Raw genomic sequence first — 144,179 nt, 5'->3', positions numbered from 1 at the left:
GTGACACATATCTGCCTTGGTACATGTATGAAGGCTGGAGGACAACTTGGAGGAGATGATTTTCTCCACTGTGGAAGCTGGGGATCAAACTCAGGTCTTTAGTCTTGGTAGCAAGCACCTCTACCTGTTGAGCCAACTCATTGGCCCAAAAAGCCAAGTTCTTTGTCTCTTGAGCCATGAAAGTAAATACTTGACCCTATCTTCTGCTCATTGAACTTCCTGATTGAGGTAGACTGGTTATAAGAAGTGGTCTCAATGTTTGATTCCCATAATCACATCTGGTGCAATGTTGCATTATAGCCTTTCAGTCAAGAAATGAGATGAGATCCATTTACCTACTTTCCTGGCTTTGTGATTGGATTTTGGCCAATACAATGGAGCAAAGCAGCAGTGTAGCCCTTGCAAACCCAGGGAATTGAAACACCTTAAGATACTCCACTATTTTTTCTTAGGATCCTGACAAACCCATGACAGAGAATCACAACCTGGTAGAAAAAAAGTGATTTTTTTCCCCATCAAGGATATACCAGCCATGGGAGAGAAACTGACCTTGATCATAAAAAAAAAAAACCTACAAAACTGGTCTTAAAATCAGCACAAAATCTGGAATCTGAATCCCAAGGAAGATCAACTTAGGGTCTGTTTGAATTTCTGGAATTGTGTAGATTTTGAGTATCATAGACCTCTTATTCACATAAATTTCTAGTTTTCTTTGTGTTTGTTACTTGATTATAAATTTCTGGAAGGTAAGTTTTCTTATCAGCACATCCTGATATATTAAGTCCTTAAATTATTCTTGTTTTATTATACTGAATTGCTGATAAGCAGCTCTGTTCATTAGATGTGTATTATGTATATTATTTTTATTAGCTATGTATTATGTATATATTTAGATAATAATGTTCAAAAGCTTACTTCTAACTTGAGGATAATATTAAGTATATCAGTAATACATGATATTCTTGGCCATTGTGTTCAACAAAATTACAGTCTAATATTTGTTATTAGTGAACTTTTCTGGGTTTGCAGAGTGTCTCTCAATATCACTAAGATGGAAAAGCACTGGTTTAATTTTGTTTCTGGAAAGTAAAACCTAATGTGGAAATACTGCAAAGAACTTACTGAGGAAGAACTTTTAGGAGAAAATGAATGAGAGAAGCATAAGAAGTCAAGAAAAGAAGCTGAACAAACAATGTGTCTGTCTGCACCCTCACTGGTAGAGTCCCACGGGGAGCCCGGGATTGTGACCTATTCCACAGAGATGGTGCCACTTTGATGCAGGAGGCTCCAGAACCCACAAAGTCATTCAGTACATTTGTGCTTGCATGTGTGTGGCTTTCAGACATTCACAACTCTGTACTGAAGGGGATGCTATGAGTCATTAACTCTCAGGGATCTGGGGGACTGATCCAGTGGTCCAGTGATGGAAACTTGGCAAGAAACATTTAGCCTTTTTTTTTTTTTAATTTACTTTTGAAGAAATCACATCACGGACATGTGAAGTTTAGGGACTCACAAGGTGAAGAGAATCAACTGGGTTTATGTATGCTGAGACAGAGGGGAATGAAAAATCAATTCAACTCTGAGGCTCCATATGTGCTCGTATATCAAAGAGCATAATTTATGGATATTATACATTGTTGAGACAAAAATGCCCGGCAAAAATAACTTAAGGGGAAAGACTTTATTTTGGCTCATGGTTCAGGAGTTTACTCAGTGCACAAAGATGGGACAGTCACAGTAGCAGAAGCTTTGGGCAGCTTACCTCACTGTATGTGCAGTCAAGAATCAGAGAGTGATGAATGCTGCTGCTGAGCTGGATTTCTCCATTTTGTTCAGTTCAAGGCCCCAGCATGCAAAATGGTGCCACTGACATTTGGGGTGAGTCTTCCTACCCACACTAGTCTTATTAAGAAGACCCTAGCGGCCGGGCGGTGGTGGCGCACGCCTTTAATCCCAGCACTCGGGAGGCAGAGCCAGGCGGATCTCTGTGAGTTCGAGGCCAGCCTGGGCTACCAAGTGAGTTCCAGGAAAGGCGCAAAGCTACACAGAGAAACCCTGTCTCGAAAAACCAAAAAAAAAAAAAAAAAAAAAAAAAAAAAAAGAAGACCCTAGCACTGCCAGGTTCTAATTTAATCTAGTTAATCCCTCATAGACACACCCAGAGGCCTGTCTCCTGGGTGACTCTAGGTCTGTCAATATAACAGTATTAACCACCATAACACATTATTCAAAAGCTATAGCTGGTCACCTCTTGTCGCCATAGACTCAAGGCCATCTCATAATAAACCCTTCTAGTTCAGTTTCACAAAATGTCCTCAGAATCTTTAGTGATTAAGAAAGCATTTCAATGTACAAAAGCACAGGGTAAACATTCCCACTCCAAACTGGAAGCTGGGGGGAATAATGAAGAATTATCAAAGCAAGACTGAAACATATCAGGGTAAACACCGAGCCCTGAAGCTCCATTTCCATCAATTTGGACTCCAGCGTGTTTGCATAGCTCCACCCCTCTAGCTCTGCCACCCTGATCACACACAGCCTTTCTCTGAAGCAGGCTCCACTCCATGTCTGCAGATTTCCTCTGTGGATATTTTACAATCTTGGCATCTCTATTATCCTATAGCTTCCGTTTGTACTTAGGTTTTCCTGCCACATCTTCATTCGATGTCCTCTCAGGGCTCCTTATAAAGATTCCAACCCTATTGCACATTGCCTGGCCTCAGCAGTTCTCAAACTGTGGAGCAAGAATTGATGACCTTTTAGCCCTACATCTTGCATGACTGAAAAACCAGTATTGTTGAAAATTCTGCTGACACCTCCAGATGCAGCCTAGCTTTTGTGGCCCACAGCTGTATCAGCTTCTGCATAATGAACCTGGGAAAGCATTTATATAGGCAATTTGTTTTGGGATCATGGGCCCCCATTAGCTGTATCTTCAGGTCAGGTGCTGTCCCTGCAAACAAATTTACATTTTCACATGTTGGAGCGTTAATGGGTGGTCTCGTGCCCTAGGACATGATTCTTATTATTCTAGAAGAGGATTTTTTTCTTTAATAAGTACAGCCTCTTTTAACACATATTGAAACTTTTAACTTGCTCCATTCTTTTTCTCTTTGATTCACTACACACATTTTTTTTTTATATCCTTCTGCCCAACTGTTTACTCCTTTTCACTGCAGTCCTGAACAAGTACAGCCAGCAGCAGCCATGCCACTGACTGAAGGTACTTCTGTCTTGAAATTCCCGCTGCCAAGGAAACAGGGCTGTTATCTTCAAATCTAATTTGCTCATGTTCTAAGCACATGGACATGGTGTAGACAGATTATTTGCCAAATATCACATATATGGTCATTAGCCCAGTTCCTGATGGAGTCCATGTTCTCTGAAAAATCAGAAGCTAGACTTTCATTGTCTTCACTTTCCTCAGCATGCTTATCCTCTAAGCTCCTAACAAAATGGCCCACTAAACTCTGCTTGCAACATTCAAAGACACTTCTGCTTCAAAGTTCTGTACAACTCTATACTCTTTCCATGAACCATTTGCAAAGGCTTAAGAATCACGTGGTCGGTGTTTCACAGTAATGGTGGTACTCTTAGGTCTCAATTTCTTGTATTAGTCACCTTACCTGTGGCTGGGACAAAAAGGCTGACAGAAGTAACTCCATATGGGAAGGGTTTGTTTGGGCTCACAGTTCAAGGGTTCCTCTGTCATGGTGAAGAAATCATAGTAGCGGGTGTTGAGGTTGCCAGCTGCATTACACCTGTAGTCAAGCAGCAGAGAATAAGGAATGCTATTTCTCCTTTAGGTTTGGTCTAGGATCCTAGTCTATAAAACCATTTCCCTATATTTATTACCAAGAAGTGGATACTCTTACCTCAAATTATCTAAATAAGTAATTCCTTCACCAGCATGCCCAGAGCTTAACTTAATCTAAACAATTCCTCACAGCTATGCCTGAAGGCTTGTCTGCTAGGTAGTTCCAGATCTTGTCAAGTTAACAGTCAATATTGTCCATCACAGATATATTTGTAGAAACATATGTAAACATTTACAAACATCTACATCTATGTAGAAACATATATAACAGCAAATGGATCCCTATATATGACATTTAGAAGCAAAATCATCAAACTATAAAACATTATCAAAATTACATGTGATTGAAGGTATTCTTTATATTATTCTTTATTTTAGAAATGTTTCTTACCTGTGCATATGTGAATTTAATAATCACAAAGAATAACAAAAATTGGAGAAATAATGTAGATTATTTAAATTTTGTTTGCTCATATGTTATATGAATATATTGTACAAGTATTAGGAGATTTATCCAGATCTCAGTTTTTGAATTTTTGGATCAACGTTAATTCAATGAGTAAAGTGCTCTCATAATACTCATAGAGGTGACAGTTACTGATAGAAACAAGTGAAAACTTTTCTTTTAAATGCCAAGAGACAAACTAGGAACAAAACATCCTGAGGACTTCTCCATTTACAGTAAGAAAACATCTTAGTTTTTACTGAAAACCATCTATAGAGAGTTTTTCATGCTGTTAGCAGTAGAGTTTTCCCACTCAAAAAGAAAGCTGTGTTCAGAGTCACTATCAGGGAACTGGGTCTACTTTGAAACTCAGAGCACAAGGCCATCTACAGGTTTAGAGTATTTAACCTTCTATTTCCAGGACACACTTCATAAATTTGAGACCCTAAATCTAAATGATTTCTTTAGTATTTCTGCTTGGATGTCTCACAGATATGTTTAGCTTAACTTGACCAAAATAGAGCTCTTCATCTTACCCTTTTGCCTGGCTCTCCTCAGCCTTTTCCATCTCTGTAAACAGTGCTACCATGGACCCAGCTACCCAAGCCAGAACCCTGATAGTTATTCTTGACTTCTCTTTTCCATCATCTTCCACATTTGATTCATCAGTAAGTTCTTTCAGTTATCCCTCCAAAATATACCTCATACCCATTGATCTTTTTTGGCTAGGATTCACATTCTCTTGAAGCTGCCATCATGCTTTACCCAGGGATTTACAGTTGCCTGAAGACTGGTTTCTTCAATTTTCATTCCTGTGTAAATAATTTGGCCCTCATCACAGTGATGGAGAGCTTTAAAAACTAAAATCAACAACAACAAAGAACAAATAAACAAGCAGAAACCAAAAATCAAACCCAACATCATTTACTTATAAACATTGTTCTTGGATGCCTATGTTTCAGATAGGTGTTAATGAAAAACCCATTCATCAGTCTTGACTCTAGTCCTTGGAGCTGTTGGGAAATCGTGGAGACTTTGAAAGATCATGCCTAGCACTCAGTCTTTGGTTGTTGGTGACAGTGCCTTTGAGGAAGATGTTGGAACTCCAGTCTCCCCTGTGTTTTGGTTTCTCAGTTCCCCAAACTGAGCATCATAGCCTGCCATGTGCTTGTGCAGTGCTCTACTCCAACAAAGGACTAAAAGCAAAATGACCAAGCACTCCTGGCATGGAGCCATAAAAGTATAGGCAAAATGGTTCTTCCTTCTTTATAAATTGATTATCTCAGTTATTTGTTACAGCTGTGGAAATGTGATTAACATGCAAAATTACAATCTATGCTCTTAGGATCATTTCCATGGATCACAAATGTGTGTGTGATCTGAATTACTCTCCCCATCTCCAACTACCATTCCATGTTTTTTAACTGAAGAAAAATTCATTGATCTATTATCAGACCTTTATCTACATAGAATCTTATTATTGCAGTGGGCTCTAGATCAGTGGTGACTGACAATATTCTGCTGATATTTGGCCCATATTAAAGAGATAGAACTTTTGGAAGGTGTTTAGGTCATAAAGATCTGTTCTCATGGTGTAACCAGTGCTGCTATGAAGGGCAGATTTGCTGACTGCCATCATCTTGTAGCTAGAGTTTTTCTGCCTGGCCCACAGTCAGGACAAATCTCTCTCTGTCACCCGCCAGTCCCACAGCCACTCAGACCCAACCAAGTAAACACAGACACTTATATTGCTTACAAACTGTATGACTGTGGCAGACTTCTTGTTAACTGTTCTTATAACTTAAATTAACCCATTTCTATAAATCTATACCTTGCCACGTGACTCGTGGCTTACTGGCATCTTCACATGCTGCTTGTCATGGCACGGCTGGCAGTGTCTCCCCCACTCAGCCTTCCACTTCCCAGAATTCTCCTCTCTCCTTATCCCGCCTATACTTCCTGCCTGGCCACTGGCCAATCAGTGTTTTATTTATACAGAACGATATCCACAGCATCATCTTGCCTTCTTCTCACATGATGATGAAGCAGGAGGCTCTTGGTGAGCTGCTAGAACACTAATATTGTACTTGCCAGCCTCAGAATGAGAAACCAGCAAATTCGTGTTTAGCATCAATTATCCAGCCTCAGCTGTTGTGTTATAGCAACACAAAATGGACTAAGATAGATCATGGTTATATTTTGAACTAAAATGAAAATGCTTGGTTTGGATATAGGTCAGTTGGTAAAGTACTTGCTTAGCATGGGTGGGTCATGGGGTTTGATTCCCAGCACTGCATAAACTGGAATGGTAGCACACATCCCTGAAATCCAAGCACTCAGGAGGCAGAGGCAGGAGGATTAGGAGTTCAAGATCACTGTAGGGTACAGAGTGAGTTGAGGGCTATGGACTACATAAAATCTTTTCTCAAAAAGTAATTTTAAAATAAAATATTAAAATTAAGTGGAAATTTACCTATAATTATAATTGTAGTTTTGCCTTCAACTCCTTTGTATAATAGATAACTATCTCTTTGGCATCATAGACTTGAATTTCAAATACCAGTTATTTCAAATCACAACTATTTCAAAAATTGGAACAAATTTTACTTCTTTCTTATTATTTTGATTTATTTTTTCCTAAAATAGGAAAGTTAATTTCCTGAACCCTTATCTCCCATGTCCTCAAAGAAACCTTACATGATAATCTTCCAACTGGAAAAATGTTAAACATTCACACAAAACCGAAGAATTAATTAAAAACTTCAATGTGCAGAAGCAACACTGTGACTTTTAACTGTCCCATTGTCACATGGCAACCTATGTGAAACTCATGAAAGTTGTCAATACTGTGGCTGTACCTGTCATATATAATGATAAGTGGGATGTTTGCAAATTTACACATACACCAGACATATGACTTTTTTCTCTGCTATGCTTCATTGTTGACTAAATAATTTTCTCTGTCTTATGATTATTATGCAAACAAACCTGACTCCCAAGGCTTTTACTATAATACAATTATGTGTCAGTTAAAGACAGGGCTATATAATAAGGAATGTGTCATTAGGCAAGTTCATTCTTGTGCACACATCATAGACTATTTTGACATAGAACTAGGATGATTATGAAATCACTAGGTGACATCATCTAATGTATGTAATCCATCACTACTTGACCACTTGCCATCTAGTTAGCACCCTATCTCTCCAAGGTGTTCACCTATTTTGAGGCTGAGTGAATGGACTGAAACAGACTGCAGATTCTATATAAAACATCATTTAGATTTCTCAGTGTATATTGCTAAGTCTCCTTCAATTTTCATCAAATGTGATTCTTTACTGAACAAATATTGTTAGTGTTTCTAGTAATGATGTAGGCTATAAGGGTGTAAGAGAAGTCCCAATTTTATTTCATGTGATTTCCGACCTAGAGAAGAGTTATTGCAGCAGACTTCTAGTGAGCCCACAAAGTTAAGATGATCTTAACATGGAAACTGTTGCTCTGAAGCTAATAAGAACCCCCACCAACACATAGAAAAAGCACTACTTTTCTCTTATCCATCAGTTTCTTACTCTTTGCAGCTAGCTGGTATCTAATTGCCAAGATGTTGGCCCTGTTAATATTTTCTGTCTGGTAAGTTACATTCATCAGAGTCAACAGAATTTGAAATTACTCCTAAATGACTTCTCAGGGAAAACAGCTCCTGGCAATTAAAAAAAACAATAATTTATAATCATCATATATTGACTAAGTTTGGCCATAATATTTATAAATAACCATAGAAACACATGACTAACTGAATCTACATAGTTGTTTCCAAACCTCATTCCTGGTCCAAAGGAGTCACATAACACAATCTAATTTGCCAGGTGATGGTGACTATTTCTTCCACAAAGATAGAGAAATTATACTTGCTAAAGTGATGCCTTGATGACCCATGCTGCAAGCAGACTAGCCACATCCTCATAGTGTCCTAATGACTGATGATTGATGGAAACCTCATCCAGCCATGCTGAGATGATGTCAGAATGGGGATTTCAGAAGCAGTAGACATATTCAAAATATAATTGTTTTATACTCCATCCTCCACATCTAGAACTAAAGCCACTTATCAGGATGAAAATAAATACAATATGCCTCAGATTTTGAATTAAATTAAGATAATGAATGAATGCTGCCAGGAAACTGTGGAGCCAAAAGGGCTGGGGGACTAGCCCTCTCTGAGAATGTTGTTTCTGTCTAGTAAGGTCTGACCTATGAAACCACATACGGAAAGGCTTGTGTCATACAGTCATGGGGACATCAGGAGAATGGAAATAGCTTGTGTGGCACCACAAGAGTGACATGAACACAAGTGGCTTTTCTGTGATCAGAAACACTAAGCCTTGTGCCAGTTTTGATGCATTGATGGGATCTAATTTGCCCCACTGCACAACTATTCAGGACCATTTAAATAAGTTCCAGGTATTCTGGCACCCCAGTTGTTAGGATATTGCAATGAAAACAAAGGAAATCACTGGTTTGAATAGAGGATACATCTGTAAATTAAATAATTGTCTATAAAGACAACATTTTCCACTTCATTGTTGACTTCAGTCTAAAAGGTAGTAGAAAACACTCATAAATAAATGAACTGTTGACACGAAAAGCCTCTGCTAGCTCCTTGTTTTTGTCTTTTACAACAAGACGATTCTGTTTGAGATTTATAGAACTTTAGCCTCAGACAAATCCTCTTATTTATTTCAGCCCACTTAATTAAATTTGAATCTATAAGAGGAAGGAGTTTGGAATTTCAACACTTTAATTTCAACACTCAGGAGGAAGAGGAAAGTGGACCTTTGTGTGCTCCAAGTCAGGGCCAGTCCAAGGTCCCATATTATCATATCCCTCTTTGGAAATTTATTTCTTGCTGATGTTATTTCTAGTTTTTCATGACTGCAACTTCCCAGGCATGCATAGAACAGCCACTTTGAAGTGGCTGCCATTCTGGATCTCACACTCAGAATCAATCAGGCATGCTCCTGGCAGGAGGACCACCAGTGATGCTAAGTTTCTCATAGGGCATCATATTGGGATAATGAGTTTTGAAATTAGAAACCATAAATATCAGTCAGTATTATCTGAACAAAATCCTATAATCCAACTCTGAAAAACTTGAGTTTCCTTGTTTGTAAAGAAGGGAATATTAATGTGAACCTGATACTATTGTTGAAAATTTTGTAAGATAAGTAGTTTTGTCCAATGTTGAGTGCATATAATCTGCTCAGCAAATACTAATTGCTATCACCTGTATCTTAAAGCTGGGTAGGAATGGACCCTACGTACCAAGCAACTGTAACTGAGTTCTTCTAGTGCCTCATCAAGAAAGTAGTGGAATCCTTGAGATTTGTTATTAGTTTTGGCAAAATTCTTGGGATGAGGAAGAGGTGGCTGCAATGGCTGTTTCATGGGAGGACCAGGGTGAACTGAGTCATTCAGTTCAGCAGACTAATCCTGTCCACAATAACTCATGGAAAGCTAAGCTTTAAGTCCTAATCCAGCTATAAAGTCCATGGAAATTCATTTCTTATGCAGCATTGGCAAGCCCAGTTTGGATCAGAGGAAAGTGACTAGTCTATCACATTGAAAGGAAAGCCTACAGAATCCTAGCTGAGGAAAGAGCTGACAGACATGTGGTACCTACTCATACTTGTTTCATCTAGTAGAAGACATGTTTTGAAGGACTGAACTGTATCTTGAAATAGAATTATATCAGGGATTTTTTTTTTACCCTTTGACACTATTACTCTTTTGTGGGGGGCCTGCCACCCAGCTCCCAAATAAATAATACACACAGAGACTTTTTATTTCTTATGGATGCTCAGCCTTAGTTTGGCTTGTTTCTAGGCAACTTTTCTTAACTTAAATGAGACCATCTATTTTTTGCCTCTGGGCTTTTATTTATTTCTCTATTTCTGAATACCTTTTCTTTCCTTCTTCCTTGTCTGGCTGTGTAGGTGGGTGGCTGGCTCCTTCTTTTCTCAATCCTTGATCTTCTCTCCCAGATTTCTCCTTCTGTTTATTCTCTCTGCCTTCCAATCTTGCCTATCTTTTCTCCTGCCTTGCTATTGGCCATTCAGCTCTTTTATAGACCAATCAGGTATTTTAAACAGGCAAAGTAACACAGCTTATAGAGTTAAACAAATGCAACATAGAAGAATGCAACACATCTTTGCATCATTAAACAAATGTTCCACAGCATAAACAAATGTAACACATCTTTAACTAATATTCTACAACAATGGACTTGGTATTTTCAAGGGATTTTAGGTTTACAATATTGGACAGAAAGTATGTAGGTTTTTTTTTTCACCTATCTCTTGTCTCCACGTGTTCATAACCTCTCCTACACTACCAAAATCCAGTAGTACATTTAGTACAGATGAACCTACACTGTTGCTTCATTTTCATCTCATGTCTGCATCTTCTATTAGGGATCACTCTTGCGGTATTGCATTCTGTAGGTTTTGACAGATAAGTAACAGCAGTGTCCATTATGAGTGTATCCCATAGAATAATTTAATTATCCTAAACATTCTCTGCATATTCATCTTTTCTACTCTTCAAACTCTGGCAAGTACTGCCATTTTTATTTTTTCTATAAATATCATATTCCAAAATGTTCTATAGTTGGAATCATACAGTACGTGACCTTTTCAGTTTAGTTACTTTCACTTAGCTTTATTTTTTTCACTTTCCTAAATGGTTTGATAAGACAATTTCCTTTAGTATTCCATACTATTCCATTGCCCAGATACACATTAATATTTCTATTTATGTACTAAATAGCATCTTGGTTGCTCCCAAGTTCTGAAAATTATGAATAGAACTGCTGTAAATGTTCTTGTGCAAATTTTTGGGTGAATGTATTTCACAACTCTGATGAGTAAATAAAATCAGAGGAAAGAAATTGCTAGATCGTAAGATTAGAGCATCTTTGATTTACTAAGAAACTGCCAAATGACCATCCAGGATATCTGTTATAATCATCATTCACATTGACAGCAAATGAAAGTTTTTCTTTTTTCTGTATCCTCACCAGAACTTAATGTCATTAGTGTTTTAAATTTTGGCTATTTAAATTGATGTGCAGCTGGGGAGTGGTGGCGCACACCTTTAGTCCCAGCAGAGCCAGGCAGATCTCTGTGATTTCGAGGTCAGCCTGGTCTACAGAGTGAGATCCAGGACAGGCATCAAAACTACACAGAGAAACCCTGTCTCGAAAGACCAAAAAAAAAAAAAAAAAAAAAAGAAAAATCGATGTGCAGTAGTTTACTTTGATGTTTGATTTATAGTTCCCTAATGAAACATGACATTGAACATTTTTCTACCTCTCTTTGTCATTTCCATATCTTCTATTTAGGGTGAGTGTTCTAGTCTTTCGCCTTTTGATATTTTTCAGGGGAATGATTCTAGGGCCCTGTACATGCATGCGATGTGAGTACTTTCCCATGGAACTACATTCACAGCTTCCTTTACCCATTTTAAACTCAAAATGTTACTTTTCTTACTGCTGGGTTATAAGAGCTTCTTGTAGTGGACAACTGTCCTTTCTCTACACTGATGATTTGTGAATGTTTTCCCTCAGTCTGTGACTTCTCTTCGAATTCTCATGACAGTGTCTTTGCATATCAGCGTTTTTCAGTTTCAATGACATAAGCTTATCTATTGTTTCATGCATCCTACACTTGGTGTCCTAGCAGTACATTAGCATCATATCTAAGATTATGTTGAGTTTTCCCTGTGTTGTCTTCTAGAAGATTTGTTTTTCTACTACCTATTTAGGTATATGATCTATTTTGAGTTGTATTTTGAAGGGTGTAGGAGCTGTGATTAGGACCATATTTAATTTTAGAAGGGTTTAAGACTTGTGCAGAGAATTATTTTGCTTATCTATGTATTTCTTTCTTTCTTTCTTTCTTTCTTTCTTTCTTTCTTTCTTTCTTTCTTTCTTTCTTTCTTTCTTTCTGTAATGCATTCTGCAAGATTGAAAAGGAGAGCTAAGAGGGAACATCTTTGTTTAAGGCTACCTTACTGGGAAAGCATCTAGTACCTTATCATTAAAGCTAATGTTTATTGTAGGAATTTTGTAGATGATCTTTATCAAGTTAAAGAGGTTCCTTCCTTCCTCATTTGATATATTTTTTAAATCTTAAGTGGCTTTTATTAGAGGTTTTACTGCATCTGCTGATATAATCATGTGATCTATCTCTTTTAGCCTACTGATGTTAAGAATCACACTAACTGGTTTTTGAATACTGAGGCAGCCTTGCACACCTGGGTGAAATCCTACTTGGTTATAGTATATAATTAGTTTTATACATTTGTGAATTGGTTTGATAGTATCTTTTAGAATAATTTTCTCATCTATGTCATGAGAGGTATTGGTCTATAATTTTCTTCTCATGTCTTTGCTTGACGTTACCCTTAGGCTGATGCCAACCTCACAGGGAGGAAGCTTTGCTTCTGTTTCTATATTTGGAAGAAAGCTTAGAGCAGTAATGCCCTCCCCACCAAGTGATTTTCGGAATTGTAGTGAACCTATCTGTGCCTAATACTTCATACATTAGCCAGCTCTGACTTATTGAGTGAACATCTTTAATAAATAGACGTCTATCAGATTCTCTAAATTTTTGATTATATAGCTTTGGCAGATTGTATTCTTCTAGGAATTGGACCATTTCATCTAGGCCCTCAAATATGTGAGCACAGACGTCTCATAAAATTCCATGACTTTTTATGTCTATGAGTTCTGTAAAGATGTCTCTCGTTTTTATTAAACGATGTGGCTAGTTATTATTTATTTTACTGTTCTTTTAAAAGAATCAGCTTTTTGCTTTGCATATTTTCTCTACTAAGGTGGATAAAAATCTGTCAATGGATTTGACACTTTTTAACTTCATTGATTTCTGCTCTAATGATTTTTCTCCTTTGATCAGATCTTCATTAATTTACTCTTATTTCCTAGTTTCCTGAGGTGATGCTTAGCTTACCGATTATTTCAGTTTTTTTTTCTTTTCCTGCCAGAGTGTTTTATTCTCTTCCATTTCTTTCTGGCTCTAAAACCAGCTAGAATATCCACTTCTGTGTTTACACAACTGTTTTTTCATACTGCCTCAGAATATTGACCTCAGAACCCTCAGAATATTGTCCATAGTTTTTGTGAACCTCATTTTGGTAATTTCAATACTCCTGTATTATCTGAGTCTAGTTCTGAGCCCTGTTTTGTCTGTTCAAATTGTGTTTCTACTCATTTTAGTATGCTCTGTAAATTTAACAACCACATATGAGGTAGTATGAAAGGTGAATTGTCGTTAATATTCTCTAGTATGTGGCAGTCAGGTCTAGGCTAGAGGGAGAAATTAATGCACTTATCTACAGTTGTGAGACCTCAGGATCTTAGTGAACATGTTTCTCTGGGACTATAAACTTTGTATCAAGGGCTTCTCAGTTTTCTTTTCTCTCACAACTTAGATGGACAGGATGGCTACAGAGATCTAGAGCTGCTTTTCCCCACATCACACAGAAAGGTAGATTGAGACAAGAATCATCCCTTTACTTTTCAAGGTTGGTAAGATTCTAAAGAAGAAAAGCAGAAACAAAGCTAAAATAAAATCGTGCTTTAGGCTGTGATAATTTTTTTTTTTTTTACATTTAACCCCTCTCATATGTTACATCCCAACGGCAATTTTCACCATCTCTTATCCTCCCAGTTCCTCCTCCCTCCACATCTCCTCTCCTCCTCCTTTCTCTTAAGAAAATGGCAGGGCTCCTAGGGATATCAATCAAACAAGGCATATAAAGTTATAAAAATCTAAGCACATATTTCATATTAGGCTAGCCAAGGCAACTCAGTAGGAGGAAAAGGGTCCCAAAGAGGGCAAAAGAGTCAGAGATAGTCCCTGCTCTTACTGTTAGTACCACCACTGGAACCTTAAGCTGCACAACCATAAGATATATGCGGAGGACATAGGTCAGTCCCATGTAGGCTCCTAGATTGTAGGTTGAGTCTCTGTGAGCTCTGGTTTGTTGATACTGTAGGCAGTTTTCTTGCAGTGTCTTGAGCCCTCTGGATCATGCAATCCTCCCTCACCCTCTTCTGCCAGATTCCTGGAGCTCTACCTAATGATTTTTTGTTGATCTCTGCATCTGCTCCCATTAGTTGCTGGATGAAGCCTCTCTGATGATGATTATGCTAGGCTCCAGTCTGGATACATATGATGGCTGGTTCAGGTTCTGTATCCCCTGTTACCAAGAGTCTTTGCTAGAGCTGCCTTCGTGGATTCCCAGGAGTTTCCATTGTGTTATGTTTCTACCTCACCCTCAGTTTCAGTTGTCTCTCCTAGTACTCTCTCCTTCCAGCCCTACCCCTCCTATTCCCATCTGCACCTGCTTCCAGTCCACCTGTGAAATACATTCTATTTCCCCTTCCCAGGGAGATCCATGAGTTCCCCTTTGAGCTCTCCTTATTTCTTAGCCTCTCTGGGTCTGTGGACCGTAGCATGATTATGCTTTACTTACAGCTTATATCTACTTATAAGTGAGTACATACCATGTTTGTCTTTCTGGGTCTGGGTTATGTTACTCAGGATGATTATTTCTAGTTCCATCCATTTGCCTGCAAATTTCAAGATGCTATTATCATTATTATTATTATTTTAATAATGTAACATTTCCTTAAGGAAGATTTACTGAAATATTTTCACTTTACCAAAACAGAAAGAATTAGAAAACCAAATACATGTTTGATAACATAATTGATAAGTAGCAGAAATAATATCAAGATCAGAATGACACCAAATTGCTTGGATTGTTGAGAAGAGCTTAGATACAATGATTATAACAAAAATATCAATGTCTTATATTAAACTATCTTTTAGTTTTCTGTAGGTCAAATAAAAAATGTTATTTTTTAACAGCTGAGTAATACTCCATTGTGTAAATGTATCACATTTTCTATATTCTTCTGTTGAGAGACATCCTACCACAAGGACATTTGCTCAACTATCTTTTTGTTTGTTTGTTTTGAGATAGGGTTTCTTTGTGTAGCCTTGACTGTCCTGGAACTTGCTCTGTGAACTTGCTCTGTGCTGGCCTTGAACTGACAGAGGTCGGCCTGTCTCTGCCTCCTTCTTAGTGCTGGATTTAAGGCGTGTACCAGCACTGCTTGGCTTACTCTTCACAGTGGTTTTATTCCTAACAGCCAGAAACTGGAAAATAGCTTCTTTTGAAAGTAATCTTTGCTTACAAAAAGGAGAATAGTCTGGGGGCATTGCTAAAACTAAACGTAAAAGGATTTGTCTCCCATCTTTACTATGAACCTGCTGGTAAAACTCAGAAATATGGAAGGACACTCAATGAAGGTTGAATGAATGAATTTTCCAAATATTGGTTTAGAAATCATTATAATATTTACTGACAGATTTGTTTGTTTGTTTCATGTAGTAAATTATTATCCTATTTTGATGGGAGAGTAGAGTCTGAGACTGTAAGTAGCTTACACAGGAGATGAAAAGCAAAGCAACATTAATTGGTGATGGGATTCTTTGAGCACCACAGAGCCTTGCCCGTTGACTGGTGACCTTAAGTCAGGCATTGGTATACCAGATAATCAACAGCCACCAAAGGAACTGAAAATTAACAGCTTCTAAGTTTCTCAAGTGACTAAGGAAAAACAGAAAAGGGCTAAGCAGAGTGAACCTCGGTTTGTTAAAGGAAAAAGAAAGAGCTCCTGAGAGCTGGAGGAGCTCCACGGGGAGGGACATTATTGTGCTGCCCTGTTCTGTAAGTTCTCACGTCTTATTCTGGAAATTCCATGAATACTGAGATGATCTTTACTGAGCTTGGTCATTTTTGAGGTTTTGTGGTTGAGTCAGTAAGGAGTTCATATAACCTATACAGGCTCCCTGGTGCTAACCAGAGACTCATGCAGCTGTTTAGAGGAGGGATCCTGTGTGCTCCTTGACTAACTCATAGTCTACCAGGATCCCTGATCGTAATGCCTAAGACGAGCTTGATTCCCATCAAATTGGGATACTGGCACTGTTCTAAATATCATGTATGCACCTCACTATATCTGTTAAAGGCTTAAAGTTATAACCTTAGATACATTGATAGTTATTCAAAATATCACATACCCAGTAAGTAAAAGTGAGTATACATCTGAATGACTTCCCTACCTAAGCACTTTGTAATTAGAGAAAGAATGGGAAACCGTGTTTATGGGAAACTTGGCAAGTTCCATTTGTAGGACAAGAATCAAGAAACTTTCCTTGAAAAGGGGTGGGCATGAATACTTTAGTCTTTATGGGATATGTTATACATATGGAAATCACTAAATTATTCCACTAAAGAACAAAAGTGACATGAGTGAATTCCAGTAAAACTTTATTCATAAAACCAGACATGACATGATAGTTTGGTGCCCTTTTATTATTACTAAATAGCCAGTTCCTTGGTGTAGGTTACCAAGTAGAGATTATGTAGTGGGCTATTAAGGAAGCTGGGGAAGCCAAGAGGACTTTCTGGAATGGTAGCTTTGAGAAAAGACCTGTTGGCATTGCATTCAGTACTTTTCCATATTTATCTGAATGGAATCTGTTTTTCTCAACATTTTTAGTTAATGCAACGTTTGTTGTGAAGTTTTGGAATTGTGATGAATATTGAAGCTTAACAGATAGCTTACATCAATAGTGAGAATGCCAATAAAGAAAAGAATAGACTGACAATTGTCAACACTTGAATGTCTGTCAAATTCTAATAAAAGAGGAGGCCAGTAGGTAGGGTAGGGGAAGCGTGTATTGGCTGGAAGAAGTTTCCATGTGAAGAGGATGTTTCCCAAAATGTTAGATCTAAGAAAAGGATCATCTCCTGGTTTTCCAGGGAACTGTGGGGCAGTGGAGTCTCCTAGCAGACAGGATGTGTGAGCCTCACTGGAAACATAGGGCTAAATTTAAAGGCCAGCACCTGCAGCTCTCAGTGAGCAACACTTGCAAGTGCAAAGGCTTCTTACTGCCTGGAAATCCGAGGAGGCAGAAGTGGAGAGTTGGTTCTCTGTTCTACTATTTTCTTGCTCCAAACTAGATTTGATTTTGTCAGCTTTTCAATAGTGGAAAATATCCACCCAGTTCCCTCTGTGCTGTTTGCAAGACTCAAGAAAAAGATCAATATCTGCTTAGCTTAAAAACTTCCCTCATTAAAAAAAAATAAGTGTGTGGGTATTTTGTTTGCTCATATGTTTGTGCACCATGTGCATGAAATGCCTACAGGGACTAGAAGAGGGTTGGAGTCCCTGGATCTGGAGTTCCAAATGGCTGTGAATTGCCATGTGGGTGCTGGGAATTGAACCCAGGTTCTCTGCAAGAGCAGCAAGTGCTCTTAATATCTGAGCCATCTCTCTAGGCTCCCACTAGCTTTTAGAGCTTTTTCTCTCCTTACCCCATTTCTGGTCTTATTGCCAACAGTGGTAGTATGTTAAGGGAGACCTATTGCTCATAAGTATGTGTCAAGTTCAGCTGATCTTTTTGATGTGATAGCCATTTAGAAATGAACATATTGTATTTGTAGAAAAAGTGTTTAATTTTCTACAGAGATTTAATTGTGACTTTTATCACTGTGCTATTTCAAATGCCTTTTAAAATTAGTGGTTCAAAACTGTGCCAAACATACATGAAAATTAAATGGCTTTATTGTTTTGCTAGGTAATATAAGCCTAACTCTGATAGGATCATTTGATGCCAAGTGGATCAAATTTCAGCATACAAGTAACAGGTAAATTTTCTTTTCTTTTTCATATAAATTAGCAAACATGTTTGTGTCATTAGTGTTTGGGAGTAGCATGAATCTTAAAAGTTCTTATTAATAAAATCAAACCTGGAGCCAGGTATTGGGGTGAACGCTGGAAGATCAGAGAAGCAGAACAAGCCATAGCTACCTCACCTTGCCAGTTCCTCAGCTGATCCTGTTTCCTCAGACTGGAAGCTTCTGAGTTCTCATCCAAATGATTCTCAGCTGCTCAAAAGCCTGAAACCTTAACCAGCCAAAAGCTTCTAGTTTCTGGTCCTCATGCTTTCAGCTTTCTGCCATCACTCCCTGGGATTAAAGGCTCACTTTCTGGGATTAAAGGCGTGAGTCACCATGCCTGACTGTTTCCAGTGTGGCCTTGAACTCACAGAGATCCAGATGGATTTCTGCCTCTGGAATGCTAGGATTAAAGGTGTGAGTGCAACCATTTCTAGCCTCTGTATCTAGTGGCTGTTCCGTTCTCTGACCCTAGAAAAGTTTATTAGGGTGCACAATATTTTGGGGAACACAATATCGCTACATTTGGGTGATCCTATAGTCCCTAATTTTTACTAAAATGAAACTTTATTTTCTGAAGGCATTACTTTGTTTTGCTTTAAGGAGGGTGGAGTATATTCTCTTCCTTATTTCTTCAGCTAAGCACAACTCTGCTCATACAGAAAGTAAACACAATAGGACAGAACTGGAGAGAAGACAGGGTGACTGTACACACCAGGGATCAGGAAAGGATATGGAGGAGGAGCTCCTTGGCTTTACCGTCGTCCGGTACTTGGTGATGACAGATATCACAACACAAAAATGGCAACAAGTGCTGACAGATGAAGCCCTAAGAGAAACCTTTTCCATGTTCCAGGTAGCCTTTCAATGCAGAAGACTTTCAACAATAATTGTTTGTGTGTTTGTTTGTTTGTTTGTTTGTTGTTTATTGAGACACATTCTCACTCTGTGGCCTAAATTGGCTGGAACTTACTATGTAGCCCAGGCTTGCCTTGAATTCATGGATGGCTTCTACCAGCATTCATTTCCTGTCTCAATACTAAGCATTTTTCTATTCCAATCCAATGCCTCAGAAATAAACAGTTGAATCTGATCTTACTCAGCTAACAGAGGACTAATGGAATGCCTGAACTTTTGAACTCTTAAGGTTGGAAAGACACTCAAAAACCAGCAAGATGATAAAGTCAGTAAAGGTGTGGAACTTGCATCCCCACCACATGATGCCCTTCCTCGTCATGGTGTAAGTTAGGACCATATGAAGTACTTGAACTTCCAAGCTCATCTATTAATACTCGGTTGCCCCTTTAACTCCCTGTTGGGATGGTGTCAGTGTAAGTGGAATGGAGATCCAGGTTTTTCATCAGTTTTCCTTAGTTATGAGTCTTTCCTGGATTGGTGTCAGTGGAGACTGTGGTAAGTTGAAACTCCTCTATGAACACCTCACACTTTTCTCATCGAGTCATGATCAAAGCAGAATGCTTTCTCTCCAATACCAAGAGCATTTATTACTTTTGCAGCAATACCTGTGAACATCACCTACTGCTTAGTTGCCAATGGAAGATGAGCTCTGCCCTCACCTGGTAACAGTGAGGTGGAATCCTCCTTCCTCTGCTGGAATGGACAGAAATTCATTCTATAAGTTAAGTTCTGTTATGCTAGAGAATACTGACTAATACAGGGACCACATGAAACTAAAAAAAAAAAATCTGTACAGCAAAGGACATTATCATTTCAGTGAAGAGGCAGCTTATGAAATGGAAAAATTATCCACCAAATATACATCTGACAGAAAATTAATTTCCAGATTTTACAAAGAACTCAAAATATTGACATCAGGAAACCAGACAACCCAATTAAAACTGGTGCATAGAACTAAGCAGAGTCCTTAAAACATGGAGCTTAAGTCATTAGGGACATTTAAAGAATTTTCAACATCTTTAGCCATCATGGGAATGCAAATTAAAAGTACTATGAGATTTCATCTTATCCAGTCAGAATGGCTAAGATTAAAAAAATGGAGCCCCTCTTCCCTGTTCATCTCCATCCTTTAGGGACTCAGGCTCTTGGTGTGGACCAAAGTTTCCTCTGGTTCTTCCCCAAGTCCCCTTCTAGCCTTTCCTTCTAGCCCATCTCCATTCCTTTATGACTCCACCGACCTGTAGAATCACTGTCTACCAAGAAAGTACAGCTGCTACATTAGGCTGGTGCTCTGATCAGAATATAGTTCAGCCCTCATTAGAGGCACATCTTGAAATAGATGGAAATTAACACAGAGACCCATAATTGGATAATGTGCAGAGAATGAAAGACTTGGAACATGCATTTCTAAATGGGATGTCTTCATCAGATCTCTCTCCTCAGGCTAAGGGATCTTTGTTGAAAGGGAGGTAGAAAGGTTGTGAAATCCAGGAGTAGTGTGGATGACTCCAGGGAAACAGCATCTTGTAGACACAATAGGAAAAATACACATATGAACTCAAAGATACTGACATTACACACAAGACCAGCACATGTTCGAACCAGACAAAATCTCAACACTGAGAAGTGGATATAAAGTCCTACTCCTAACCAAGAAGCTATTTGCAGCTGACATATGATGGGAAATGGAAAATTAGTTTTCTCTAATGAAGAGTCACTGGGTATATCAAACACACTGTAGGGTAGGACAAGGTGCAGGAGTAGTTGGCCAACGCAAGATGGATTCCATGTCTTTTTGTGCAGTTTTTGTTTTGGTTTAGTATTTGTGCCTTACTGCTTTTTGTTTGTTTGTTTTAATTTTTGTCTTTTTTTGTTGAGTTTGTTAAAGAGAGAGAGAAAAAGAAAGGAAGAGAGAGAGAGAGAGAGAGAGAGAGAGAGAGAGAGAGGGAGGGAGGGAGAGAAAACATGAAGTTGGATATGTAGGGAGGTGTTGAGGATCTGGGAGGAGTTGCAGAAGAGAAATAATATGATAAAAATATATTGTATGAAAAAATTACTAAAAATGATGACATGGTTGTGGTCAAAGGAACACATTTATTCATTGGTGGAAATGTAAACTGGCAGAGCCACTGTGACTATAAGTGTGGAGGTTGGTCTCCAGTTGGCAAAACTGTTTGAGAAGCATTAGGAGGCATGCATCTGTTGAAGGAGGTATGTCATGGCAGGGGAGGGGAGCTTTGAAGTTTCCAAAGACACCCACTATCACCAAGTGTGCACTCTGCCTCTTGCTTGTGGATCAAGACATGAGTGCTCAGCTGTTGCGGCCTCCATGCGTTTGCTAAGCCATCAGGGGCTGCAATCCTCTGAACCCTCTGTAAGCTCAATTAAACATTTCCTTGTATACGTTTCCTTGGTCATAGCGTTTTATCACAGCAATAGAAAAGTATCTCTTACAGCCATTGACATTCAAGACTCAAAGGAGTAAGCCTTTGACCGAGCACCTAGAATTCTGGCTCTAGAATTTGGAGCCTGGATTCTAGTTATTACCAAGAGTTCTGAGCATCTGGGTCTTCTGCTGTTCTAGCACATGGATTCTTGGTACTTAGGGGACTGAGATCATAAACACTGAAGCTACCCTTTGCCTATTGATGAAGTCCATCTGGATGTGAGACATATGAGGGGACCCATTTCTCCCAGGGCAATGGAGAGTTATTTATCATTGGATATGCACAGTTAAAATTCCTTTACTGTTATTGTTAAATTCTTTAATCATGTCAGAATCACCCCTGTGATACCTCTCCTAGTGTTTTATTGGGCCCAATAAAAAGGCTTCTCTTGAGTGGTCTTGTCTTGACTGCATTAACATGGTGGTATGTGCTAGTAACACAAAGAAAAAAACGCAGCAGCAATAGAGACAGAGAAATGGAGTCAGTGATGGCACAGGCTGTGCAGTAACCAGTTGTTTTGACAGATCAGGAAGAATTGCAGACTTGGTTTTACATTAGCTGAGAAATGGGGCTGAGTGGAATTATGGTGTCTTGACAGCATCCAGCATTGACAGTTTTGTAAAAACAGAGCTTTGAGGGCTACTACAGGGAAGTGTCAGTGCAGAGGCACCGGTGACATCAGCAGTAACAGCCATAACAACTATAATAGCAGCAGTGACCTTAGACACCCCAGACCAGGAGCTAAAACACTCACTGGCTTAGGAATTGCAACTTAGAAGCTATCATACCATCCACTGCTATGGGATGAGGAATCCTGACTTCCCAGGTTTGCATTAAAGCTGTAAGTCTTGTAGGGCTAAGGGTCTCAGTGTCAAAAGATGACAGGAGAGCTGTACCATTTACCACGGCTTCCAGTTCTGCTGCTCCTGTTCTCTGTGGTCAAACATAGAGGGATACAAAGGCTGACAAAATACAGCCCTGAGAACACTTCCAACCTATCTACAATTTCTGTTTATTTAGGGAAAAAGACCCAAGCTACATGACTAGTAGCAGAGACGAGGGAGGGAAAGAAAGTTACCTGATGACTGGTTATATTCTGGACACACAGAATCTTGAAAATAACATAGTCCTGCCAAAAAGGTAGCCACTGGAAAAGATGCTGTAAAAATGTGAATGAGACAGAGTGAATATTTCACTTCTTTGGTGAGTTAAGAGAGAAAATTAGAAAAACAAAACAAAGTCTGAATGGCTGTGACATGGTCAAGGCCCCATGCCATATAGTTGAAGTCAACCATAATGTTCAAATCCTGAAGATTTCAGTTTTCTTTTTGTGTCAACCTGGATAGGTTGTTGACTTTCTAAGGGCCTCATTATCCTCATCTGAACATACATTTATTGTGAGAATTGAATGAGAAATTTAATTGTTTATAACAAATGATTGCTAAATATATAATATGCATATGTTATGTAAGGGAACTGACATAGGTATTGAGAAATATCATAACTTCCTTTCTTCCTTCAAAGGAAGTAAATATTGTAAAGTAACTTGCAGTAATTCTATCTTCTCTTTAAAAATTTCATGTCAGGCTAGCTCTTGTTTGAATTAGTTTTCTACACTATACTTCATTTAATAATGTTACTAGAATGTTCTATGCTATACTCGCAAGGAAGTGTAAGACCCAACTTTTCATCACAAGTAACTTGTGACAAAGTTGGACAGCCTTGTGTAATGTCCTGTGTCTAAAATGTCTGTGTCATTGACCAAATCATCAAAACATAATTTGCAAACCTCTGGAAAGCTCTTTGCTAGACCTGGATCTGTGGCAATGTTTGATGCCCTGATTCGACCCATCAATAACCCATGAAGCAAATGAGGGTCTGCACTGTCATCTGTAAAGAATTTAAGTCCTTCTGCTAAATATAATCTAGCTGATTCTGAAACAACAAAAGAAGAAGCAGAAGAAGCAGGAGAAGCAGAAGCAAAAGAAGAAGAAAAGAAGAGAAGAAGAAGAAGGAGGAGGAGGAGCAGGAGGAGGAAGAGGAGAAGAAGAAGAAGAAGAAGAAGAAGAAGAAGAAGAAGAAGAAGAAGAAGAAGAAGAAGAAGAAGAAGAAGAAATAATGACAGTGGATGTGCAGTGACCCCAAGCCCACCCCTGCCTTGTCTGATGATGTTCAATTCAGCTGCCCAAAGGATTGTTGCTACTTTGCTACCAACCTCCTAATAGCTCTATGAAAGTGATTTATGTGCAGTAAAGAAATATCACAATTCCAGTTCTGTAGCCAAAGAGAAGCGAACTGTTAACCTTGGTGTGTTGGGCTTTGGCTTATCGATTATGTAAAGAAGAGCTTGACAGTGTGTCTGTCCCACAAATATGAAACACCTGGCAATCTGCCACATCCTGTGGAGCTAAGATTTTGCTCTTGATTGGAAAAGCAGCATTATAGTTGGATTTCCACTTAAGTGACTTTCAACTTGAATGAAGGCATGTTTTTTACCAGGTGTTTTCCAAGCAAGGTTGCTTAGAAATCTGCCAGAGGAACTGATTTGTTCACATGCGTAATCATGCAGACTCTCTGATCTCTAACAACACGTAATAAAACCAGAAAGGTATAGTAAATCCACAACAAACCCATTCTTTGTGTTTTTATGACTTATAACGAAAGGTTAAACTGTGTCTAAACTTGAGAGAAGTATAGGAATATTCACTTAATTAAGTCATATCAAATCATAGAAGACCCAGAACCTAGTATTTATTATTCCACAGGGAAACTTCCTGCTCAAATAAAAGGGACAAGAAATGTCTTGCACTGCATGAGAAACTTGAAAACTTGAATGAAATTGATACAGGATTGGGCTTCTAGGTCTAGAGAGATTACCATGCAGCAACCCATTAATTAGAAATGCTCATGATGAGCATTTGGGGATGAGAGGGGGAAAAACAGGATACGACAGAAGAAGAAAGCAATGCTAGCCAAGGGGTAGAGTCCTAGGGCTAGACTGGCCTTAGTTGGACCAGTGCAGATCAGTACATGGTATCTTCAAAATCTCCTTCAATAGACGTTAGAAATAGGGTAAGATGTACAGAGAGCCTAACTCAGTCCTCCATAGTCTGTCTTTTGGGGATTTCAACTTCATGATACTGTGCACTGGCAATGTGGTCATTCTGCTTTATTTTCTTATTCCTTATTGCCTTGGAATTTTTAAATTAAGAAATGCATATTCCTTACATCTGGCAATTTTTCTCCTCTGATTGTAAATGCATAGACCCCATTTTTTCCATTTCTCTGCATTGGTAGCATCTACTTCTCATATTAATTTCACAATCCTCTGACTATTTGTCTCAGATTTTTTTTGTTTCTTCCCTCTTATTATATGACTTTTTTAAAAAAAATTGTCTTAGGAAATAACATTAGATTTTAACTTTGGTGATTCTATATTTAACACCTGAAAACTTTTCCCTCTGTCATTTTAGAATACTGTGAAATTTCTGTCTTACATGTACAGGGATTTCTTATTTTACAGTTTTCAGCTTCATTAACATTTCCTAGGTAAATTTTTTTTTGGTGTGTGTGTGTGTGTGTGTGTGTGTGTGTGTGTGTGTGTGTGTGTGTGTGTGTGTTTGCTCTTCTCTCAGGATTTGGTGGTCTCTGGTTTTGTATTTCACATTAAAACTAAGGAACTAAAATGTACTTTAAATTTTATTTGCTTTAGTGGGGCTTTTTTGGCTGGCAGGCTTTGCATGAAAGTGATTATTTGGGCTGTGGGCAAGATACTTAGCACTGGGATTCATGCTAGTAGCAAATGATACTGGTTTTTTTTTTGTTTTGTGTCTGAAGCATTATTCTAATTAATCTTATCAATAAAATATTGGGAATCAGATATTGGGGTAAAAATTTGAAAGATCAGAGAAGCAGAGGAACAGCCACAGTCACTTCCTACCTCTTCCGTTCTTCCAATAAAAAGGGCCAAGATCCTTTCTCTGCCCCACCTTACTGCTTCCTGTCTCCTCTCTCTACAGTCCTCCAAACCTGTGTGGTTAATTTTGGTCAGCTAGTGACTGGTCACACCCTCTGACTCCAAGTAAGCTTTATTTGTCAGAACACAATCAAAATATTACACAACATGTTTCTTTTGTTTTTATTTTTGTTTTTAATTTTTATTTGTTGTTGTTGTTGTTTGTTTTTTGACTACTTATGTCTGCAGAAAAGAAACATTTCAGAACTTTCCTGGGAACCTCAAGTTGGATCTACCTCATTCTATAGAGATTATATATCACAGCTCTTAGTTTTTAATATCATATGTTGTCTGTTTTGCCTTCTTTTTCCTCCAAGTGTGGTGTCTCTCTGTAGCATATTGTAGCTAGAGTTTTCCTGTCTGGTCCAGGTCTTTCTCACCTACCAGTCCCACAACTGCTCAGACCCAACCAAGTAAAAACACAGAGACTTATATTACTTATAAACTGTATGGCCGTGGCAGGCTTCTAGCTAGCTATTCTTATATTTTAAATTAACCCATTTCTATTAATCTATAAGTTGCCATGTGTATCTTAACATCTTCTCATGGCAGTGGCTGGCAGCGTCTCCCTGCCTTAGCCTTCCACTTCCCAGAATTCTCCTCTTTCCTTGTCCCGCCTATACTTCCTGCTTGGATACTGGCCAATCAGTGTTTTATTTATTAACCAATCAGAGCAACACATTTAACATACAGAACATCCCACAGCAGTGCATATTATCCTGTTAGTGGGGCTTTAAATGAAGAGGAAATGAATGCTTTTGGATGAGACTTTTGACTTTATTTTTGTGGTGCTGTTGATCCAGATCAGTATCTTCCAGATAGATGTTAGGCAAGCCATGTATCACCTAGTTGCACTCCCATCATATATCTAACTCCATAAGCAAGACTTTGGGGCTATTTGTATCTTAGGCTTTTCAACAGCAATTGTCAGTCTCTAAAAAGTAGACAACACTGAATCTAGGTTAAGAAACATTTCACATGTTTTGTCATGTGTGCAACTTTGAGATTAAAATTGTTGATTTATTATATACAAAGCATGTAAGTTATTGCTTTGATACCCAGAGAATGATTCAGCTTTTCCATCATCACATACTTTTAGTGTGTGTGTGTGTGTGTGTGTGTGTGTGTGTGTGTGTGTGTGTGTGTCTGTCTGTCTGTCTGTCTGTCTGTCTTAGTCTGAGTATGGTATATATGTATGTACACATGAGTGCTTGTGCCCAAAGATGTCAAAGGCATCAGATCCCCTGGATCTGGAGATATACATAGTTATGAGCAACTTGGCATGGGTGCTGGGATCTATCTACACTTCGGTCCCCTTCAAGAGCTTAAGCACTCTTAATGTTTCAGTCCATCTCTTCAGTCCCCAGAATTTATGGATTTATTTACGATTTTACCAAAACTACAGAGAAATATTCTCAGCTTCTCTTTCCCAGGATGATTCTTTCACTCAACAGTGACCATCAAATAGTCTGAACTACTGAGCCATCTCTCTAGCCCCCAAGTATTACTGTTTCTGCTTGGTTATGAGCGATTTTTAAAAAGTAGTTTAGAAGAGCATTGGTATATTTATAGCCAGTCAGCAATATTCTAATCAAAGGGAAATGGTTTTAAGACCAAGACATAATTGTCACATGGGGAAACTGATGTAATGTGCCAGCTAGAGTGGGGGCCAGAAATGCTAGATTTCTTACAAAGTGAGTAAAAGTTGAAATAGATAAATATTTTGAATTGTTGCTTCTTGCTAACCAAGGTGTGATTATGTGATTCTCTTTCCCTGATACTCCAACTGTTCAAATTTCCAAGTAAACCAGATGAAACTAAACAGATACTTCATGAAGTTTATTATAGTCTGTAGCATTTTACAGGAGTTACAGTTTTGTATAAGTACCATGTAAGTGGCTCATTTGAACATCTCAGTTGTGTTTTATGACTTGGACAGGAAGTGAAGCCATTAAGACATGCTCTTTGACACTGTCACTGCTATTTCCATTAGGCTGTCAAATTAAAGATTATATAGGACTATTAAAAATGGCTTGCTATGTGAGAACAGTTTCTCTAAAATATAAATGTATACAAGCTTTAGTTTCTTCTGATTAAAAATGTCAGATAAAGACATTCATACAAACCCCTGGCTCTGACAGTATGGTCCTGGCATACAAGAGCTTCAACTTCATTTGAAGTGTGTTAGAAATATGTAGGTTTTTTTTTACTCTTACTCTTTTGGCTCTTTGCTCTTTTGGGGGACCCACCACCCAGCTCCCAACTAAACCACATGGAAGTTTGTTCTTACTTATAAATGCCCAGCCTTAGCTTGGCTTGTTTCTTGTCTGGTTTTCTTAACTAAAATTATCTCATAGACCTTTTGCCTCTGGGATTTTACCTTCCTCTATTTCTTTGTATCTTTTCTTTCCTTCTTATTCTATGTGTGACTGTGTGGCTGGCCACTTCTTTTCTTGCTCCTTTATCACTTCTCCCAGATTTTTCCTTCTATTAATTCTCTCTGCCTGCCAGCCCTGCCTATTCTTTCTCCTGTCTTGTTATTGGCCATTTATCTCTTTATTAGACCAATCAGCTATTTTAGACAGGCAAAGTAACAAGCTTCACAGAGTTAAACAAATGCAACATAAAAGAATGCAACCCATCTTTGCATCATTAAACAAATGTTTCACAGCATAAACAAATATAACACATCCTAAAATAATATTCTACAACAGAAATACAAAGTACAAAATACTCAAGACCTAAAATGTCAGAATTGCTGGGAAAAGGGTTCAACCATCTCTCTTTTATATTGTCCTCCAGCTGATACTGAGACATATTAAGGTTTGGGAAGCAGCAGATGAAGACACTGCTTTTTGGTGTTGGCTGTGCATTTGATCACCAGTGAGTCAGAGAGCAGAGAGACCTCACTCTACTCCAGGATTCCTACTTCAGTGTCTAAGGTGGTGTCTGCACTGCAAACTCTGAAGCCCTTGAGGTGATTCTAGTGCCTGCTTAAGATGTTGTAGTATTCTTCCAACATGATGAAATATTCTCAAGCTTTATAAGCAAGCTGTTTCCCAGGGGGTAATAAAAGCCTGAGTTTGATAAATGTCTTGGACCATTGCCTCCTTGCAGTATAAATAGTATCCTAAGTTTGAGAATTGTGGGTTACTTGCATACCCTTAAGATCTGGATAGCATCATTTGATATTCTGACTTTTCTTCATCTGAGTCTAGTTAAGAAAATACAGTGCTTCTAGAAATCAAACATACCACCAATTATTAGAGTAATTTCCAAGTTCCACTTTGGCAAAAAAAAAAAAAAAATCACTTAAGAAAATAAGTGTAGCTTGTAGTTGGAAGTTTTTTCTGGTCACTCCAGGCCTTTCAATCCTATAGCCCACTTATAAAATAATCACTCAGAAGCTTATATTAATTATAACTGCTCGGCCATTAGCTCAGCCTTATTACTGACTAGCTCTTACACTTAAATTAACCCATAACTCATATTTATGTATAGTCATATGGTTTGGTACCTTTTCTCAGTTCTGCCTTGTCATCTTGCTTCCTCTCTGTCTAGCTAGTGACCCCTGATTCCACCCTTCTTCTTCCCATAATTCTCCTAGTCTGCTTGCCCTGCCTATACTTCCTGCCTTGTGGCTAGCCAATCATCATTTTATTAAACCAGTATAGAAGAGCATTATCCCACAGCAGTAGCTCGTCAAAGGCATGTACAAAGAGAAGGTTTCCATTCTTTGGCTTGGTTTAATGAGGCTTCAGTAAGGATACTTCATTCTGGAATCTGCTAAGAGCAGTTAATTAAAAGGGAGTGCAGCTTTGGTTTGTATTTCTGTGTCTTGTTCTTCTAGGTGAACCATTGACAAAGGAAGGTCTCTGCTTTCTTCTTATTTCTCATTTAATCCAAGATACAAGCAATAAGTCCTATTTCCTTTGTTTTGGAATATTTAGTTTCTTATAACCTTCTGGCTTTAACATTTATAAAGCTTGGAGATGGAGGGAAACATTCCTCATTACTAATATAAGGTGTAGGAATATTCTGGAGCATGCAGGAGGGCATACTGTTTTCTCAGAGTTGAACAAAGTGAAAAACCAGTAGGAGTTTACAAAGTGTTAAGAATCTCCAGCTAGCTAAAGCCTGAATTATGGGGGAGGTGATTTGCTTAAATAAACGCATTTTAATTCTTACTTTGACAGTAACTCCTGCCTTGAAGCTGAAGAGAAAGGGCTATGAACTAATTTGATGGAATGTCATTTCTCCTTTACATGAGTTTTATGTAGAAAGTCTGCTGAGATAATCTTAGGGCAGCATTATCATTCCCAGGAAGTCATGAGTAATAAATAGTTCTTCCATTTAACAAACAAAGGAGCCTTGCAACTCTGTCTCAACCGCAATACAATTAATTACCCAAGCGTCTTCATTTTCCTCTCCCTCCCTTTGGTTCCCCACCACCAATGGTGAGAGACTCACTCTGCCAAACCTCTACCGGCTGATCAAAGACACAGAGTCTGATTGCCTGTCCCTTGAAGGGTGCTCTCGGTCTTCCAGGAATACCAGATATCTATTCTGAATCTTAGTCCAAAGGACCTTGAGAAAACATCCCTTCCGAGCATTTTAGTGTTTGTTCCATTAATCTGATGCTGGAGGGAACAGGATAGCTACCTACAATTGTGCCACAGTTTACTGAGGGAAGGATTTTTTTCTCTGGCAGGAGATCCCCATGGGAATTCAATGATGCTTGCCAGTATTGCAGTCATAAAAATGGGAGCAATGTGATTATTTATACAAGCAGACACTGGCTGCTTGGGATTTCACTGGAATTCTGAGGCATCATTCTTTATGCTTGGGTTGTTTGGTGGAGTTAATGTATACAGATCTAGACATCACACTAATATATTAAGGTCCCTTCAAATGTACGGTGACCATGAGTCAGAAGAATTTACTGTAATCCTAGTTTACTACTGCTAAATTCATACAGATCCCCATTCATAGTCACAGACTTCACCATGCCAATGGATAGTGTGGGCAAGGAGCTTGGCGTTTTATGAGAGTCTCTCACAGTAAAGATGGTCTAACTCTGCACAGAAGTTGATAGAGTTCAAATCAAGTCAGATATATTTTCTGTCAGCAGCTTTTTTTTTCCCCACAGAGACCTCAGATTGTAAATGTTTATAGGATTTTCTGGAAATGAACAAATTTTGATGAAGGTATTTTGGTTAAATTTGGGGCTGCTCTGTGATAAGCTGTGAACTGAAAAGTCCTGGAAAGTCCTCACTAGAAGGGAGCTGACCTGGGGCTTATTTTACCTTGGGCTGGGTAATTTAAGTAGTAAGTGGCACAGCTGAAAAATAAACCATCAGAGAAGGACACAACAACAACAACACACCAAACATCTGTCTGGCCAACTTCTTCAGACCTACCAATAGTAATGGAAGAGTCTAGTCTTCTCTAGGTGGGTAATGTCCTCATATTTTACCATGGAGTTCTCATTCTTTTCTGACATTGTCAGGAAACATGAACCTTAGAAATGGTTGTTTCTTTCTTCTCATTAGCTTGATGTTCCACCCCAGACCATTTCCAAAACATTGTTGGAGGTGGCTGGGTAAGAATAAACAGAGGGTGGTAGAAGAAGTCAGGTAATAGGAACTAGGTTACATTGTGGTTATGAAGATACTTTTAAAAAGTAACTTTGCTGATGATTCTGTGAACTGCGCAAGACACTTCTTATAGATGATGTCATAATTTACAAAAACATAACCTCCTTCCCCTGGGATCATTTTATCTTGTGCTCTGAAGTTGTCATCGAGTAAGGCACATGTTCCTGTGTAAGTTAGGTCATTTTTGTTGTTGTTTGTTTGTTTTGTGTTTATTGTAACACAGCAGAACATAAAGCCTGAGATTCCCCCAGTCAGAAATACTGTATTAGCTGATATTATGAGGTGAACTAATTTATGTCCTTCTATTTCATATTGCTTCCACTAAAATGGATAGCCAGTGAGGGTTTTTTCTTTTAATCTCTCAGAATGTAATAATGAAGATAACATTCAGAGAAGTGATTTTTTAAAAGGAATCTTTATATAATGATAAGAATTAAAAAATTTCTAGCATATTAAGCCTGTGAAAATCAATAATTTAGGGTGCAGCCACATCTAATAGATGTTCCTTTGTAGTCTGAAGGTTCCTTTGGTCCTGCTTGGCCCTGTGGTCCTGCAGCCACTTATAAAATAATCACTCAGAGGCTTAATATTATTTACAAACTGCGTGGTCTATGGCAGACCACTTGCTAGCTAGCTAGCTTTTTCATCTTAAATTAACCCATTTCTATTAATGTATGTTTTGCCACGTGTTCTGTGGCTTACAGGTCTGCTGGCACATTTTTCCTCGGGTGGCAGACTGGCATCTGTCTCCAGACTCAGCCTTTCTCTTTCCTTTCCCTCTCCTTGGATTTTCCACCTGCCTCTAAGCTACCTCGCCATAGCCCAAAGCAGCTTACTTATCAACCAATGGGAACAACATATATTCACAGCATGCAGAAAGTCATCCCCTAGCATTCCTTAAGTGTTATTTTCTGCTTTGAATGAAACTAGTCCTCCAGCACACTGGTGAAGGAAATCTCTTCAGTGGCCTCTGAAGTTGTGGCAGTAGTGAAATGTGGATATTGTGCCTTCCAGGGTAGGCTAGAGGTAACAAAGAGACCGTGAACCATCTGTATCCTTCTCTAATAACTAACTTAATGGAAGCATGTCCTTATCAGAGTCTACTGACGTTGTCATAAGCTTTCTTTTTAACAGCCAATTAACCAACATGATTCCAGCATCTAACCCATGGTTTGTTCCACAGTAGGTGTTCAAGAAGGGTTTGACTAATAAAAACAATGTTAAGTATATTTTGAAATACCTTTGACATGAGATATCAACTTTAGTCCTCAATGTATTCATGTCATGCACCATAGGAATTATATACTACAGATACAAAGATGAGTTTATTGTAGGAAAATACTATATTTGGAGAACTATGAGATCATGTACACTTTCATATTCTCATTATCCCACAGCTTAAGCATGGCAGTGGTGTCCCATAATAAGAAACCCTGTCTGCAGTAGGTTCGGTATTACTGGTTCTAAATTTCTACCTCAGGTCAACATCCATATCTCTTGAAAGTCTGTTAGAGGAGCAAATTCTTGGGTCACAGGCAGACCTACAGATTCTGAAATTCTGGGTTTATGATCCAAAGCAGTGGCTTATTGATACTTCTGAGTGGTTCAGTGTATATTGAATCCTGAGAAATCACTATTCTACATAGCTGTGGAGGGAGTAAGGACTGAGAATATGCAGGGAATACAACCCTGCTTAGGCAAGATTTGAGATGCATGGGATAAAGCTGAGAGAATAGCAGCATGTGCCTTACTAATCTGGATTTATAGACATGGAAGTGAAGCACAGATGAGACAGATAACTTGTCCAAAGTACCAGTGGATAATTGCTGTAGCCCAAGTGTAAATCCAAACAGTAGCAGGTATCACTAGTTCTTAAACTTGGTTTGGATAAGTCACCTAGGAGATCTGCCAAAAAAAGGGGAACATATCTGTTCCTGATTCAAGGAGCTTAAGGCTGTATTCCCTTGGAGCTATCTTGATGGTTTTTATATACTGAAAATTGCTTCTCAACTCTTACCAGAAGTATTGAGCACAAAGGCTTCATGCTGTCCCCTGAAACCCTATCTGGAGACTTAGAGTTGCATCTCAGAGTTGCAGGGACTCCCTGGTGTATGCTATGTCAGAAACTGTCTTCCTAAATCCCAGGCTGCCACTGCCTAACAGTGAAGTTGTTCCCAAGCTCCTTTCTACAGTGCTAGCATTCAGTTTTATCCAGTAGATGTTTGTTGATATAGAGCTTAACATTCTTAAGTTTCTCAAGCCTTTGTTCCCTCTAAAAAGGTCTGACAATGTTTTGTCATTTGACTTCTTAGAAAGTGTTGGTCAGACCCTTTGGTCAGACTCCACATTCTGGACTGTTTTGTACTCAGGCTTTATCTCATCACCCCTTGTTCTCTGAGGCTTCTTTCCTTCAGCCAGGGTCCTCTTCCAGGACTCTGCTTTTCTCAGGAATGTGCTAGACGAATCCTTTCTCTTCAATTAAGTTGTTTTCAATGAAGGAAGGACATCAATTTTCATTGTCTTTTCCACGTGTTGTTCTTAGACCTCTAGTCATCCAGATGCTGCTGTGACCTTCCTATGGAAATATAGGTTCCTCCATCCTTCATATGTTTGTTAATCAGAACATATGGTCTTAACTCTCAGCAATGCCCACTCATAAGACACTTAAATATTTGCTTTTTACATTTAGGTCTGAAATTGATCCATCTTAAGGAAGGACAATGTTTCAAGTACGTATGCATTCATTGACTTGGCAGCTAAGCCTGTGTCTTGATGAAGCAATGTCTTTTAAAGTTTTAATGACTGGGTGTGTCAGGTGTATAACATGTAGAGGTCCTTCACATTTGATAAATTGGTTAGGGCTCTCAGCCTTGAATCCTCATCCCAGGGACCAAGCTGCAGGTACTTTCAGAATGCCTCCTTACAGCTCTGTGCTCAAATTATTTATGGCTCTGCACTTTTCAAATTTGCCCTATAGCAGACCCTGTTGTCCTTCCTTCCCTACTCATCAAAGGGCATCTGGAGACAGTGCAGATGCTTTGTATTTCCTCACATCCATTTGTTTCCACCTGTAGCCAGAGAACTTGTCTCCTACATTTATAAACTGGTAGCAAAACAAGGATAGTTTGCTTTTTTTCTATTTGGAATTGATGGTTTTCAAAGACATTATTTCCAAATCAAATATCTATGCTGGTACCCAATTTCCAATTACCCATTGGTTCTCAAAATAGTCCATGAACTCCACCAAGTAGAAACTGGAAATTAGCTAAAACAGCTCATCTGCCTAACTGGATGGATGGATGCTATTTGAATCACCACTTTTAGTATTTCCCTTCAGGTTTAATGACTTTTTTTTGCTTAGAGGAGACAGTGTACTTGGCATTATTTTATTTTGATGGAAAAATAATTGTAGAGTATCAGTTTTTTTTCAGACAAGTTTATTTCCTTGAATCTTCATGCTCATATTTTTATTCTCAAATCTAGACAATGATTCTTTTCATGCAAAGTATTATTCACAAAACATCACAGTTTAAACACCTTACATAATCAATGGGCTCCATAGTTCTCAATCTTCTAATCTTATTCCACATCAACACTATCTGGAGCATGTAAAATTTACTGCATTATAGATTATACAGTCATAGCTTTTCACCAAACTGGTCTTCAAGGCAGAGGAAGTCATATAAAAAAATTCTCAGATGTGTCTGAGGAACAGGCAGAATAACAAGCTCGATACCAAATCATTTGAAATAAATTAATTAAGACAATGGTCAAGACAATAAATATTTTTAGTTTGTTTTATAATTTTCTTTATGAAAAATCCCATTCTCTTAAAATTTTCCTCTGTTTCTATGTAAATGTGAGTTATTTTTTAAAATAAGAGCGCACAAATATTACTCTTTGGGGAATAAGCAAGTAAAATGTCCAACAACTTTAATTTCAAATGAAAATTAAGACAGAACTTCAACCAGACAAGACCAATGGAAGCTGAAGAGCTCCTTTGTATTACACAAATTTACTGAGAATTTTAAGTGCTAGGCATTGGGCTTTGTCTATGGGAAGTTAGAATGTAGATGATGCAATCTTTTATTTGGAGACAGGTACAAGTGACATATTTTAATTTTATTAAATCAAATAGAAATACATTTACTAGGTAGTAATCTTTGTGGTAAGGATGGGACAAAAGGGAGAGGTACTGGAGGAAAAGCGAGAAAGCATTAAAAGCAGGTGACCCAGGGGTCATAGTAAGATGGACTAGACAATTGTCTTGTTGTGATTTCGTTGTTGGAGTGGGGGAAATGAGAAAGAGTGTAAGTGGTCAACCTAGAAATTTTAATAAAAGCAACTAGACAGCTGTCTTTTGGAATGGAATAGGCACATTCCATTCTTTTCTTCCAGGTTTCCATTACTACATTTAAGGCGCAAATTAACAGGATTGAAAACCAAAATTCTCTGGATTAAGTAATATACCCACAAGTTTGGCAAGGGAGGTACCTTGATTTACAGCTTCAGGAAGACTGGACATAATGGTGGGAAATGACTCCCCAGAAGGCTCTTACCAAAAGAGGGATGCTTGGGCTGCCAAAGGAAGTCCTTCCTGGGCACTCACTAAATACTTCACCTGGAAGGCACCTAAGATATAAAAGGCATACTATTCTAATATCCATGTGGATGACACTGTCTGTGAGTCAGTTCTACCTGCTTATAAAAAACTGAAGAGGTAAACGTTATTGTCCTAAGTTTGTATAGATAAGGTGAAAGGTGAAAAACAAAGCCACTTAATTGGTTGACAAAGATCACCTAAATAATGCATGTCAGTGCTGGAGTATAAACTGCTAGCTGTCTGCCTCCATCAACAAACATAGTCCCACCTGCTGATTCCCAAGAAAGTCATGGATATTAACATGGAGAGAAGACAGTGACAGATAATAGGTGTCAAAAGAGGTAAATTGCCTTTGGAAGGAGGGGATTGGACAGCATTGTTAGAATCCGTCTTAGGTGGAAACAGTAGTTACAAAAAAAAATCTGTAGTAAAGGGGCAGAGAGAAAAGAAGGAAAAATACCTGAAGAGTTCAAGAATCAGTTTTGGAAGTGCAGATAGATAGGTTAGTTGCTGTTTGGTGTTGGGATTTTGTTTCCCCAGTAATACATTTAACACATTTGATTAAGGGTAAGAAAAGAGGGCCAAGGAAATCTGTGCTTAAGTAGTTCTTGGTTTTGCTCAGTGTCTATGGAGTGAGGAGGATGGAGATGCTCTTGATGAATAGGAAACTTGTGCTTGGAGAAATGACATGGTCCAGAAATACACAAGGGGAGTTATCCATACAAAGATGATGCTAGAAGGCAATACGGAAACAAAGGAGCAAGCTTCTCACATAGTGGAAAAGCCACAGAAGTGTGCCATTTCAGCATTAGGATGCTCCCTAAAATTAATCTGATCCAATTTTCCATAAAAGTCACTGAGGGTTCATTTTCCTATACATTTTTAAGTTTTTAAAGCAATCATCAAAATAACATTATTCCATGTTTCAAACATTACAGATTTAAAAAAATTTGTACATGAGCCTTTCTTAATAGGACTCAGCATTTCTTAATTTTAATTTTAATGAACTCTCTTACGTGAAGATGGAGGATTCCCAGAAATCATTTTTTTCATAAGCAAGTAGTAGCCATGGCTCAGTAGAGCTGAAAAATCATCATTCAGGACTTTATACTGGCAAGTCAGGGCCTTATATTTGTGAACTATGTCTTTTTTCAGATATAAAAAGGATATATATTGGTATAATGAGAATACTAGGAAAGTAGATAAGGAGAAAATAATCTCACAGGAAACTTGTAAGTTCATCTGATAAGTAAGCGGAAGGATTCACACTCTGCTCGCCTCCCTTTCTAACCTCAAGTTTTTGTTTTTGTTGTCACATATACAATACTTGTGAGTTTGTTCCCAGTTCAGATTGTCAATATCTAATTTTCAGAAAGATAAAAATATGATTCTGATATAAACATAGAATGCTCTGGAATACAGGTAAATAAAATAAATGTGGATTCTCATGCATTCTCTACACACCTTATAAACATGGAATGTAAATATCAAATAAAGAATAACAATAATTCACTTTAAAATTTCTCTTAGAAAATGAGTAAGTATGATTCAGGGAATCTTGAAGATTAAAATTGTCTATCAGAAAAGGCATATGGAAACTATTTATACTTATAAAGTAAGAATATTCCTCTTCATCACCTCTCAAATCTATGGCCTTATTTTCTTTGACTATTATCACACACACACACACACACACACACACACACACACACACACACACACACAAATCCATAAATGTCTTCTATATATTTTTCATGTAATTTCATATATATATGTATTATATACATATAATGTATATATATATATATATATATATATATATATATATATATATATATATATATATATCCCATTTCATGCTGCTCGTACGTATATGATTCCAGGGCTCACCTTTGTATCCACTTTGTATTGGATAACCAATTAGGGAACTCATCCTTGGGAGAGACTAATTCTCCTTCTATTAGAAGTCATTAACGTGACAGGTTGAGGTATCACGGATGTAGCTTCTATGTCATTTCTGGGAAACAGTCTCATAGCAGACTATCTGGTCCTCTGCCTCTTAAGATCTCTCCATCTCCTCTTCCTTTCTGTTCTCTTAGACTTAGGTGGAGAAGTCATGTTGTATATATATCCAATGGAACTGAGCTCTCCACATCAGCTGATGTCTGCATTACCACCATCTGTAGTTTTCTACAATGGTCTTTGTTTGCTTCAAAGAGAAACTTAAGCCAAAGTTTAGGTTCCTGGACTAAATGAAAACAAGAAAGTGAAATGAGCACCAACGTTCATTATTCTCTCCTTCCTTATTGTGGCCGTAATGTAACCAGCTGCCTCACATTCTTGTAGCTGTAACCTCCCTGCTGTGATGAACACTACCCCCAAACTTTGAGCCAAAATAAGCCTGTCTTTATTTAAGTTCCTTTTTCCTGGTACATTGTCATATTAACAAGAAATGTAATGAAAACATGCCTCAAGATCATTTGACTCTCTAAGTACTAGCTATTATCACCAGTAACAGCACTGTTTTCATGAAATGATTATTTTCATTTATTTCTTAGAGGAATGCCAATTAATCCAAAGTTTCTAATATTGATTTATATAAAGTTTTTTAAGTGGATTTTCATATATTTTATTTATCCTCAGTTGCACGGAGGAGCACTCATCTCAGTCCAAGACTGAGTAAAAATCCCAGGATCATAATGCATGGTAAAATCTACAATGAAGTTGTGAACTTAACATGATATGTTTAGAAAAAGCAAACAATAATAAAAAATACAAATAGTTAAGGACAACAACCACTTTTTCATCTTCTAGTAATATTTCTATCTGTATAAGCACATTTTAAACTAATGCTGTTTACATAAATGTGTGTGTCACGTTCCTTGTCTTTTAAAAGCCATAAGTGTTTATTATTGTATAACCAAGAAACAAGGGTATGCCTTAGTCTCTAAGATGAAGATCACACAACACTGTCAAGATACTTGAGGAAGAAATTCTAAATGTGAACTATAAGCAGAAGGTACTAGAAACAGTCATGGTAGTCATGTTATTTAAGTTTTCTCATTAGGTTTGCACTAGGTATTGCTGAGTTAAAGCAAGAAGTTTGAGAAGTTTTCTCCCATCTTGGGATTTCAATGCGAAAAATTCAAAGATAGATAGATAGATAGATAGAGATAGTTGAAAGCATCGCCACACTAATGAGTATTTTTACTCAACTAATTCAAGTAGACATCACTGTGAAGTTCACAGAACGTAAACAGTATGCTCTTCCTAGTCTCTTCAGATAATGTTCCATTTACTTTCAGGTTAGTAATAACAGACTCTCATTAGTAAGAATGATCACAAAATATGTCACTAAATTGTCAGCTAACATCCTTAAAGGTATTCAGAATTTAATCAGGTATACTTTAAAATCTATTAACGGTGGCATTGTCCCAAGAAAACAGCATAAGAGGAACATTGCCTTTCACAAAGTTCAGAGCTCCTTCTGACAACAGAGAAGATGTGAAACAACAAAACTAAACTTGAAAGGCAAGCCATTTTATATTGCGGTTTTTACTATATATTGTGGAGCCAGGAATGTCTTGGATTAAAGTGGATGAATTCCCACTCAGTCATAGATAAATTGTATATCAACTATGAAATACTTAGGTAGAAAAGACAAGTGAGATAAAATAACACGAAGAATTTTTAAAGACAAATTAGAGGTTAGAGGTATATCTCAGTTGGAAGAGTGATCGCCTTGCAGGAGTAAAGCCCTGGGTTGAATCTCCAGCAGTTCATAAAACAAGTATGCGATCTCAGCACTTAGGAGCTGGGACAAAAGACTCAGAAGCAGTTCAAAGCTAATTTTGGCTACATAGAGAGACTGAGGCCAGTTTGGGCCATATGTAACTGTCAAAAACAACAAAAAATGTAAATTAAAGATACTTGGTCTTTGGCCTGTCTGATGCTAGAATAAACTGATTGTGCTGGATAGTTTTATGCCAACTTGCTATAAGCTAAATTCATCATAGAGGAGGGGGCTTCAATTGAGAAATGACCCCACAAGGGCAGTCTGTAGGTAAGCCTGTAGGGCATTTTAATTAGTGACTCATAGAGGAGAGCACAGCCCCTTGTAGGTGGTGCCATCCCTGCACTGGTTTGTCCCAGGTTCTATGTATAAAAAAGCAGGCTGAGCAAGCCATGGGGAGCATGCCAGTAAGCAGCACTCCTCAATGGCCTCCACATCACCTCTTGCCTCCAGGTTCCTGCCCTATTTGAGTTCTTCTCATGACATTCTTCACTTCAGTGTTAAGCATTGATGTGGACACATAAACTAAATAAGCCCTTTCTTCTCCAAGTTCCTTCTGGTGATAGTGTTTCATCACAGCAATAGTAACTCTGACGAGGACACTGATATAAAAAGAAAGAAAAATATTGTGGTTTAAATATAAGCTAAAACAGACAAAAACAAAACATTATGATTTTAGAGACATTAAAATGTTGAGTACAGCCAATTTTTGCTTCCTTAAAATAGAGATTTGGAGAAAGAATATTTTACTCAAATTAATCTGACTCATACTTAATACATTTATTTTCAATAAGTACATTGTAGTATACCTCAAAGATTCTGCTGGCTTTGAAGAAAATTGCATTAGAATAGAGCTTTCTTCCTTAGGAGTTTAAATCTCCCAGTCATGAATTTGGAATATGCTTGTATTAGCACAGATTAGGAAACAAGTCTTTCTGTTAAATTTTTAAGAGTTCCAGTTAGGATATTACACTTCTTGCTGTATTGCTTCTTAGTAATTTTTCTTTCTTTTCTTTTTTTTTTTTTTTTTTTTTTTTTTGGTTTTGGGAATGACATCACAGTTGAAGTTACATTTCCAACATACCAGTTTTGTCAGTCTCTATTGCTAGGTCTAATTTGATAACTGTTTTGAATGAAATATCAGAAATAAAATAATTCCTAGGAGTACAGTTAGCTGATAACTCAGTAGACAATCCTGTATCTGTGAATAATATCATTTTGTTCTTTCGTTTCTTCCTGCTCTATCTATTTAGCTAAGTGTGTGCGTAGACAATGCATGTATGCACATATGAAAATGCAGGTATGTATCTAGATGTGCACTTATGTATAGAGGCTAAAGGTTAAACTTAAATGTATTTTTGCAGAGGCTAGCCACCATTTTGGAAGTCTCGGTGTAACCTAGTCTCACCTATTAGACTAATCTGATGGCCCAGTGAGTTGACTAACATCTCTCTGCCTCTCTAGGACTAGAATTACAAGAACATGCTCTCATATCCAGATTTTTCATGGGTGTTGGGGATGAAATTCAGGTTCTCATGCTTTCCCTGAGAATAGTTCACCAACTGAGCTATCTCGTTAGCCCTTTATTTTACTTTCAACAGACATTATTTATAGATATTTCTGGAGAGCAGTATGCCATTTGGTACATGTCTCTGTTATATAACAATCAAAGCAGAATAAACAACCTATCTAGCATTTCTATCACTTGGAACTTCTTTATAAAATAACATTGGAAAGCTGTATTCTGGCTACCTTGAAGCACACAGCATCACAAATTGTAGTCACTCTCCTGGGTAGCAGCATACAAGAATATAGCCTCTATCTTCGTTAGGGTTTCTGTTGCTGTGAAGTGCTGTGGGATGGTCTGTATGTTAAATGTGTTGTTGATTGGTCAATAAATAAATCACTGATTGGTCAGTGGCCAGGCAGGAAGTATAGACAGGACAAGGAGGAGAAAAAACTAGAAAGTAGAAGGCTGAGTCAGAGAGACACTGCCAGCCACCATCAGGACAAGGAAGATGTAAAGTACCGGTAAGCCACAAGCCACGTGGCAAGGTATAGATTAATAAAAATAGATTAATTTAAACTGTAAGAACAGTTAGCAAGAAGCCTGCCACGGCCATAGAGTTTGTAAGCAATAAAAGTCTCTGTGTTTACTTGGTTGGGTCTGAGAGGCTGTGGGACTGGCGGGTGTCAGAGATTTGTCCTGACTGTGGGCCAGGCAGGAAAACATTAACTACAGTGAAGAGCCACCATGACCATGGCAATTCTTAAAAAGGAAAACATTTAATTGAAGTGGTAGTTTACCATTCAGAGGTTTAGTCCATTAAAGCATCATGGTGGGGAGCATGTAGACGTGCAGGAAGACATAGTACTGGAGAAGGAGCTGATATGTAGGCAACAGGAGTTGGACTGAGACACTGGGTGGTATTTTAAGCAAATATGAGACCTCAAAGCCCACCTCCATAGTGACGTACTTCCTCCAAGATCACACAAGGCTCCTAACAAGTGACACTCCCTTTGGGGGCCATTTTCTTTCAAATCACTGCAGCCTTTCATTTCTTCCTCTTTTCTTGTTGCATAATGTTGAGCATTCAGACATCATTTGATAGAAACAACAATAGTATGTACTTTACCTTGATTATATCTTTGATAAAATGGAATTAATGTTTTGTTGTCATGTGTAATTAAGGTTTTATCAGGTTAGGAAGATGAATTAATTGTTTAATGCTTTATGTTTTTTCAATAAAGACATGTTGAATTCACGTTGAAATCCAGTGACTATTATAGTGTGATTGAGAGTCATGACATTTTGGGAAATAATTAAGTAATGAATAAGCCGCTTTCATGAAGAGACTGTGCCTAGTTAAAAGATTGGGGGAGCCAGCTTAAGCCCTTCCATTTCTTCTACTGTGTGAAGACATGATGTTCAAGCCTCTTCCTGAATGCAGAGATTTGACTGTCATCAAATACTGAACCTGATGGTGCATTAGTGTAAGATCCCCTGGGCTCCAGAATGTTGAGGAATCAGTTTCTGTTCTGAATAAGGTATGTAGGTGAGGCATTTTGTTATGGTTTCACAAGCAAACTGAAATAATTGGTGATGACATTTTGTAAATGCATTATGTAAATCTTTTGAGATAATTAGAAATGTTCATCACTAATTTGTGAATGATATAAACAATATTATGTATGTTAAATGGTAAAATATATTAAAACTACATTTAAATTTTAAGTCAAGTAACTTAGTGATCATCTATTAACTCTGAACAAGAAAAAAATACACTTTATATTTTGATAATATTATATTATGATTTTTACATCTATACTCCTAGGTGAGAGTTGATGCCTATTTTCCCTTTCTTGTTCCTGAACTGCAGAATGTGGTACATTCACAAAATGGAGTATGGAGTAACTGTTAAAAACAATGACATGAAGTTTGCAGGCAAATGGATGGAACTAGAAAAAAATGATCCTAAGCGAGGTAACCCAGACCCAGAAAGATAAACATAGTATGTACTCACCTATAAGTGGATATTAGCTGTAAGTAAAGGATAACCATGCTACAATCCACAGACCCAGAGAAGCTAAGTAACAAAGAAGGCAGAAGGAGGGATGCTTGGATCTCCCTGGGAGGGGGAAATAGAAGAGATTTCATGGGTGGACTGGGGCAGGTAGAGATGGGAAGAGGAGGGATCAGGTGAGGAGTTGGAAGGGGAGAATACTAAGACTACAGGAAGTAGGGTGGCATTTCAGGGTCAGGTAAAAACCTAGTGCAAGGGAGTCTCCCAGGAATCTACAAGAATGAACCCAGCTAGGACTCCTAGCAATAGCAGATACATAACCTAAACTGGCTATCTCTTGTGACCAGACTGGTGCCTAGCCCAACTGTCATTTGAGAAGTTCATCCAACAATTGATAGAAACAAATGTAGAGACCCACAATCAAATATTAGGTGGAGTTCGGGGAATCATATAGAAGATGGGGAGAAAGGATAACAATTACAAGGAGCCAGAGGGGTCAAGGACACCGCAAAAAACAAAAACAAAAACAAAAACAAAACCCAGCAACAACAACAACAAAAAACCAAATAAACAAAACAAAAAACATCACAGAATCAACTAATGTGGGCTCATAGGGGCTCAAAGAGACTGAACTGACAGCCAAGGAGCCTGTCTGGGACTGACCTAGGCACTCTGCATATATGTTGCAGTTGTGTAGCTTGGTCCTCTTGTAGGACTCAACAGTGGGTGCAGAGCTGTCTCTGACTCTTATACTGGCTTTTGAGACTCTACTCTCCATACTAGGTCACCTTGGCCAGCCTTAATACATGGAGAGGTGTTTAGTTTTACTGCATATGCCATGTTTGTTGATACTCATGGGAGACCTGCCCTTCTCTAAGCAGAAATGGTGGAAGAGTGGATTTGGGGATGGGAACAGAAGGGGGCTGGGGGAAAAACTGAAAGGAGAGGAAGGAGGAGAAACTGTGGTCATGATGTAAAATAATAATAATAATAATAATAATAATAATAATATTGTTAAAAAGAAAAAATACACTTTATATTTTGATAATATTATATTCTGGTTTTACATCTATACTTCCAAGTAAGAGTTGATGCCTATTTTTCCTTTCTTGTATATTTATATTCTGACTTGAATATCAGCATTACAAAAGTCTCATAAAAGAAGTGGTATGCATTGTTTCATTTCTGTTTTCCAACACAGGGTAGGTCAAATTTGTTGTAAACATCCGGAGTTAGCTATTCATCAATCTGTTTTTTTTTTTTAAAGACCTAACTCACTTTAATGGTTATAAGTCAGTTTAGATTTTCTTACTGAGTTAATTTTTGTCAGTTCCATTTTTGCTATATTTAATAATCATCAGTACAAAATGAGTTTGGGAGTAAAGCTAAAAAAAAAGGAAATGAGTATGACACAAGGCACTCAATTGAAAACAAGGAAGTATAAAAGTAAGATCCAATGTATCCTATAATACATTAAACATGAATTATCTAATCAACTAAAGAATAATTAGGATAGACACACTAGAATCAAATACCAAGTATTTTTAATAGAGATAAATGGCATTGATACCAATGATTAGTGATGTCACCAAAATGATATAATTTTAAATTTGCAAGTACAAGATAAAAGTATCAATATGTTCAGTGCAAAAATTTACTCATTGGGAAATGTAGAAAAATTCATAAAGTTAGAGTTTTTTTTTAAACAATTTCTCTTTTTGGATGACCTAGAGGAAAAACTAATAAAGCTACATAAAAAAAACTTCAATAGCATAATCAATCAAGCTTAGCTGACAACTAAATTATTATAGAATAGCATACTAGTAGCTAGTAGATCCCATATTTCTCATATACTTTAAATTTTACCCAAATAGGCCAAATATTGGATCATAAAATAAGTCTCATTAAGTCCCAAATAATACAACCACATGGAATACATTGTTTACCACGGCATAGCTAAGCTGAGAGGTGGGCATCCACAAGCATGAAGGATCTTCCTTCTATAACCCAGGGTCGCAAAACCATCATAGTTGAGATTAACAAGTTAAACTGATTGTCACAAAAATATTGTACACTTGTGGGATACAGTTAAAAGGTAAGGGGAAACTTAAACTCATTTATTAGATAAAATGAATCACTTGTTGTGGATCTAAGAACCTACACAAAGAAGATGGAGAGAAAAAAAACTTAATTAAACCCAATGTTGGAAAAGAACAGTTCTTTAATACAACTACACACTGGAAAGTATACAGCCAATTTTGTGAATGGTGCTGGGAAACAGAATATATGCATGAGACTGAAATTGCACCCCTTCTCTACCCTCTACAAAAATCGTAGCTGACAGGATCAGAGATCCCAAATGTGACCAGAAACTTTGAAACAGGGAGAAGAAACAGAAATTCCTTCAAGATCTTGTAATAGATAGCTAGTAAGTTTTCAGATAGAACTCCCATGCTTGGTAAATAAGAGCAAGAATGGATGAATGGGACAGCATAAAATTATAAAGCTTCTACACATCATAAGAGACAATCAACAGGGTGAAAACTACTATATATTCATCTAGCAGTGCATTGATATCAAGAATATATAATGAACTTTAAAAACTAAATAACAAAAGAACAAATAATACCAGCAGTAAATGAGCACTGGGAATAACACTCTTCACGTGAAGATGTCTAAGTGGCTGATAAATACATGAAAAATTATTTAGTACACTTTACTATCAGGGAAATGCAAATCAAAATCACACTGAGATTCCCTATCATTCTACTCAAAATAACTATTACCAGTAAAGCAAACAGTAAGTACCAATGAGGATGCTGGGGAGAAGGGGACTCTTACGCATGGTGGGAATGTAAAGCAGTACATCCAATATGGGATTCAGTAATGAAGTTCTTCAAAAGTTAAAAATAGAACCTCCATGTGGTCCAGCACACAACTTTCAGGTGTATACCCAACAGAATCAAATGTGGTTTAGTGCAAAGATATCTGATCACTGAGTTTACTGAGACACTATTCACAATAGCCAAATTATCAAACCTGCTTAGGTGCCCATCAATGGATGGATGGATAAGGAAAATGTGGTGTATATGCATAATGGAATGGTAAGGAATGAAACTGTGTCATTTGCAGATGAATGGTTGGATTTGAAGTTATCATGCGAAGGGTTCAAGGTTATGAATATTTTAAAAATGAAGCTAAAATGGGCAGTGGGACTTAGGGTTGTAGAAAGGGAAATGAAGAAGTAAGCAGTGATGAGAGTACTAGAGAGACGAACCTGACCAAAGCAAATATATGCCTGGATGGAGGCATCAGACTTAGACTCATTTTATAATAATAGGCATTAGAAATGGGGAAAATAGCTAAAATTAAGGGCATAAAATATGAGGTATCAACAAAGCAAAAATGTGGCTTTCAGTGAAGACATACAAAATGATGCTCAACAGACAAGATGGGGGAAAGATAAAGAAGTCCATGAAACAAATACACAGATTTGTGATGTCAGGGATGTATGAGCACTGTTATAGATGCTGCTGCCATTGGGAGGGTAGCAAAACAGACCGATGAGTGATGCTGACTTGGTAGTAGAACTCTGAAAAAAAATACAGATTATAAAACTTTATAAAACTGATAGTGAGAAAATAAGCTTGCACATTCCTATATGTTTTAACAACAATGAATCTGTAATTCAAGTCTGGAGAGAGGGGGACAGTCCACACTCAGGAGTTTTTCCTAATGAGCTAAAAGAATACCCTGAGTTACTATAGACACATAGGAAATTGCAAACACTGCTTTTTCTTGTGTAAAGTGTTTGCCAAGCTTTGTCAAACAATGAAATATTAATGAAATAGTACTATTAGGTTTTAACAAAACATGTATTGAAAAACAATAACAGTAACTTTATATGAGCATCTAGAAACTAGAAAAATGTCATCACTTCAGTAGTCTTTATGAGACCAGAAGCTTCTCAATGACAAAACATGATGAAGAAAAGGCATATAAGATGAACTACTAGTCAGCCTTCATGTCTTAAAATATTAGATACAACGTTAAAAGCAAATATCCAGTGGTGGATAGTAATAAAAACATCATAAGTGGGTTGGGCTCATTCTAAAAATACATTGGCTGTTTAGGATTTAAAAAAAAATAGTGATTGAAGTCATGACATTCACAGAGAAAAAGAGAAGATTCATATCACCTTATTATGTTAGAAATGTACCCTTCTATTCAAATCTTTTATATGAACAATTCTCAACAACAAGAACAGATGGGAATGTCCTCAATCTGATAAAGCGTTATCTCTGAAACCCAACAGTAATTATGCCTTGGTGGAATACTGAACGCATTCCCTGTGAGGCCAGGGACAACAGGAGGCATTGCATTTAGTAGTTCTACCCCAAGAAACAGTAACTATTTTAGGGTATTTGGGCACTTTTCCCTCCAGGGAAGTTCTAAAACCAATAGGCAGCATTCACATGTAGGCATGCCAGGGACGCTTCCTATGAAGAAATCTATTGTCTTTCAAAAAGGAAAGGGTTTGACCAAAAGGCACAGTGACCTAACCCAGCTATTTTAAGTGGCTTAATTGTATGTTTTGTTCTATTTGGGTTGGAAGGTAACTATGAAATTAAAGATGATGCATTCTGTTAATGTTGAAATCTGGCTGGGCTGTGATTAATGAGATGCTTCAGACTACAGTCACACCGACTGCCCTAATCATTGTTCATCTCTTTTTCATACTGTAATTACAACATAAATTTGTGCAATTTTCAGAGCTCTGACATTTTCAACGCAAAGAAATAAGGTTAACTTATACTAGTTAACTAGTTAACTTATACTACTACAAGCAGATTCTTGTCATCCATCCTCATGAATGTAATACCATCTAGGGGAAATGATTTAAATGGCTAAATCTATTTTACATGACAGTAAATCTAGAAAAATTTTGCTTTTATGAGGGAAATAATGCAAAGTCCCATATTTTATGTGACTATACTGGTTCTCTTTTTGCCCATTCTTATCATAATATTGGTGTTAAGACTGTTAGATTGGTGGTTTTGTGGGACTCCTAACAGTGGAAGTGGGTGTGTCTCTGACTCTTGCCTGCTTCTGGGACTCCTTTTTCTCCTGTTGGATTGTTTTTTCCAGCTTCAATATGAGGACTTTTGCCTTTTCTTACTGCATTTTGTTTTGTTGTGTTTGGTTGTTGTCTCTTGGGGGCCTGTTCTTTTCTGAAGGGAGACAGAGGGGGAGTGGGTGGGTGAAAGGGGAGATGGAGTGGGGGTTCTGGGGGGGGCAGTGGAGAGAGGAGAAAGCGTAGTCTGGATGTATTGTGTGAGAGAAGACTATTCTCAATAACTAAAAAAAAAATAAAGATGAACAGTTAACTTTTCTTCCAGTACTTTAAAAACTGACTTGTTTGGATAAAGTACATTGTTTTGGGGAGTCTTCTGTCCTGCCCTTGTGTAGCTTTGTGGAATTTTCCCTTTTATTACTGTAAGGGCTGAAGTGCTCCCTCTTTGTGGGCAGAGGCACTAGCAGACCTGCTGATGAGACATGTCTTTCTTGCTTCTCATACTGTCACCTTGTTCTACTTTCCATCATTTGCTTTCCTCAATACAACCTTGATTCTGTAAGTTTTATTTGATTTTTTTATTTATTTACTTTATTTACTCTACTAACCTTCCCTGATTCTAAGAAAACAAAGTCTTTCACATTCCTTCTCCACAACTCAGATAGGCAGCAGTGATGAAATAGATTGTGTACATGCTAAAGAATGTTGATTGGGAGGATCTTTTGAAGAGCTTATTTTCCTGGAGAAAGATAACAAGAATAGTTGGTATATCTTTTCTGTAAATTTTCATATCCTCTCATTACTTTAGGGAATAACAATCAGTAAATTCCCAATTTTCACCTCCAGAATGGTAGCCACTATTGTTTGTTTTTTAAAGCAAATACAGTGTGTGTGTGTGTGTGTGTGTGTGTGTGTGTGTGTGTGTGTGTGTGTGTATGTTATATTGATGTGTTAACATAGAATGGGTTCATTAAGGCCTTCTGTAAAACACATTATATCAACACCAAGGCCATTGGTCACCAGCAGTAGATGTGCCTTTGACAGTGACAAGGCAAGGGATCTCATCCTCTGCCAATTTTCCCCTTCTCTTTTGTTTGCTCACAAATCTCAGCAAGGTATCTTGACTGGACACAAGAGATGGTCCAGCAAGTAGTGCAAGAGGCTGGCTCCTCAAGTACTTGTTGGCACTCCATCTCCTTCCCCAGCTTGAGGTCAGCTCTTGCTGTTTTAGTGTTAATCAACGCAGATGGATGAGTGGTGCAGGTTCCAGCAAGTGACATGTGATGTTTGCTTTTTGATGTTAGTTATGACTTAATTTCTTGCATCCTACTTTTGAAAAAAAAACTTGTGAATAATTAGAAAATTTGTGAAAATCATTGATTATCATCTACAGAGTGAGTTCCAGGATAGGCTCCAAAGCTACACAGATTAACTCTGTTTCGAAAAAAGAAAAGGAAAGAAAAAGAAAGAAAGAAAGAAAGAAAGAAAGAAAGAAAGAAAGAAAGAAAGAAAGAAAGAAAGAAAAGATCTGTGTGTAAAGACCAAGACTTCTTCTGTCAACTAGATAATGAATAGAAAACTGTAATTTTATAAACATTTATTTAAGATTAACTGTTACAATGTGTATAAAGATTTCTGCTAGCCCACAAAAGTTTTACTGATTATATTTTAGTTGACAATCATATTTAAGCCTCATTCTAATTCAGAATGTGGATCTCTCTCCAGGGCCTCATAGAGCAATCTGCACCCAGGTCTTAAGTGTTTTCTGTTCTTTTGCTAAGCATCTCTCTTTCTCTTAATGGTTGTACTCCAATCTATGTTAACTCTCATGTATGTACGCCAGAGACCAAACTCTACTGCTGTTCTTCAGGCTCTGTTCATTTGCTTGTTTTGGTGCGGGCAGTATTTCCCACAGGTCTGGGACTGACCAAGTAGACTGGCCTGACTAGCCAGACTGTCCCTGGGTTCTTCTCTCACTCTCCCCCAGGCTGGAATTACAACTACACCATCACATATGGCATCTTATGTGGATTCTGGGGATCAAGTTTAGGTCTTCATGCCTGCTAGGCAAGAACTGTACTGACTGAGCCATCTCCTAAACTCTAAAACTTTTTTCCTAGTAAATTCTAACTCTGCTTGAGGAAAAAAATGTTTCAAAAGTTTGAAAAGAGAACTTCTAGTACTATTTCTTTCCCTTTGTTTCAAAGTCACCTATTGGATGTTGTAGCTAGAGTTTTTCTGCCTGGCCCACAGTCAGGACAAATCTCTATCACCTGCCAGTCCCACAGCCATCAGACCCGACCAAGTAAACACAGAGCCAATTCAGAGAAGAAAGCCAAGAGGTCAGAGCTAAGAGCCTCACCCTTCCTGATTCAGGGATCCTCTTCAGCCAAGAGAGCTCTCCGAAAAGGACCTACTTCCTGTGTGTATGTCTTTAAAGTCTTCCTGTTCTGCCTTCTCATTGGTTGTAAACCCAAACATGTGACTGCCTCGTCACTGTCTGAATGTACCGCCCTCCAGGTCCTTAAAGGCATGTGCCACCGCCGCCACGCACTTGCTATGGCTCTAATAGCTCTGACCCCCAGACAACTTTATTTATTAACATACAATTAAAATCACATTTCAGTACAAGTAAAATACCACCACATTTCCCCTTTTCTATTTTAATAAAAAGGAAAAAAAAGAAAAAGGGAAATGTAGCTAGAGTTTTCCTGCTTGGCCCACAGTCAGGACAAATCTCTCTCACCCGCCAGTCCCACAGCCACTCAGACCCGACCAAGTAAACACAGAGACTTATATTGGTTACAAACTGTATGGCCATGGCAGGCTTCTTGCTAACTGTTCTTACAGCTTAAATTAATCCATTTCCATTAATCTATACCTTGCCACATGGCTTGTGGCTTACCGGCATCTTCACATGCAGCTTGTCATCATGGTGGCTGGCAGTGTCTCTCTCACCCAGCTTCTTGTTCTCTCAATTCTCCTCTCTGTTAGTCCCGCCTATACTTCCTGCCTGGCCACTGGCCAATCAGTGATTTATTTATTGACCAATCAGCAACACATTTAACATACAGACCATCCCACAGCACTTCCCCTTTTCTTTTCTTAAAAAGGAAGGTTTTAACCTTTACACATCTCCAAAGTCAGCTTGGTATATTTGGGAATTTGGGCGTAGCTTCTCTTACTACTTCCTGCTGGAGGGGGGTGCTGTATCTTATGGGGACTCAAAGAATATTTTAGGGTTATGGAGTAGTCCATGAGGGTGTATCGTCTGAGCCAGTTGCCTTGAAATGGTTCTGGATGTTGGATCATCTGGGCCATGGTGTCATCGGAGACCTTTCAGGGGGTCTTGGCTGGTCAAACCTGATGTATCTTAATCTGGAACAAATCCATAGCCTCTTGCTTTCTGTGGGAACAAAAGAGACTCTTTTCCAAAGCAACATATCCTTATATCCAAATTTTGAAGTCAAGGTATCTTTAAAGTATACATATTGGTTTAACTCAGCTTCCTTTACAATCAAATATCTCTCTGCAGTTAAGAATCCCAAAGACAACACAATCCAGATTCTCTGTGTAATATTCATCTTTACATGGCTTATTTTCTATATTAATTTTACTGTCTCTTTAAAGACTTTATTTTTTTAAACTATGTATTTGTTTATATAACTGTATATATCACCTTTTTGTCTCTTTCAAGCCTACATATATTTTACACACATTTTAAACTATTACATCTGAATCTGTCTTATTGTGAATCTATTGCTTTAAGCTGCAGCAGCTGTGGCTGCTGGCTCTGCCCACCTCAGCTTCCCAACATGGCGGTGGTTTCCCGCCAGCTCTGGGAGCTATCGGGGGTCTATGCTTTTAGCCAAGCAGCGTGTAGCCCAGAAACCTCTTTTTATTGTTTTGTACTAGCAAAGGCTAAATCCACCACACAGCTTAATGTGCCACTTGCAGAGACCTCATTCCCGCCATATGGCGGCAGGTCCAGCATGCACGCTAGGAACCCACCAGTAGCTCAAACCCGCAGCTGCCGCTCATTTGAGAGAGACAATTAGGAACTGTTTTTAGCTCCGTTTTAGAATCTTTTTTCTCAGTTTTTAGGTGGAAACTCTTGCCCCATGTTGGGTGCCATTTGTAGCTAGAGTTTTCCTGCCTGGCCCACAGTCAGGACAAATCTCTATCACCTGCCAGTCCCACAGCCATCAGACCCGACCAAGTAAACACAGAGCCAATTCAGAGAAGAAAGCCAAGAGGTCAGAGCTAAGAGCCTCACCCTTCCTGATTCAGGGATCCTCTTCAGCCAAGAGAGCTCTCCGAAAAGGACCTACTTCCTGTGTGTATGTCTTTAAAGTCTTCCTGTTCTGCCTTCTCATTGGTTGTAAACCCAAACATGTGACTGCCTCGTCACTGTCTGAATGTACCGCCCTCCAGGTCCTTAAAGGCATGTGCCACCGCCGCCACGCACTTGCTATGGCTCTAATAGCTCTGACCCCCAGACAACTTTATTTATTAACATACAATTAAAATCACATTTCAGTACAAGTAAAATACCACCACAGGATGTTTTCCATGTTCTAAAGTCATGCTCAGGAGATGTCTGGAGATGATGGGCTTTAAAATGAACTTTGTTCAACAAAGTTGCAAGATGGTATAGTAAAAAAGTTTTAACTGGTGCATATGTGCATATTATATAATGACCAATTAGTTAAACTTTAAATATAAAAAGATAAAGACAAGACGTATTACTCTGTTGACAAAGATTACTGTGGGGCTCCTCTGTGACTCAGCTTTCTGTTGGATGCTCTTTTTAATTATTCTCTGCTCCAAGACTCCTCAAGTGTTCCTTAGGGAAACAGTCCATAGTTATACCAAGTCTATCAGCATGTAACTTCATCATTTTCATTTCAAATGAAGATAATTGAATCAGTAAGTATAATTGATGAGCAAGTTGAACTGGTGTTGCTGATGGATAGGGGATTGCCCCCCCCCCACCTCCCACCCCCACCCCCGCACCTCAAGGGCTCATATGTTCAAGCCATAGCCTCCAGCTGGTGATACTATTGAGAGATGATCGAACCATGAGGACTTAGCCTTCATCAATGGTTTAATCCACTGATAGATTAGTAATTTGATGGCATTATTGGTAGGAGACAGGGATAAGCAGAATCTCACTGGAGAAGCAGGTAACTCAAAGGTATTTCGTCTTAGTCCCTTCTTGTTTTCTCTCCTTTTTGGCTGCCATGGGGTTGATAGCACTCCTCTCCCACATCCTCTCACCATGCAACCCTGACTTACCATAGACCAATGCAGCCAGCTAACTGGACCTCTGAAATCATGAGGAAGAAGAAGCCTTTCTCCTATTCAACTGTAAGTCAGTATTTATAACAACAAGGGAAAGCCTGGCTGGCACAAGTAGTTTTCTGGAAATAAGATGGCTTGTGCTATGCAACCACTTGCACTTTCCTATTTTCACAAGAAGGAAAACAAAATGAAAAACTCATTTGCAAAATGTGAAAATATCAAATACCAAGATTCCTATATGGGCATTATAAACCATTGTTGACATAAATCACACAAGACTAGGAAATAAGAGAATAATTTAAGTGCATGTTTAGAAGACCCAGTGTATAAATCTGTCATTTATTAAAAATAAATAAATTTACATGCTCAAGGCAATCCCAGTCAAAATGACAATAGTAATTAAAAAACCCTTGCTATATTCTAATTAACTGACTATAAACTTTATTTGAAATTACAAAAAAGATCTTTTAAGCCACTCTTAATACAAAGGGTCTCACTGACCATTACTAACATAAGGCGTCACAGAGTTTTCATAGATATAGATGGGATGGTTGAATTATAAAAATTCATCATTGTACAAAAATGTGGTTCATATACACTATAGAATTATACTATACACTATTCCATTGCAAAAAAAGAACCCCATGGACTTTGTAGGAAAATGGCTGGATCTAGAAAAAAATCATATTGCATGAGATAACCCAGACTTAAAAGACAAATATTGGACATTCTATCTCATCTGATGTTCTGAGTTGTGAATCTTCAGATGTGAGTATATAGCCTGGGGTACTGCAGAATCCAGAAAAGTTAAAAGGGTCCATTCTAGGAGGTGGTGAAGCAGTAGAGAGAAACAAAGCAGGATACAAGTCATCTAAGAAGGGAAATGGGGAAAACAGATGCGCTTTAATTAGGAGGGATATGGAGATAATTACGAAAGTAAGCGGTAAGAGGGTAAAATAACAGTAAAGAAGTCTGAAGAAGTCATAGGGAATCATACTATTAACTGTTTAAAGAAACTATAATACATGTAAGTCTCTGTATATGTGTACATATATAGTTCAAATGAAAATCTCCCTTCTTGGATGACCATGCTGCCATTAAGAGACAATCTGACAAAAACCCCCAACACATGGCGTGAGAAGCCGTCATTTTAGTTGTTGGTCAAGGTTGACTAAGACATTCTCAGAACATTATAGGCTATTGCTATTGTTCATGGCTGCCTTCCACAAGTGGCAGGTACCCTATTGCTGAAAATATCATGCACTTTTGGCATAAGGCTCAGAGGACCCAAGATAGCTCTGACCTGAATGCCTCCTCCCAGATGTGTATCTTTCATAGTACCAAAAGTCACCATCAAAGCTTCAAAAGGAGGGAAGCATCCAGTAGTCATACAAAACTTTGACAGTGGCAAATCATAACAATGACCAACATGGCACAATACTGGGTGTAATACTGACATGCATATCTTGGAAGTAATCAGTAGCTCTATAATTGAACTGAAGGCCAATTGTTCTTGGGAAAATCATGCCTGGTACTGGAAATCTATCCAACTTCCCAGGGCTAGTGAAGTCATAGATCTTGGAGAAGAACCTACAACCATCACTTTTCCAAACCAGCCTAATCCTTAAATATATTCTAAGTATTTGTCCTTTTATACCCATGTATAAGTGTATTTTTTATTCATCATCAAGAAACTTCTCTTTGAAGCATATCATAGAACCTACAACTACCACTTTATTAAACTGGTAAAATTGCTAACTACATTCTAAATATTGATCCTTAAACCCACAGATAAGTATAGTTATCACCTTTCATCAAGGAAATTTCTCTTTGCAACAGATGGAGACCATTGCAGAACACCACAACTGATCAAAATGCATAATTGTGAAGATAGTGCTAACTGTTACATCTAAAACTCATTTCTTACAGCCAAGGCTCAGAGATCATTGCTGGAGAAGGAGTGGAAAGATTGTAAGACTCTGAGGAACAGGGGTTCTCTATGAGATTGTTTCTTCTAGAAACGTCACAGAAGCTATATCCACAATGTCTCAGAAACATGTCTGTCTAAATATGACTTGAACAAGGGCAATGCCACTAGACTAGCTAACATCAGAAGCGGGAATCTCAGGTCTTGACCTAGATAGGAACTATATGCAGCTAAGTAGTTCTGGGAGTAGGAGAAATAGTCTTCCTCAGGGAAGAGCACATCAATTGGTTACGCAATACCAATTGGTCAGCCATTAAAACAAATAAATACAAGTAACATTATATGGACTGGGCAGGTTGTATTTATATACTTATGATGGATGCTGTGTAACAGCGATTAAAGAAAAAGAGACCCTGGATGTGAAAAACAACAAGGGAAAGAATGCATGGAAGGGGTTGGAAGGAGGAAAAGGAAGGGAGGAAATTATGTAATTACACTATAATCTCAAAAAATAAAGCAATATAATTAAACACACACAATTCACTTTGTAGAGCAATGGCTCCAGAGTAGGCTCTTTCAATGGACTGAGCCAGAAAAAAGGACATGGTTCTGTAGAAAAGAGATTTAATTCACATCCATATCCCACATGAAATCATTTCCATATGGACTGTATATGTATTGGAAAAGTTAAATCAGTAAATTTTGTACAATAGAATAGGAAGACAAAATATATTCATAACTTAAGAAAATTGGCATTTCCTTTTTTAAAAGAGTGATAACTGTATTTAATTATGTAAAATGAATTTTTATTTATGTCAATTTTTATTTATTTTATTTTATTTATATTCAAAAAGGTATAATTTTTCTTGACCATATAAGGAACTGTTAGAAGTCTGTATGAAAAAGGACTACAGTCCTATAGATAAATAAATGTAAAAGTCATTCTTAAAGGCACGTGTATCTGAAAATGTGCTGAACATCACTAATACTTAAACTAACACACATGGGGATACTTGAGAGATAAATTTTTAGAAAGATAGAGTTTAAATGACTCATAGTCATTTTCATTGGAGCAGGTGGTTAAAGGTATTATCATCCAGTGGCATGGACAGTGCCAAGTAGTTCAATATGTGGACAATATGATGATTTCTGATGCCAAATTGAAGCTATGTTAAATGAAATCCATTTCAATACCATTCTCAAAATGCATGCACACAGGCAGCCAGAGCTCATATTACTATTTCTAATAATTTCAATCTTGAAACAGTCTAAATACATTCCAATGGTTGAGTAAGAAGTGTCTTTGCATTTGAAGCCATACACACAGCAGTGAGAACTGGTTAAAAGTTATATAATTTTGTATTAAAGTAGCATGTTACAAAAGAAGGCAAAAAAATTATCAAATTTACATACATACACAGGTACATTTGCATGCACACACAGATATGGATATGGATATAGGGAAACATAATCCATACTGTTCAGAATTGCATGATTAAATAGTAAAACTATAGAGGAAATAAGAAGACTAACCCCAGAAGCAATACGAATCTGGAGAGCTAGAGTGGGATCATGATTGAGAGAGAACATGCAGGGAGATTTGGAGAAAATGGCCATATTTATTAAATGGCTGCTGCACTGATGAGCAGACATCTTCTGTGGTTATCTACACTGGTTTCTGTATGAATCAGACCTGTTGATAGTTCCAGCACAGACTGAGAAAAATGCTTTGAGGGCTCACCCTTAGCTGAGGTGCTACTGGCAACCTCAGTAGGTTCTGGGGAAGGTAGAGTTGCTTTTCTTTTGGGGTGTGGCCACTGTTGGTTCGCCATTCTCTGGTGGATGGTCCCACACCAATGCACACATAAATTTCACTAATTAAATTCAGTGGGTAAATAAATAAATAAACAAACAAACAAAGGAAGACAGAAAGTTGGGAGAGATATGATGGGTGGGCTCTGGGGGTAGTTGGATTGGGAGGGAAGTATAGATCCAATCAAGATACATAGTACATGTATGAAATTTCTTAGATTAAATTAAAAATACATTTGGCTATATACATTAGTTTTGCATATATTTTAAATTATTTTTATTATTTATTTGAGGCTCACACAATGCAACCTGGTTATATTCATCTCCTGCTCTTATCCGTGACACCTCTAAAATCCAGCCCTACTTCCACCTCTCCCCCAAACCCCTGTATTAAAAGAAACATAACCCATTGACTTCAATTTGTGTTGTCCATATACTCCCGGATGTGGTGTCATACATTGTATCATGGTCAGCCAGCCAGGAGTTATACTTTTGAAAACTGATTCTCTTTGTCCAGAGAGATATCAACTGTCCATAGACCCTCAGTTAGGAATGGGGGACCATGAAAACCTTTCTACTCCATGCTAGGATGCTGACTAGCTTAATCTTATATGTGTCTTGTGCAGGTACCTAGAATTCTTGTGAGTTCATGTTTCCTGTAATTTTGCCATGTCCAGATGACAGTTTTGCTCTGGCCCTCCCAAACCTCTGGCTCTGACAATTTTTTTGCTTCCTCTTCCCTGATGCTTCCTGGGCCTTGGAGGTGAGAGTGGTGGTCTGTAATTTAGATGTCCCATTGTGGCTGAGCACTCCACTGGCACTTATTCTGTGCGCTTGGACCAGCTGTGACCAGTTTCTGCAAGGTCACCATCTACTACAGAAAGAAACTTCTCTGATGAAGCCTGAATCTGACTGTGCACCTTTCTGAATGTGTATTTATTTAACATGTTCAATGAAACTGGCGGGTAGTAGAAGAAAATATATCTTGTAAATTTCTACAATTTACGAATGAAGAAAAATAATAAATATAGGCCACAAATGAATGGATTGGTAAATAATAGTTAAGAACAAAATAAATTAAAAACAAACATTAAGGGGTTGGGGCTTTAGCTCAGTGGTAGAGCACTTGCCTAGCAAGAGCAAGGTCCTGGGTTCGGTCCTCAGCTCTGAAAAAAAAAAAAAAGACAAAATAGCAAAAAAGACCAAAAAAGCCCATTAAAAACATAGAAAACTAGTCCAAATCAACAGGTATGGGTGCAGAGGTACCTGCCTCTACATATGTACCCCTCCAGTCCATATCTTTTAATGGCAGGTTTTAAAGAGGGAATACTGACATCCTTTGGTACCCAAGAGAGATTTATTCCAGAATATATTCTCACCCTACTCCACAGATACTCAAATCAATTTTTAAAAGGTGTAGCATTTGCTGGTGACTTTCATATGTCTTCATACATGTTTTAAGTCCTCTCTAAGTTGTGTGCAAATATTTTGCACAGTATGTAGAAGCAGTTTTCTTCTGTGTTGGTTAGAGAAGAATAACAAGAGAAAATATGAGTATGGGTTCAAATCGGGTGCATCTATTTTTTTCAAAGAGCAGTTACCTCAGTGTAAGGATATGGAAACTGTGGATACCTGGCACTTGATCTGCAGGTTCAGAGCACACCTGTTCCAGCAAGAGGCCAAGGAGAGCATGAACTCTATTTGCTGTCGTCATTATTCTTATTCTTTCATGCCATGGGCATGCACTGTATTGCCTCCATTTCCTGTCTTGAGAAGACCAATTAGTTGACCTCCGATTTACATCATTTCTGTCACTGGCAATAAGAAGTCCATACCACAGTAGTAGGTGATCAAGGATGATTATCAGTTTTGATGATCATCTCATGAAAATCTGATGCCCTCCCCTTGAATCTCAGCAGGTGTTGTTATACCTTTGATCAGTAGAATATGGCAGAAATGAAGTTCTATCACTGTATGGGACCTGCTTTCAAGGAACTGGCAGCTTCCATTTCCTGTCTGATCCTCAGCTACAATATAAGAAGGTTAAGTCCCATTCCCAGGGTCCACCCATGGTAAGCATGAGGCTCTAAGGAGGGAAGTAGGCTTGAAGCTGTATGGAGGATAGTGTCCAGTGGTGACCAAATCTCTAAGCTAGAACTTCTTGAGATAAAGCATAAAATGGTTGTTTTCCATAAGTATATTTTAAGGTTTTTTGTTAAATATTAACAAATGATGCATTCTTATTACTACCTCAAAATGCCCAAACTCTAATCATTCCTTGTCCACTGCAAAACACTATAATTAATCATTCCTACTATTTAAAAATATCATACAGGCCCATTTCATTACAAGACAAACTTACTACCAACACCACATGTTTGCAAACACTTGTCCATTTTTTGTTTGCTTTTCAAAACTCCAATTTGTGCTCATTCCATCTCTCATAGTATACACCTGCACCTATGGAAATGGAGGGAAACACTCAGGCTGGACTAGTGGGCTTCGTTACAAGTTTCATTCATGACCACCAGCTTCAAACACTGTACAAAGCTGCCATTTGCACTTTCCTAGATCATTTGTTCTTTCCTTCATCTGGGTCTCTACCAGGAGTTTTCATTTACCAGCTCAGACCTCATCTTTGGATGCCAACATTTGCTTCCTATTTTCTTTCAACAATAGAAAAATCAAAAAGCAAATCATGCTACCTTCACAACTACATACCTATGGACGTATGTGCCTCTTACTACCTATGTTTTCTGTCTGTAAATACAATGCAAGCATTTCTACTTTTTTTCCCATAGCCCCCTTTTAACTTGTGAAAGGAAAACCCCAGCTTTTGCTCTATCTGTCTCCTTCATCAACAGTTTTCCTCTCTATTGGATCGTGTCCATAAAAAACAAATATGCTTTAATTTCCCCTATTAAGAAATCCCCTGCTTGCTCCAAATGCCTTCGAGCTGGAGTAACATAACTGCTCTTCAGGAGAGCACTGGCTCTGGGTAGAGTTGTCTACTGTGTCTTATTTCTCCCTCTTCCTGTCTTGAACTCTTCCCCAGCAATCTTTGAGTTTCATGCTCCACTGAAACGGCTCTTGTATAGGTCACATAACACCAACTCCAACCTTACACAGAAATCAGCTGAATTTACATATCGACAACACCAGCATCCCCACTGAAGCACTTCTGAACTTGGCACCAAGGTCACTGCTCTCTCCTGGGTTTCGTTCTAAGTCACTGACTTTTCCTTCTCAAATACTGTTGCTTGTTTGCACTCATCTCCTTGAACTCTCTTCTCAGGGTTGCTCCGAGGTTTAATGCTCAAGATTTCTTTTCTATCAACACCTGTTACCTTGCAATTGTCCTCCAGTCATATGGCATAAGCACCATCTGTGCACTGTCTGCTACATGGGTGCTCCTAGCCTAGACCCCTTCCTTGAAACTGACCTCTTATATACAATCCCCCACATAGTATCTATATTAGAATGTCTAAATAATTCTAACCCTTAAGATGTCCCAAGCTGAATGCCTCATAATCTCTCTAAAATCCACACTTCTCAGAGTCTCCGCTATCAAACCAAGTGTAAACTCCATCAACTTAAACTTTCAAGCACAAATCTGTGCAGTTGTCCTTGATTCATTTCTTTTTGGGCACTACGTACAATCTGTCGATCATTTTTGTTGGTTCTATCTTAACGAGAGCAACAGAACATTTGCACTCTCACCACTGTTGAAGCCATCACCTTTTCTGAAGTATTCACGTTTTCATTATCTACTTGCTTCGATCCTTGACCAAGGGATCTGTGCTCATCATAAAACACATGGTCATCATGCTAAAAAGTAAGTCAGATCATGAAAATGGCCTGCAACATGTCTGCTTTTCCCCATGTTAGCCAAAATAAAGTCAAAAGCTTTATAGTGCTATTCAAGGACTTTTTATTTTTCCTTTGACTCCATCTTACCTCACTTGTAGCATCAGTCTGCTGATTGTCTCTAAATTCCTCAAACAAACCTTTGTCTTGCTTCTTTGTTACTGTGCCCGGTGTCTTCCCCAGGAGATATGCCTATCACTTCCCCTTCTTTCCTTTAAGCTTTTGCTCAAGTATTAAGCATTAAGTACTTTACAGTCATGTATCTGACCAGCCTTGTAAAAAACACTTTCCCCACAACAGAATGCTGTATTCCTTTCTTTCTTGTCTTACTCTTCTCCACAGTAAGTTTTTATTAGTTTACCATTAATCTCAACACAAGAACATGAACTCTATTGAAACAATTACTTTTACTTAAGTGACTCACAGTCCTCTGCACAGTGCCTATGGTAATTCCTAGTACATGGTAAACTCTCAGAAAATACCTGGAAAGTGAATGGGCATTTGAACCGGGCAAACTCTTTTGAATCCATAACATACAAACAATGTTAAGAAACAATTCTAAAACACTTGAATTAAAATTTAAAATGTTTACTGAATCTATGAAAACTTAGGGTTGTTTAAGAAAATTCCCACTGCTATCCCATCATTTGTTTAAAAATAAACTGTTAAGACCCAGGGATAGTGGAAAAAGGCCATAATCTTTTGGGAAGACAATTTGGCATAGTATGTAATTTAGATTCCTCTTCACTCAGGAATGGCTTGGCAGGCCTCTGTTATAATTACCATTTCATAAATGAGAGAACTCAGGCCTAGAGAAATTATGTAATTTGTCTTCAGGCATGCAGAATATAAACAAAGAAACACTAGCATTAAAATGATTTTATCAGAGTTGAAACATTTAACCACTGTTTATTATTTTCAGTTTAGCAGATGAAGATACTGGAGGGAATTTCTGGTGTTAAGCAATTTGTCAGTCAGGCAGTTGGAGTCTAGAGATTATTTTCTTAATCATTATGCTGTATGGCATTTGTTGGGGAAGATTTTTAAACAAGGTACTTGATCAGTAAATTGACCTGAGTTCTACATTAAACTTACAAGTGAAGTGTAGGGGGTGAAAGCATAGGGCACTGAAAAATAAAAGTAGGCCCCACTCACCCCGTGCCTGCCACATTTTGACTCACTTTGAGGTAAACAAACAGAGAGCATGTCCTAGTTAGAAATCAACTGACTGCAGTCTTTTCTCGACAACCCTGGAAGACAGCTCCTTGGTCTTGTACTCCTTAAATTGTGCTCTCCTTTCTCCATGTCCTTATGTCATTTTGATTTGTTTTTTAAAGTAGTAAAATATTCCTCAAAGGGATATTTTAGTGGTCAAAAATCTTATACTTTAACCACATTAATTCAGCCAAACATAACTCAGGCAGTAAATAAGTTGTAAGTCCTAAGTCTATACATACATAAATAACTTATCAGTGTTTAATTGTGAAAGGCGTTCAGTTTGATTGCAAGCTTAATCTTGGCTAGACTGCTATCATTCAGAAAGTACCTTGCCAATTACTCTCCAAAAAAATATAGCTCTTAGATGTGTGGATCCAGCTCTGTAAAATACTTCTAAGGAATTCCAGGACACTGGGAGTAGCCAATAGTGCTTCCTTTGGCAAGTTCTTAGGTCAGGCATGGGTGGGATGAAAGAGATAGGAGTGATTAAGACCAGTGGTCAGGTCAACCCACAGTAGACCGGAGCTGACTACCCTTTTAGTAAAAATATAGAGAGTCCACCCATCTATTTTTATCAGCCAGATATGTAATGATTATATCACTCCTAGGAAGTGGGACACAATTGTGTCTGTATAACAGAATTGACATATTCTATGGCCTTTCAATCTATTATTTGTGCTCTCAAAGCATATCTTTGAAAATTATCACATAATAGCTACAGTATAATTTTATTTCTCCTAGTTTCCATTTCCTAGGCATGCTTTGAACACTATGTGCTTTGAGGTACTTCAAGTGTGTTTTCCAATTTTTAAGACAAAGGCTGCAAAACCATTTCACTAAAAAGACTAATTTCCTGAGCAAACAAATGCCATGCTATACCATATAAAAATGCTGATCTTTTCCTGGGGCTGGGGGTCTTGTTATATTTAGGGGTTTCACTAGAATGTCTGAAGGTCACAGGCATGCAAGGTATACTCAGAGCAAAACTTTGTCAATTCAGTGTGACTCTTGTAAGGAAGGGAACACTACTAGAAAACCATAACTGACATGTCGAAGTACTTACATGTTTGGATTGCCATTAACTTCACTTGCTTGAGAAGTTTCAAATGTACATTGTGCTTAAATTAAGAACAGACTTCAAGGGAGTTCCTCAAAGTAGGCATCAAATCAGCAACCAGCCATCTCTACCAACCCTCAAAACAGAATCGTTCTAGGCACAGGTTTCAGCTGAGTACTAAAAAGATGTCTAATGTCTGCAGCAAAGTGGAATAATTATGGTTGACAACAATTAGTTAAAGGCTTCTAAAGAGCAAATGGAGAGAATTTTAAGCAGTTCCCAAACAAAACAAAATAATACAGTCTGATGTAATAGACATGCAATTCCTCTGGTCTTACAACATGAATCCTTTAGACACAGTGGAATGTCATCTATATGTACATTGCTATGTATCAATTTAGAGTAAAAAGGTCTTAAATTTTTTTAAATGTTGAACCCATCTATGTGTACATTGCTATGTATCAATTTAGAGTAAAAAGGTCTTAAAAATTTTTAAATGTTGTCGTTCCATTTACACCTTGTGATATTTCTGTGAGGATGAGCAAACTAGTGGGAAAGGGGATGCGTGGGAGAGAGCGAGTTCAAGAGAGCAAGATCAAGAGAGAAATAGAGAGAGGGAGGGAGGGAGGGAAGGAGAGAGGGGGTGGGAAGGAAAGAGAGGAGAGAGAGGAGCGAGAGAGAGAGAGAGAGAGAGAGAGAGAGAGAGAGAGAGAGAGAGAGAGAGAGAGAGAGATCATTGCTTTCACTTCTGCAAATTCAAGTGTCTTGAATACAACAATATGCTAAGAGGATATGCAGTCTCTTGACTGCAAGCCTAAGAGCCACACATTGTTATGGATTGCAGCGTTTGAATTGCCCAGTGCCCCACTAATGAGAACACTCCAAATTTTCTGTTTTCCATGGTGAGATGGGTGTGCTTGAGGGATAAGGTAGAAAATTAAAAAGAAGAGAGTTTAAGACTTTTTTATTAGGGAGCAATGAGATATCTTTTAAATCTGTTACTACATAGATTGGAGTCAGACAAAACTAAGGATGACATGATTGATTTAAGTTCCTCTTCAGGATTAAGACAACACACAGTTTCCATAGAACAGGTCAGGAAAGCAGGAGGGGACTTTAATCTCTTCTATTTCTGCCTATATTTCATGATTTTCCTCATGTTTTCAGGTTTTTTCACACCTAACTTTTCTTGCTATCCCTGTTTTGAACTGGAAATACTACTATCTGGGCAAAGTGCCTGACTGATGAAAGCAGTCCTTACGACATTGTCCAGGGTGACGGTTAATCCCACGGGCCGATGAGAGGATTGTCAGAAAGCTTTAACTGAAGAGGAAGACCTACCCGGGGGCACTATCTCATAGGCTGGGATCCTGGACTGGACTAAAGAAGAAAGCATCTAAGTCTCTCTTTTCCAAGTGTGGCTGCCATGTGATCAGCCTCACTCTCCTGCCTCTACAATGCCGGCCAAGGGTGATGGTGTGCTCAGACTGTGAGACAAAATCTACTCTTCCTTAGGTTGTTTTGTCAGTTTGTTTTTTAACACGAAAGAGTAAAGTAACTAATCCTGTTCACTGAACCATTATACCACGGCATGTGTTCTGCCACCAAGCAGAACATCTACAGCCCACATCTTGTACTTCACCAAAACCTTCACTTTCAGTTCATGCTCTGTGGAATGTTAGTCTCTCGGGGAAATTTTGCAAAGTCCTCCAAGGTGCTGTGAAATAACTGCCCTCACAGCTTACATCTGAGCTGTGAGTTGACACTTGTTAGCGTGATTAATGTATTACCATATTTAGGCTTCTTGTTCAACCAGGATTCATACACATCACGTTTCTCTTTTTGTTCTAACCTATTTGTTCTCCAACTATTTGCAATACGTTGTTCTCTTGGTATATGTTATTGTAGGGAATTTTTAACAACATAATATAACTTTACATTTTTTAAAGTTTGTAATATATAAAGTTGTATATGTAAACATATACATGAAAATATAATACAAATTAATAGAAGTATTCTTCCAGAAATTCTAAGAACTTTGGGAGCAGTTATTCCAGAAATTTTTACTGATTTCCTGTTATGAACATTCTGTCTTATTCCTCCCATAATATTTATTTTTACTCTAAATGTTTATTTTTATTTTCTGTCACTTTATTTTACTAGTAATATAAAGTTTCATTTAACTATATGTGGAAATTTTTAAGGCTCGCACGTCTAGGAAAGTTTTTGTCCCTTCTTTACAGACTAGAGCTTGGTACCCACTGTTGGAACTACTCTTTTATTTGGTGACAAGTTTCTTAGGCTTGCTAGAGTGAGAGAACACGTAAAATGATAATAAAATCATCATATGTTTATCCTAGATTCATGGAAAACCTTTATATAGACTGAGAACACAATAGTCTTTATAGCTGCCAATGTTTTATTTAATGTTTCTGGTTTATTTTTATTTTGGTAAGAGCATTTTACAGGAGCTTTATCCTTATCTGTCCCTCACGAATTTGAAGCGTACAGTGCAGTACTGTTCCTGCAATCACAGAGCTACAAGGCAGCAGAATTGAAACTGTCCATCAAAGCAGCTATTTCCCACCCTTTTCTATTTCCCTGGCAACTGCCATTCCATAGTGGTTGACTACTTAAGGTTTCGTATGTAAGGGTAATGGACTCAAGTTTTTTACTCTGTGGTTGGCTTACTTCCTTAGTAATATCCTCTAGGTTCACCTATGTTAATTAGTTCTTTATTTTTTCTTCCTTCCTTCCTTCCTTCCTTCTTTCCTTCCTTCCTTCCTTCCTTCCTTCCTTCCTTCCTTCCTTCCTTTCTTCCTTCCTTTCTTTTTCTCTCTCTTTCTTTTTATTTCTTCATTTCTTTTTTTCCTTCTTTCCTTTTTTATATTTTTCTTGTTTTTTTTTTTTTTCTATTTTTTGAGACAGGATTTTCTCTGTGTAGGCTTGTACGTCCTGGAATTCGCTCTGTAGATCAGTCTGGCCTCAAACTCATACATATTTGCCTGCCTCTCCCTCCCAAGTGCTGGGTATTAAAGGCGTGGACCACTACCATCTGGCCCCATGTTGTTTCTTATAGTAGAAATGTAAACTTGTGTGATAACCTTGAAAGTTTAAGTTGATCCAGCAATCATACTTCTGGGTATCAGTGTAAAATAGTTGAAATCAGAAACTCAAGGAGGTCTTAGCTACCAAGTTTGTTACACCACCCACATTGTACATATGCGCATATTTTGATATCAAATCAATTATTTTACCACCTCAATATTTTTTTTGTAAATGGAATGCATTGGCTGGTATTGTGTATCAACTTGACATGAGCTAGAGTCATCAGGAAGAAGGAGCCTTGGTTGAGGAAATGCCTCCATGAGATTCAACTGTAAGACATTTCCTCAATTAATGGTCAGTGGGGGACAGCCCAGCCCATGGTAGGTGGTGTCACCCCTGAGCAGGTGGTCCTGGTTTCTATAAGAAAGTAGACTGCCAAACATATCAAGCTAATCAACTGCTTGGGAGGCTGTAGCATGAATCTTAAAAGTTCTTATTAATAAAAGCAAACCTGAGGCCAGTTATTGGGGTGAATGCTGGTAGATCAGATGCAGAACAAGCCACAGCTATCTCACCTTGCCAATTCTTCAGCTGGCCCTGTTTCCTTAGGCTGGAAGCCTCTGAGTCCTCATCCAGAATGAATCTCAGCTGAACTGTGTTGCTCCAAAGCCTGAAAGCTTAACCAGCCAAATGCTTAACTAGGCCAAATGCTTCTTCTAGTTCCTGGTCTTCACGCCTTATATACCTTTCTGCTTTCTACCACCACTCCCTGGGATTAAAGGCTTGCTTTCTGGGATTAAAGGCGTGAGTCACCATACCTTACTGTTTCCAATGTGGCCTTGAACTCACAGAGATCCAGAGGGATTTCTACCTCTGAAATGCTGGGATTAAAGATGTGAGTGCCACCGTTTTCTAGCCTTTGTATCTAGTGGCTGTTCTGTCTCTGACCCCAGATAAATTTATTAGGGTGCACAATATTTTGGGGAACACAATACCACCACAGGAGGCATCCAGGCAGTGGGACCGGGTCCTGTACTCAGTGCATGAGTTGGCTGTTTGAAATCTGGGGCTTATACAGGGACACTTGGCTCAGCCTGGGAGGAGGGGACTGGACCTGCCTGGACTGAATCTACCAGGTTGAACTCAATCCTCAGGGGAGTCTTTGCCCTGGAGGAGATGGGAATAGGGGGTGGTCTGGGGGTAGACAGGGATGGGGAGAGGGGGGAGAACAAGGGAATCCGTGGCTGATATGTAAAATTAAATTAAATTATAAAATTAAAAAAATAAAAAAAAGAAAGTAGACAGAGCTAGCCAGAGGAAGCAAGCCAGTAAGCAGCACTCCTCCATGGTCTCTGTATCCAGAAGCTCCTTCCTCCAGGATCCTGCCCTATTTGAGTTCCTGTCCTGACTTCCTTCAGTGAGGAATAGCAATGGGGAAGTGTAAGTCAAATAAACCCTTTCCTCCCCAACTTGCTTTTTGGTCATGGTGTTCTGTCTCAGCAATAGAAACACTGACTAAGACATGGAACCTGCAAATTATGAACAACCCCTGCACAGCACATGACCTGTAAAACAAGCAAGACGTTAATAATATGTACCTGGGGGATAATTAGAAATATTTAAGATGCAGTGAATGTTGCCATTTTTTTTTCAGATTTGCCTCTTGGATTATAAAATGTTTTCTTTTGCATTTGATGACAATGTTTAAGAGTGTTAATTAGAAATGTGAAGGAAAAAAATCCAAGAAGTGAAAATATATATAATAGGAATCACAGAACATGACTAATACAGTTTTCCACTAGGAATATCATTATATTCAAAGGTATTTTTATTATCTTATTTGCATTTGTGTTTTATTAATAGTTTACTGTTTTAATATTCTAAGCACTGCCAGGTGGCGGTGGCACATGCCTTTAATCCCAGCACTCAGGAGGCAGAGCCAGGCAGATCTGTGTGAGTACGAGGCCAGCCTGGTTTACAGAATGAGCTCTAGGACAGGCACCACAACTACACAGAGAAATCCTGTCTTAAAAAACAAAACAAAACAAACAAAAAAGAATTCCAAGCACTACTGGAATTTCACAAAAAAATAGAAAAAAATGTTATATCCTGTAATGATTGAATTATGGCAAGGCTTTTATTTGTTTTACATATAGACTCAACTTTAACAAACCTAAAATGCAGACTAATAAAATCACAGAATCAGAATATTTTAGAAGTTTGGGCAGCTTATCAACTGAAGCTAATCTTTCAGCATTGCATATCACATGTTGGTCAAGAAATATGAGTTGTGTGAATTGCTGTTGCCAAGGAAGAAACAGATTCTTGACGTACTAAGTCAAGCTTCTAAACCAATTTCAGTGTTGTACTTGTTTTTTGTAAAAGTCTTCTTTCATTTATTCACTTGTTATTTGTGCATGTGCATTCATGTGAGTGCACATGTGTGCAGGCATGCTCATGTGTGTTTGAGTGCATGTGTGTTTGCAGGTAGACACGGAGGTCAGAAGATGACCTCAGGTGGTGTTCCTCAGGCTCCCCCTCTTCTTTTTAGAGGCATGCTCTCTAACTGGCCTGGAACTCACCAAGCAGTAGCAGTAGCACTGGTCAGAAAGATCTAGGGCTCCACACTGTCTCCACCTTCCAGCACTGGGCTTACAAACACACATCATGAGGCTCAGATTTCTTTTGCCTTTAATTTTTGTGGGATTTCTGGGGATCAAACTGACACTATCCAATCCTATCTCCCTGGTCTATAATTGGTTTATGTTTTTTCTACTAAAATTTTGATAATTTTCAAGTTTTTCAACAAGTTTCATTTTCTCAGAAATGATACTCAGTAATAAATATTTCCTTAACCCATTCTTTCTTAGAAATGAAAGAAGTATAAGGAATGAAAGAGAAGTAGCCAGTGTGTCCTGGGGAATTCATTTGAGATGCTACCCGTTAGCTGTTTCATTAACTCCTTGCATCCATCCACATATGACTAAGTGCTCACACACCTACTAACAGCATCTTCAGGGGTGGGCTTGGGGCCAACTTACTCCAGGCAACAAGATTCAGCACATCTTTCCTATGCTCAGCATCTGCACCCAGCCCCACCCCCCTGTGGGTACAGTGAGCTGATTTCACATTTCTCGGCACAGCACTGCAGGGCCAGAGACTCTTGGAATTGGTTTAAAAATTAAGCACGTTGTAAAATGATGGCAAACCAGGGAATAACAGTGAATAAACAAGAGGAAATTGGAAATTAAGCTCAATGTTTTGTTTTGGCTTTTGAGACTGGGTCTTACTATGTAGCTGTGGCTGTCAGGCAACTGGCTTTGTAGACCAGGCTGGCCTTGATGATTTCCACCTCTGAAGAAGAATGGGATGCTGAGATGAAGCCACATATACACAGCCAAGAAGAATGGACAGCTGAATTTAAAAAAAAAAAAAAAATCGCCGGGCGGTGGTGGCGCACGCCTTTAATCCCAGCACTCGGGAGGCAGAGCCAGGCGGATCTCTGTGAGTTTGAGGCCAGCCTGGACTACCAAGTGAGTTCCAGGAAAGGCGCAAAGCTACACAGAGAAACCCTGTCTCGAAAAACCAAAAAAAAAAAAAAAAAAAAAAAAAACATCAACAATTTCCAGAATTTAAAATCCTGAATCATGATAGGACACTAGTGGAATTCAGGTGTTTTGGTACATGGACTGCTCTCACCCAATGTGAGGTCTAACTATTGATCTTGTGTACATCCTACTTCACAAATGAGTCTGTCAGATACGCTAAGCCTATAGGCTGAAGATGATGCCCCAACACTGTGGAGAAACCTCAGGTGACTGTCCAGGCAGCTGGCTGTTTTTGTCAACTCACAATTTTTTTGGAAGTTGCTTGCATGTACTTCCTGTTTTTATTTTTTATTAAGTAATATTATTTTCCTTCTTGGATCTCTGAGGGAGTTGAAGATTAGTTAGCTATAGTTGAAGATTAATTAGGATAGAAAGTGAATTAGATACATTTTGGACTTACCAAAATAGGATAGATAATGGAATTATTTTCTTCTGAATTTGTCAAATACAAATGGACTAGACATTGTTTAGGTATTTATTACTTGTATATATTGTATACAGTTATTGTACTTTTGTATATAGTTCTTCTTACGTTAGTTATAACCTTTTTTCTTTTTTATAAAATAGAAAAGGGGAAATATGGTGATATTTTATTTGTAATAAAATGTTATTTGTATGTTAATAAATAAAGTTGCCCGGGGGTCAGAGCTATTAGCAAGCCATAAGAAAGCTGGGCGGAGCCGGGCGGTGGTGGCGCACGCCTTTAATCCCAGCACTCGGGAGGCAGAGCCAGGCGGATCTCTGTGAGTTCGAGGCCAGCCTGGTCTCCAAAGCGAGTTCCAGGAAAGGCGCAAAGCTACACAGAGAAACCCTGTCTCGAAAAACCAAAAAAAAAAAAAAAAAAAAAAGAAAGCTGGGCGGTAGTGGTGCATGCCTTTAATCCCAGCACTTGGTAGGCGGAGCTAGGTAGATCTCTGTGTGTTCAAGGATACAGCTAGCATTGGAGACACATGCCTTTAATCTCAATACCAACAATAGAAGACCTGGAGGTCTGTACAGACAGGCAGTGACTAGGAGGTCATGTGGTTGGGTTTACAACCAATGAGAAGGCAGAACAGAAACTCTATGAAAAAAAGACAGACACAGGAAGTAGCTCTCTTTCAGAGAGGTAGGACCACCGAGAGAGGAAGGGTAAGGTTTTTAGCTCTTAGCTCTGACCTCTTGGCTTTCTTCTTTGCATTGGTTCTGTGTTTCTTATTTAATAAGACGGTTGGTTACATCTACACACCTCCCCAATGTTGGGATTAAAGGCATACACTGCCATATACATGAATCTGATATTTAAAGATGAATAAAGTTTAAAAGTCATAAATCTACAGATTTGAGGGAAAGAAAAATTTCTTTGCAACTTAATTGAAAAATATCCATATTTCTTTAGTATTATAAAAGACATCATTGGAAAGGTTGATTTTTTGGCTGGGGATCTATAAAGGTCAATGTCATGTTTTTAATTCATCTTTCTATCTTTACATATATGGTGTGATAAATTTTTTTTGGAAATTAAAATTGTGTTACTCTGCATCAAATTTTTATTTTTCACTTCTTGAATTTAATGTTTATGTATTTTAATAGTGATTATAATTTAATTATTTTCCACCCATTATAGGTTTGCAAAATTTTTTGAACATTTTACACATACCCTTGCATTCCTGATAGTTGTTATTTTTTACAGGCTTCAAGTTCAAGCACATATATATATATATATATATATATATATATATATATATATATATATATATGTGTGTGTGTATGTGTGTGTGTGTGTGTGTGTGTGTGTGTGTGTGTGTATGCTCAAATAAATATAAGTACAACTGGCTGAGTTTATAAATTTTATTGCTGTGTGTATGATTTCAGGATTGACTATTCTGCATTAGACAATAAGTAAAAAGGCTCATTCCTTGAAGAGACTAATTCTTATTCTCCCATCAGATATTAGCTGCCTATAGTTCTTTGTCTAGGGGAAGGACACCATGAAAATCCCCCCTTCTATGTTAACATGTCCACTAATACTGACATTACTCCAGTCTTAGATATATAACCATTTGTAGAAGAGATTGCTTCAAGGCATTCTTCCTGGCCCTTACAATTGACTCTCTTCTTTTTGCTATGTTCTCAGAGCCATAGATGCAGGAGCTGTGATGTAGATGTATCTGTTGGAGTTGGGTTCCACAGAATCTGATCTGCTCATTTCTACATTGTGTCCAGTGTAGTTTTCTGTGAGACTTTCCATTTGCTGGAAAGAGAGGCTTCACTGATGAGGTTTGGTAGTTACACTTCTATGTGGGTATAAGGACAAAATCTAGAGTATAGTAAGGAATTATGCTGGCCTAGCAAAATAGTGGTACTAGATGACGATGATGATGATGATGATGATCATGATGATCATGATCATGATGATGATTTTTGTTTTTTTGAGACAGGGTTTGTCTGTGTAGTTTTGGTACCTGTTCTGGATCTCGTTCTGTAGACCAGGCTGGCCTTGAATTCACAGAGATCCGCCTGGCTCTGCCTCCTGAGTGCTGGGATTAAAGGCATGTGCCACCACTCCCTGGATACTAAATTATTTTTTAAGGTCCATAGCCTTACTAGCCCCAAGAAGTTGACTAGGTTTCTGGAGCAGGCATGATTTCTTTCCTGGTGGGTGGGCCAATTAGACAGCTCTGGTTGACATCAGCATGTGAACGTCACTTATTGAAGCTTCATGCATATCTGGCCATGCTTTTTTGGTCATGGTTCATAGGTGTTGCAGCTGGGTAGAAATGTGTAATTGCTTCCCTCCCTTGGCAACTGGCATGGTATTTTCTGAAACCATGTAAACTTGCTTTGATTTTCTTTTTATTTCACTAAACAATTGTGTAAGTTTCCTTTTAACTTTCTAAGAATTTTGATTCTTAAATGTTAGTCCTTTGTTACAAAGTTCTGGTTTTCCTTTTTCAATGTGATTAGAGTGTGTGGCATAAATTCTACACCTTAGAATATAATGAGAATAGTTTTCCTTACCATCTATAGAGTTAGTACTTAACTATGTTCCTTTGTCCTGTTTCCTCAACTCTCTTTTCTTACATTTTTAGTTATACGTATTATTGCTCTTATTTAAAAACTATTCCATGTCTTTATTTTAATTCACCTTCTAATATTTATTATTTATTGTTGAATTTTATCATTATTAAGAAGAATTTTTTTCACCTGTTCTCTTTTAAAGTTTCATTTTATTTTTATTTTAGGTGCGTGAGTGTTTTCCTGAATGTATGTATGTGTATCATATACACATATGGTGCTCAAGTAGGCCAGAGGAGAATATCAGATACCCTGCAACAGGGTTACAGATTATTGTGAGCCACCATGTGGATGCTGGGTACCCAACTTAGGTTCTCTGCAAGAGCATCCAATGCTCTTAACTGTTCGGCCATCTCTAAATCACTTTTTTCTGTTCTTATTTTTTTTATTTCTTACTATTTTCTTTTCTCTTCCATCTAGAAAAACAATAAATAAAATCATAAAATGTAATAAATATCTCTTTATAACATTCTCTTCAAACTTCTTTCTATTTCTTTCATTGTTTAAATCTTGTTCCCCTATTTCTCTTTCCTTATCCTTTCTTTTTATTAATTCATTTACTATTTGTACATTTATCATAAGTAATTTTTAACTTCATGCACATTTTGCATTTTTTATCATTTCTGATTTATAGACATTGGTGCTATATTTGTGAGATTTATTTGGTTTTATTGTATTTCTATGTCTTACATGGCTTGATGTTGTTGATGTTTTATTTATCTTCACTGTTTGACATATGGGATTGAGCTCTCAAAGTAGGCACTTAATAGGAATATCACTAAGTAATAACAGAATAGGTATCTAAATTAACATATGCAAGAATCATATTAAAGAAATGGAAGAGATAGAAAAGCAAAGCAACATGACCCCTCCCTCCAAAGACCACAATCCTAAAACTACTAAATCAGAAGATACTAATGTATGTGAAGTATCAGGTGAATATCTTGAGGTAACTAGTAAAAATGATCAATGATCACAAAAAGGATTCTGCTATGGGATGTCTTTCTGCACGCTGTGAATATATGTTGCTCTCATTGGTTGATAAATAAAGCTGTTTGGCCAATGGCAAGGCAGAATAAAATTCGGCAATACATTCAAAACTGAAGACAGAGATGAAGAAGTGTGGAGTCAGAGCAGAGGCTGTGGGTTGCTTCCAGGAGAAGCAAGATGTGATAAAACAGGTAATGCCGTGAAGCCACGTGGCAAAACAGAGTAACAGAAATGAGTTGAATTAAGTTATAAGAGCTAGTTAATAATGAGCCTGAGGTATAGGCCATACAGTTTGTAATTAATACAAATCTTTGTGTGTTTACTTGGGACCCAGAGGCCTCACGACCAGGTGGAGCACAGGAAAGCTTCTATCTACAAGATACAAAAAGATGGATCAATTCAGGCCCTAGAGAGGAAGGAATCAAGGGAAAAAAATCAACAAAGCAAATAAGAAAATCAACAATGAGAGTGAAAAATTAAAGCAACATGAAGAGTCAAAAAAAAAAAACCCAGATTTTTCAGAATAAAATGATAGAAATGTTGTAGAAAAAATCAATGAAACAAAAGAGAACACAGTCAAAAATATCACCATAGACCTGATCCAGAAGAAGAAAAATAATATCAGGTGTAGAGGATCAGATCAAGGAAAAGGTAGACTCAAGGAAAGAATAAAATACCAAAATCGAGAGTAATTTGGGGTCCCAAATAAACAAGAGCAGAGGAAAATTTCTTCATAGCATATCACAGTCAAGGTGTCAGAAATAAAAGCAAAGAAACAACATCATAAGGCAATGAAAAACACAAACTTTTATAAAGGCAAACCTACAAGAACATTATTAGCAACACCAAAAATTCAGGAAAGTATAGAATGGTAAATTCTGAACTCTGAAATTAAATAATAGTCATTCAAGATTATTACAGACAGCAAAGTCATTTTTAATTAATAAAGGAATAAGGACAAGCAAGAAAAGCACATAGTAAGGAAGTTCGTGACCACCAAACCAACATTGCAGAAGATACTTAAATGAATGTTATGTATAGTAGAGAAAGAAAGTCACAATTATGAAAGCACAGGGAAGAGCGAATTCCATGAGAGTAATTCATGAATGTAAGAGATATTATGTCAGAGACAGTAATGTGCCAGACTCCTAGTACTAATAGAGGATAAAGAAAAGAACATACTATAACCAACTAGAGAAACAATCAATAACAAAATCATAGAAAATAATAAATATTTCTTAATATTAACTTTAAATGTAAGTGGCCTCAACTTACCTCTAAAGATATCAGAATGGATGACTCAACTGAAAATCTAGAATAAAGGGGTAAATAATTCTAAATGTGGTGAAAATGAAAAGAAAAAATCTAGAATAAAGGTGTAAATAATTCTAAATGTGGTGAAAAGAAAATGACCCATAGGTCCATAGGGAGTGACACTATTAGGAGGTATTGTGTCACTGGGGATGTGACACTGGTATGTGTCACTGGGGATGGTCTTTGAGGTTTTAGATGCTCAAGGTAGGCCCAGTGTGTTTCACAGACTTCCTGCTGCCTGCTGATCCTGGTATAGAACTCTCAACTGCCTCTAAGAACCATGTCTCCCACACATTGTCATGCTTCCCACCAAGATGATAATGGACTAAGCCTATGAACTGTAAGCCATCCCCAATTAAATGTTTTTCTTTGTAAGAATTGTGGTCATGGAGTCTTTTCACAGCAATAACATCCCAACTGAAACAGCAAGAATGTTTGGAAAATCTATAGTGAATCATATTATTTTGTATTTACCTAAAATTACATTATTTATCTCTATCTATAAATAAATAAATAAATAAATAAATAAATAAATAAATAAATAAATAAATAAATAAATACAGATATGTTGAAGGAAATTATACCACTTGGTGTGACAATGCTCCCCACCAAGAGCTATAGGCAGTCTAACAAATTCCCAAGTACTAACCTTGAGAAACCCCATTTTGAGTGATTGGTCAAGGGAGCCCAAGAAATCCCCAAAACAATATGGCCTATTTGTCAGCCTAGGTTACCACCTAGAAATTGAAGATAAGTCCCTATTGCTGATGACACCATGCTCTTTGGGCAAAGGACCCAGAGGGTCTGAATGGAATATGACCAGAAAGCCTTCTCCCTGAAGTATTTCACAGAATAGTAACTGATAGAAAAGCTGACAGGAGAGGATCACAATCAATAGTCCTACCCAGCTGTGATGCCTATGAACCACAACAATGACCAACATGCTGAGATTTCCTTAACAATGAAATAGAAGCACTTATATCTTGTCTGTAAGTGATAGCTGTCTGATTGGACAAAAGGACTGCTCAACAGGAAGGAAATCATATCAGAAATTGGAAAACTAGCCTACTATCTGGGACTAGTTAATTTATAGATTGCAGAGGAGAAACAACTATTGCCACATTCCTAATTGTATTCTAAATATTTATCCCTGTGCCTACAGATATGTGTAGCTCTCAACCCTCATCAGAGAAACAGTGATCATTATAGAAAGCTACAACTGGTCAATATGCAGAGAACAACTGATCATGAGTTGTCCAACCAGAATAGATATATCTGTAACTCTTACACCCAAGACTTTAGGAGCAGACAGAAAGAGGGGGAAGATAGATTGTAAGAGCCAGAAGGCCAGGATGTCTTCTCTGAGATTGTGATCTCTAGATATGTTAGGGGTGTTACACAAATGAAATCTAAATAATATGGCTGCCTAAACAAAACAAGACCTGAGCAATGACAATACCAGTTGGCATGCCATCATGGGTGGGAGAAATCTCATGATACTCTGCCTCTATATGAAGAACTATAGAAAATTAACAACTGTTAAGAGAGAGAAAACCAATATTCAATTATAAGCAGTCAACACTAAAAAACATATACATAAAAGCAACACCAAAAGGATTTATCAGGTTGTATGTATGCATTTATTCATACACATATAACTAACATTTAGTAATTAAAGAAACAGCAGTCACACATTTGAGAAGATCTTGGGTCAAGCATGGGAATGATTAGAGGGAGTAGAGGAAGAAAGAAATGATGTAATTATACTTAATTAAAAATAAATTTAGAAAACTAAATCCATCTGTCTGTTGTTCCAAGAAATACATCCTACTGGCAAAGACATCCACAGACTGAGTATCAAAATTAACAACAAAAACCAATCTATCAAGTGCATGGAAATTGAAAACAAGTTTGTGTATCTACTCTGATTAAGAAAAAAAGTTGACTTCAAAGTAAAATTACTCTGGACAGATAAATAAGGCTACTGTTTATTAATAAAGGGAGAAGATTATCATGAATATATAACTACCAGGTTTTCAATCTTTTCAAAGAACCAGATCTTAGATTCTCTGAATTGTTGTATTGATTTTATGTTTGTTTCTATCATACTAACTTCTGCCCTGGTTTTTATTATTTCTTTCTGTCTACTAGTTTTGTGTTTGGTTTGTTCTTCTTTTTCCAAACTGGTGCTCTTTCTGTTTTTTAATGTAATCACTTATTGCTATAAATTTCTTTCTTAAGATTGTTTCAATGTGTCTCAGAGACTTTGGTGGTTTGTTCTCCTTTTCATATGGTTCCAGAAAATTTCAAATGTCCTTCTTGACTTCTTTGATTCACTCATCATTTAGTAGTGTGTTTTTTCATTTCTATGTGTTTGTGTAGTTTTCAGAAATTCTTTCACTGTTGATTTTGAGCTATTTTGCATTGTGGTCAGATAGACTATGTGGAGTTATTTCATTTTTTCTATATTTGTTGAGATTTGCTTTGTGCCACAGTATTATCTATTTTATGTATTATCTCATATATTGTTTATTTTAAAGATACTTCAATGGGGTATTAAGAAAAACATGTATTCTATAGTGTTTGAGTGGAAAACTTTGTATATCTGTTAGGTTCATTTGATATATTACGTCATTTAATTCTGATACTCTATTTAATTTCAGATGGCTGCTGGTTAAGTTGGGGTATTAAAATGACCTGCTACTACTTACTTGGGGTTAATCTGTGGCTTTAAGTCCATTTGTATTTTTTTTATTAACCTGGGTTGGCAAGAGTTTGGCTTAAGGTTATAATGTCTCCTAGTTGATTGGTTCTATGATTGAAATGAAATATCTTCCTTTATCTCTTCTGATTAATTTTAGTTTGAAGTCTATTTTGTCAGATATGAAGTTAGTTATGTCTGCTCAGTTCCTGGTCCCATTTGATTAGAACAAATCTTTCCATCCTTTCATTTTACAGTGGTGTTTGTCTTTAAATGTAAGACATGTTTCTTGTAGGAACAAAAGATATATCTTGCTTCTTGATTCATTCAGCTTGCCTGTTCATTTTGATGGAAGAGTTGAGGCCATTAATATTTAATTATTATTGAAAAGTGTGTTGATATTTGTCATTTGTTGTTTTTTTCTGTTTATTCTTAGCCCTATTTTGTATTTCAGTTTTTATATCTTCTTCTGTTTTCTTTCTGGAGCCTCTTGGCTATGTTCATTCCTTCCTTCAGTCCAAAGTATTGCTTCCAATATTCTCTGTAAGGTTGGTTTAGTGTACATGAATTCTTTAGCCTGTTTACTCTTGTGGCATATTTGTACACTGTGTGAAGATCTATTTCCTCTGACTGGTGTAATAAAATGCTGAATGGTCAATAGCTAGACAAGAAGTATATGTGGGATTTCCAGGCACACAGGAGAAGCCAAGAGACAGAGAGAGGAAACTAGAGATGAGAGATGAAAGAGAGGTAACACCACGTGACAGAATGTCGATTAATATAAACAGGCTAATTTGAGGTATAAGATCTAGTTGAGACAAGCCTAAGCTAAAGGCCAAGCTTTCAAGATTAATATGAAATCATCGTGTCATTATTTGCGAGCTGGTGGTATAGAGAAAAGACTTGGGTCAGTTTATTTTGTAGACTTTTAAAATTTTCTACTTTAGCTATGGCTGGTAGTTTTGCTGGGTAAAGTAGTCTTGGTTGGCATCTATGTTCTTTTAGAACTTGGACACATTGTTCAAAGTTATTCTAGCTTTTAACGTTGATGAGTTTGTCCTTATATATGATATGTGACTTTTCTCTTGCAACTTGTAATACCCTTTCTTAGTTCTGTAATTAGTGGGGATTTTTTTCACTGCAATACAATGTAGGGCATTTCTTTCCTGGTCCTGTCATTTCCTGGTGTTCTGTGTCTCTTATACTCATTTATATGGATGTTTCTTTCCTTAGTTTTGAGATGTTTTCTTATATAATACTGTTTATGATCTGGTCTACGTTATTGGCCCGAGATGATTATTCTTCCACACTCATAATTAATGAATTTTGTTTTTTTCATGGTGTTCCAAAGTTCATGCATTTTTAAAATCTATTATTTTCTTTCATTGACTGGTATAGCTCCTTTACTTTATCGTCAAGTCTTGATATATCTGTTTTTTATTTAATCCATTCTACTGGTAAACTTTTTACTGAATTTCCTAGTGGGTTGTTTGCCTTTTTCTATTCTGTATTCATTTCAGCTTGAGTTTTCATTATTATTTATATGTATCTACTAAATTTTGTTTTCATGTTCTGCATTATCTCTGTAATCTCACATTTTTATGTCTCTTTAGACTTCAATCAGCTCTTTATCTATCCAAATTATGTTCATTCATGTTTTTGTTCACGTCCTCTTTAAACCTCTTCAATTCTCTGGTCATGCTTATAATTGTTCTTTTAAATTCCATGTCCCAGAGTTCATTTAATTAATTTCCATTGAAGAACATTTCGAGGCGATTAATGGTTTGGACCAGACACATTTTCTTGGTATTTTAGTGTTTGTTTTGAGAGAAGACTTGGCATTTGAAGTCATATCTTTAGTTTCTTTGGTTATGTGTCTGATGTAAGTTTCTAGGCCACCTATACTGAATGAGTTTGCTGTTACCCATGGTTGGTTGATTTCAGATCAGGTAGGAAGAGTTTGTATTTCAGTTCCTCAGATACTTGGTGTTGATTTTTGATTGGAGATTCTGGAGTGATTCTAATGTAGTTGTTACTAGTTGTCACTAGTATATCCCAGGGGTATTAGCTTTGCTATGTGATTCTTTGGGTGAGGTCCAAGAATTTCCCCTAGTGTGCAGGGGATGCAGGACTTAAGAAGACTCATTAAAATAGAATGAAGATGCAGCTTCTGGTCTGGCCTGGGTGTTACCTATGTCTTGCTCAGACTGCTTCCTTATACTGTTCAGGACTGTGGCCCGGGGATGATACCACCCATAGTGAGCTGGATCTTTCTATATCAATCATTAATCAAGAAACTGTCTTGCAGATGTACCTACAAGCAAATCTTATGGAGACATTTTCTCAATTGAAAGTCCCTCTTCCCTAATGAGTGTCAAGTTTCATGAAACTAAGACCACTGTCAAGGTTAGAGAGAAGCCATAGTTAGCTAGGAAACTCAGAATGTTGTCTCCAGTGAGGTATCTGAGGGAAAGGCTTCCCAAGGTACTGGGAAGACTCTTCCTCAAAATCGTATGCAACTACCTTTATATCTGTCATCTGTCCCTCACCAAAATGGAACCAGATTATGCACGAGTGTACAAGATTTGCTTTATTTGATTAGTTGTGCATGAAATAACTGTGCTGTCATTGGACTGTACACTGTAATACAGGGGTTGCTCATCAACAGCTGTGCTGTCATTGGACTGTACACTGTAATACAGGGGTTGCTCATCAACAGCTGTGCTGTCATTGGACTGTGTACACTGTGATATAGGGATTGACACATCAACAGGGGTCCAGGTTTTTATACCATGAAGAAGATAGACAAGTATTTTAAGTGACTAAATATACTACTAAACATTATTTGTAAAATAGAACTGATTTACTATTTATGAATGAGTTCAGAATACTTTTGAATCTCCCATTTTCCACAGTCCTGATACTATGTTTCACATGTTAACAAAACCTGAATAATATCATTAGTTGATACTTTTATTTTGAGACAGGTTTTCAGTGTATAGTTCAGGCTGGACCCAAACTCCCAATCTTTTTGTTTGAACCTCTTGAGACCAGGAATTACAGGTGTGTGCCACCACACCCAGAACCATTCATTTATTTTTAAGCAACATGAGGTTTTAAAAATTTTTTTCCTATCCGAGAATAACTTTTTGATATTTGTCAAGTTTTATAGTAGTGCTTATGACAATTACTCAGATGCCATTTACACTGAGGTCATTACTCATTACCTTTACTCTTGAACCACACAGGCCCTCAAATTGAATTAGTTTCTTGGTTTTGATTCATTTATTGGTTGAATGAAGCACTTCTTTGAGTAATTTCTCTCAAGACAAATAAATGGGTCACATATGCCCTGAGTCATTGTGTCTCAGAAGATCCTCCTGTCCTCAGTAGTGAGTGTGGAGTGAGCTGGTTGAGGCTAGAACTTTGGCTCGTAAACAGTCTGGCATTTCTTTATGCTGTGTTTCAAGCAGTTCTATGGAAGAAAATCCTCTGAATATCCTCATAGCTCTCACTTTAAGCTTGTCTACATGGGAGTTTTTGGAATATTATCATTGTAATCGAAGTAAATTATCGTGGCTGAATTTTCATCATTGCTTAATGTTTATTCATCTCAAAACTTATTATTGTTGGATCTCTGCATTTATAATTTTGCTTTCCACACATTCACTCCCCTCATCCTATAACCTTGCCATGTTTCACTGTTGTCTTTTACCTCATATTTCTTATCTTTGCCTTTAGAACAACCTTTTAGAATCCGCATTCCATCTTCCTTCAACTTTCTGTGGACTGTAGTCTGGTAAGTCACTGGTTTAAAAACTAGTGGTGATGATTTTTACCCACAGAAGGCACTGCTAATAGCATTTTTTTCTTTTTCATGGATGTTTCATTCTTGCAGATTAGATGGGAATGAGGTATTTTTAGGGGGAAATTACTTCTAAAAGAATGCATGTGGGGATGCTTTTGATGGGTCCTTTTGTTGAATTGATGTATTTTGTTAATCATCATTTTTTATGCATAAGTCTATATATCAGATCTGTACTGTGATGAAACTCACAGAATACTAGCTTTCTATTCACCTACTCTGGTTACCTGTGTGTCTAGTTCCCAAATTTTTTCAGGAAGATTTGTGCCTTAATGTGGCCAAACTTCATCTATATTCAAGTCTACCTTCTGTGCATCATTTCTTCCTCCACAAGTGACAGAAATTACAAAGAATAGTAGCCTCAATGAAGTGCTTTTGTTTTTCCCTTTGCTATCAAGTGAAGATATAATAATGTATTTTGAAAAAAATGTAGGATAAGGCGCCATGTCATAAAATACAATGCAAAGAAAGCCAGAGGCCTCATCCAAGGAATTAAAGTTAAATTAGCTTTTGTAATTAATTTGAGAAGAAGGAATTTTGAGCATTAGATGAAAATATTTTGTTTTTATAATTCACAGATATTGAAAACATCTTGTGCAATGTGGTGACCAAGATTATATGCTTAAAGTTGCAGTAAAGTTGGGCCAGGATTTTGTCTTTGCTACTTTTCTGGCCATGAAGGCTTAAACCACAGCATCAGCATGTGTCTTGTCATGCTCAACTCTCATAGGATACATGGATTCTTCCAAGGTATTCATCACTCATGTAAAAATACCTGTGAATTAAATCATGCACAATTGGAGTACTCCTTAAATTTAGATATTACCATCATAACATTTAGCAAGTAAACTATTAAGCATGAATTGAATATGATTCCTTAACTAGAAAGACAAGAATATGTCTTTTATGAAGGTGTGGCCCTGAGAATAGTGATTACATACGCTCAGTTTTTCTAGCTGTTAGGCTTAATACACAATGTTATAGATTTAATGAAATACAGAGCATTAATAACTTTCAAAAATTCCCCAAATAAGAGAATATGGTTCTTTTCTGTACCAAGAACCTCCAAACTTGTTTTCATTTTAGAAATGACTAAATAGCTCTTAAAAATTCTGAAGCCCAGCTTATGTTATAGAACTCATAAAGTACAATGAGGTTGGTGCAGAGCCTTCAGTATTTTCTAAACCCCTCAGATGATTCCAGTTAGTAGGTAGTGAGGAAACATTGTCCTTACAGATAAAATCTTTGCTTTATATTTAGTTTCTTTATTTGGAAAATAGAAGTCTGAACTTATCTACAAAATGTAGACTTTAGGATTAAGTAAGAAATGTGAAAAAAACTTAAATAGAGCCTAGAAGTGATGTGTGTCTACAGATTGAATTTTCTTTCAATGGCTGCTTTAAATAAGTTGAAAAATTTAGACAGGAATATTTTATATTTCTGGAGATAAAAATATTTTATATCTTCTTAAAGTCTTTGATGAACAGTAACTGTTAACTTTCAGAATCATGTTGACAATCCTGAATTTTAAATCATTTCTCACCCATCCTTTTTACTAAGAACAGAAAAGGGTTTATCAGTCCTGCTTGTAGCATGAGCAACACATAGGACACTCTTCTGGGGCAGCCTCGTCTCCCAGGGCACCATACTTTATTGACGTCAGAATTTTGAAACAATTTGTTTGCTAAATGTCTCGCCAAATCAGTGACAGTAAAAGTCTCAAGAATTTTTCAAATGTGGTTTCTGGCCTGAGATGAAGCCACATAGTATCCACAAATGTCTAGAACTATTATTGCTTTTTAATTTAATGACTTTACCACAAAATATGTAACAGAGCATTTTAAAAAATGGCAGACACCATTATTTATTTTCAAAATGGGGCCATACGACCTCTTTGTTCTCTTAGCATTATGAAATTCTACATGCCAAGATCACTTTTATAATGCATGGCATAGAGGAGCTTGTGGAGAAGAGAAGGTAGAACCCCTCATGCCACTGAAGAGGTTGTTTAAAATCCTTACAGAATGTTTGAAGAACTGTATGTTAAGACCATATAATTAAAATGTACTCCTGGAGATGAATTGTTAAATAGCTCACTGGCATCATCCTAAGTACCAAATACATCTGTAACTTCATTTGCATTTAATTAGAGTCAAATGAAAATACCCTCAAAGATTCACATGGGAATGGCCTCATTGCCCAGGGTGCCATACATTATCGATGTCAGTGTTTGGAAATAATTTGTTTGCTGAATATCTCAGCAAATTAGTAAAAGTTCCAAGAATTTCAAAAAAAAATGTGATTGATAACATTTCAAAGGAAAAGAAAATTGACTTAGGCACATTTGAATGCAGAGATGATTGTACATTGCTTATGGCTGCTATATTGATAATAGCAAAGAAATGCAACCATCCAAGTGGTTACCAGATGAATGTGTAATGAAATATGATCATAGACACCATGGAATATGGATTATCTGTGCAGAAAAATGAAGTTACGTAGTTTATAGAAAAATGAATGGATCTAGATAGATTAAGGAAAAGGTGGGAAAAATAACAAGACACACCTTCTCATAAGTGGTCCTTAGCTTTTAATGTGCACTTCTGCAGATGTAAACAGGTGTAGGTATGGGTAAAATCTAAGAATCTAGAATGGAGAACAAAAGAAAGTAATATTATGCAACGAGGAAGGACTACAGTAGGTAAAAGGACTAGTGAAACATGGGAGAGGTGTAAGTTTCCAAAAAGGAACAGCGGTAGAAGGTAGTGGAGACAACAAGGGGAAGAGAACCATAAAACACATTTTCTTCAATGATGTCTTGACAGTATCTAACACGGTATAAGCTGATTTTGGAAAAGTATCTAAAGGAAGTCAGAATATATTGTTGATTCAGGACAAGAAAAGGTAAGTAGATAAGTAACCTTTCACTAAACAGTCAAAGGCATGGTAAGATATCAAAACACTGGAAAGAACTAATTTATATTTGACAAGATAAACACATCGAGGATAGTTGTAGATTGACCATTGTACAGATTCCAAAATGGAAATTCTCAACCTGTCTATGAAACACTCAGATTTGACAAAGAACTTTAGATTTTACTATCAGTTCTTATTTCATTATATGCATGAGTTGTTTTTTTTTTTAAGTCAGAGCAAAACTCCTTAAGAAGTAATTTGAATGTCTAACCATGGTATGGGTTGTCCCTGAAGCTGAATCAGTCCTTAAAGTGACTAGTTTTCTCCTTCTATACTGGCATTGGCTTTAGTTGCCAAATAGAAAAGATATTTAAATTATGCCGCAAACTTTAAACAACAACAAAAAAATTTAGGAAAGAATATTCACCTAACTCTAAATACTTTTAATAACTTGTAGCAATTCTTATTATAACAATGTCTCCTTGGAAATCAGTTTTCTGTTACCCTGATACAAATCAGTGAGTGTTTTCTGATTTTTAGGCATGGGGCATGACAATTATCTAGGAATGGTGACTGCTCCAAAATGAGACAAGTGTGTTGAGAAGGATAGATCTGGGCTGCAAGGTTAGCAGAAAGTTCCTAAAAGTAGGCACATAGCAAGATCTACTTTCTTATTTATAGGATTTCTCCTTCTCCATTTTTTTACTGGGCAATCACAGACCAGGTTGCTCATTGCACAGTGCAAAACTTGGTGGACTCACTTTGTAGACTTATGTGGTAATGGTCAAGATCAGCACATAACCTGCCATAAGACAAGCACTCTGGTCAATGCAGTCGAAATATTCTCTTTGTAACAGTCTGTCATAAGCAAAGTGTGAGAACACATTACAGCATGTGTCAATAAACAGATTCTTTTCTTGGATGCTGACATGTGACTCTCAATTCTTGCATGTGAAGAAATATTTTCTGCTGTTCAAATACAAAATTGTATCTGAAACATTTTTGTGTATGGATAGAATTTCACAAAGACATCTTTCTTTGTCACATTGGTTCAATTTATTCTTAGTTGTAAAAAGTCAAACCTAAACCAGGGGCTGTGGAGAAGGCTCACTGGGCACAGGGTACAGTGTTTTCTGTGCAAGTGCAAGGAGATGAGATCCCCAGCACTCATGTCAAAGCTAGGTTTGATGGCAGCTGTCTGTATTCCAATCATTGGGAATGATAGAGAGAGGTAGATCCCTGAACAACCAATTTAGCTTAAATCTATGAGCTTCAGGATCAACAAAATACCCTGTCTCAAAGAACAAGGTGGGAAAGTGATAGGGGGAGACATTGGATGTCAACTTCTGGCCTGCCCAACACCTCCCTACATACACACATCCACATACCTACACAAACACATATAAACATGCATACAACATTATGCACAAAAAATAGAAAAAAGAAACCATGAAACAAACTAAAATTCTAGGCTTAAAGGGAATATTAAAATCTCTCACAGTGACACTTGACTTCATCCTAACAAAGTTGGCTCATTCTTTTCCTTTCAGATGTCTTGAAATGAGTCACAGCAGACTCCTTTCATCTACTGCTTTCCATAATTAACCATTATCCTTCATTACCTAGAATCTATTAAATGCTATGGAATGGAGATGAAAGGTAAACCTTTTTTATGCTTATTGTGTTGCTGGGTTTTATCAACATTTATAATTAATTCTTTTATAATTTAGAATTAGATGGATGGGCATCATAATTGAGTGCACCTTTATTGCCTACAAGTCCTGAAGCAAACTGCATGATGAAGTTTTTAAATCAGGTTTGTAAGTGATCCTGCAGCATGTCTTTGTATCCACATTGTACAGTGAGAGTAAAACTGACTGTGGTTACTGATGCCTTTGATTCAGTTTGTAGGCATTTGTTGTGTAGATTCTGGCTTTAACAATTTTTCTTTCTCAGTCATTCTCAGTATTGTAATGTGTGAAGTGGGACTACTCTCTATTGCAGAACATTTTGGGTGGGACCTAATGGATATTGGTTAAGATTTTAATATTCTCCAAAGTAAGGCGCAACATGCTTATGTAAGTGTGTGTGGGAAGGATATAATAAAGGTGGAGACAAAAAACAGTGTTCTCTGATGTCACTGCTGCTGCTCTTCAAGGAGTGTGCAGGAAGAAGTGGATGGATGTCACACTCTTAAAAACTAATCCACCTAGAATGACAATGAAGTGTGTCCTATGTGAAAAACTGCAAGGTATGTGAAAGGTTCTCAACATCATTACTCACCAGTGACATGTAAATTAAAAGCACAGTGAGAAATAATATCAGACATAATGGTGAGCCATGACCCAAAAGACAAAAAATAGTGTTAGCAAGAGTTTGAGAAAAAGGTACAGTAGGCAATATCACTAGTTGTGAGGTTTTCTCCAAAAGTTAGCAATAGAAATTTCATGTGAGATAGAGATCACACTTTGGGTGTATATCCAAATGAAATGGAACCATATAAAGTGGTAAAGTTGCATTCCCAAATTTATTGCAGCACTGTATATGAGGCTAAGATATGGATTAATGTCCACTGACACTTAGTAAAGGCTAGGTGTCCATTGACAGCTAAATGGATAAGGTATGTATCATACATACCTTATCCACACATATGCAAGCATGCATGCGAGCGTGTGTGTGTGTGTGTGTGTGTGTGTGTGTGTGTGTGTGTGTGCGCGTACACACACACACACACACACACACACACACACAGACATATAAAGCTGTCAAATATCCACATATACATACATATATATTCCAGCCATGGAAAGAAGGAATGTGCTCATGTATATTTAGAATCTAGATGACATCCATTATGTTAAATCAAACTGCTGTAGAAACTGGAGAACTCAAGTTATTTCCCCAGAACCCACATTAAAACCAAAGGATGGGGTGCTGTGCATCTGTAACCCCAGTACTCCCATAGTGAAATGGGAGGTGGCAGCAGGGGAATTGCCCAGAGCCCATGAACCAGCTAGCCAGGAGAGTGCAGCACAGTAGAGACAAAGAGAACGGACTCCTGTAGCTGCTTTCTGACTTCTACACATGGGCTATGGGGTATGTGTGCCTGCACATACACACACACACACACACACACACACACACACACACACTAAAAAAGTAAGAAAATTAGAACTACTAAAACTTCCTTTAGATTGGAGAAGCTTGGCAGGTCTGTTGTGTAGAACAGTGAATCATCATGTGATTTTCAAAGTTCTGGTGATAGATACATGTTCCTGCTAAAGAAATGACAATTTTGTAAGGTAAGACACAGTTTTAAAACTAACTTATTATTTTGTTTTAGTTTTTGAAACAGGACTCACTCATTTGCTTGGACCAGTCTCACATGCTGGGTTTGATTGACTCCATCTCCCAAAAGCTGGGATTACAAGACGGCAGACTGGATATGTCCCAAGGAAGGCACATGCTAATTATCCACAGTTGTCTATCACACAATATACATAAAGTTGAGCCACTAGTATTCAACATATAAATTTAATTTAAGCTGCCAAAAAGGGAGTGAAGAACAAAAAGAGTGTTTTAAAAAAATTCTACCAAATTTTATTTCAATATCATAAATATTATAGGCACAGGGGAAGTGTACATTCAGACTGTTCATGCTTGGGAGACTGGAGAGTACCTTCTTGCTAACTGCACATGGAAGGGACATGCTTCTCTCTCACTATGTTTTTGCATGTTAAGGCTATATGGGAAAACCATCCACTCAGCTATTGGGATAGCATAGTCTACTCTTAAACTTTGCTCCTAAATTCTCTAAAAACCTGGGACAAAATAATGAAATTATTGCCCATTTTTCTATTTTGCATGGACAATGACCTCATTCTCAGCTGTTTGGTGTGTGCTGACACAGTCCTTAGCTCTTAGCAGTTGTCCATGATCAGCTGCACCAATTAAGGGAATCCTTCCCTAGCTAGGTAGTCAGAAATGCCCAGAGACTCAAAATGAGCCCCTCGGGAAGGTCTCACATGCACAGATGAAATCATAATAATATCGGTAAAGAGGATACCTGTTGGATTTTTTCTGTTTTCTTTTTTTTTCCTAGAGCAAAAGAAACCTTAGGGGACCTGAACACCTGGTGACATGGTTTGCTCAAATTCATTTACCAGTTTGTTCTCATTCCTGTAGGGGAATTAGCAGAGCGCTAAAGGTTTTTAAATAATTCGGATGAAAAGCCATCTGTTCCCTGGGCTTTGTTCAATCTCAATTTAAGGATGGCTTTAGAGATTTCCTATTCCCTAATTAATTCCTCTAGATGAGCTTGTGGGGTTGGCTCAATTTATTTTTTGAGAGATGGAAAAAAAAATACTCCCATCAATTAGTCCTTTGTTATGCTGTGACTGAGATGGAAATAGCTTTTTGCCAAATGGAGCAAAGAGCTGAGAGATGCTTGTATTTGCTGTGGCCAGGTGTCCTGTGTCATTAGGCTAGGCTTTGATGTAAGTACCATTCTCAGGGTCTTTCAGATAATTGGTGAGAAAGCATGCAACTTTGCAGAAATCTGAGTAATATTTAGACTGAAGGATGGAGACAGGGAATCCAAAGCATTGAATAGGAGTCATATTTGAAAGCACATAATTCTAACAATTTTTCTCCATTATAATGTGCAATACATATTAATTGAAAGCTCCCATGACCAGGTTTTCTGTGCAATAGGCAGCTAGGTAAAGGGTTAAATGGAAAAGAAAGGGGAAAAAAGAGGAGAAAGAGGAGAAAAGGTGAAAAGGAACGTCTCCATAGATGGCCTGTAGGTTCGACAAGGTATGTATTTTAAGAAAAAAAAGTGCAATTGTGAAATCCAGTCTATCCCTGTTCTGAATAGCACATAGAAAGATACAGTTTTCAAGAAAAAATATATCTGCATATTAATTTTAATATATCAGCTAATGGATCTTCATTCTGGTAGTTGCGTTTCCAAGGTGCCTGATTAATCCTCTCTTCAGAATCATGTCTTCTTCTCAGGTCATAGGTTGTCCTCCTAAACCAGATAAGTCTTGGAATTCAGAGGTGCAAGGAGGTTGGCTAGTACGAGATTGAGGAAGTACAATCAGTAGGATGGGGTGAGAAGACTTAGCTCTTCTGCCTGGTGGACTATGGGAAGAAGAAAGGAGGGGAGGCAGTGGGGTGGAGAGGTTAGAACCCTGCTTTTAAATGTCCAGCCTACGATTCCTTACATTTATTTATTTATTTTTCGAGCACTTCAAGGATAGAAAACAGATGTAATTACCTCACTTCCTGTTTGACATTTTGGGAAGACTGCCTGTCAGGATATCTCAACACAAGGAAACACACTAATTAATTGGCAGTGTAGTGTGTGTGTGCGTGTGTGTGTGTGTGTGTGTGTGTGTGTGTGTGTGTGTGTGTGTGTGTGATGTAATGCGATAGGGGTGCAGGCATGTGTTATATGCAGGCATCTAGAATTCCAGCTTGTTCCATTGAAGCAGTCATCATTGCTTCTAGAAGGGTCTGAGGTCACAGTGTAGGCTCAGAAAAACCAGTAGTTGAGAGTTTTAGGGCTGAGTGCCTCACTGGAATTATACAGACATCATGCACAGATGTCTGAGAGGCAGAGGAACAGATTATCATATAGAGTCAAGGTGAACCTCACCAAAGAGAAGGAGCTACATCTCTGACTAAGGAAAGAGATAGTAAACTACATAGGCAGGAGCAATAAGCAGCACTGTGACCCTGAACAGGCAAGTGATGGAAAGTGGGTTCGTGGCCTGGTTGCCATAGTGGCTCAAAGACACCCAGAAAGTTTTACAACATCCTCCTCAACTCCATCCATACAGGCACATTTACATGCACACACAGGAACTCATGATGTATCACCACAGAATGGAAGAGCCCCCTCATCACATTCCAAAGATGATGGAATGTCAAAAGGCTTATTAGACGGGACATGCCACATAATTAAAAGGGAAGATGATGCTAAATAAGATGATTTGACCAATTATAGGGAAAAATCACTTCATATGCTACATTGTTCTTAACTATCTGCATGTAGCAACAGAAAATTTGTGTTGCATACAGCAGGATCATCTCAAATACAAAAGAAATAAAAGCAAGCAAGAAAAACCATTTGAGAAATCCTTTAAGAAACAGTAGGGGAACAACTAAATTTGAAAAAAAAAACCACGTATTTGGGCTCTAGTCAAGGTAAGTATCTGGAAGTGGCATGCAGAGGGCAAAGGGGTAAGGGAGAATGAACCCACATGAAATATGCACCAACACCCGTATGGAAACCTATTACTTTCTGAGCTAATTTAAACATTAAAAAATAATTGCTTTGGAACTTTGCTTTAGTACTTAGTGTCTTAGGTTGAAATGAATTCCTTCTCATGCACACCGAACTTTACATGACTGGTCCCCTGCTGTCTCTCTTAATTGGGTTACCAGCTTCCACACTTTTCCTTTCCTTCTAGTTCCATGAATTCTGCCTCTTCCATTGTTTTTGTCTTCAGCTTTATACACACTGGTTTGTTTGTTTGTTTTTGCTTGGGACCAGGCTTATTTCCTCCTGATTATCAGGCAAATTATTTTATCTGTAGTTTTTCTTCCTTATCAACATTCAGCCTCTGACAGAGGCCAACTCCCAGAGCATCCTCCCCTTTGGGTACCAGAGACACAGTGGACAACTAGTTCTAGCAAGATTGAATATGAGGGAAGAAGAGCTGGAGTTAAGCTGTTATTATCCAGCATAGATGGGTTTAAGCATTGGCCTTCTTAGGGTTTGCACAGATTACTGCAAAAGAAAGGTTTCCTTTCTGATAGACCAGGCTGCAGGAATCAGCTATAGACAAGCTAGCCATTATTTCTTACTTATTAATTCATCCATTATTTAATCTTTTGTTTCAAGGCAGGGCTATACTGAAACTTTATTTGGCATCTATTGAGAGCAATAAATAAAACAGTTAAAACCTAGGGAACAGTTCTTGACAGATAATAAAATGTCATCACTTGTGTTATTATTGTTATTATTGCTGCTATAAAGTGGTTGAAAGAATAATAATGAATAATAACAGTATTTAAGATGCAGGTTTTCTTTAAGTTACTACGATTCTTTCTATTGTTCTTCCAGAATCACCAGCCCTGTTCCAGTGTGTCTGTACTTCTGAGTGGGTCCCTGCTCCACAGTCTACCTGCTCAGACATGGATTCCAGAACGCCCAGGTTTCACTCTGCCTGCTTGTCTGCATGCTAAGTTTGCTGCACCTGCAGTATTCCCTCTGAGCAACAGATTCATCTGTTCAGCAATGCCTGAGTACTTCCCACGCACAGGCAGTACTGTTTGTATCTGCTCTTTTCTATGGAAGCTGTGGCTGTTGAAGAGAGATTTCTGAATCCTGATTCTGGCACTTGCTAGCTTGGTGGCCATTAGCTAATTTGCAGTCCCCTCATTTGTCGCTTCGTGTCTCCACTCCTGACTTTTATGTAAACACTCTGGGGGATTTATTTCTTATCTGTAGATAAATAAGATCATGCATAATCATTTAGCCTGAATATTTAAAAATTATGCTTATGCTTTCTCCTTCCAACTCTTGGCCTATTAAATTTTAAAATATATTTCATCTAATACAAAATACACCACTACCGTCAGAAAGACTCCATTAGGTCTTCATTTGCACTGTCCATCAAAGAAGTCTAGGCATTGTCCTACTTTATTCCAGGCTGTATTGATATGTGCAATATAGTTTAGGTTAAAAAGCCTTAAAGGCTTTTGTGCTTTCTCTCCCTTTACTTATATCACACTGTGTTTACCAGAGACACATTTTAGCAAACAGAACTGAGAGTGAAATAAAGAAAAAAGGATGGGGGCACAGAAGGAAAAGAGTATGGACATTGTGATATTAGGAGGAGGTATGCATTTGCTAGTGGAACTTAGGGACCCAGATGGTAGTTTTGCTGTGAGTGAGGTTTCTTTAGGATGACCACTAATCCCAATTTGCCTGGGATTCATGAGTTCTCAGGATATGGACACTTTGTACCAAGCGTCCTTGGTCACCTTTGGTTGAATAAATCTTCCTGTGCCAAATTTAATAAGGAGGAACTGAAGCAACAGGCAACAAGCTTACTGTTTTGGAGATTGGATTCAGAAACTCAATCCACTAGTTATTAAAACATTTCTTAATATTAAAAGAAAAATTCATGGTGAATTCACTAAGAATGAGAGCCAAAATCACTTTCCTCTCTGAGTGAGAGGAGCAGGGCTCAAGTCTTTACTCTGTCTATGAGTCAGCCCCAGGGACCAATGACAAACAAGGGAGACATGTGGGCAAGGCAGTGGTGCTGTACCTCTGACATCTGGTGCCACTTGTGGGAAACCCCAGTTATTGTTAGTTCTCCCTGCCACCATTGATTTAGACTTTGTGATTTCTGTACAAAGTGGTCATTATATCAGTCTTTGCCATAAACACTAATTTCTTAATACAAAAAGGGATATTTTCTCAGAGAGTAGGATTGACATTTCTGATCCCAAGACAAGACAAAAAGGAGCTCCTATGAACCTGAAGCAGAGCTTAAAAATCCTCAAATCCAATGGAGAAGGGCCTTTTAATTCCTGTTTATTTTTCAATGAATGTTATGGTAATTTAAAAGGATCTTCAGAGCATGTGGTGATATCATCAAGTGAACATTTTGCAAAGCCTGACATTAAAACCCATTCAATGGTCTTGGGTTATCATTAGTGATGGAGGCAGAGCTACATCTGTTTGGAATGTTCTCATTTGCTACCCTGTCCAATACATATTTCAGTTTATGTTTTCAATGTCAGTGAGCTAATAAAATCAGGAAAATCCATATTCTTTTCTCTAAGTAAGTGGCATTGTGACAAGCAATGTTAGACATGTCCTTGTGGTAAGGGATTAAAATATTACTGGCTTTGTTTTGAAATTGTGACACAGAATGTGTTTCTGGAATCTTTCTGAGGTGGTTTGGACCCTCTGCTTGCCTGGTAACCACAGCGTCTACACTAACCCGCATCACAGTTTGGGAATTTCCAAAGTGACTATTAACAAGGACCCATGGTTTATGTAATGCTGTCTACTTCGGTTTGCAGCTTGCCTTGGAGCAGGTGAGTAGGCCATCTTTAATCAGAGGATGGGGAACACTTCACACTTCAGTGGTTGTTCAAAGGCCAGAGCTTCCACAATCTTAATGTACTTTTATAGATCTAAGAATCTTCTGGAGAACTTGCTGAACAGACAAGTTTAGAGCAAAGCACCACTGAGTATGGCTGCTGCTAGTCCACAGGCCATGGTCTGCACTGTGGGCCTTTAAAGAAAGACAGTGAGTTGTGAGTAGATGGTACAGTGTTCCTGCGGGACATTCAGAATTTATGAGTCTGATTTGTCCTTGCTGAGCAATACAGTGAAGCCAAGCAAAGATTTCCTCAGTTGTGATAAACTTGCCTAAGTCCATGAACTATGAAAATGCCTATGTAGATGATTTTCTCCACTGCATTTATGATTGCTGGTGGAGTTGGTTGTTGTTTCTCTGTTGGTCAACTGCCTGAGGAGGTCTTGGACATTTGATTCCTTCAGCTTCTTGCTGCCTGGCTTTTTTTTAAAAAAATTATTTATTTATTTTGCATCCTGGCCATAGTTTCCCACTCCTCATTTCCTCTCAGTTCCACTCCCTATCCACTCCTCCTCTATTTCTGTTTAAGAAAGGGCTCCCATGAATATCAACAAAACATGGCATATCAAGTTTCAGTAAGACTAAGCACCTCCCCATGTATTAAGACTGGGTAAGGCAACCCAGTATGAGGAGTTGAGTCCCAAAAGCCAGTAAAAGAGTTGGAAACAGCCCCTGTTCCCACTGTTAGAAGTCCCACAAGAGGACCAACTACACAACTGTAGCATATATGCAGAGTGCTTAAGTCAGTCCCATACAGGCTCCCTGGTTTGTTGGTTTATGCTCTGTGAGCCCCTATGAGTCCAGATTAGTTGATTCTGTGAGTTTTCTTGTGGTGTCCTTGACTTTTCTGACTCCTACAATCTGTACTCCCCCTCTTCTGAATGGTTCCCTGAAACTTTGCCTAATGTTTGGCTGTGGGTCTGCATCTGTTTTCATCAGTTGCCAGATGAAACCTCTCAGATGACAATTGGGTTAGGCACCAATCTGGTCACAGGAGATGGCCAGTTTAGGAGATGGCCAGTTCTTGCTATTGCTAGAAGTCAGGATAGCTAAAATAATCCTGTTAATAAAAGAACTTCCAGAGGTATCACCATTCCTGATTTCAGTCTCTACTACAGAGCTATAGTAGTACAAACTGCATGGTATTGTCATAAAAACATACAGGTGGATCAATGAAATGGAATCAAAGACCCAGACATAAATCCACACATGTATGGATACCCGATTTCAACAAAGAATCCAAAGTTATACAATGGAGAAAAAGAAAACATCTTTAACAAATGGTGCTAGTCTAACTAGATGTCAGCATGTAGAAGAATGCAAATAAATCTATATCTATCACCCTGCATAAAACTCAAGTCCCACACTGCTTTTAATTCTTAACGAGACACAATCTGCAATCCCTGCCGAAAGGAGTCATTATAAGGAATTGTCTAGATTAGGTTGACCTTTGGACATATCTGTGGGGATTGTCTTCATTAAGTTAATTGTGTAAAAAGACCAAATCTAAAAGTCAGTGACCACATTCTCTCGGTTTAGGTCATGGAACATGTAAGACTAAAGAGAGCAAGCTGAGAGCCAGCAGGCATGCGTGTACTCTTTCAGACCCAACCACCTCCCCCAAGCTCCTGCTTCTATGACTTCTCTGATATAATGAACTACGAGCTAAAATAAGCCCTTTCTCCCCTAAGCTGTTTTTATCAGGGTATTTTATCTCAGTGACAGGAAATGAAACTAGGACATATGCCAGGACACAAGACACAGGCTTCCTGATGTTCTACTTCATAAGGACCAGTAAGCCTAAAATACAACTCACCCTTGGGTTAACTTCTACGGACGACTCTGATAAAAGAGACCCACAGTAAAAAGGCATGGCCATTTATTTTTTTTATTGTCATCTGGACTTTTGTGAATGTATGTTAATTATACAGGAGTTTCACTGTGTATATCCATATCTGTATGCAACATCCTTTATCTTTTCATTCACCATTAACCTTTCTTATCCTTCCTCCTATTCCTTCTTTTTATTATTCTAATTACCTATCAGTCTCCCTTTTCATTCCATGTCCCTTTTCCCAGAAATATTCACAGATGAGGAAAAACATGTGAGACTTGCTTTGTGAGCCTGACATGGCACAAAGTGGAAGGAACTGAAGATCGCCACATCAAGTTTTCATTTATAAGAGAAAATAAAAGTAAGACTAACAGGGAAAGGAAAGACAACCTAAGGGGCTGAAGGTGGCTTCCTTGTATTTCACTTGACTTCAGCCATGGAACACAAAGGCTGTAGAAAATGGTCAGAAAAATTGTGGACTCAGAGGCAGGGAACTTTGGATGGGTAAATTGATAATTAAAGCCAGGTGTTGCTGCATGTACACTGCATTAAAGAGGCTGAGGCAGGAGGATTGCTATGAGTTCAAAATCAGCTGAAGATATCTAGTGGAACCCTATTACTAAAAAATAGTAAGAAGAAAGGAGAACTGACATGCTTTGTCTTGCTTGGGGTGAAGTTTCTGAGAACTGAATGGAGAATGAGCTTTGAGTAGCTCTTTCATAAACATAGTCATTTGGAAATGATTTCTCTTTAATTGAAAACTGAATTTACAGTTATTTCCAACAATTGAGACCTGTCAAATGTCCCTGAGTTTAAAGGAGTCTGGAAACGGCAGCCTTCACCCTCTCCTAGTTCACTGTGGTGGTTCGTAGCAACTTTCTGGTCTGATTTTACCTTAGTGTATAATGGAGTGGAAAGCTGCTTCCCTCAAAGTGTATTGCTATGTTTCTGTGTGGCTGTTAATCAGAAGACAAATGGGCACTCACCAGGGCCTTCTGTTTGCACATAAATAAAAGCCTTGTGGTCACGAATGCTTTTGTGCTAACCAAAATTGAAAGCCAGTGAGACAGAAAGCACAGGACTGACGACTGAGTAGCATCCATGATAAACTTACATGAAAGCCTGTTGATTTCACATTAATTTTCTATTTTCTTCATTCATAGGTGAGAACTCCTTGGGTTATTTTTTCTGTCATTCACTCATCAGGCACTTTTCCCTTTTCTCTGACTCCAGCTTTTAGTTGAGCAACAGAAGAGTTGAGTCATAAAAGAAGAGTCCAAAAAACTTTGATTTGTTTGAAGGAAATTCTTTCCATCTGTCCCTGTTCCTTCCTTTGCTAATTTGGGTCATGTGCTTGGCTTTAGTCATCCACCCCAGGCAGAGAATGGCCAGGGTCCTCCCCCCCCACCTTGCCACAGCGAGGTCTGGAGGTCTACAAGTGGTAACTGAAGACTGCTGGACTAACCACATCCTACAGAAACAGTAATAGCTGCTTTAGGCTGAGAGGTTCCACTGGAATTTGAGGCTAAGAACACAAAGTACGCCAAAACCTCAAAGGTCTGCAAGGCAGGGTGTAGCTTGATTGAAGGGGGGAGAAAAGAGGTGAGGAGAACAGGGAAAAAAACCAGTTGCCAGAAGGAAGCAAGAGAGCCCTGTTTGAATATAAGTCGTTGATCGTTGAGGACCTAACCATATTAAAGATGGGAAGTAAGCTGTCAGTGCAGACTGCTGCTCCGGAAGAGGAAGCTATATGGGAGTTAGACAAAAAGAAATAATCTTCAAGAAGGAGTCGTACTTTACCTGTCCGCACTGAACTTTCATATGACCTATTCTATTGAGTTTGGGAAACATTCAGGGGTTCCCTTAAATCGTCTCTGTTGTCATAATAGAAACTAGGAAGTGCTTTTTTGGGAGCCATGATTGATTCTCCTGAATGATATTTCCCTCTGGACCTTGGAAACACTGCCTGTGCTACCCCATTGTGAGACTCAGGTTCATATAGAAGTCCATCACAGGGTCACAGGGTTACCTCCCATATAGCTCCTTAATCCATGTGGCCTCGCTTAAACTTTTTTTTTCTACTTTATTATCTTGATTTTCTATGTGCCTAAGTGAGTTTGTTTTAAAATAGGACATGCATTCTTTTATATTCTCATCTGGAGGTGGGCTACCTGTCTCATTTTATTGAACTTCTGTGGGGTTATGACTGTTTCAAATCAATAAAGAATAGCAAAAATGAGGCTCTCTACCAAACCCACAGAGCTATGAAATTCGGTTTGTTTCTAGCCATGTTTGTAGAAGACAACAGAGACTCAGTTTGCTTTCTGTCAGGCTTATTCTTGGAACTCTGGACCTTTTTCCAAGTCTGACTACTGAAACCAGAATGCTGTAGAAGCCACATATCGAAACTCCCATTCTTAAGAGGTTTGTCCTCCAGTAATCCCAACTCAGGCCCAGGTTCCTATTGAAAAAGCACCCTCTCCTCCTATTGGGTTTACCCCAGCTGAGAACTGTACACTGGAGGGTGGAGACAAGGCACAGATACCATATGTCACCAAAAGTATGATGCAGACTTTGTGGTTTAGCGGCACTGAGTGCTTGAGAGTTTGGTCATGTAAAAGTAGAATGCCAGATTTGAACTCCCCAAAACTACGTTTTCTAAATGACTTGAAGGTAATTTCAGTGAAATCTTAATGGTAGATAGGAAGGTTAGGATACAGAAAAACGCAAGTATCATCTTTCTCCTTCACTGCAAAAGTTAATCTATCTCCAAGGAATTGCTCCTGAAGATAAAACTGTTAGATTAAAAAGACTGACTGACCTCCAGGAAAGAGTCAGAATTTAATATGACTGCAGCTATGTTCTACTTTCAGGTACTGTAATGGGTACTTGTGTCTTTGGTGAATGCTTCAGATAGCTGAACATGGTTACAGCAACAGATAGGTGTCTGTTCCTGGTGTGTATGAATAACCATCCCTTTAGTATTCTGCCACCATGATGCTGGCTTTCTGGTTAGGATATCCTCCTGCAAAAATTTATTTAATATTTTTAGGGAATCGGTGGCTGATATGTCGAACCAAATTGTATTGTAAAATAAAATAAAATAAAATAAATTTATTTAATATTTTTTAATATTAATTAATTAAACTATTTGGATGTATGTGTCTGTGTGAGTGGACATGCGTGTGTGTACAAATGTTTGTACCTTTGTATACAGAGAGCAGAAGGCGGCATTGAATCCCTGAGAGCTGGAGTTACAGGAGTTTGAGAGATGCCTGGCTTGTGACTTGGGTGCTGGGATCTGAGCTATGATTGTGTTGTAAGTGTTTTTAACTGCTGAGCCCCCTCTCCAGTTCCTGGTTTTATTATCAATACCTTGGTTGTCTTACTGTCCTATAATTTACCTTTCAACTCTTTTTTAAAAAAAGTTTCCAACATTGCTTTTCTTCTGGCGAAATACTTAAGTCTTAAGGGTAAATTGGGAATTCCTTTGCAGCATGGGATTGCTTTGGACACTTCTGTAAGTCTACTGATGAATAACATGAGCTAAAAGATGTGCTACATTGTGATTTTGAGGGACTGCACTTAACAAGAAGAGCTGATGGAAGTTTCAGTGGGTTTCTTTCTATTTGGAAGAACATTATTTGAGTCACTGCTCTTGAATGGGTATTTCTAGTTTAATATTTTTATTTTATTTAAAATTTAAAGTTTATTTTTACATTTCAATCTTTAGATAATTTCTGACATAAACTTGAATTTCAGAACAATATTGTATAGTTATAGTCTGACCTTAATGGAGATAATTTCAAAATTTGTGTTATTAAATATATTTGTCAAATAATTTAATTTAATTCATTCTAATTTTTATTACTATTGTTATTCAGTTTTTCATACAATATAGTTTGATTATATTCTTTCCTTTGATTCATGGACACCATATGTATGATATATACTTATCCACAAATCATCCTAGCTTCAGAATCACTCCTGGTTTTACGCTCTTTGTTCTTTAGCTGTCAAGAAGGCATGATTCCCCATGCCAGTGAAGGATTACAACCCAATGAAACAGAACGCTGAATCACACCAACTTGATACCAGCTGCTGCCAAACATGCTGTGATTGTGAACCTTGAAGCAACCTGAGGATGATGCCACTATGTGTTCATTCAGGTTAAATGGAAGCCCTGTGCTGGGTGTAGACCATGGCCACTGGTTCTCATGAATTAATGAATAAGTGCAACACATTGTCTTCAAAGAACATGATTGAAGAACTTTCCCACTGTAATTCATTGTAATTTTTATTACTAATATTTTTCGATTGAAAAATATTTCGACCATACTCTTTTCCCCTCTCCCATCTCCTTCAGATCTTCGTTCCACTCCCTACCCACCCAACTTTTCATTCTTTTTCGTAATTGTTATTTTTTAGATGACAAGAATAAAAGCAGTGTAAGTTAAATCTGAAAGAACAACTCATTTATTTAAGTTAATGTAGGAAATGGATTCATTTCTTCCTTTTTTCCTGAAAAAAAAAAAAAAAAAGAAAAACAGTCCCTCCCATTGATCACCAGGAACCCCAGGAAAATCTAAAAGTGCTTTTCAATGGTCTTTGGTCTCCCATATTTGTCTACCTAAACAGGAGCCCAGGGCTCTGGATGTACAAAGCATTCAAAGGTTCCCCTTAATAGTGATGGCTATGTTATGACTTCTCATGGCTTGAGACCCGAAGTGTGTGTTCAGCAACAATAACTCCTAAATGTCAATTTCAGGTCACAGACAATCTAGCAAATGATTTTTCAGGTTTAAGAGGGGGAATGGAGGATGGGCTGGGGGAAGGAAGGCTGGGTGGGGGGGGGGACGTGAGAGGAGGGAAGAGAGGAGATCTGTGGTTGGTATGTAAAATGAATAAAAAAATTATTAATAAAGAAAAAATAAAGAAATACAGAATAACAAATGAGAACCAAGACTTAAAGACAAACTAACAGAGCAAAAAAGATTAAAAACAAGAACTGTCTCTGAAGCCAGATTGGTTTAAATTCTCCTTTCTCTACCAGCCATGGAACCCTTTTTATGAAATTTCTGATTACTATTTTGTTTTATATTCTTAAATTTTTGCTAAAATATTTATTATATATAATGCATTTGCACAATACTGCCTCATGAAAATAAGAATTCAGAGCTCTGTTTTGTTTCAACAACAGGAATGGTGAGTTATGGCAGACTTGGTTTTGAATCCCACATTTTCCATGGCAAGTGGCAGAACACTAAGACAATTATTGTCCCTCCATGGACCACAATTCTTGAAAGAAGGAGAGAATATAGTTATTATCTCTACTTTACAGCACAGGAGATAAAGCTATATTAGAAGAACTCTTTTTCCTTTATACTACACACTTCTTGTAACCCAAATGTCCCAGATGCATGTCCATGTACAAAATGTTGGTATGGTCCCCGGAAAGCTGTTCAGGATTCTCTCTTGCTTCCACTCTTTGTGTGTCTTGTATATATTTCCCCTCCACAATGTATTAAGAGTCCTGTGACTTTTTGCAATCCACTCAACATATACCATATCCTGTGTTCTGAGCAGAGATTAAATTTTGGATGCCATTATATCATATTTGCCTGGGAGTACAGATGGCATGAAAAGAAGGGTGTGGGTAAAACTAAGGTGTAGTATTTTCTTACCTAGGATTTGGGGTGCTATAACCTGGTGCAATGGGTGGTACTGTGCCCTGATATCATTCTTGTTGAATGGCTAAGATACCTTAAGGTATTTGTGGCTGCTGAAAACATCATACTGTAATGTTCACTGAGTTTTGATGAAACAATGAAGTCAGCAGCCTTATCTCTTTTAAAAACTGTGATTTCATGATTCAGGGCCCATGAATCAATCAGGCTTGTTTTCTTAAAATCTAAACTTCATTCAACTGGTAACAATTATGGATGTGGACATGTGCTCAAGAAAGCACTCAAACTCCAAAACATCAGTTATGTTTAGTTTCATATTACTCTGTTACAAGTATATTATCTAAGGAAAAATATAAATCTATTACTGGGCATATCTTGTCATTGACAGGAAGTATAAACATGACATAAATGAATCTGAGAAAATATAGAATGCATTAAAATTCCAAGTACCAAAGTAATAGCTTAAGCACTTGGGTGGAAATGCTTCAAATCAATAGTTATATAATCTTGAAGTCCATGACTCAACCGATCAGTTAAATTTGCAATATCTGTTTTATGGTTGAGTTGGCAGAGAAACGCTTCATAATTTCATACATTTTTGGAAATAAAACATTCATTTTTATACTCCTCAGGTATTATTTTGCCATAAAAATAAAATATATAAATACAAAAGTCAACCTCTACATTCTTCCTTTCTCCCTCCTTCTTTACCTCCTCTTTTTCTTCTTCCTCCTCTTTTTAGTGTGCCCACCTCCCCCAATTTCTTGAGGCATGGCCTCTCTGGCCTGGGACTTCAAGTATAGCTAAGAATAATCTGTAGCTCATGATCCTCATTGTGACCACAGCTGTGTTCCACCACATGTGAATTGGAATTCTCCTGTTTCAAAGGATTTTTCAAATAGTCTACTCTCTAGGAAAATGCTGTGGAGCAATCTTTGTGCACTGTAAATATGCATTACTCTAACTGGTCAATACTGAACTGACTGGCCTATAGCTGGGCAGGAAGAGACTGGGTGGGAGAGACAGACTAGGAGGATGCTGGGAGGAAGAAGGGTCCAGTCCCAGGAGTTGTGAAGAAGACACAGAGGAAGGAGGAGATAAACATACCATACTGATATAAGGTATCAGGGGTAGAACCATGTGGTCGAACACAGATAGAAATATGGGCTAATTAAAGTTGTAAGAGATAGTTAGTAACAAGCCTACATTATTGGCCAAGCACTTATAATAAATATGAAGTCTCTGTGTGATTATTTGGGAGCCAGCTGGTGGGACAGAGCTGACTGATGGTTCCAATGAGAAGACGGGAAAGAAGACACAGAAGACAATTCTGTACATTTTAAATGAAAAAAAAGAATCCATTTTAATGATGTTCTAAAGAAGTTAAAAATTAAAAGGAGTCATTACCAACCTGATCTGTTTTAAGCATTTTATACATAAAATATCATTTATTTTTTTTTACACTATATCTATAACATTCTTATTTAAGACACAAGAATATTAAGGCACAGAAACATAGTAAGTTGAAGAATGCAGCCAGGAAACAACAGAACTGGACAGATCCAGACAGCCTTCATTTTTCCACAGAAGCCCATAGTGACAAAGAACATACCAGAATATCTGGGTTGAATCACAATTTTCCAAAAGGTGAGCCATCTCAAGCTTCCACAGAGTGTTAGATATAGTAGGAATTTAGGTTATTTCTTTTATGGGATTTCTGTGCAAAAGAAAATATGGGAAGATAGGAAATGTTCCCATTTCCCTGTAAATGATGGTATTCAAGAAGCCTGGCAAACATCCTGGTAGGTTAGAACAGCTCTGGTCCGGTTCCTGCGGGCGAGAAGTTGACAGGATGCTTCATTAATTCTAACCTTATAGGAGATACATATGATGCTCTCAGAATGTGTTTAATTTTTGGTCTGTATCTGACTTTATTTCACCTTAAACTCTTGGATCCTAACTGTTACTCAAATATTTCCAAAAAGTGTTTGTATTCTGGTGAAATATATCTGTGCACAATTGTTCACATATGTACCTATACATTACTTTTTTGAATAGTAGTTTGTTTCTCTAAACTCTGTATCACTGAACTGAAGTCTGATAAAGTCCTTTGTATTTGAGACAGTTCACTGCGAAAAAATATTTTCTAAACCTCCAAATATTTTATTGTCATGAAATTATATAATTATATGTATATGGAAAGGGTGGGAGAAGGAGAAAACATAGAGGTGAGTAATATGTTCATAGCTTTCATTTGATAATAAATATAATTCCTGACAGGATAATGTGGTTCACAATATTGAACTGCATTAGAACAATGCCTGCACACTGTAAAAATAATTGAATTGCAGCCCCACCAGCTGCAATAGTTTGGTTCACCTTTATAAAAATACATGAACTGTATCACATCTGGCTGAAACACAAACTGCTAACTAGCAATGGGTTCATTTTGTGTTTCAGAAAAAAGTTGCCAATGATTGTGTGTCTATTACTAGATTGATATAAAATAATACTTAAATATTAATCCATAATATCTAGTGCTCTTAAAATTTACTATTCCCAACCAATTTGTCAAGCATCAAATGATTGGAGGTGGTGGTATACAGTTAATTATAAAGAACTTTTTCCTTAAGTTGGAAAAATCAAATGGAATGATGTAGCTAGAGTTTTCCTGCCTGGCCCACAGTCAGGACAAATCTCTCTCACCTGCCAGTCCCACAGCCCCTCAGACCCGACCAAATAAACACAGAGACTTATATTGGTTACAAACTGTATGGCCGTGGCAGGCTTCTTGCTAACAGTTCTTATAGCTTAAATTAATCCATTTCCATTAATCTATACCTTGCCACATGGCTCGTGGCTTACCGGCATCTTCACATGCTGTTTCTCATCATGGCGGCTGGCAGTGTCTCTCTGACTCAGCCTTCCACTTCCCAGCTTTATTCACCTCCTTGTCCCGTCTATACTTCCTACCTAGCCAATGGCCAATCAGTGTTTTATTTATTGACCAATCAGCAACACATTTGCCATACAGAACATCCCACAGCAGAATGTTTATTCCATAGACTTATTTTAATGGTTTCTTATTTGATTGCATTTGTTTTATATGTACCCTTTACGTATGCCAGAGAAAAATATGCCCTTTATTGTTGTGATATTCTTGAGATTGTCTTTACAACCCAGACCATGGACTGTCTACCTGAATGTCCTAGAAACTTGAAAGAAGATGCATGTTTTTGTATTGGATGGAGTGTTCTTGTAAGCATCAGTTGGGTCACACCTGTTGCAAAGCTCATAAATAAGTCATCCAGATTCTCTGTATATTTGTTTCTGAAAGTCACCAATATTTGAAGATAAGTTTTATTTTCCTTTTATCATGTCAATTTCTGATATTTGTATTTTGAAGCCTTGTAATGAATATATCATTTGTTTTATATACTCTAGATCAACTAAACATTAATGGTGATGGGCATCCTATTTAATCTTTAATAATAGTCCCTATCCTAAAGTATATTTTATGCTAATGTTCAAGCTGAATCTCCCACTTTACCTACTAGAGGATGTGATGTTATATTCTATGGTTATATGCCTGAAGTCATTGCTATTACACAACATAACATGTATGTTCTCCATAGACATTGTACACACATATTGCCCTATAACCTTATGATTAGTGTTTGTCCAGTATGTTTTATGGTTTTTTTTTTTTTTTTTTTGGTTTTTCGAGACAGGGTTTCTCTGTGTAGCTTTGCGCCTTTCCTGGTACTCGCTTTGGAGAGCAGGCTGGCCTCGAACTCACAGAGATCCGCCTGCCTCTGCCTCCCGAGTGCTGGGATTAAAGGCGTGCGCCACCACCGCCCGGCATGTTTTATGTTTTTTAATCCTTTTAATGTATTTACATCTTTTTAATGAATATCTACATTGTGTAAAGCAGTTTTATATACAGCTTGAAGACCTCCTTTTAAGGAAGTGTCAGGCCATTTGTATTCAGTATAATAATTCACACTGATGCAGTGCAAATCAACCTCAAGTCTTCACCAATGCTTCACTTCTCTTTTGTCTCCATCTAGCTGTGCTTTTGCTAGACGATCATTTTGAGAATTTTTACTCATTATTGGTGAATTCGGCATCATAGCCTAGCGAGCACAGTATGTTTCTTTGCTGATAGTGTTCCCTCAAATAGTGTCACATCAATCAAGTGCAACAGTAACCATAGAGATACTATATCAACATTTCCCCAACATTTCTTCCTGTGTGTCCCATCATGCATTTTATTTATCCATTTTTTAGAAACACTGTAACAGGTTGTCACTGCTTTTCATTTTGCAGGAATCTTTTCTCTAATTTCTAGGTAGTTATAAGATTGAGGCTGCACAATCTCAGTTAAAGCTATTAAGGAATATTTAGAACAACAACAAAAAAGGGGGTCATGAATTTGAGAGTGGGTTGTGGGTATGGGGTGTCACATGGGATGGATTGGAGGGTACTGTGAAATAATTGCTCTCTTGTAAATTCATGGTCCCCGTCTTCATTAATTATTCTTATATACATATATGGATATGCATATATATTCCTAAATAAATGAATACAACTCGCTCGGTTTATATGATGTTGGTTGAATATATGTTTTCAGGGCTGGCTCTTTGGTATTGAATAACCAAATGGTGTGTTCTTATTCTTCCATTCTCAGCACTCTTTTTTTGATCTCTGTGTAGGGTTGAGGCCCCAGAGGCTTTTCCCTGTCCACTTTAATATCTACATTGCTAATGTTCTGGCTCATGCTTAGGCAGTCAAGTCAGTGAGATTTTATGGGTTTAGCTTCTGACATATCTAGGCCACACAATCCCACAGCAAACTCCCTGATCCTCTGGCTCTCACAATCTTCCTAACCCTGTTTTTGGCATATTTCCTGAGTGTTAGGTACAGGAGTTGTGTTATAGATGTATCCCTTAGGACTGAGCTCCCCAACTCTGCACTTTGATTGGCTGTGGTTTTCTGTAATGCCCTCTTTCTGAGGCAAAGTGAGGTTTCCCTGATAAGGGCTGAGTATTACACTTATCTGTGGGTACAAGGACAAACATTTAGAATATATTTAGGGAGTATGCTAGATTAGGGAAGTGATGGCTAATGTAATTATATTTTAATTTCAAAATTGTTTTTAAAAAAGACTGATGTTATAGTCTGAAATCTGGCACTGCCTACATATAAACCAATGGATGCAGCTGTTCTCCAGTAAAACATGCTTTATACAAACAGGAAAGATTATATTTAGGAGATGGGCCACAGTTATCTGACCCTGCTTTAAGTAAACAATTCCCTTTTACTGTCATTTAATTATTTTAAGGCGAGGGGCTAGAGAATGCCTCAGTGGTTAAGAGCACTTGCTGTTGTTCCAGAGAGTTGGAGTTCAAATCCTAGCATCCATATCAAGTGACTCATTTGTTACACAAGCCTCAGGGGATATGATGCCCTCTGCTAATATGCATACCCCTTCCCCTCCATGTGTGGTGCTCACGCATACACATACATACAAATAAATATATAAAAATAAATCTTTTTTAAAAAATAGGTCAGAAGCACAGTAACCATCATGTCTCTAAAACAGTTTTCCACACTTGCTTTTAAAATGTGTGGCATCATGGTCACATCCCTCACCAGTACACTGACCTACAACCTCATTGTAGGTCAACACTCCCTGCCCTCAGCAAGACTGCTGCACCCCCCTTGCACAAGATTAATGTGCTCAGCCTCCCTGAGTGTGTTCTCCACATGGAATTAAACCTCCTTGTTAATCATTTAGCAAGCATTGGGAAAGTTCAACTCTGTGTTTAGAAAGCAGCTCCAAGAAACTTCTATGCTGACATCTAAAACTCTCTGCATAGCTTCTTCATCCGTGTTATTCTGCTCTACACAATGAATTTGTCTCCCTAAACATAGCTGCTTTCTTCACAGCTCAAGGACTTTCCTGTATGTCACAGTTCATCTCATTTGCACATCTGTCCCATGTCTGGAATGAAGCTACTGGACATTGTTCTGATTTATTTTTCCCTCACAGTTTTTCCAGATAAATTTAGGTTAACTAAGATTAACTTGCTAAGTGTATCATAATTTCTTATGTTTCCATTTTCCAAATGTTGGTATAGATTTATAAGAACGTTTATAACCTTTTTTTGTCTTAGAAAAGAATGTCAAATATTGGCTCAAGAATATTGACTAAATCTCTTTTTAAATCTGCACTTCAGGCACATGGAGATGGAGAATATAAATGCATTACCATTTATACTATGCAGGAACTACTGGTGCATCCTAATGCTACAAGGGAGTGTAAAAGAGGGCAGAACAAAGCTTTGCAAACCAATAGCTGTTTATCAGAAAAGTGTGATTTTTCCCAAAGACGAATTAATCCTTGACCAATTCTCTTCTTTTCTTTTTGCTTACAGAAGGCTTTACCAAGTTATTTCTCTTCACTGTTTCTTATGAATAAGTCTCTTTTTAGGTCCATATTGGCTCACCATGAGCATCACATACTTTCTCTGCCTACTCACTGAAGGCTGTGTTCATTAATCCCGTTCCCAGTTTTCTTCGTGACCTGTAAAATGTCCATTCACAGGCTTCAGACACAGCCTCTTGTAGCCTGGATGTTTCCTGTGGCTGTCCTTTGCCTTGGTTAGCCCAGATCATGTGTCCAGCATTGGAAGTATACAAAGTGTGGTTTAACCACAGAGCAGACTTCCAAGACAAAATTATAAATGGAGATGCTTTAGCTAAGAATACTAAAATATCTGTACAATCTGTGAGTTTGGAATTTGCCGAAGAAAAATAAATGGGAAATGTATGGTTTGCCTTTCAAACTTCTATATTAGAATAGGCTTAAAGTTGAGGTTATTCAGTCACAAAATCTGTTTCTAAAGAGTGCTAATTATAGTTATATTGGCTTTCTGTATACTCTGAGATGGGAGCATCAATGTTCCTGTGGTTAGCTTTCTGTATAGTAACAAAAGGATTCTTTAAACATCTTTTACTTGATGGGAAGAGTATCAAATAGTAATTGAAATAATTCTTTTTACATCTCATTAATGTTAAATAGAATTATCAAACATTAATCAACCATTTAAAAATTATGACTTGAAGAATAGCATACTGGTTAGATTAAATAAAGACATGCTTGACACAGTGTGTGTAGAGAGAGGAGGGACATTCATGTTTACACCTAGAAATGTACACATCTGACCAATGAGCATAGATGTGGATATTTTTAGCTGCAGCTTTACTTTTTCAAATGAAAACATATTTAAATTGGAATGAATATGTAAAGTCTTGAAATATGACATTAAAATGTGTACTATAGTGCTGCACACACATTATGCTCTATTTTCTTTTACAATTGTAGTAAAATGAAACAAGATGCTAGATAGAAAATGAAATTTCTCCTGGTGGCTTTCATATCCAAATGAACATGGTTTAGTCTGTGCATCATGTGTCATTCATAATTTCTGGTTTTACCAGCTGATGCAACATGCTATAAAACATAACAGGATTTCTTTGGGTCATCCCTAGTGCTGGTTGCTGTAACAGTTATATATGTAGCCATCATTACTGTAATACGTAGTATTTCTTTGTCTCCACATAGTTTAATATAGAAGATGGAGCTTCCTGAGGTCCTTTCTTCTTGTGCTATCTCAGTGGTTTGGGCTCTCTCCTGGTGTCCCCTCCTTTTCCCAGCTTCCCTCAGAATTCAGGGCAGACTTGTGACCTTCAGCTATACAAATCTGGGAGAGATGGGGAAAGAAGGCTTAGTTATTCATCTTCGTTGAAACCTGAAACTGACATAATTAGCTTCTGTTACAGCGTTCTTGGACAGAACTTGCCACACTACCAGAATCTAACTGCAGAAATGATGGGAAGTATCTTCCTGGATGGGAAAGAAGTGGAAGTGGGGCTGGTAACCATCATTATCATTAGTTTCTAGCAGGCACCATCTTCTCAAACCACAGAAAATTCCCTAAAATAAAATGCATATTTATGTGTATATATTCATCTTAATCTTCTTTTTTAAAAAACTAACACCTTAATATTCTTTCTTCTATACTTTCCCTTGTCAGTAAATTGTTAAAATTTTAAAAATTTGACCATTGGCTTCTATAGGTATGAAATATATACACGAATATACATGTATGGAAAAAATACATATATATCTACATGCATACCTATTCATTTCTCATGTTCTTCTACTGACTACATTCTATGACACTTCTAAAACAGTTTCTAGCATGTTTAGCTACTTCACTGTTGATATTTAAATGGGTTTAATATTAACTACTAGTTTTAAAGAAATTGTTTTGTACAATTAACTAATTAATATCCACTACTGAAATCCTTCCCATTAATAATTTCTTATATGGTAAAGTAGCACGTCTTTTGCAGAAACAGAGCACAATCTGAGATTAGGAGTTTAAGGAGCTAGAATCTAAAGGATGCAGCTATGGCTAATCTCATTTAACCTTGTGTTCTATTTTGAACAGGTATTTTAGCAAACACATTTAATATTTTGAAGAATATCAGAACACTATTTTAACACTACATGCTTTTCTCTGAAAATAAAACTGGGTGTATGATCATATCTGAATGGCCCCCAGTATGTGCTGCTGAGGTTGTTGGTGAAATGCTTGACCTTTTGCTTCAGTTAAGTGTTACTTAGCTTAGTTCCATTTATTTAGTTTAATTTACTTTATTTTCTACCTTTGTGTTGTTCTGATAGTCACTTACCATTAGGTCAAGGGTTATGCTCAGTTCTAGATGTGCCCTCCCTCACTATTGTGTTTTATTTTAGGCATTTGCCGAGCAATCTGTCTCCTCCGACCTATTCTTTGACACACAAGAGCACCATTCATTCCAAGTCCACTTTGTGTTGTTCTGAGTTCTAGGGCCACAGAAGTGGGTGAAGTTCTAGGAAGCTCATTTTCTGACAGCTGAGGAATGGCGCCTCAGAAACAACCACCACACAGCAGTGCATCAGAAGGAAGTAGCGTGAGGGGAGGAGTCCGGTGGCAGCTGGGGTGGGACACATCTATAACCTCAAGAAAACGCCACTGGACAGGTGTGACTTGAAGAAAAAACGAGGAAGCAGAGAGAGCATAAGACCAGAGGAGTTAAACCTTCACATTTCTGAATGGGAGTTATTTGAAATCACACTTACTTTTCACTTCTTTACTTATTGAATATTGGTCACTGGAGAACAATAATCTTAAGGAAGAGCCCTTGAAATGAAAATATCAACACCAAAAAAAGGATATGGAAGAAGAAAAGAAAAGGGTGAAATGATATAATTATAAATTCAAAAAGTAAAAGAAATAATAAAGTTACCATCTACTGAGGTGCTATCCATTATTGAGGGGGTGGGGTACTCATAGGAAGCATGTGTCAAATGCAGATATTCTTTCCCACAGACTGTGGACTCCACAGTACTTTAAAATCTCTGAAACTCATAATGAAGTTTAAGGAATGTTGATAAATTAAGTCACTGACAATCGGTGGAAAAGATTTAAAACAAAACAAGCAACAAACAAGAAAATAAAAACAGAAAACAAACCAAAACAATCCAAAGATCCTGCTGGGATTTATAGTCAATACATGGAAACTGGTCTTTAAAGTGTTACTCTTTTAACAGATTATTAAGAAGAAATTGCCTTCTTCAGCTTCGTGTCCAGATGGGCTGCTGCTAATTCCCCTACTGGGCCTTCATTGCTGGAGATGGTTTCCTGTCAGAGGACTGTGTAAATTAGCAGCTTGATAGTCGAAGACCAGGTTAAGTGCTGTGTTTGAGACAGAGGAGAATTCATGCTATAAAAATACCAATGCTTAAGCAATCATAAAAATATTCCCTTTTCTGAAGCCAATTTGACATTAACACTTGGCCTATCATCTAGCCCATCATGTCTTCCCTTGTAATCAGAAGGACATGTGTTCTTTATCACAGAGGAGCGCTGGCAGTTTGTAATCTTTTTCATGAAAAGAATCTTGTAATAAGATGGGGAAAGAGGTTAAGAAAACAATAGATGTGTAAATGTCATTGGAGGGTATACATCTGCAAACCATTCCCTCCTGAAATGCTGGAAAGATCGCAATATAAATACTACTCCATCACATGTTCTCCTTTGTCTAGCTCTTCTGTTGTCTGGAGTCTCCTGAGATGAAATGTACACCCTGAAACAGCATCACTTATGAACCACAGTGGGAGGATGTTGCACCGTTTTGTGGCCCTGTTTGCACTGTTTTAGCCCCTGGTATTTTCTTCTGCAGGTGCCAGGTCTGGTTTGGGGATGAAGCTCAAAGTTAAAGCCAAGGCAATTGCATATACAGGTGGTTAGACAACTATGTGAAAACCAGAAGAATGCCTTGCATTAGAATGTGTCCAGAAAGTAGTTGGGAAATTTTCCAGGATTCTGTGATGCCAGCACAAACAGTTGTGACTCCTTCACATGAAATTGACCCTTCCACACTTCATCTCTTCTACACAAATACAATGCTGTCATTTTCTACTTTAGTATAAATCAGGGAAAAAATGGACAACAGTGAGTTTAATAAAAAAGTAGTCTAAGCATCCATATTGAAAATGACAATGGTTGATTTTATGCTCAAATTAAAATGATTATCTACACACATATACACATCACACCACACACACACACACACACACACACACACACACACACACACACACACACACAGAGAGAGAGAGAGAGAGAGAGAGAGAGGGGGGGGGGAGGGAGACTGAGAGTGTATTATCCATTGATGTCTGTGGGAAAAGGGTTCTAAGTGATTCTAAGATTCCCTGCAGATACCAAGAGACACCGGTGTGAATATCCTAAACCAGCATTAAAATTTGAATGCAATTATTTTTGTTAGTCTTGAAGATGACAGGAAATATTCTTGATATTCAAAAGGACTTGGGAACTATCAGTGAGTTAATGGGCATGAGGAATCTAAACATTATAGATAAAAGAGACTTGCCATTTAAAGAGGATATCAATAGACCCAGGAACAAAATCAAATGCCAGAGGCATCCACCAGAGGAGACCCAGACTAAGGACTGATCAACCATCGAGCCAAATAAAGTGTACTGTGGTTTGGTAGATCTGAGGAGCTGAATTCTATTTCCAGCCTCCACTGTCTCAGTGAACTTGTTCATTTTCTCTGTCTTTAAATGGAGTGAAGATTGCTTTTCAGGTTTTTGGTCTGCAGAGCCCCATCAGGCTTCCCTAAGATCATTTTAAAATTTGATTTAAGAGAGATGCCATTTTGATTGAAGAATGTCTCAGAGATTGATGCACACACGGAGCTGGAGTGTGTTCCTCGATGCCCATGCATAATTGCAAATGTCCAGGATCAGTGCATCAGAGTTTTCTGATTGAATTCTGGTATTAGAGATTAGCTGGTAGGAGTTTGAATCCATTAGCAACCCAGTGAATAAATATGAAGGTGGCTCTGTGCTGGTTTTTTTTTTTCTGTTTTAATACAGATTTTTTTTTCTCCTGCAGCACCTGGAATGGTCTTGGCAATTTTTTCTTCTGTGGAATGTTTCCTGACATCTATTTGGAGGTCACTAAGAATATGTATGTGAATGGAAGAAATAATTGGCACATATGGAGAATGGAAAAGATAAGTAGCAGAAATTCAAGACCATTTTCCATTTGGAAAGAACAACTTCTGCCATCAAATAGATTTGGCCACATAGTTCTGGTTGGTTCCTGTCGACTTGTCTTTGTTTATGTTTAAGGAAATATGGGACGAGTTACTCAATTAGCTAGAAGATCACTGAGCACAGGCCTCAGATTTCTATTGTCTATAAATATTTATCAAGCGTATGCCATATTTTAAGAACTGAAGAATAAAGCTATCATCCGAGGTACTACTGCTGCAGTTAGAGAAGGTTCACAGGGGAAGATGTCTGCAACATTCACTAGAAGCTACAGAGTTGTAGACAGCACAAGATGCTGAACAGGCTTCATGATGGGGATAAAGGCTTTGGGGATTGGCTAGGAAGGAGAAGGGGGCACTTGTGGAAGGGCAGACAAAAAGAGCAATGTATCCTTTTCTCTACAATAGCTTGTTGGGACTTCCCTTTGCTGAAGACCTATGTGACTTACTTTGCCTCTGTTTCAGTTGTAGATATTCTTTTTTTTTTTAATCTCTCCTAATGTCACTTCTACTCACACTGGGAAGCATTCCAATTTATTTTTCATAAAGCTGTGTCTTTGCAGCATCTCACTGAGATGAACATCAAAGAAATTCTTGAAATGGAGTGTTACATGGAGCCAGGATTTTGTGTGTGAGTGACAGAGTTGCTTGTGTGTGTGTGTGTGTGTGTGTGTGTGTGTGTGTGCATGTGTGTGTTTGTATGTGTGTGACTGTGTGTGTGACTGTGTGTGTGTGAGTGACTGTTTGTATGACTGTGTGTGTGACTGTATGTGTGACTGTGGGGGGCTTAGGGGCGTTACACTGGATACTTGCTGCCACTTTTTTCTTACACAAGACTCCTTCCTTTTATATTCTCACTGCTGGTATACTGGTACTACAGGGACAAATATATCACACCCCTGGGGAGGATATCCTGTAACAGGTAAGACTGCCCGGGTTCAAATATATGTTCCTCTGTTGCCAAGTGTGTAGCATTTACAATATCATTAACCTAAAAGACTCATGGGCACAGAACTCAGAAAAGCGATTCCTCTGCCTTCTAAAATCTTCATAATGAGGCACAGTTAGCAGATGATTATCAATGAATAATGGGGGAAAAGATCAAAAGGGAAAGGGTAGAGAGGGGGCATTTTAGACAATCTGGTAGCAGTAGATCTTGCTTTAACAATTTTGTTGTTATTACAGTGTTTTTCTTGCAGCTAACAAAGAGGTCAGCTGGTCTTGGACAGTACATCTTTGAGCAAGCTGCCAGGATCATCAATAACTACAATTTAAGCTGTTTCACTGATGTTTTCTCAAGACATCCCTGCTACTCCTCAAAACCTGCTTGATCTGCCTTCCTCCTTCCTCCCCTTCATTTTTCCCTTCTTTCATTTTGAAAGTGTCCTTGGGGAAACTACTATTTATAACCATTAGTTGTGGTAGACATTTCTTTCCTCAGCACAATTCAAGGTTTATTTCTCCTTAAGATTATACTAGACCTTGCTTTATGGTTCATGTGGAGAAGCAACAAAGTGGATTCTGGCTTGTTCTCAATACTCCTTATCTGACAAAGTTCTGACTATGTAGTGGAATGATGAGTTGATGAGTCCCCTGCAGCCTGACTCTTTTCCCTCAGTTTTCTCTTGTATAGTGGAAAATGCTGAGTCCCAGAAGCTCATGGAATGAATTCAAGGATGTAGCACAGAATATATATGCATAGTGTCATGATGGTTGGCTTCAGCTGTCAGCCTGACCTATCTGGAAAGAAGGAACATAAATTGAGGCATTGCTCCCATCTGATTGACCTATGGACATGGATATGAACCACTTTCCCAATTGCTAGTTCATGTAGGAGGGTCCAGATTTCTTTGGACAGAGTTATCCTTCGGTAGGTAGTTCTGGTTTGTATGAGATGTAGCTGAGCAAGCCAGACAATGCAACCCAGTAAGCAGTGCTCTTCTGTGATCTTTGCTTCAGTTCTTGCCTCTAGATTCCTGCCTTGGCTTGTTGGAGCTTGGAAGATAAGAATGTTGAAAGGAATTCAGACAATGAAGACCTTGCTTATGAAATTTCAAAGGGGAGCAAAGACTCTGTTGGGGGTATTTGTGTGAATCTGGAAGTGAAGCCTTCTGTGCTTTACTAAGACAATCAATACTCGTTATACAGACCTGAAAAAAATCAACTGTAATTAATATATGACCAACATCATTGCAGTGAAATTTTTTGGGAAGTGTTTCCTTAGAGTCGGCACACAGAAGCTGTGGCCCATCAGGTGCCAAGGCTTCACATCAAGTTGGCAACTAACTTGGTACTGTGTAAAAATCTTTTATATGATACTGGTTTTGAAGGCATGAGGGGGTCATAGAGAGTAGTTGAGGTTTGACAGGGGCTGCCAAGGTTGGAGTGAATCTGAAGAGAGGCCAAGAGAAGATGTAGCCACAGTTGTAGTTGAAAACCCAAGATTAAGAGGCCAATGAAAAAAGCTGAGAATAGGCACCATGTAGCAGGGTTGGAGCTCATAAAAGAGCCAGGAGAGAGCATTGGGGAAGATTTAGCCTCAGTTGTGGTTGAGACCCCTCCACATATCAGAGATACCAGGTTGTTGGAACATCTGCCAAGGATAGCAGCAGGTGTAAAATAGTGCCTGCTTAAGCCCAAGACTCAAGCTGTGTGTGTGTGTGGGGGGGGGGGGTGGATGGTAGGGCTGGATAATAGGGACAGTCTAAGTCCTTTGGAACTCAGAAGCTCAGGAATAAATTCTACATATCGGACGTTGAACTACAGGATTTGAGAGACAGGGATAGACTTTTGTTTTACTTAACTGTCGCTGTTTTTATGCCCTAGGCCTTCCCTCTTTAAGTAAGAAAGTATTTAATTTGTTTTTGATTTTACAGAAGCCAACAGTTAAGAGATTTGGATTTCCTAAATAAAACCTGTGTTATAAATATCGTAACTAAAAATAAAATTAAAAAAGAACCGTGGGACTCTCAATGTTGTACTGTATTTATATTTTGATACTATTTTTAGCATTATCTTGGAGATAAACAAGAAGGTGAAATTTATGGTTTGAAGGGATGTATTTGCTGAGATGAAGCCACATATACACAGCCAAGAAGAATGGACAGCTGAACTAAAAAAAAAAATCAACAATTTCCAGAATTTAAAATCCTGAATCATGACAGGACACTAGTGGAATTCAGGTGTTTCTGGTACATGGACTGCTCTCACCCAATGTGAGGTTGAACTGTTGACCTTGTGTACATCCTACTTCACAAATGATTCTGTCAGATACGCAAAGCCTATAGGCTGAAGATGATGCTCAAACACTGCGGAAAAACCTCAGGTGAATGTCCAGGCAGCTGGCTGTTTTTGTCAACTCACAATTTTTTTGGAAGTTGCTTGCATGTACTTCCTGTTTTTATTTTTTATTAGGTAATATTATTTTCCTTCTTGGATCTCTGAGGGAGTTGAAGATTAGTTAGTTATAGTTGAAGACTAGTTAGGATAGATAGTGAATTAGGTACATGTTGGACTTACCAAAATAGGATAGATAATGGAATTATTTTCTCTGAATTTGTCAGATACAAATGGACTAGACATAGTTTAGGTATTTATTACTTGTATATATTGTATATAGTTATTATACTTTTGTATATAGTTTTTCTTATGTTAGTTATAGCCTTTTTCCTTTTATTAAAATAGAAAAGGGGAAATATGGTGGTATTTTATTTGTACGGAAATGTGATTTTAATGGTATGTTAATAAATAAAGTTGCCCGGGGGTCAGAGTTATTAGAGCCATAGCAAAAGCTGGGCGTTGGTGGTACACGCCTTTAATCCCAGAACTTGGTAGGCAGAGCTAGGTAGATCTCTGTGTGTTCAAGGATAGAGCTAGCATTGGAGACACACGCCTTTAATCTCAATACCAACCATAGAAGACCTGGAGGTCTATACAGACAGGCAGTGACGAGGCAGTCATGTGGTTGGTTTTACAACCAATGAGACGGCAGAACAGAAAGTCTATATAAAGACAAACAGAAAGGAAGTAGGTCTCTTTCAGAGAGGTCTCTTGGCTGAAGAGGCTAGCTGCAGCAGGTGGGTAAGGCTCTTAGCTCTGATCTCTTGGCTTTCGTCTTTGCATTGGTTCCGTGTTTCTTAATTTAATAAGATGGTTGGTTATATCTGCATGTATTTGTATACCAAAGTTTACAATAGGTGGGATGCCATATTTTGATTCATTTCTCAACTTTACTTACTTGGGAAGAGGTAGACTTAAAGAATTGTTTCCATCAGATTGGCTTGTGTGCATGCCTGTGGGGTATTTTCTTATTTGCTAATTGATGTAGAAGTTCCCAGTGTACTGTAATGAGTGCCATCTTTGAGAACTTGGTCCTGGGTTAGAATAAAAAAGTAGCTGGGCAAGCACAGAACCTACACAGGTCTGCACCAGGTCCTCTGCACATATGTTAGAGTCTTTATATTTTCTGATACTTTTTTCTAATCTTGGGACTCTTTACCTCCTGTTGGATTGCCTTGTCAAACTTTAATATGATGACTTTTGTTCTATTTCATTATGTTTTATTTTGTCACGTTTGCTTGTTATCTTGTAGAATCCTCTTCTTTTTGAATGAAAGACAGAAAGGGAGTGGATCTGGATCCAGTGGGGAAGAGAGGTGGGAAAGTACTGAGAGAAGAAGAAGGAGAGGAACTATGATCAGGACATATTGCATGAGAAAATCTATTTTCAATAAAAGGGAGAAGAAGAAGAAGAAGAAGAAGAAGAAGAAGAAGAAGAAGAAGAAGAAGAAGAAGAAGAAGAAGAAAACTGAGCAAACCAGAGAAATCAAGGTAGTGAGTGCCATTCCCCCATGAACTCTGCTTCAGTTCCTGCCCTCAGATTCTGGTCTTGAGTTCTTGCCTTTGTCCCTACAATTATGGACTATAGGCTGAACAGATCCTTTCCTTCACCAATTTCATGTCTGTGGGTGTTTTTACACAGCAACAAAGAGTTAACTAGACCTAATAGCACATATCAGATATTACCATTCAAATGCAAGTATTTGTGTTCATCAACTTGTTACAAACTAATACTAGCCTCATTACATGAGTCAGAAATGGTACACTGAAAATGTTTCAATACATTTTTTTCAGGAAATAAGTGCATAAGTCTGTGCTCCTAAGTTCTTTGATGTCTCACCTCCCATGTATTTTTTTCTGTATTTTTTTTTAAGGAACCAATGTGATCAGTACTTCAGGAAGCAGTTAAGAATAATTTACTTGAAGCAACACAATCTGAATGTGTTTTTTAGCTATCAGTTCTAAGATATCATTTTATGAGTAGTGTTAAATTTTCTGAGACACTAAATACAGTAAGAGAAATACACTGAAGTTTCAGGACACTGAAGGATTCCATGATCCTGTTGATTTCTTTGTCTTCTTTGTCTTCAGTAAACACTTAGTCTGTACTAGTTACCTGTCTGTTGTGATAAAACACTATGACAAAGTCAGCTTATGGGTGGAAAAGTCTTTTTATTGGGTTTATGGTTTAGAAGGAGAGTCCCTAAAGGTGTGGGAGAGATAGTGGTAGGAGACCAGAGCAGGAAGTTGAGATACCACATCTTCAGCCACATACAGGAAGCAGGGAGTAATAGGGTGAGGTTATATAGGGTGAACCTATACGTTCTCAAACCCAACCTCAAATGATGTACTTCCTGCAGCAAAGCTATACCTCCCCAAACCTTTGAAACATCACCAGCTGGGGACCAAGTGTTCAAATACTTGAGCCTGTGGGGGAACAGTTCTCATTCAAATAGCTACAGACATTAATTTCTGCAGATATTTATTTCATGAGCTAAGATCACCACATCTCTTCCCCAGCATTTAGTCATTTCAGGAATACTCCTATTCTGTGTCATTAATTGCCATATCATTAGCTTCTTCCTAGCCTGTTTATATCCCAAAGTCTGAGATAGTAGGAAAGGCTCAAGCTTAGCACGTGGAGAAATAGCATTCTGTCTGCCCTGCTGTGTTTAATCTTGGGCAAAGCATAGGAGCTCAGGTACACCTAAGGTGACTGGACAAAGTGTCTCCTACTCTGTTGACCTCAGGGTCATTATGAGAGTAATATATTTAAAAGAATATGATTTGGGGAAAAGTGCAAAGGAGTAGGCAGCATATTGTTTTTCCTTCAAAGGGAGTTCTAGGCAGGCTCTCAGAGCCTTTATTCTCTGGACCCTATATTTATTCAGTGTGGGCTTGACAGACATGGGGACATTAAATTCCACTTGAGAGCATATTTACTTCATTCAAAGTTGCCCAAAGCAACACTATCTCAGATCCAAATCATAAGCTAAAGAGCAAGACATATGAAGACACTCATTAGAGCTGGCATAGCCACCACCCCACAGGAGTTGTTGGAACAACAGCTCTAAACTGGGAGATCTCTTAGTCACAAAAGTAGATAATATGTTGATTTAAGAACCTAGTAAAGATACAGGTGGAAATTAAAGATCACAAGTAAGTGTGCTTACAAACAATTCTTAAATTTCTTTTATTACTCTTTGTACAAGATGAATACATGATGTAGGCTTTCTAAGTTTGTAGCTGTCAATGTCAGACTTAAGCATTATGCATTAGGGAGCTGAAGGTAGTTGGATGTTTCTGATAACATAAGTCAGAAAAAAAACTAATTGGAATTTGGGGCAATAAATATAATGGCAAAGCATAGACTATGCTGGGAGTGAAAGAATCTGAGCTACAAGAAATTTGGCAACCCAAGTGAGCTTGGTGAATGACTGAGATGTGACATGAAATTTTTGATGATTGAAGTTAGACACAGTGATGTGTGTTATTATATAAGTCATGCATTGCAATACCCCTATAATCCTAAGAAATCAAGTGCATTATTAAAGATAAAGCTTATGGAATAAAGATAAGATCTGAGTACAATGTATTTTCCAGGGTTTGCAAAACATAGGTTGACTTGACCAATGAAATTAACAAAATTAATATTTTAGTGCCTTAGATATAACTGGAATCATGTTAAAAATAAATGGCATGATATCTTGTTATTATAAAATATGCCAGATAAAAAGAGACCAGGACCCAGTGATTTGAAGGGGCATTTGAAAATGGAACACTGCTGGACTTATGTCTCAAGAAATAAAACTGTTCTGAGTCCATAAAAATGAATAAGGTAAATTTTCAGTTTTGTAGGTTGAATAAAGATGCTTATTCTCCTAAACAGACCACTCTTTCCCCTGCTTTGGATATCCTCTAGCTGCTGAAACTCTGCATGAAGAGAGACTATTTCATCTGGGCTTTCTTCCAAAACCTTAATGTTAAGCATGCTGTGTGTACATTGCCAAATGTAAACAAAGATGGAAATCTAGCAATATGTCAGGTGTTGTGTTCTGATGATATAGCCATGCATTGTTGTAATTCTTGCCAGGTGTAATAAAAGGAAATGTGTCAAGGTCAGATGTATTCAGATGGTTTCTGTAACATTTACTAGGATGTCTGTACCCCCCCCTCCTGGAATGTTCTTCCTTTTTCTCTGTAATTAAAAGTGGTTACTATCATTTATTTTATAAAGTCTTAAAATCAGAGGAAGGCGACATGTACATCATATAGAAAGTAGCTATAATATTAGGTGTCCCTGGTTTTGTAAGAGGTAACAGAATTATGCAGATCACTTGTGGGTAGAGACTGGGTTAAAAATGAAGTTCCATTATTTTCAGCTGTAATGAGCAGGACTCCAGAAAAGGTGAGACCATACCAGGCAGGGCATGATGAACAAGAGGACATGCCTAGTTAATTAATAGAATCAAAAGAGTTGGAAAGAAAAGATATTGTTTTACCAACATATTCCTTCACTACATTGCTACAGTTCAAACAGTTGCTTCTGAATGCATGCTGAAGCAGAAGCACCAAATCCTTGTTAGAGGGTGGGGGTGTAGACTACAGCTCCATTCCAGTTCTGCTCGGCTAAACCTTGGCTTGACAGGGAACACCTACATTGACTTTGAGATGCACTAGTTTAGGAAAACAAATAGCATCATCAGAGATGTTGTAAAAAGTACAAAATTATAACTGAGGATGGTTCTAAGGGTATTAACCTAGCTTACCATTTGGATGAGGAAAAAAGTTATTCAGCAGCTAGAGGTCCTGAACTATGGGGTCTCTAACACACATACTGTTCCATGCTGGGAGTCACCATCATTGATGTTAGACATAAGATTTTAACATGATGAATTAGCAAGTGAGGATCAGCTGAATGTTTCTGGTTATATGAGCTATGGGAAAATGATGGGATGTGGGGAGATAAATCTAGTTGTAAAGTATAGCAGAGAAAGGAGAGAAAGGATGCTAAGAGGGCATAAAAATTATTTTATAACTCTCCAAAGGAAAGTGAATAGGAGATGAGAAACACTTGGAGGGTGACATTCTTTACCTATTTCTCTGCACTAAAGCCATGACTGTATCTGACTCTTTCTGTATTGACTCACCCCATCTCCAGGTCATCACATAAAAGGTGCCAGGATATTTCTCAGATATCAGCTCTACCACTTCCTTTCCCCTCACTTTGCAGATCCTTTGAACATATGTTTCCAGTGTGTGCTTTTATGAGATTTAGGTTTGTTTGAATGTGTGTGTTTCTGCATCTAAATGTGTCTCTGCTTTTTCTTTGGCTCTTTTTCTTCTGTTTGTTTTTGTTGTCCTATTACAGTTTGTTTGATTTTGTTTAATATTACTTTAATATTATTCTTTAGATGATGGTTTGTTTTCTAATTAAGAAAGAATGTGGATTCAGATGGGAAGGGAGGTAGGAAGGACCTGGGAGGAGTTAGGGAAGGAGAAACTGTAATCAGAATATATTGTATGAAACAATATATTTTCAATGAAAGAAAAATAGAAAAAAGTTACAAATAACATGTACAATAAAACTGTCATATTTATTTAAAAAATAATATTGAGAGCAAATGAGAAAGGCATCTAATATCAATATCTGGACTTTATATGCACAGGTGCCCATATGAATATATGAACACACACACACTACATGAACAAACACAGAAATAAATAAAATTTAAAAGATAAATTAAAACTTGTTGGTTCATTCAGTCACTCAACAATCCATTTACATCTCACGTATTTGATAAATCCCATTGTCTGCTATGATAGACAAAGTCACAGATGAACTTAATTTCACATAACATACAGTTCAGCAGTTATCAAGGTTTGGTGTGTTTTGGATACTCCACTGGATGTAAAAGACAGACGAAATGTCTGACTTTTCTCATACTCATGTTCTTGGGGTGGTAGACTCTAGACAAAACAGGGTTTTTTACACCGAAAATTGTCTGCTATGTGTGGATTTTGTTACCTGGTGCTGTGAACTTATAGAAGGTTATTACCTTCTTTCTGTATTCAAACCAAAAGTCTTGTTAGAAGAGGGGAAATAATTATATATGTGCATGTGTGCACATGCATGTGTGTGTGTGTGTGTGTGTGTGTGTGTGTGTGTGTGTGTGTGTGTAAATAAAACCATGGTTAAAATTTAACAATTTTGAATAATCTAGTGGATAATAGATTTCATGGTAACTTCTGTAATTAGACCAAAGTTTTAAAAATCATGTATTTTGTTAGGATAATACTGTTAATAGTGCCAGAAAATCTACCACTTATTGTTACCTTAAATAAAACTAATATTGTTATTGCTCTCAAAGGAAATCTATGCAAGAACTAGACAATGCTTTAGATCGACTTCATTTATGTTATTTTATTCATTTCTTTTTTTCTTCCTCAGTCATGGTGTCTAGTCCGGGGCCACATGACTGCTAGGCAAGGACTCTACCACTCTGCCAACTTTTCAGGCTCTCCTTCATGTTTTTTTTTTTTTTTATCTAGTTTTGGAGTCTTCAAATTGTGATCTCTGAACTGCAGTCTATCAGTCTTATGTAGTAGCATAGATACCAGGTGTCTCAGTCAGGGTTTTTATCACTGTGGCAAAACACTTTGACCCAAAACAACTCTAGAAAAACAGGGTTTATTTCATATTACACTTTCAGCTAAAGGCAGGAACCCGAAGACAGGAATGAAGCAGAGGCCATGGAGGGATAATGCTTACTGGCTTGCCTCTAATGGCTTGTTCATTCTGCTTTCTTATAGTACCCAGGACCACCACTCCCGATTGACACCCAGGACCACCACTCCAGATTGACAGTGCTTCCATCAATCATTAATCAAGAAAATGCTCTACAGACTTGTGGATAGGCAATTTGATGAAGGCATGTTCTCAGTTGAGATTCCATCTTCTCTAATGACTCCAATTTGTGTCAAGTTGCCCAAAACTAGCCAACACATCAAGCTATTAGTTTCCTACCAAGTAGCAGCCCTGTGTCACAGTACAATTTTGTCATATTGATTTATAATTAATTGTGTTTTCTAGTTTTCTCAGCTTGTTCTGTGTATCCATTTTATCTCATGAGTTGGGCAAATTCTTATTCTCAAAATGATACTTACTTTCAACGGAGCAAAGCCCAGCTCTTTGGCCCACTGTTCTATTTTGTTAAATGCCAGGAAACTCTCAGAAGGGTTAGGCTTGGGTATAAGGATTTATCTCACTGTAGACAATGACATTACAGAGCAAGCATTCATTTCTCTTTTTTTGTTCTGCAAAAATCTTACTAAGACTTGGCAGACGTTGAGTGACTTAAGTTAGGGCAATTTTAAAGTCTCCTTAAAGGACATTCTAACTCTCCTGGGCTTAATATCAGGCCTGGATGTTGGAAGAATAAGTGATATTTTGGGATGTTTAATATGGGCTGAGCTGGATAGCTAGGCTGAGTGTCTCTTTAAGTTCAGGAGTTTCCATATTATGCATTGACCTTTTCAGATAGAGAATAATGAAGAACAGCCTACAGCAGACTACACCCAGTTGTGAAAATTACTTTAGAGACAGAAGAATGGCTATGGGGTATGACCTTGAGCCTGACTGTGTGTGATAAGAAATGTCCCAGTGAGGAATCCTGCTGAGCACACTCAAAGGAAAAAGATGATGCTGTTTCACAGCACTGAGGACTACGAAAATGAGAATGACATATATTTTAGGATTATTCTTTCTTCTCTTGTCTTTTTATATCTTATATTTACCAAGAATTGTTTTTAGTGTGATAATTTTTTTTTATTTTCCAGAGTACTTGATTTTTTCTTGAAATTATTTTCCCAATTAAAGAATGGATTTTCTTCCATATTGTACACTGATTTTGTTGTTTTAAACTCAAAAGTTAAAAGTTATGGGTAGTCTTGTTCTTTTTGTTCTTTTCTTATGTTTTTTGGGGATTTTTTGTTTGTCTGTTTATCAAGACAGTCTCTCTATTTAGTTCTGGCTATCCTGGAACTCTTTATGTAGACTAGGCTTGCCTTGAACTTGGAGATCTGCCTGTCTCTGCCTCCCAAGTGCTGGGATTAACGATGTGTGCCACCACTGCCCAGCATGGGTAGTGTTAATAGATTGCCAAACAACATTAAATCTATCTATCTATCTATCTATCTATCTATCTATCTATCTATCTGTCTAGCTATCTATCCATCTATCTAATATATATATATATATATATATATATATATATATATATATATATATATATATGTATGTTACTAACATATACTAAATCAATATTTTCAAATGATTTTGCAGTGAACAACAGCATTCAGAGGTTTATTTTTCACTAAATTGTCATTTCTATAGCAGAATCAACACTGTTTATTTTAGTTTTATTAAATAATGAAATAATGACTTGCAACCATAAGTCTCTAATAGAAATATGAGGAGGGCTTTGTTTAGTTTATACAGGTTGTGTGCCTGTGTCCCATTTCCTATAAGCATACAGCTAAATGTCCCTTCATGTGATTTGGAGCCTGTTCTTAATCTGAGGCATACTGATCAGAGCTTCTCATCATAGCTACTGGCTGCTGAGCAGGTTGCCCTGCAGAGCAATGCTACATCTTGGGAGAACAAGGGATGTCGCTTAGACACTCCCATTGCTCCACATTTGGCAGGCTCCAAAAGAGATGTAGCAATGTGTTTGTAGCAAGTCAAAGCAGTTCTGAGCAGAGCCATCCTCTTTTTGAAAGAGGTGTGGCAAGAGAGTCGCACAGAAAAAAGAACAGCCCCCAGGACAAATCTGTGTGTAAGAAAAGAAAACAGTGCTCAACCGTCACAGAGAGTCAGAGGGATCCTTGGACCCTTTCATTCTCCCCAGGGACAAGTGGGTGTAAACAACATTGTTCCATCTTGAGCATTTTCCTGAATTGAGAACTTTCAGAGTGAGGGGAAGTGAGTTCAAGCCATGGTGGGCCACTGGACCAAGGAGGTCAGGATTGGAGGAGATTCAGCATTAGGGTGTGATAAAAGAGGCTCAGATACCTTTCAAATTGAATTCAGAATGAAGGAGTGGTCACTCCCCATAACTACTCTTTGTTTCAATTAATGGTCTGGTCTTCACCAGATGGTATTTTCACCCCCTCCCCTGACCAGCAGGTGACAAGAAGCATCTACCAATTGGACAAATGGACGCTGAGGTTGGTGCAGGGTCAACTATGACAACTGTGGTGGAATAACAGAGGCATAGGCAAGCACATAGCTGTCCATAGCACATATGCAGAGTTGATATGGTCACCTGAGTGTGAAACTGAGGAAGGAATGCTTGCCCCCTAAATACCATGTAACCAGAGTATGGGCTGTGAAAAGACATAAACAGATCTGTGTATGTATTCATAGTCTCAGTTTAAACCATCAAAGAAACTTTCCATTAATATTCTCATGGGCTATATGATGGCTCCACATCTCTAATTTATGATGTCCTGGAAGCTTAAGATGAATACATCTGATAAATCTAGTCAGAGTCCGTCCTCTCTAAAAATTCTTGCTAAGTCCTTCTTCCTCCCTCATCTACAGCAAAAATCAACCTTACATCCTCCCTGGAGTCATGTTTTCTCTTTAGCTAGTTAATGAACTGCTCAGCTGTTTTAAGTTTTTATTTTTGTTTCTATAGCAAAATGATTTATTTGTATGAACATGTATTGTTTTTATAACCAGAAAAACAAAGTAGTGAAGACACACCAACAGGATGGGTGTGCTAGTGTGTCAATGATGTCCTCTACTGTGACATGCAGAAAATGTTGCCTTGTTCACAGTGACCAGGATATGCTGTGGTCAAATAAAACATACAAAACATTTATTTTCTTTCCATATTTCTTCTTCAGCTCACAAGAAAACAAAACATACTGTTGTTTAGTATGGGGCTATACCTCAATTTATAAAGTGTTACTGCTCAAGCATAGAGATCTGAGTTCAACCTCCTAGACCCATGTAAAATAACAAAGTCATGCTTAGAAGCCCAGGGCAGGGGGTGTGAGAAAGGTGGAGACAAGTGGATCCTCGTGGATTGATGGTGAACCAGAGAAGCTGACTTAATGAGCTCCAAGAGGACAGAGAACAAATAAGGTGGAAGACTCCTGAGGAGCAACATCCAAGCTTGTTCCTTAGCTTCAACATGCACATGAGTGAGTATGCACAGGCACACATGTACACTCACATACACACATGTTTACATACATGTACACATACATGCACACATATACACACATTCACATACATGTACATACCCACAATACTCATATGTATGCATATAACCCACTCACATACATGTGCACACACACACACTCACACATATAGTACTGCTGAACATTAAACAAGGAACACCTAGAAAGGATCTGGCCTGTTGCCCTTCACTCATTCATCATTCAACTCCAGCATAGAGTGGGATAGCACTCGCCCAGGCAGTTGACACCATTTGCCTAGTTTATTTTCTGTGAGAACCTGTGTTTCTTTCTGGACTCTTGAAACTAACTTGGGCACATTAAAGCCACATGAAGAATATTTAAATATATATATCGGGGACTATGGGGGTCCAGCCCCTCGACAGTCCCCTCCCAGGGTCCGGGAAGACTCTACAACCAGCTGATAATTAATCTTTGATGAGGAGAAATGAATCTATGTACACAAAACTCCTTAGTCCATATACTTTATTATTCTGTGTCAGTTACAAGCTTATATTCTGCTCTCATATTTAGGTCTTTTCTTGCCTGATTTCTCTCTACACTTGTCCGCGGTCCCCTCTGGGTTCTATCTTAATTCCTTCATCTTGTTCTGCCCCTTCTAGGTTCTCATCCATCTTGTTCCTTCCCATATCATCTTCTCTCCCATCTCCTTCTCTCTCCTCATCTCGTTCTTCCTCATCTCGTTCTTCCCCATCTGGCTCATCCTCATCTTCCATCTCGTTCCTCTAGTACTCTCTTCTAACCTTCAGTCTAGTTCTTCCCCATCTCAGTTTGTTCCTCTCAAGTTCTTACCCGTCTAGTTCTTCCATTCTCTTTTCTCTTCTCCGACCCTCTGCCCTGGAAGTCCCGGTATATAAAAGGAGGGTCCGAGCTAAATTGTGTAAAGTTATTACTTAACGTCCACCTGACCTAGGCGGTGTCTCCTTGTCGAATTTACCTTAAGTCAGGAGACTTGTATGTGGGCTGTTATCACTGTTAGTCCTCGGAAATTGGGCGACCACCTGGGCGGTGTCTCCTTGTGGAATTTACCTTAAGTCAGGAGACTCGCCTGTGGGTGGTTATCACTGTTAGTCCTCGGAAGTTGGGCAACCACCTGGGTGGTGTCTCCTTTAGTCCTTGAAAGTGGCTAGGGGAGATATCTGATTCCAGAGAAAGCCTTTCCTGAGGCTGTTCTCCAAATGCCTGGAATGTGTATGTCTAGAGAGTGATCAGTCCACATTGTTAGCCGTTCTTAGGGAAAAGTCAATTGGGAAAACTATGAAGGCACACATGATTTTCATAACAGAAGACAGCTGATATATAACAAGCCAAGTAACACCAAAAACTCCTTGGGATTTGGCTTCCTCTGGAGGAATTCCCTGATTCCTCCAGGTAGTGACTTTGCCATAACCAGCTGAGTTCTTATGATATATTCCTGTGGCCCGCAGCATATATATATATATATATATACATATATGTATGTATATATATTTTCACCAGCGTTCATCTCCAGTGATTCATACTCACATTGGAGTGGGGGAATCTGGCAACATCATGTCTTGCTTTCATTATTTATGTAACTGGTATAGAATAATTGTACATATTTTTAGGTATTCTACTTTCATTTCTGTTGCTATAAAAATAAAATACCCCAAGAAGAAGCTACTTAGGAGAAAGGGGGTTTATTTGATTTACAGTAATGGCTTCTAGTTGTACTGCAGAGAAGTCAAGGTAGGAACTTCAACCAGGTAGTTTCATCCAATCCACAGTCAAGAACAGAGGGAAATGCATGCATGCATAGTCAAACTCAGCCCTTTCACCACTGTTAAACAATTCAGGGATCAATCCTAGGGAATGGTGCTAGCTACTTTCTTTATGTCCTCCCACCTCAACTGAAGTCATCAAGATCATCCCTTACGAATATGCTCAGAGGTCAATCTGATTTAGGCAGTATCATTGAGATGTTTTGTAGGTAATTCTAGGTTGTGTCAAGTTGACAACTCGAACTCACTACCACAGTGTGGTGAACATTATGTATTGATGTATTCATGTGATACATGGTTATCAAGTTAGTTGGCAATTAATATTTATTTGTCTTTGGAAAATTTAAGTCATGTCTACAAGTTACTTTGAAACACCCAAATAGTTGGTATCAACCACAGTTATTCTATTGTACAACAGAGCATTGGAAGTTACCCATCCACTCTATTATGTTCCCATAGACCACCTGTCTATATTATTCCATATAATCAGAGTACTTTGATTTCAAGTGTTTGATAGACATTCCCTCTAATTCCTCTCATCAACCAGTTTAGACTAAACTTGTCCTTTGATACCTGCATTTTTCTCAATGTGCTTCCTTCAGTTTCTTAAATCTCAAGTCTCTTATTTCTTTCTCAGATTATAATACTGCTGTTTGATTAGGGATGTTGGCTGTGTTCATTCTCTACTTAGAAGTTGTTGGCCACTAGATATTTTGCTTGCCACCTTGTCAAACTTGGCTTGGATTCAAAGCCCTTTATTGGTGGGTTCCATACACTAATTAATGCCCCTCACACCTATGCCCTGTAACCACAGTACATATATTTTTTTCATCATAGTCAGTACTTTCTCAATTACCCCTGGATATAAAATAGCCATTTCTACCTTATAGTCTGTGCTCTGATTTTCTTGCAATGAAATGTCCTTTTCCATTTCCTCACTAGTTTCATGTTAATTGTTAAGTCACAGATAAAACCTCTGTGTCCTTTAAAGCTTCTAGAATGACAAGAACACTATTTGATAAGCTATTCTACTGAAATTTTCAAAAATAATCATCTCAGTCAAACTTATACCCACAGATATTATTTTGCCTTCAAATGTTCACTATAGTTTCAGATCGGTTTTTTTTTTTTTTTAATTTATTTTAATTTATTTTGCAATACAATTCAGTTCTACATATCGGTCACGGATTCCCTTGTTCTCCCCCCTCCCGTCCCCCTCACCTTCCCCCCAACGCCCCCCCCCCCCATTCCCATCTCCTCCAGGGCAAAGCCTTCCCCACAGACTGAGGTCAACCTGGTAGACTCAGTCCAGGTAGGTCTAGTCCCCTCCTCCCAGGCCAAGCCAAACAATCCTGCATAGGCCCCAGGTTTCAAACAGCCAACTCATGCAATGAGCACAGGACCTGGTCCCACTGCCTGGATGCCTCCCAAACAGATCAAGCCAATCAACTGTCTCACCCATTCGGAGGGCCTGATCCAGTGTGGACCCCTCAGCCATTGGTTCATAGTTCATGTGTTTCCATTCATTTGGCTATTTGTCCCTGTGCTTTATCCAACCTTGGTCTCAACAATTCTCATTCATATAAACCCTCCTCATTCTCGTTGATTGGACTCCCAGAGATCCACCCAGGGCCTAGTCATGGATCTCTGCATCCAGATCCCTCAGTAGTTGGATGAGGTTTCTAGCACAACAATTAGGGTGTTTGGCCATCCCATCACCAGAGTAGGTCAGTTCGGGCTGTCTCTCGACCATTGCCGGCAGTCTGTTGTGTGGGTATCTTTGTGGATTTCTGTGGGCCTCTCTAGCACTTTGCTTCTTCCTGTTCTCATGTGGTCTTCATTTACCATGGTCTCCTATTCCTTGTTCTCCCTCTCTGTTGTTGATCCAGCTGGGATCTCCCGCTCCCCCAAGCTCTCTTTCCCTCGACCCTCGCCTTTCATTACCCCACACAGGGATCGCCCAATGACAGAGAAATGGAATGAGATCTACATGAACAGATCGGTTTTTTGAACCAAAAAGAAATAAAATCTTTTCACAAAAGCACTATGAAAACTATCCCACATAAACATCCTATATCAACTGGTATAATATAATTTTGGAAAGGATTAGGATTGGTTATGAATAAGAATATCTGAAAAAAAAAGACAAGATAACATTAACGAAAACACCTCAATGTAGCTTTACTCTGAGCAGATAGAGCTCTGATCTATGCCTGCCATAGAACTGAGTACAATCTAGCCTTTTGCACTTCAGTTTGGAGATAAGTGAGATTTCTTCACGCTTTCTCCACAGTGATGCGCTAGAGATAAATATAATTTTGCACAAGAGGAAACTGTTTCAGACAATATTAATAATAAAATCTAAAGTTACATAATGGGTCAAGGCTCAAATTTCACCCACATCTAAGAGGACTGTGCTTGAAAGTTAACTCAGATTCCAGCTTTAATCCAGAAAGATTTAAGCTTTAAACAGAGCACTAATTCCATGTGGTTCTGTTATTCACTTAGCTCTAGTCTTGATCCTAACACTAGCTCTAACCCTCATTATAACTCTCTTAGTTCTAAGCAAGTGTCTAATTATAGCCATAGTCCTAGCCATAAACCCAACCCTTGGCCCTAAACTTAATTAAAAAATTTATATATAATACATAATTGAGAACAAGAAAATCTGCAGAAAAAGGGTAGAAAAGAGAAGGAACTGGAAGGAACTGAGTTTATTATTTATTATGAATGTATTAAAATATACAAACATGAATGAATATTTTGAATCTATTACTTATTTATGGTAACATATCCCTATATATAATTGTCTGTAGAGTGTGTGTGTGTATAGAAAGACAGAGATAGAAAGTAGCATTATCTTCTCAAGTAATGTGTCTTTCTGTCTTTTTTTTTTTTTGAGACAAAGTCTCCACATAATATAGGCTGGATTCAAACTCATAATCCTCCTGTCTCATCCTTCTAGGTGCTGACACTGCAAAGACACCTTATGACTCTTGACAAATGTCAGATATTCAAAAGAGAAAATTGAGTGGATTTCTTTTTCTTGAACACATCTGTTTACACATGTTTTCACTAATTTCTTTTTCTCCCTGGCAATGTAAAATCATTCCTTTCTCACATGTAGAGGTCTGAGGATGGGCTGCAATTAGACGGGGTGATACATTTAGACTCAGTAATTTCTTCTTGCTGTTGAGAAGGTTAAGGATAAGTTGATCAGAAACCTAAGACGCTCATCACATGACGCTGAGCACGGTCCACTCATATGGTTCACATAAAAACCTGGAACCTACGCATGTTACCTTGTTTACAAAAGGAGCCTTTGAAGATGTAATTGCATTAAGGATCTTGAGATGAGATCATCCTCGACCCAAAGGCATTTGTTCTTATGAGAAACAGAAGAGGAGCGGGGAGGAGGGGAAGTGACTGGGAGCAGAGGCTGCAGAGAGCGCAAGGGAAAGAGCCAAGCAACAGAACCTTCCCCGAAGCCTTCACTAGAAGGGCTACCTTACCAACATCCTGGATTTGAACTTCCCAATTTTGTTAAAATAAACTTCTGTTATTTTAAGCCACCGAGCTTGTTGTCCTGTGCTCTGGTGTCTCCAGAGAGGTCACCTAATGTGGTCAACTCCATAAAAGTCAGAGAAGTAGCAATCTGACTGCTGGCCAAAGTCCTTGCTAGAAGCCAGCAGGTATAGAAAGTTTGATCAGAAAGTGAGTTTGTGTTGAAGAAACTGGAACTGATGGGATTTGATGACAGTATAACTCTCTTAGATGAATAATGGTCTATAATCCATTCACTTTACTACCAGTGACAGACTGTGATGCCCTACTGACAAAAACAACCAGACAAGGTTGTTGCTCTTGAGGATTTCAGAGAGTAGGCCCAGGGGAAAATGAAGGTGTAATTTGACATATTCTTCAAACATGGCATGGTCAAATGAGAAGCTAACTCAGGTGCCTCATCTTTTGAATCAAGAGGGAGTGCTGGTAGGAAAAGAGAGCTCTCAAACATCAGAGTTGGTGTAGGAGTTAAGTGTCCTCTGGGGAGGTGTAAAATTTGGTTTTAATTTTGCTTTTGATTTTTTTAATTTAGCAAACAATTCTGGATGCTATTCATTTGTCTCTTAATGAATCTTTTTTAATGTCAATGTTGTCTATTGTTAAGTAAGGCAATGAAAGAAATTTAACACATGGGTGGTACATTTTCCACGAGTGATGTTTCTACACTGTGTTTAGCTGGCAGGTAAAGTAAGTTGTATCACTGGATTCCTTTCTCTATTGAAGGGCAACTTTTCCACCATTGCCAAGCATTCTTCGGTTTGTAGGACCCTACTGTATGATTAGGAGAGGTTGCTGGTACCATAGTCTTCCCAGAGCATGGCCACAGGCATACTGTGCACCTGCTCAAAGTGTCAAGAGATCCCACCATCTGCCACATAATCTTGGGAAAATATTCAAGGACCAGTTGTGTCTCTATCTTTGTCTTGGCCCATCACATATCTGGATCTTCTATTGAATGCACTTTCATCATCTTGCTTTTTAGATAATTTCTTCATGGGATATTACTTGATTGAAGAAAATAATTTGTGAGTTGTAACTCACCCTTCATTCATCTCCCCTATTCTCCCTTCAACATTTATTTACTTAGGAAATACCACATGTCAGTTGCTGGACTAGGTGCCAGATGTATAGAAACTCCCAGTTTTTAACTCTTCAAAATGACTCTGGCGGCTGAAGAGATGGTTCAGTGGTTAAGAGTGATTTCTCTTCTTCTGAAGGACCAGAGTTCAAGTCCCGACACCCCTATCAGGCAATTCACAACTGCCTGGAACTCTAGCTCCAGAGGATCGGATACAGTTTTCATCTTCTACAGGCATCCATACACATGTAGCAGATACACACATGTACACACAAATAAAAAGTAATAATTTTTTCTAAAAAAGAAAATAACTCTAGATTTATAGACCCTTCTTTTTCTCATTATAAGTCCTTATTTTTTCCACTGGAAGACTGCTGAATAATCTCGTTGCTCACAGGTGGAATCTTCGGTTCACTTTTGTTTCCATTCTTTTTTCTGGGCACATATTAGGTATTCAGTAAACTTGAATGAAGGAATGGTTTAGCATTACAGGTGGTATTTGTATTTAGCATAGAGGGAACTGAACTGTTTTCATTGATAAATGAGCAGCATACAAGAACCTTCAGCCTATACAAAGACTGAGAAATACATGGCAAAAGAGAGGCTCAGGTATGTGTACTAGGCTTCCTTCTGAGTGGAATACACTTGGAAAGCAGAATGTGAATCTTTGAGAGGGAAACTGACCCTTAGATACCAGAAGTGATATCAGGTGTGGACTTACAAAGCTACAACCATAGTTCTTAGGAGGCCTGGTTAGGAGGATCATGGGTTTGAGGCCAATCTGGCTATACAGAATTTTAGGCTACCTTGAGTTATATAGCTAGAACTTGTCTTAGGAGAGTTGAGGAGAGGAGAGGAGACGAGAGGAGACGAGAGGAGAGGAGACGAGAGGGGAGGAGACGTGAGGGGAGGAGAGAGAGAGAGATTTGAGTTTTGGATGGCAGTGGTGAATGTGGATGGGGAGAGAAGAGCAGAAAGGAAGAAGACTAAGAAAGGAAGGAACTTAAAGTGACTTGTCCTGTTTTTCTGGAGACTAGATTTAGGAATCAGAAAATGATTATTGGTGTCAGACAATGAGAAAAAAAATAAAATAGTACCACATTTCCCATATTTCCTATTTTAACAAACAACAGTGCTTGAGATTAGCTATATCAACAACTGTGAAACTTACTTTAGTAATGCACTCTTTATTAGGGAGAATATGTAAAAGCAAGGCAAACGCCTTCCCCATGTGAGGGTATTCAGCTTGGTAGTCTGAGTTTATCAGCAATCCCTTTGCTAATATTCTGTTGGCTTCACAAGACTCCCAAACATCCAAATAGTCAGTTTAAAGATCCCAAATTAGCTTATAAGGAAAAGAAATGGGATAATAATAATGTTTTAAATCAGTGAAGACTTAAGTATGTATGCTAGAACAAATATCTATAGTTTGCTCTGTTCTCTGACACCGAACACAAGAAGCAAAAAACTGAATATCGTACTCTCAGAATGTCAGAAAGTGAATATTCATGCTACTGGACAAAGAAAAGTGTAGAACATAAAGTTAAAGACAAAAACGAAGCATCAAAACAGAAATTCTAGCTTGAAATATGATGGTAGACAAGATAATGCATTGATTGTAGAAATCAATACACATAGACACGTCTGTAAGCAGTTAAAACTGTTTCTCAGTTAGATTAAAAGCTTAAACCTAGTTAAACCATTGACAGGCAGACTAAAGATACAGAGAGGCTCAAAATGAAAGAAAAATTTGAAGTACAAACAACGCAGCTTCAGGATTGAACCTGAGTGGCCAACACGAGGGAACGTGGCATGGATGATCATCAGGAGGGAATGTGGCATGATCAGAATGCAGGTGGAATATAAGTTTTTATTAATCTGAAAGTCAACCAATCCTAAACATCAGATGGCAAGTTTCATGTAGTGGAAGGAATCTTAGCTTCCTCATCCAAAGTAAGACATGTTAATATGCAAAAATTATAAGGTTTCCACAAGTGTGAATTTAAATAAAATATAACAACATATATAAAATTAGATAATTAGGAAATCAAGCATATAAAGTTCTTTTCATGTTCCCATGAATTTTTTATAAAATCACACCTTAAAGTGGCTAACCTGGGCTACTTTATCTATGCTGTATTTTGTGTTCACAATGCTATGAACATTAAAATTTTTATATAAGGGAGAAAATACACTACTCCTGATAGCTGAACACATTTTCTCATTACATTTTGATACACTCTAACATCAGAAATTAAACTACAGGACACTTTGAAAGCATAGCATTAGTTAAAAAAAATTACAGTGAAATAGAGCACAGGAAAACAATCTCTGAGGGAAATATTCTCACCAACTTAGGGTTATTAAATACCTATTTAGTTATTATGAACCCAGAAGGAATATAAATAAAATTATTCAACAAATCATCCAGCCTCATTTTTCTTTAAGTTAAGGAAAATTTACCAAAATTTACCTAACCACTATGGCTGGTCTTCTGGCAACAAACAGTTGACTCATGAAGTTACTTCAGTGGGTAGGGATGTAGACAAGGTCTTGGAGGAGTTGGGAGAGGGGAAAATATAATCAAAATATAGCACACAAAAATTTTTATAAAATTAAAAACTAAAAAATCTGAAAACATTAGGAAAATATAAGCATCTGAAAAATGCTCCTTTTAAGGAACAGACTCTTTGAAGTTTAATCAAATTATTTTTCACATTAGAGGAAACATTTTTTTTTTCACAATTACCACTACAATGCAAATGTAACATGCAAAAGGATAGGGAAATCACATCATTGAATATATGGACCCTAGGGACAATTTGTTTATAAGTTCCAAAGCAGTGCACGACCATCGAGTTTAGCTCCCTAAGTGAATGACAAAAGTCCACGTGAGGTTATGCCCCAAATGCAGAAAGCTGCACATCCCAGGGGCAGCATTCCGGATTCATCTGCAAGCATGCCAAAGCAGGCATGCTAGGCAGTGGACTATACAGTGATGCAATTCTTCTGGTTTCATGATTGCACGAATAATTGCTCGAAGAATCGTGAAGCATGCACTTGAAATGGTTGTAGTTAGAGCTCAGGCTACCAACCTGTGCAGTAAAGGAGAGTTATCTGTTGTATTTTAATTGAGTTTGATGATCATCTGCTGTAAGAGTGACCAGTAGCATTAAAAGGAAATCTTAAATTATTATGCACCATGAAGTTACCTATTTATTTCAGAAATGATAAATCCTTTCCGTGACAATTCCTAAGTATTTTCTCTTAGTCTTTGAAGTATTTTCAAGTATGTGTTCTATTTATCAACAAACAGCCAAACTGAAGTTTTACTGTTACTGCCACAATAGTTCAGCCTCAGATTATGTTAGCTGAAAACTAACATTTTTTTATTTATCTTATATTTTAATTCAAAAGAGAAACCAACCAACAGAAAGCCTTTTAACTTCTGTTATCAAGCTTAGCTTCAAGGCCTTTAGTAGTTGATGCTGCTCACAAGGGCTTCCCTTCACATTAGAGGCCACTCAGCTCAGATGAATAAAGAAACAGCCTACCAAATGAACTCAAGGGGCAGTACGCACCAAGCCTCTATGAACCTGAAGAGTTCTCATTTTACATTACTAGAGGGTGTAAGCAGTGACTGTCAGGACTGGATTTTACTTTACCCTGAAGCTGAGGAGTATTTGGGTTGCAGTGTAGACAGTCAACTTGAAAAAAACAGAACAGAGGTCAGAGACTTGGAACCCAATTCCTCATCATAATGTGTTTTCAAAACATCCCTTAAACAGGACTAACCTAAAAAAGCCAAGAAGGGAATCTTCTCATTGTATAACAAGGGGGTGTACTAGTCACTTAAACAGACTGAAGAACTGGGTCTCAATATCAATGTCCCCTTCACAGGGCTGCGCTCCTGAGCTCTGACATAGAAACTTTCTTCTCCTCTTACAAATTCACATTTAGAGAAAATTAAGGTGTAAAGACATTAAAAGGATTAAAAGTCCTTATGAAGATATTTAGAAGAATATAAAGGTTGTGAAATAATGTCATTAATCTCTAGTGAACAAAAGACTAAGTGAAAAGAATAAAAGAGTGATTGAACTGATACAGCTATGGGGAAAACAGGGGGTTGGTGCTCAGTCATTGAGCTAGAAGATTCTCAGCTCAGACTTCCATCTACTAACATATTTGCTGGGGCCTGTGCTTCTTACTATATGAAAATACTTTCTATATATTAGACATCCGAAGAACTGCCTAAAGTAATAGTAAACTGATTTTTAAAATATCAAAGAACAGAACAAGTCACGAGATTAAACATAGATGCCATGCAGTGGTGGCACATACCTTTAACCCCAGCACTCAGGATGCAGAGACCTGTCTGGATCTCTGTGAGTTCAAGGCCACCCTGGACTACATGAGATTGACTCAGTCTAGGAGAAAAACAGAGCCAGGCAGTGGTGGCACACACCTTTAATCCCAGTACTTGGGAATCACACACATTATATACCTGTCTTGCTGGGATTAAAGGTGTGTGTGCTTCGTAAGCAAAGACATGAGATCTCAAGTGCTAGGATTAAAGGTGTGTGCCACCACTGCCTGGCATCTCTGTTTAATCTAATGGCTTGTTCTGTTCTCTGATCTTCAGGCAAAGTTTATTAGGTTACACAATATATCATCACATTTCCCCTTTTTGTCTAAAATAATAAAAGAAGGTTTTATCTAATATAAGAAAAACTATACACAATAAGTATATACAATATATACAGTCAAGAACTACATTAATCATGTCTAGTCTATTAACACTTTTATATGTTTTCATGGTCTGAGTTCAACCTGAAGGGAAGAGGGGTGGGGAGGAAATAAATACTTTTCTTAAAAAATATTGCTTACTGAACACAGGAACTGCTCTATATTGCCGAGGAAGCCAGGGTCATCATGAATTCAGGTTCTATTTTTTAATTAGAAGGATTCTCAGCTGGCAGATTGGTGAAGATAAGCATCCGGATTTGAGGATGGTTATCTGAAGCCCTGCCTGTCATTCCAATTCACAGCACTGAAAGAGCAGCTACTCTTCGGTTCTGAGTCACTGAAGATTCAATGGACACCTCAGTTTGTTTTCTCACCCAAGTCCCTGTAATATTTCCCAGGTTTGCACTCTACCTGCCCAAGTGTTGTGGGTATCGGTGTGTGATCAGCACTTGCCATCCTGTTCTGTGATACACTGCTTCCTATCCAGACAAGAGCCTCCTAAATGATCCTTAGAATTGAGGTCAGGATGGGAAACAGCCTCTCTTCTTCTCACAGAAGTCATCTAACAGCCTGAGTTCCAGGTACTGAAAGCTGAAGTAACAGAAATATTTGGAAAGGTAGATGGGACCTTTCTTATCATGAGGCATCACAGTGAGACTGGCACATCTCTTACCTGAAGCCTAAGGATCCGGAAAAGGAATAGAGATACGAGGGCAGAGACAGTGAAAAGAGCCAGGATGAATGTAGTGTGAAAAGGAATGCCTTTTGGATTAAATCCCAGGGTAGCTGTGCCCTGCTAATAAGAAAAGGTTTTGTATATTATACCAGTGAAATGTGACTACATTGTTATTATGATGCAGGTCAAGTTCCCTTTCTCAAACCGAAGGAAGTCACATAGTCATCTTCAAAGGAAATTTATCAAGTTTATTTTATATTATCTTAATGTATAAATGTTCCATTTTAAAAATGAAAACCTTTATACCTATTTATTTGGGACAAGGACAAAATATCATCCTTAAAGTTCTACAACTAATGGCCATTTCCCACCTCACTAAATACCTACTCCTCACGAGTGCCTCTTACTACTCTTTCCACTGGAACTTTGCTTGGGAGTGTCCTCTGAGCAGGGTCTAGCCATAGACTATGACAAAATTTTGGAGTGTGGGGAAGGCAGGTGAAGGGAGGCAAATGAGCCACGGGACATTCTAAGACTTCACTGTTGCTACATATCAAAGAGCTAGGAGACGATGAGAGTACTGTCTCCAAAGGTAATACATGAAAACAGTATTCATGGTGCTTGCCTGGAGTGCCGCTTGCAGGGTTGTGGAGCACTGATATGATCTATGCTAGCAGGGTGGGAAGGTCACCATTATGTGTGGACAGGATGTGGACAGCTCTAGGAAAACACACTGCAGGAAATGAGACTTCAACTCCCTTTCCTTCATTGTTCCTCAGGTCCTCCTGGCCAACCTGTGTATTACTCCAGAGCTGAGTCTGCCAGGCTCTTTATCAAGAGCAACATCTCCTTTCTTTGAGCTGTAGTCTCTCTAATGGTTTGGTAACAGATTTACATCTCCTTAGCTGACTTTCTTGATTCTTCTAGGCTTTGGTCACTGTTCTAGTGATGATGTGAAGGCCAAATCAGGGTCAAGTGGTTTAGAGCAGAAATTGGCAGTTCAACTGTGAGTCTCACTAAAGACCCAAAGCCTTTGGAACTCTATGCCGACATGCAGGGTTATACAGTTGTGCTTTTTCTTGAATATCAAAATTTAACATTTACCACAACTTTTCATATACTCAGCATTGCTATAGTTGGAGGAGGAGCACCATAAATTCTCTTGGGAAGGAAGTGCACACTTTATTTATAGTGTTCTTCAAGCCTCTCTTTCCTTACAGCTAGCACATCCTTAATAAGGGATGGGATATCTTTGGTTCCAAGCAGGACCACCCACCTCCTTCATAGGTCTACATTCCAGCTTCTTAAAATGTTGCTTGTTACCCCATGAGGATCATGCCACTGGGTGTGGGTGTCACAGAAAGTTTGACAGTAGTAAAGGACTTATGACTAGACAACAATCAAAAATTAATTCCAAATTCAATGTGTGAGGTTAATGAATTTTTTTTTAAAAAAAATAAGAACAAAACAAAATGCAAGCCAAATCCAGCATGGAGTGAATCTGAGATGCTTCTGGCAGCCCTCAGTCATGCTGCGGTGCCCAAGCCATCCAACCACAGAACACTAAGGAACACTGCCTGGAACATCTTGGCTGAGATTCAAGACTATTGTGTGTTATGACAGCCCAAATCTCATGACCACTGGTAGGTAGCTGTGTTCTGCCCCATAACAACCAGAGGGCAGGCACCAGGTCTGTGGTGCACTTCGTACTTCAGAAACTCCTTTGGGACCTGCTTGAGGCTGAGCCCTTCCCTGCGTCAGAATCACGTGTCTATATGCCGATAAGAACCACTGACTGGCAACATCTTCGCTTCTGTGTCACAGCAGCTTCCCTCATTCCTTCCCCTTTGCTCATGACTGTCTCTGCCCCAGGCCTGCTTCTGAACAACACAACCCAAAATTATGGCCAGTGCTGTTAAACCCCTCAGCTCATTTATGGTGCTGTTTGTCTCATACAGATAATGGTCTAATTTGGGGGTATTTGTGGGATCATTAACTTCAAATTAGTTTTATGATTCCAACTTTAATTATAATGCTCTTAAATTACCCTTGGCATATTTATTTAGAAATACAAACATCATTTGAACTTACACAAGATGATTTCTTCATAAACTGCAAGTGACAATTTGTATTATGCCAGACTATCTCTAAATGAAAATAATTTTTCCCTTCTAAGTAAACCAAACATAAAAGTGTGGCACTTGTCAGCCATTTGTGCAAGATGGCCTTCTTTTTCTCTTCCATTATTCATTTATACAGACATTTCAGGTTTGAAGACACATATTCACCTTTCAGATTTGTAAATATGTCTTCTTTGTGGGGATAAGTCATGTTTTACAGGCAGGAAAGTCATTTAAGCATTACACAACTTGTCGCATTCCTAAAATGAGGCATGTCTTATGTATGGACATGGTGTGCCAGTAGAAATAAGTAGGAGCCTGTTTTCTATTTATTTAGGATGATCCATACATTTCCAAGAGGTAGTATACTGGTTATTTTCTGCTCACAGGGCACAGGTAAGTAGCCCACTGTAATAAAACAGTCATCATCTCATGAGTTCTTAACACATGACCAAGGCTGAGCAAGCATTATCTCACTTAACGATGAGCATTCCTACAAAGCATGTGAGTTTCTAGTCCACAAACAAGAAGCATGGGCATGCTAGGAAACTTGTTTATTATAAAATCAGATGATCCTGAAGGCATTTTCTTTCAGAGGAGCATGGGAACAAGCCAGAGCTGGAATAAGTTGTTTCAATACCTCTCAGTGTAGATAAAGCACAGATGTCAGTCACCTTTGGTCACACAAGTAACACAGAGAGAAATCACATAAAATTAAACAAAAAACACTGCAAACAAATTGTGATCAAATCTTAAGCAGTTTAGGAAAATTTAAAATAGCAAGGAGAGAGAAAATTTATTTGGAAATAGAAACAACATTTGGACTTATGTAAGTTTATTTATTTTTATAAACTGTGAATGACAATTTGCCCTCCTTTTCTCTCCGAGATTCCAGATATGCCTCATTGGAAGACGATGGCTTAGTGTAAACACCATGAGAAGAAATGAACAGAAAAAAAAAATCATAAAATTAAGAACTTAATGGTAGCAGTAACTGCAAAGTGTCTAAATACAGCAATTGAAAGTTAAAATTAGCATGATAGGTAAGCAAACACAATTTTACTGTATGATGTGAGCAGGAAACTCATGTAAACTGCAGCTATTCAAACAAACTAAAAGTAAAAGAAAAGAACCGTTATCTCGTGATGCTTCTCAAGAAGAAAAGTGACTGTATTGGGATGGGAGAAGTTGAAATTTAGAATTCATTTTCAAGTTAGTAATCTAATCATTCCCCAGATAAAAGAGAAAACAGAAAAATACAAAGCAGACAAAACAAAGAAGTAAGGAGGAAAGCAGAATGCAGGGAAAATAAAAGCAAAAACTTCAGAAAAAAACAATCCAAATGGTGAATTTTAGCATCACTATCACATTGCATAAATTAAATTAGGAACAAAATCAGAGCTATGCTATGACTAAAGCAGGATTTTCGTATGGACTTCATACTTAAAACCAACAATTTAAGAACAGTTTCTTCCAACACCACAAACCTAAAACTCGACTAAAAAGAAATAGTATGGAAGGGTCTGTTCTAATTTCAGGTTAAAAGCTCCTGACTAAAATATTCAGGCCTAAGTAACCTCTCTAGAGAATGATACCGCACATTTAAAGAATTAATAACAGTATATAATCTCTTCCAGAAAAAAATGAATGTTCCCAACTTATTAAGTCAATCCCATTTTGAAAAGCAATCCAGGTCAAAAGATATTATTTTCTCATGAATAATTCTCATGAAATTAGGCAAAATTCTCAGATAAATGATTGCAAATAAAATCCAAAGTATAAAAAAAATAGTATGAGCAAGTGGAATTTATTTAGTCATGTAAGTAAATAAACTGATTTAATATTTGAAATTGAGTCATTAAGTTTTAAGTCACATGATCATAATAGTTAATTCGGAAAAGACATTGAAGTATACATAAAAATCTCATTCATATTAAAACCCCTCAGAGAATTATTAAATGAAAACTACTTTGAATTTATAAAATGCTTATAGGTGACCAGACATGGTGGTGCACACGTGTAATCTCATGACTCTATAGACTAATAGACAAACAAGCAAGCAAATAAAGAATGTTTATGCCTACAGGTTGGATTTTTTTTCCTAAAATGCAGTCAGTAAATCTCTTATGCAAAACTGAATAGGAAGTTCAGGTTTCTTCCCTTTGCAATTAGACAAAAAAAGTATGAACAAGAAATAAATTAAAAAAAGAAAGACATACCAACATTGGATTATACTGGAACAAAACAAAAATAATGCTTGGTGAGACTCTGTCTCAAATAAACCAAATTAAATGCATTAATAAGTTCATCAATGTCATAAGATTCAAGACAAACACAAAAATATCTGTGGCATTTCTGTGTGCCAATTAAATAAAGAGAAAATGCCCTCCAGTGCACATTATTTATAGACTCTTCTCCTCCTTCTTCCTGTTCATCTTCTCCTCCTCCTTCCTCCTCCTTCCTCCTCCTTTTCTATTTCTTCCTCTCTCTCTCTCTCTCTCTCTCTCTCTCTCTCTCTCTCTCTCTCTCTCTCTCTCTCATTTTTTCCTTTTTTTGTGGTGCTGAGGAACAAACACACAGAGGACAGAATCTACACTGAACTATGGTCTTCCAGTGAGATATATCTGAAATCAGATTATAAATTTAATGCAAGTCCTAAAAAATGCCAATGACTTGCTTTTGTTTTTATGGGCATGCACAATTCATTATAGAATGTATGTGGGAAGATGAAAATCAATAATAGCTAAACCACTTTAAAATAGAATATTGTGAGAGGAATCCCTCTGCCCTATGTGCCCAATGTTAAAATCTACACAAGTGTGGTAATCACATGATGTTGTAGTGGAGAAGGGAGATACATGAGATGAGCAGAAAGAGGTCCCAAATATATACTTAAATAAATATTTTAAGTTGGTTTTTACAGAGATGGAAAAGGAATTCTCTGGAGAAAGATTCTTTTCATCCAATGGATTGTATTGCATCAATTTGTAGGAAAATCCACAGAAACTAAAACAAAACCTTGACTTGAACCTTACACTTTATTCAGCAATTAAAAACAAACTTGAAATATATGTACCCTAGATATGTCAAAGACTGACAATGTAAAATTCTTAGAGAAAATACAGAAGAAAGTCTCTGGGATTTAGGGCTTTAGATTACTCTAAACAATTCTTAAAATTCATAACAAAAGACTAATTTCTAAAAAAAAAAAAGAAAAGAAAGAAGGAAAGGAAAATAAAGGTAAGCTGGAAATGACTAGATTTAAACTATGATTTCCATGAAAGATCCTCTTAAAATAATTGAAAGACAATCTAGAAACCACAAGAAAATATTTGTAATCACATGTATATATTGCACACAGGACACAGGACTACAGGATTTTTATCAACAGTTTTGTAAGAGGAAAAAAGGTGCA

The sequence above is a fragment of the Peromyscus californicus genome, unplaced genomic scaffold, assembly GCF_007827085.1.
Source record: "Peromyscus californicus insignis strain IS unplaced genomic scaffold, ASM782708v3 Scaffold_7__1_contigs__length_154581171, whole genome shotgun sequence".
Lineage (NCBI taxonomy): Eukaryota > Metazoa > Chordata > Mammalia > Rodentia > Cricetidae > Peromyscus > Peromyscus californicus.
Note: the sequence above shows the minus strand (reverse complement) of the source record.